Raw genomic sequence first — 144,179 nt, forward strand, 5'->3', positions numbered from 1 at the left:
CTAAAGGCTAACAGACTGAATAGGTTCAGGGCTCAGCAAGCTAATCCTGTGAGACAACATTTTTCTATCTGTAGAGAAATAATAGACATATCTTGTGGATGCTTTTAAGCTAAGGGAATACATAACTGTATTATAAGGCAAGATTACTATGTGGCATAGGAATCAGCAAAGCAGCAACCTAGGAGGAAAAGTGGGAGAAAATATAATTTCCAGTCTCCCTGATGAAAAGCTGAAAAACCAGCACTGGAAAAGGGAAGAAGCTGCAGAAATAGTACTGGGAGTGCAGTCGTAAGCCCCAGTCATGTTAAAGGAGAAATTCTTTGGCTTGTCATCCTCCTACACTCCTCTGGGGATGGTTACCTTCCAACAGAAGAGTAAGTTCCTTGCTTCAGTGAAGGACAAGCAAAAGCAGGAGTGAAGGATCTGGTGTGGGCACAGGAACTTTGTAGGGAAGTAGTGGGGTGGCAGTGTAAAGAAAAGGGAGATAGAAGGTCAGAAATCCACTGGCCACGACCAGCCATCATGTTAAGGAGGAGGAAGGAAATACAGAGAGAAACATTTGGTAAATAACAAATGAAGCAAACAATCTCTCCTTTGAGTGGTAAAGAGGGCCTTAGGTTGGAGAGGAGGACAAGGTTAAAATATTCTGCTCAAACAGCAGATAAATCATCCACACAGAGACAGGAATGAGAAGCATGTGATGCAGTCCACGTATCAGAAGACCAGTGGATGGCAGCATATTTTTACTACCAAGATAATGAGTTGTTAGGCCAGGTTTGGGCTGTAGCTCATGATCTGACTAAAACATCACGTCCCAAGAACAAACCCATGTCTGACAACTTAGCACAAGAACAGGAGGGAAAGGCATCAATAAAAGTGAGAACAATGAGGATGTTATTATGTGACCTAGCTGTATGGACCTTCTAAGAGTTTAGAAGAATGTTTCAGGAATAAAATTTAGAAGACTGTGCCTAAACAATCACTTTGTGTATTCTGATAATTTAGTGTGGTCTGAGTTCCAAGTTTTTTGTTCTCCTATGAAGCTGATAATTTCTTCTCAAAAGTTGGGAATAAAATTTCTGAAATGTAGAGAAATTTCTTGAGATGTAAAATTATTCATGAAGATAAAAACTAACTACACATTCAGGCCATAAAGTAACACCCATCCATCTAAAAAAGTGGTGCACATTAAGTAGTAAAAGGGAAGAAGTATTTGCTATTTAGACTCCAGAAAAAAACATATTGTTCTTGCTTACTGTATTTATTCACTCTAAGTGGAAAAAAATCTCACAAGTCATGATGGATTTGACTCATTAGCATACACCCTGTGTATACTCTGTGTTTACATAAATTTCAACTGAGAAAGATACACATTTTAGAAGAACAGTTTATAAATTCATTTGATAAACAGACTTCCAATAAACTTCTCAAAATTGGAAAGAAAGTTTTTTCAAGAATTATAGCTCATGTTTTCTGGAGCAAAACACTTAACATAAAGCACACCTGACATCTGACTTCCATACACCTTGGAGGTTTTCTATGTAGTCTTCACTAAAGTGCACTTGCTAAATGTTTCACAGCTCCAGAGCGTGAGCTCCTCCATCAGCTTGTAAACAATGCTTCTGTAAAGAGGACAGTTCCAATACAAAAAAGAAGGCATTAGCAGTTTCATTTGGACACATTTGGTTCTGACTTTTTTACAAACAGTGAGCAGACAAAAAGGATGGTAATCACTTCAATTATTTGCAGCTCTTCAGTTTTTAGAGTGTTTGTATGAACAAGTCCCATTATAGCAAACTGATATTTGCATACCTAACTTTGAAACAACACATTTTGTTAGTGATAAATGCATGAAGAGCTGAAATATGTTAAGACAAGCTATTGTGGTTGTTAACGTGGCCAATATGCATGAAGCTTTCCCTTCCACTGACAAGATGTTTACTACAGCATAGCAGGTATTTTAAAATTAATACAGAAGCTGAAATGTATTTTTGATTGCAGCCCATGTCTAAGAAGATTACCATGACAAAACATGAAAAGGAAAGGGGACTGAAAGCAGTGATTTATAGGCGTTCTAATTTTTCACTTAGGAATTCTTCCACACTATCTGTATTCCACTTGAGGATGCTCAATTCTTCTGCGATGTTCCCGCTGTCATCCAGCAGCTTTAGTACAGGGTCAGAACCACGCACATACTGCAGGGGAAAAAAAAAGCAACAAAACAAGTCAGTTACCTTGGGCTGGAAATGCATTCTCCATATTAATACTTCCCACATCCAATTTAAATCAGTTTAAAAGACGTGAAAGCAAGAATAGTAAAAAGTCCAAAGAGCGGCAACACGAAGAATGCTTCAAGCATTAAATTACATCAGAGTCTTCTGGGCAAACTTTGGCAATACAATCCATGCTAGGAAATCAACCTAGCTTTTAGCTTCTTAAAGTTTAGAATTCTTAAAAACTGAAGAGAGAAGCTTGGTTGCTCCTGAGAATGCTATAGATATTCCAGTGACGTACGTTTTGTTCTGATTGTATGGATTTCGTTACTACAGTGTTTAACAACCATGTATTCTGCTTTTCTTGAACAAATCAGATCTAGGAAGGTCGAACTAAGCTGCTAAGTTCAGTCTTTGAGATTGCTTTCTCTTAGGCTGATACCTCTTCTCCCCACTTATTTTTTCCCCTACTTTGCAGATTCATAGGAGAGAGAGAAGTTCAAAGCTAGAGTTTGTGTGCATGTGTATATGCAAAGGAAGAACCAGTAACAGGGGAGACTATACTGAAGCTTTAAAGACACAGAGATGCTGTAAGCTGCATACTACTAGCAGCAACTGGCTAGTATTTGTAGCTCTGGATTAGATGTTTTTTTGCCTAGTCCTAAGGAGTGAGGGTGGAAGAGAGGAAAGAAGTATAAGGGACAAAGAGGCTTCACTTCACAGGAAATGCAAACAAATTCATTTAAGAGCAGGAAATGTTTATCTTGAGATCCAGAACAGTTACTTGCCTTAAATAAAATAGGTAGGCAAGAACTTCAGTTCACACTTCTGACTTACATTAATGTCCAAGAGAGGAAAGTGGAAGACCAAGTCAAGGGAGGTTGGGGTGGATGTCAGAGGGGCAATGTGATAAGCCTGGCTTTGAAAGATGGTATTCCACTTCAACGCTTTTAAGTTACAGAGGCTGGATTTTTGAACCAAGCAGCTGAATGTTTTTTCTCATATAATCAAAAGCCTTTTTACCATTTTAGAAATTTCTGGTCACTTTAACAGCTCAAAAATCTATCAGTTTCTAATGTAATCCCATTCTTTCCTGCTGTGTTGTATCTGCGCCTACTGGGCTTTGCTAGTAACATAAGACTTTAATGCTTCTGAAGACTCACTAAGTCACAGAATATGTATGGCAAATAAAAGCTTTTAACGGTATTAGAAGGCTCTAACCATTTCAGTTTATGGAAAGATCTCCCCAGGAGTATTTTACTTTACCCTACTGAGCTAACATAGCTGGTTTTACTTAATGAAGCTAGTGGCATCTCTACCGTGTTTTCCAAAAGTCTTGTAAAATACAGATCCATTTGCAATAAATTTTATTTTTCTGGCAGTGCTCTATACCAATTATAGTCTAGAGCACTTTGATGTTCAATACAGCTACAAAGTTTAAAATAAAAATGAAAGAGACATGCAGAAAGAGAGAAGGCTTTTGAAAGAAACTGGAGGACAGAGAAACATAAATGCATGAAACTAGAGGAAATCAGTTATAGATTGAATCTGCTGCTGAGAAGACAAATCACTTATTGCAGCCATGCATAGCTATGAAGTGATTCCAGATGGTACCATTTGGTGAATAGAGATGGGAGCACAAGGTGATAGAATCAAGATGGGTATCTGTGAAATATGCTAGAAGTTCACACAGGATTTTTAGAGGAAGATGAAGTCCTACACTAAAGCATGAAACCAAAAATTGTTTGAGCTTAGGGCAGTGCAGCTTTGCATATATGCAAGTCATAAGAAATGCCATTCAGTATCTGCATATCTATAAAGCTGGGTGCTTGAAGACTATAAAGAAAAAAGAGAATCATAGAACATAGCAAGGCAATTCTGAGGAGAAAAACCTAAGAGTCACTGAATGTGTGGAAATAGCAGCCCCGTCAGAAAATGAGGAGAGACCAGGAGAAAAGGAAACTATGGGAGAATAAACACTAAGTAAATCCAAGATACCCACAGAGTAAGGACAGAATGCAGGCATTCCTCACATTCTTTTGCCATTTGCTATTACTTATGGGTTCCAGTGTATTTTTTCTTGGATTAGAACCAAACAAAGAACCCCAAACCCTCAAAGACAGCAAAGAATTGGTATCAAACAATTACTGAGCAATAAACCAGGTGATAGTAGCAGCAGGAACTGATGAAGATTGGCAATGCAAATATGTCCTCTGCTAAAGGACTACTTGATCATCAAGTAAGGAACAGAAGGAATGTCTCCATCAAGCTTAATTCTTCCTAACATGTCAAATAAAAAAGGTTACTACTCACCTTGATTTGCAGTCCCCTGAAGAGCTTTGGCTTATCACTCCTGACAAAAGCTATGTTTTGGAGAAAAGACAGAAACATAATCAAACTCTTCTCCACTTGGATAAAGTAGATTTACATTCAAGCTAGTATTCCCTGAATTATTTTGAAGTGATGCTTTAAAAGGTATTTTCATATTTAAAAATGCTTAATATCCTCATAAAATGAATACTACTACACCTATTATTCCTAAGGAACACTATAACGGCTACTATTCCAAACAAGCTTCACATCTGCCATTATTTTCCTTGAACACTAGTGTCACTGTCTGCATTGGTTTATCTGCATGCACAACTGACAGTCTTTAGCAGACTGGGCCATACACCTCTGCAACATGTAAATATGAGGAAAAGCAGTAGAGCAATTGCTGTCTGACTGAAGACAAGCTTTGTGAGGCTAAACACAACACACATCCTACCAGTACACTCCACACAAGCTGCAGCAGTGCAGGTGAAAGGGCACAGAGTAAACTATGGATAGAGGAATTATTCTTGCAAACAAGATGGGCAATCTTGCAGAGATCTCAGAGATTACAAGTTGAAAACTGGCAAAACAGGGAACAAAAACCAAGAAGAGAGGCTGATGTCTCCTTTTTTCTTGACACTCCTACAGGCAATCACCTGTAAGTTTGACTTGTATGGCTTGTCATGTAGCTACATGGAGATAAGTTCAGGGCTCAGGTGGGCTGCTGCTGAACAATTCTTTGCTTGAAGTGCCAGTCAGCAAAGAGCAAGTATTAACAGCAGCTTAGTCCCTGTGCCACACAGCACAACACATGCCTTGTGTTTACATTAACTTCAGAAAGAAAAGACAATATGAATTATTTCAGGGAAAAATGTGAGTATAATCCCCTACTTCCAAATGTTTTAGTCTAATGAATGTCTGAATTCTAGAAGCATTTAATTTTTATTTAAAAAACAGCATAGTCTTTTTCACATTCAGGTTATGCTAAAGGCTGGATTTAGAATCTGTACTGACATTAAGTGGATTCTGGACACTCCTGCAGTGTGTCAGTAGCACTTCCCCAAGGATGAACCCTGTCAGTAGGGATTGAGCCTTACGACCGTACTAGCTGCACGTTACAGCTGCTTTTCCAAGGTTCGACAACAACATATCTCTCACACATTGCAATGTATCCAGCTGGTGCATGGAGATGAGTGCAACCTCAGGACTGGTGTTTCATGCTGCCTCACAAAGTGTAGTGCTTTCCACAGTAACTGTAGAGATGTGCCCTGGCATCTTTATAATTCTGCAGATAGCTACCTTAACACTTCTCAGTATGCATATACTGAGCGGCATTTATGTTCTTCCCTCTTCCATTGTGCTCCTTGCACAGATCAAGACTGTACAGATCAACACTTTGCCTGCTGCACTAAGCCACTATACAATATAAACAAGTTAAAAAAAACACCTATGGCCCAGTGAGCTGCCAGTTATACTAAAGTCCTGAAAAAAAACAACTTGTTTTCATTCATAGATTCATAGAATGGTTTAGGTTGGAAGGGACCTTAAAGATCATCTAGTTCCAACATCCCTGCCATGGGCAGGGCCACTTTCCACTAGACCAGGTCACTCAAGGTCTCATCCTACCTGGCCTTAAACACCTCCAGGGAGTAGGCATTCACCACCTCCCCTGGCAACCTGTTCCAGTGTCTCACCACCTTCACTGTAAAGAATTTCTTCCTAATATCTAGTCTAAATCTACCCTTCTTCACACCCTTAATATGTAACAGTAGGTGGTCAACTATTTACCAAGAGGTTATGCCTAGATCTGCACCTCTGCATGGAGAGATGTGGTGTCATGTCCATTTTGGGTCAGGATGTTTCCATACAGTATATCCTATCATACCACATAGAACACTTCAGGTGTGTGCATGCATAAACACCTGGCTCACCTTTTAGGCCTGAGTAATGCTTACATTCCTTAGTAATGCCCACTTAGGACTCTAGACTTAATTTCAACAGGCTTTTTCTAAACAAAGATGTGATCTATATACAAAGAGAGACAGATGATAATAGCAGCAGTGAATTTCTCTATTCTGCTGTGTGCAGAGGCAAAGGCTGCTCTTGGCTCTATGAAAGCACTTGTCATAGGTTGAGTTGAGTCTGCTGATGATATTCAACACCATGCTGCCATCATGCCAAGTTCAAAATGAAAGTGCTGACTGGAGCAAAGTATTATTAGGCTTGAAGTTCAGACTGTAACATGAGAGGCTTCCTGTTCCGGTTGCTGCTTCCAGTTTCTGGGCTTTGGGACGCTGTTTTTTTCCGCTGGGCTGGTTGCTGTGTGCTTGGGTGGGTGGGGGAACCATTTTTATTGCTGGCCTCTGCTGCTTTTGCATTTTGCTGCATGTTTCCTGCACACAGGCTACGATAATTGTGCACTGTAATATCTCAGTAAAACCTGTTACCTCAATCCAGGGTTTTTCTGTCTTACTTTCCCCCCTGTCCATGTGGGGGGCAGGGGGCTTGTTAGAACAGGCTGGGTTAACCCAGGACAGCTCTGTTCAATTTTATCTCTTTCTGCAAAACAGTTTGGTGCTGGGCAGGATTTAATGTCCATATGCACCTGACCCTCTTCTCTGACCTTTTAGTTGTAGTTGATTGCACAGCAGTCAAGCCCGCTCTGTAGGCTCATCTCAGGACTGCCTTCAAACAGAAGGCATATGCTTTGGTATTGCACATGCTTTATAACAGCATAAGGTGAAATTATTTTTTTTTAACATTGTGTGAAAGGACAGTTGCAAAGCTGGCGGCAGAATGGTTCTGACTTCTAGTCTGATGTTTAATTCACCAGAACAGAGTTTCACAGCACCAAGTTCACAGTTCATCTAATGGAAGTCAAAGTGCAAAATGCCTTCCCTGGTCACTCATGGATGGATTATATAAATGCTTGTTTCTCTGCAGTGTGTAATTTCTAAGGCTGCAACGGGGAGCAGAAAATGGGGAGACAACTAAGTTTTTAGTATTAAACATCCAACTGTTAAATAATGGTGTAAAAATGTGCAAGTAGCTTTCAGACATAGGATCACAGGAAGCAAAAACATTGATGTCGGGCTATGGAGTGGAAATGGTTGGGGCACTACTAAAGGCAGAGCAGGTGTACCACATCCCATGATAAGCAAGCAGCCACATGTCCCAGAACGTGCACCATAGCAGTATCTGGCTTCCTAACCTTGTCGATTTCATTCTAAGTCTGTTTATGCAACTTAGGGCTTGATTTTGTGGAAAAAAAAAAAAAAAAAAAGGGTTTGATGGAATAATCTGTATTTTTAATACATGTCAGTATATCAGTCTCTTACTTTAGCTTCCAAAATTGAGAATAAGTTATTTGTGCAGTGAGTGTTTGTTGCATTGCAAATGTGACTAATGCACCAAGTCACTAGGATCAGCATTAGAAATAAATATCCCATTAACAGAAACTAAATTTGTTCCAGCTGTCTTAAATTTCAGGAAAAATGTTCTGTAGTGCTTCAGCTTTCAGAAGATTTAGACATTTGACATTGATACAAGTGTGTAATAGCTACTTTTAAAGTGACAAAATACAATACTGCCTATAGAATGCTTTTTTCTTCCATTTAATTCTGTTCCCATTTTATGTGAGCTTGTGCAGTCTAACACTGCAGCCAGAGAACAGCCACTCATACCCAAATGAGCTTTTATCTGTCACTCAAGTAACAAATCCTCACACCTGTTACAAGCTTAAAGTGCTGTAACCTGAGTCAACCCCCAAAGGCTATTCTTCAATACAATTGAGTTCCACAGTTGAATTTTGCTTGTGAAACTTCATCCATTTTACTATGCTGTCTTACTGCTTTGCAATTAAAGTTACCCACTGTACTGACTGCTTCTTACAACCTCCTTTTCATATAAAACCCTTGAGACTGATTTTGGTGTTGGATTTAAATTGGACAAAAAAATGGGAAAGAAAGCCCTTATGAAGTAGTTCAACTTAAAGAATAAGAAATATCTTTGCATAATACTGTTGATGAGAGCCATGACAACTAGGCTTTTGACAGCAGGTCACAAGGACGTGGAAACACTGAAACTGAAAATTATGTCTGAGAGTTTAAATCAGAACTCAACTGCAGTATGTGAGCAGCTGCTGATTATTTAATGCTCTACATAATTATTATACAAGTACAGCTTATAATACATGACATTAGTGTATAGTTCTGTAGAGAATTCCATAGAAAATTCACCTATATTCATATTATTTCTATTCCTGCTTTGGGAGCAAGGATCTCCTGATTAATCTGTAACTGAAAAAAATACAAAATGTTGAAAAAAAAATTAACCTAAACTCTGAATACCTAAATGAGAGCCAATATACAATGGCAATAAGATCTCACACCAGTTTTTCAAACAGCTATGCTTACAGACAAGCATTTTTAAGCTTGGCTGTCTCTACATGCATCAGAAGGATTGTAATAGCCTCAAATGATAAAGGCCTGGAGAAGATTAAAAACCCTTAGTTTTGATGGCAGGAAAAAAACACAAGTTGGAACTAGTCAAATCTTCAGCACAAGGTCAGCAATAAATATTTACTGCTCATTTTTTCCTCCTGGTAAGATACAGCACATCATCTAACAAGATTCTACTGGCAGATACTTAATCACATTAATGGAAAAGTTCACCTAGTCAAAACTTCTAATATTTTTTATTTTTACGTTAGGTTTATTCCATCGCTTACTGTTGTAATGCTTAGGAGGACATGTAACACTTATGCTCACATGGGCTCATCCAACTTTTTTAACTGGACATACCCTTCTCAGTTTATCCTAGTAAAGGGAAATCTTTCTTCTGAACTCTTGGATATTGTGTACAAACACACAGCTTCACATTACGGGTAACTGTCATTACAAATGCTGATTATGCAACGACAAGCAGCAGCACACTTCTGTGATGAAGGTGACTATTGCTCCTGTTCTTCAGTTTTACACCAAAAGACTTCACATGCAATTAGGGCAAAGAATTATAAGTGGTCCAAGAGCAGTATCTCAAAGAAATGCCTCCATCATCATTCAGGAGTAAGGAGGAATGTTTCCAAATTAGCAATTTTAAAAGAAATATTTAAAGTCTTTTTGTGATGCGTTCACATTTTTTTGCACATTAAATTAGCAATAGGAAGCACATGAGTTATTATTAGGTTTCAAAAGGTATTTTATCAAAATCTAGCACTTCAAGCCACTCAATGCAGCATATACAACTGATTTTTACAGCTCAGAAGTAGGAAAGACTAAATGTGTTACAGGAAGTGATCTAATACTAATATACAAGAGGATGATTAAAGTACATCTAAGTTTATCTATAAATCGTTGGTCTGAGTTAATTCCAATAAATAGGAAGCAAATGTAGTACTACTTAGTATAAGGCAGTGAATAAAGAATAGTCTGCTTAACTTGGCCCTGAATTATTAGACACAAGCAGTTTGAAAGTTCAAAAAATTACTAAAACCAAAAGTTTATGCAGAATGTCACAGATCTGTACAAAAAGGACTTGACCATTTTGTATCTGAAATGAGCTCCTACAACAAATTACATTTTAGTAGCTAAAAGAATCTCCCCCACGCTTTCACAACCTGGGCAACAGTGCTAACTGACTCTGAAGTCAGAGATCTAATGTAATTGCATACTGCATGAGTTCAAAGATTAAGGACCTTGTTTCTGTAACAGATTTGCTGGGAGCAGGTCCATTTCTTAACTAAGCATCACACAGGGAGAGGTGAGAGTTGCTCTATTGATGAGTGAAAAGAATGCAGAGAAACATGAAAGAAATGTTCAGTGAAAAAAACAGCCCAATTCATTTTTTGTTAAACTGGAAAGAACATAGGAGTCTAGGAACTGTGATCTCCTGTCTTATCACAACTAGAACATAACTGCTACTAAAAAGTCAGCTTAAAACTAATATACTAATCACTGACCCAAATAACTTATTGTATGTTAAAGCCTTTGTTTTACAGATGTCAACCAAAACCTGCCAGATTTTCTGTGTCACCTGGTATAATAAGACATTGCTTCATCTATCAATCTTGTCACTTATGTTTTCAATGTTGTACTTCAGAGTGTTTCTAAATTATAAATATTTAAGAACAGTTTTATGCAGAAGCATTTCAAAATAGATGTAATTTAGGAATTCATTTTACAGCACAGCATTTATAATGGAGCAATTTATTTCTAAGCGAAACGTAGCTGGAAAAATATTTCAGTACTGAACTTAAAAAGACTTGCAGAAATGTGAACTCTCACTGGACTTATCATCAGAAGTCATATCTGAAAAATGTAGTAGACATCCTCGTCCATATTCACAAAAGCATTTAATAATCTGTTATGGGATTATAAAATGTAACATGCAAGATAATCTTGCTGAGGACTAGGTGTTTTTTACCACTTGTCACTTCTTTGCTCTCCCAGGTAAAGATTCTTACATTTCAGGCACACAGGTGTATTTAGCAACTAGTTGTAGCTAAAAATATAACCAGCAATTTTGATACAGAAGGACCATGAAATATTGCATTCAGTAATCATCAGCAACACAGGTTTTTCCAACTATCTGTCTTAGTCTGTAACATTTACAAGCATTTATTAATTCAGCAGATTTTAATCCTTAACCCTTTTAAGATGTGAATCTTGTCATAAAAGCAACACTCTTCATTCCAGGACAAAGTAGAAGTCTATGGGAGTAATCCAAGGGGCAGAATAATTTACACAGGTATTCAGAGGTAAAGACTTCACAGTCAGATAGTGATAACACAAATTAATCCATACACAGTCCTGCAATTAGTAAAGCCATTTTGTGTATATTCTGCAAAAGAACCACATCATCTCTCCGATGTTGACAGGCTGAGAGAGTTGGGGTTGTTCAGCCTGAAGAAGAGAAGGCTCTGGGGAGACCTTATAGATGAAGAGGGCTTACAAGAAAGGTGGGGAGGGACTGTTTACAAGGGCTTGTAGCAATAGGACAAGGAGCAATGGTTTTAAACTAGAGAAGGATAGATTTATACTGGACATTAGGAGGAAGTTCTTTACTATGAGGGTGGTGGAACACTGGAACAGGTTGCACAGGTAGGTGGTAGAGGCCCCATCCCTGGAGACATTCCAGGTCAGGCTTGATGGGTCTCTGAGCAACCTGATCCAGTTGGGGATGTCCCTGCTTACTGCATCAGTGTTGGACTAGATGGCATTTCAAGGTCCCTTCAAACCCAATGCATTCTATAGTTCTATGATTCTAAAATCCTAGCAGAAGCTACAGGAAAGGAATCAGGAGTTACTTGCAGTGAGACACTGTCAATAACAGGCTACACAGTTCAGTGAAGCCTACAAAGACAGTGCTTCAAAAGCAGCAGCATGACCTTCAGGCAATCTAACTTCCACAGCAAACATCCAAGTGAAAACTTAAAATAAAAAAAACTTCTTGAATATCAGCATCATAGAATGGAGACATTAGACACTGTTTCTTGTAGATTTTCCACTTGATTTTTAACTTCTGTGTAAAAGTATTCTAACATTAATAGTAATGTGAGGACAAATACCAGCTGGAAGAATATATTCCACTGCTTTTTTTACAAACGCTAAATATGCTGTTCAAATTTATCCCATCTTCCAAGCTTCAATAAAGGTTCAAATAAAGATAAATTTTAGATTGGGTAACTGCAGAAATTGGCGATAAAAAGGCAAAAGATCAAGCATAGTGTTAGTCAGCCCTTTTTTGATTCTTAGTAATCCAAAGAACTTGTACTCAAAACAGAACCTACTGAAAAAAACCCACTGATATGTATTCAGTCATTTTAAAAAAGCAGGCAATATGATAAATGGAATGTAAATCTTTGAGCAGGTTTAGATAACCAAGAACTGAAAGGGGGAAAAAAAAAAAGTTTTCAGGTTTTCTGTTTGTACTGCAAGCTATGGTTTCATGGTGTGCACACAGCAGAAATTGAGGGCCATTCCTTTTTAGGACCTACACATAAAGATTATGCAGGCTTGAGCCACACTAACAGGTAGACCTCTTGCTTCAAGCCTAGAGCTCAAAAGAGCACTTAACTGTTACAACTAAAAAAAAAAAAAGGCTGAGTGAATGGGCAACATCAGCTGGGAATGTTTTAACATTTGCTCAATTTGAATGGTGAAGGACATAACATGGAATCCTATGCTAACAAAGTTAATCTCCTCACCTCCTCAAGCAGGACAAGTCATTTAAGCAACTTGTTTTGGCATTTTAAACAGTGGAAAAGAGAAAACAGCTTTGTTCTGGTCTTGCAGTCCATGATGAATCGATCGTCCATGGACAGAAGAGGCAGAAAAGGGTCTAAAGCAGCAGAACATGTTAATTGTAACCTGGTATAAAATCAGTTTGGGGTTTTCTTGTTTATTTGTCAGCCTTCAAATTAATACCTATTAATACTAGCCAAGGCAGATAGAGACATGCTCTTTGTGCAACTGTATTTCTAAAGCTAGATTTTTTTTTTTCCTCTGTGTCCCAAGTACAGCATTAGGATCTTCATGACAGGGGGAGGGGGAATATGAAATAAAAGTGCTGCTATCACCTAAGCTCTTCCCCCATTTATAAGAAAATTCCGGTTTGAAATTGCTCACAGATGTTTTTCCTGCAGCTTCCACCCACCACACACTGATGGTACTGACTTCCTTTTTACACTACTACGTTCCATTCACTGTAGCTGACTGTCATTATCCCCTGACAAAACAATTATAGGCAGGATCTGTGAAAAGAAAGTAGTTCCATAAGTGCAGAATATAATTTCATCTGTCAATTACTGGAGACCAGTTCCACAAGTCTCAGGTCAATGCAACATTCCTGATACAATATACAAAATTTATGACTACTTACAGTAGTACTTAAAGGCACATTTTGTCATTCAGCTGTGACAGTGTTTTGGATCTGAAAGAATAGTAATGGCTTTACTTACCCTGGACTTGAGGGAACCTTCCCAGTTTTCATCCACATACCTCTAGGACAGCTCCTGCATAAAGCTATAATAATAAAAACAAGCTGTTAGTGACAAAAATCTAAATTACTCTTTACTTATGGTAAAGTCTCATTAAATGAAATTTTAGTCTCCATTTTAAATACAGCTTTGAGAGCGAACAATTGTTCATAATAAAGATAAGGCAGTGAATTTGGACTATTAGTAGTCTATTCTATTTAATTGTGATTGCAGAAAGAGTACAGGTCACATTAATAGGCCTTAGCTGAAGTAATTTACACAGACTGGGCTAACTTTGATGCTTACACTTTAGATGTCCATCAGCTATGCAAAATATTGAGTTTCAGTGTTCTCAAAGGAAAGTCTAAGTTCAATTTTTTGGTAGTATCTAAAACTCTATTGATCTTGTATACTGTCACATTTTTAAACCTTGAGGTTTTTTGACAGCACAATTGATTCTATAGTTTGTTGAATCTTAAATACAAATTACAACAGAGTTTTCTGGCTACTAAAATAGAACTTGATACTACCAATTTCAGCATTTTAATCTTATGCATATTTGTCAATATTATATATAAAATCATAGCCTTCTAGCCCTGAAACCTCATTCTGTACAGAGAAGCTGACACAATAAACCTCAGTTATAAAGTTTTAATTCAATTCATTGCCTTGTATAAACAATTAAGAGCTCTGCTTTTATTTTCTTTTAGTACTTTCATAACATGTTCAAGTCAAGACACAGAAAAATGTATCCTTGCTGAAATGAAGTAAATTCCCATTTCACTTAAAATATAAACTCTGGATATATGTAATTAAAAATAAGCGTTCACTATGAAATTTCATGAGTACTAAGCCCTCTGAAAAAGGGCTGACAAGTCATAAAAGGAAGCCCTGCACATTGCCACAGAAACAAGGACAATTTTATTAACATTTTGCCTTCCACCTTCCATTCTGTACATCTAGGAATACATCTTCATTTCTGAATATAAATTTTCTGAATTCACCTCCAACTCAGTATTTGCCTAAATACTATGAATTAGAACATAAGAGAGACACTAATCATTTTCAGACAAATTACAACTTTTCTAAGGTGAACTATTTACTCATTACTTCCACAGGAAACAGAACTAAAAATACTACAGTGCATTAACTGTTACAAAGAGCATCACAGAAATCTGCTTGAACTACATGGACATTTTCAACCAGACAACAGATTTTAGCACTAAGATTTGATTGTTAAAAGCACTCTGCCCAGAAACAATACTTGAGAGATCAAGAATACCAGGAGATTTTTTTTAAAGTTCTTTTTAAAGAACAGAAATTGCCAAATGCCAAAGAGAAATTTTAATTATAAAAAGGCACTGACAAACAGCTTAGATACTAGCTTGCATAATTAAGTTCCTCTGAACTTTAAACATGAGATAATTACAAAAATGGAAGAAACACAGAATAGTGAGATTATAAACACGGCTTTTGTCCCTATTCATTATTCTTTTAAAAACATTCAAAACCAATTTTATCAGCAATCCCAGATTTAGATATTAGCTTACACACTAACAAACTGAACATTTATACTGGTTCTCCGATACTGCCAGATAGATGCATTTTTTCTACTAAAATGCATAAAGAGCTAAGTATACCAAAAATTAGGACAATGTAAAATGAGCATTTTTCAACTCTTATCACTGCAAATAATTCTTACAGATTATTTGTTCCTTTCGAGCGATGATTTCTGTGGAACAAGATTACTGTAGGAATCTAAACTATGTAAGATATCTTGACATTACAAACTACTTCCAGTTTGTAACCCTTAGCCAATATGTAATAGAAAAAAGATTAACAAAGCAAATGACTCAAATCACTGATGTCTATATTTTGAATGTATAACTGCTGCAATTGAAGCCCAACTGTGCTGGTACAAAAAAGTTCAGATTCATGCTGGGACAAACAGCTGCTCTCTAAATGGCTAGACAAGGGGAAAAAAAGAAAAAAAAAGCAAAATGAACTGGCTTCATTTATAACTCTAAACAAAGGTGTCTTTTGCAAGAAACCCAGGTTTATTTGCATCACTTAGCACACAACAAAAGCATACTTGTTAATATCTACTGCTGTTACCATCTCATCATGTCTAGAGCAGATTCCCTCCAAACTCCCTTGTGAAGGCATTTACTGTGTTGACCAAGTATTCCTAAGAATGACATGTATTGCACTCAGTGTGGAGGCATACAAACATGACAAGTCAGTTCATTACACAATGCTTAACTCATGAGTTAGCTTATTTTACAACAATGCTTCACTTGTTTGAGTGCATAAGTGAGATTAGTACAAGCAATGAAATAAAGACTCTCTAAACTGTTGCTGGTGTCCATTTTAACATCCACAACAAGTGCTGTTATGACTTCTAGGCTGATTCATGTCTGCATTTATAAAAATAAGCTAGAATGTTTCTAAAGATTCTACCAGTAGGATTTCTAAAGGCTTTTGTGACAAAAGATGAACTTTTCCTTCACCTTTTACAAACCACTGACTTGGGTTAAATTTAATTAAAAAAAATTTATAAGTATCTCACTATCTTATAATAATTCACACTGATGCAGTGAAGATGGCTTTTCATGACCAAGAGGAAGAAAACCATACTATCAGTCACATCTGCCTTAATGATGAAAGTGGTAATTACAAGCAAGTAAACTACCATTTATGTAAGAGTATCTTAAAGAAAATGTTTCACCTGTTAGGTGAATTTAGGATTAGGAAGGAATTGAAGCAATTTCTGCAAGACAAAGTTCCAGTGATGCTTAATTTATAAATAGATACAGTATTGTTATCACAACTAACCATGGCAAAACTCCAGAAGAAAAATTTCATTCCTGCTAAGGAACTGCTATGTAACTGGTTAGTGTTTACAGCCAAACAGGAACTCAGATCAAACTGAACTGAAACAAACAGTACTTAAAGATTGATCCCTGATCACAATAAAAGGTGCCAAAAAGGTTTTGTAAAATACAACTTTATTTTTCACTTTGATAGCACCTAGATTTTGCACACTAGTTTCTTCTGACTACTGACTAAGCCTGACCCTGCACAGGTTACAGAGTGTCACTCAAACTGGATTGGTACAGCTGTGTGCAAACAGCTTAAGAAAAACAAACCCTAATTTCTTGAAACGTGCCATGAAACAGGCTGTTAAGATAAAGCCACATACTGAATAGCTATCTTACAGTACCTGGATTCCATCCAGTATTTGCATATTTTCCTTTCCTAATACGAAAGTTTAAAAATAAAGTAGCTCTGAGAACAAGCAATAAAATGAATTAAAAATCTCAATTTTTCTCTTGCCTCAGGTAAAAGACAGTCTTCCACTGAATAATTACCTACAACTAATCTCTTTCCAATGCAGGCATTTTTTTCTAATGAAACTGAATGCATTTTTTTGTTTAATTACATAAGCAGGTCTGGCAAAAAACTCATCATTCATTGAGTAGGGCAACAAAAGTGGTGAAGGGCTGGGAGCACAAGTCTTATGAGGAACAGCTGAAGGAACTGGGATTGTTTAGTCTGGAGAAGCAGAGGCTGAGGGGAGATCTTATTGCTCTACAACTACCCAAAAGGAGGTTGTAGTGAGGTGAGTGTTGGTCTCTCTTTTGTATTAACCAGTGACAGAATGAGAGGAAATGGCCTCAAACTGTTCAGATTGGATATTAGGAAAAAATTATTTACTGAAAGAGTGGTCAGGCATTGGAACAGACTGCCCAGGAAGGTGGTGGAGTCACTGTCCCCAGAAGTGTCCAAAAAATGTAAGACAAGGCACTACAGGACATGGTTTAATGGCCATGGTGGTGTCTGTCCCCCCCCATACTACGGTTTTACTTTATGGTCAGGAGAAATATAGATATCATTATTATTGGACAAAGTTGCTTGATATATACAAACTGATATTGTTTTAAAACAGGAGCACGATGTCTTGTCAAAGGTATGCAACGTAATTTTTAGTGTCCCACTCACTCATGAAGCAAAACAGCAACTTGATATTTGTTCTTCTGAGAGTGAAGTCACAAAAGAAATTTTGGCACAAGTTTCCTATGCTCTTTTCTAAGCTGTCATAAGTGCCAACTAGTTTCTTACTTTTACTGGAAAACTAGGTTAAAATAAAGGAATTACATTGATATATAAACTCTTTTCTTTGGGGAAAAGAATGCAGGATATTTGTATGGAGAGAAGTTTTCAAAAAATCAGTTTAGTCTTCCACTTCCCTGGAGACAGATAATGAGCAAGAATCTGTGGGTTAACAGAGAGCTGTCAGAAAAATCTCACTGCCAGAAATATTATGAATTACTGTTCTGTAATGCAGAAAGCCAATAAAGTCATTGTTACACATTCATATCATTTGGACCTGATGTAATCAGTAAATTTAGCAACAAAAACTACTCCCATTCACAACCCATTATCCTGTGAAGGGAGATGCCTAATTCTAAACAAGAGTTTGGAAACAAAGAGTCAAACAGCCAAAACCCAGTTATCTGAATCAGTGCCATTCCTGTGATTAGTGGCATGTGGTACAGACAAATTCCTCTGAAGAAAGCTGAAGCAGAATCTAAGTTCTCGTTTATCTGCAGGAAAGGAATTCCAACTGAATATAAGGGGAGGGGGGGGGAATCACAATGAGATTGTTTAAGCACTGAAGTAATTTACTAAGAACAGCTGTAGAATCTGTATCCTTGGAGATTTTCAGAACTTCGAGGTCTGCTTTGCGTAAGATTCAACTTTTTAATTCATTGGGATTTGTTTATTTTTTGCGTTAAAAATAATCTCCTCCTTGCAGTATCACATAAACATTTTTGCTCTTTAAATCCAAATTACCAAAAAGCTTCAAAACAAGTTCCCCTTCTGACAGACTTTAACTTTGCTCTCTGAAATGGTTTGGTGTAAGGCCATGTGAACAAGAGATATGTCACAAGGGTGAGAGAAAAATACAGAAGCTGAGCAACAATCAACTTCAGACTTCTGGAGCAGCAGCATGGATCAAGTGGTATGAATGCCTAATTTATTTGAGTGGGGGCGGGGGCAGTGTGGAAGAGTGATGGAGAAGAAACTCCTATGTACAAGCCCTCATCACTTAGACCTAGTGAACAGAATTACGTAAACTAAAAAGTAGAGAAAATTAATAGCTTAAGTTCTAATTTTGGAATACACTGTCCACTTAACTTTGCTATCTCTCTTTTTTAATAAAAGTAGATTCTGGAGAATAATCTCACAAGAGTTGCAAAAAAAAAAAAACAAACTATTGAGAATGGAACTCATCAACTATTTGTCTTTGCACTTTTGGAAGTCATTTCAATAAATGCAGAGTCAAATGTCAGTATTTTATCCATATGTGTCTGCAGATGAAGGAGGTCAGACTTAATTAGCTAAAGCTATTATGATTCACCAGCAAAAGTGCACATCAGCTTTAACTCACATTTAGCAAATTCACATTTATAATTTCTCTAACCTTTCCTTTTTTTATTGATAAGGCCAGAAACAGGTCTATAGACAGATAATGTATTTTACATTAGTTTATCTGACAGAGATAAAATTCTGGTTAATCCAATCCAAACAAAAGATGGTAAATATCCATCTTAGGCACTGACTAGCTAGCTACACATTCCTTATCTAGGACTGCTTGGCAACATTAATTTTCACTGCTGATAAATCATGTGCAGAAAGGAAGGAAAGAGTGTACATGGTAAAGTTCTAGAGAAGAACATCCACTTCAGCACATTTTTACTACATGGAATGGCTGTGCATAATGTTCTGAAGCGACAGTACTCAGAGAAGAGACATTCTCAACTAGAGAAAACACAATCATCTCAACTACCCAACTTCCCTATCAATATTCCCTATAAAAATATTCCTCTGTGAACTGTATGGGACACTTTTTAGTTAACAGCAAACTTTGTGGGGAGATCATTTGACATATATTAGCCTTTATTAGAGAGTTCTGATTACTCCAGTGTTAAATAAAATATGCTGTCATTGAATTATGCTATTTCTAAAAGTCACAGTACAAACATTATCATGGAGCATATTATAAGTAAGGAGTATGGCTATATAAAAGCACAATGTGATTTTTACAAAGGATTTTGCAGAACACAGCAAAAGGTTTTGAGAAATAGCTGTAAGTAAACTAGAATTCTCATTCTTTATACAAGTATTGATGTGACTTGCAGGTATGTTACACCACTGTGATGTCAATGAATTCTAAGTAGTTCTCAATTTTACCCATCAAGCTAAAAACCAAGAGAAGAGACTGCTTCACTGGAACTATTCATATTAAGAGCCTCTGGCACAATAAGCAGGCAGCCAACAGTAATTTTTGAGTGTAGTACTTTAGTGAAAGGAAAAGAAAAATAAAATCCTGAAAAATGAAACTAAATTGGGTCACACAAGAACACCCTAAAGCATTAAAAGCATTTCATTATTCTGGTTTCAACAATTATAGTAAGTTTTGTAAAGAGTCCGAACACAAATGTTATCTTACTCCTTCCTGTAATTCATAACAGCACATTTAAAAGGTCTGCAGGCATAAAAAGGTGGAGTTTTAAGAAACCTTTCGATTTGGTATTTTATTGTGCTTTCTTTTACTAAAAGTAGCACACAGCCATAATTACAGTGGACAAGTTTATTCCTAAAATTACATTAAAAACTTACTTCATTTCCAGGAGGAGTCTAAAACTAACACCACAAAAAAAAAATTTATAGTCAAACTACATCATAAGGAGAGCATAAGTATTATCCATTAGGATTAAAATGACCCATTCTGAGGAACAGTTTCTGCATACATGCTCATCTCCTACCCAATAAACTTTAAAGGGCTGAGTGACAGTTTTGTAGTGACAGCTATAGTACATTATAAAAAACTGAATTTGCTTAGACATACTTTTACCTTTCAGTGAAATTAAGAGCCATTTCTTCTTCAGAATAGACCACACTGAACATTAGCAGCTACTTATTACATGGGATAAGTAGGTATAATTCATTCTTTTGTATATTGTCCCTCACCTCTGTGTTTTTCACCCAAAAAAAACCAACTCTCATAAACACGTGATACCATGCAGAAATAGGTGGTTGATGTGGAAAAAGTGGCCAGAGCCTAGGCATCACTTTCAAGAGACTAGAAGTTCTTATGGTTTTGCTAAATCATTCATGTTGTAAAACGACTTCTTACAATTTCGAGGACCAAGGACTTGCAAGGAAAAGAATGTCAGCTTGATGCAGTGAAAACATGGTAGGATTTTCCTCTGGAAACCTTGAATACCCTGTTAAGCATAGCACCAGCTACAATGGAACAACTAGGAAAGGAACATCTTTGCAACATGCCTAGCTGCCACATATTTCGACCAACCTAGCTGCAATGAAGACTAACTTACCTGACCAGCCAGTGAAAATCCATAATAAAACTACAACAGGTTCCTTTACTGTGCTTTTTCTTCCCATTGTCCAGGGTTTTCTAGTATGCATTCCTAGGTTTTTCTTTCCACTTGGTTCTGTTTTCAGCATTTTTCAAAATGTTGAGAAAACTCAGTACTTAAAGGTCACTAAATACCACTATTATCTAGATCTCATCCATTCTATTTGTCTACATCTTATGTCCATAGACCTGCATTAACTTTCAAACAGCAGTCATAAATACTGACAGATTGTATGAGGCTCAGATAGGATGTAGGATGGAGATCTGAATGTAAATCAACCTTAAGGCAGGCTTTAAGATTGTTTTAGAAAAAGTAATGTCCAATGTTTAAGCTGCCTACATTTACTCTAATTAGTGTTTCTTAATACTTTCATGTCAAAACAAAAATAAACTATTTACTGGTGCAGGAAGAACATTAAGTTGGAGACCCATCCTCTTACAGTATAATAAACCATTACAGGTTTCTGAAATATTTTCATTACTGATATTGCTACATCTAGTAAGAATTTGTTGAAAAATAATCCTAAATTCCTTATTGTCTTAGCAATGCAGAGGCCAGATAAATTATTAAACCACAAAATATTCAACTATGCTTTACAGCTCATCATATTTTGACAAACCTGAATACCTGCAAAAGGAAGTTACTAAAAACAAAATCTCAGTATTTTAGATGGTTTTGCTTAAAACTGTGCAGAGGAGCAATAATCACTCATCTCTATATAAAAGTATATGTAGACTTCTGTGTTATTAGGTTTGCCTGGTTTTAAGTAGAATAATAAACTATTTAGAGATAGTGCATGATAAACAAGTGATGTTACCAATGACATTCTGCTCTCTAAACCATCCATCTCCACGTCACAAATTTCCTGGCTAACTTTTGCTTATAGCTGATGCCATCTTTTCTAATTCATCAAACTTCATCACAACATGACAAATACTCGTCATGAGAAACGCAAAATGCTGAAGTCCAGCACATCCTGGTGAGCAAGGAAGTTCAAAACTCTGCTTAGAAATACTGATGACTTTTAAGGGTTATAGTGATCCTGCATAGCGCAACTGTGAAATTTAATGTATTGCAGATTTCAGAGCTGATTCTTAAAATCAGTTTAGTTTTGACACAAATATATTGCTGAGATAACTCCAAGATTGTAATATACAATTAATAGAATATGCTTATAGCTATGTCTGAAATAATCAAACAGCATAAGTGAAGCTGCAGATGGAGTGCAGCTATTTTCAGCCACTGCAAAATATGGACAATCTCTCCTGCTACTACAATTTCACGCACAGTTAGCTTCACCTCCATTTCATCCTTCTCCGCTTTACACACCAGCAGTACTCTTCATCTGACAGACTGAGGCTTAAAACTTGCAGCTGTCTAAAGCAATATTGCTGAAGCTAGCTTCTGAATTAGTCTGAACTTGAATACAAATTTTTTTCATTTTAACCCACAGTACAATTACGAAGTAATTAAACTGTTTCACTGGACAGGTGTCAGCGGAAGCTAAGAACAAGACAAACAGCGAGCAACGGGAGCACCTCACGGCTGTTTTCCAGTATGTCAATTCACAGAATACTGGAACAATAACAAGACCAGGATTTATAAAGATCTTTCAAGGACATGAAACACTTGATATCTGTAAACATCTCATCTGAGTTTGCACTGTGATGGTATTGAGCACGAAGTATTCTTAGGACTGGGCATACTTCACAGAGCATTTGTGAAAAGCAGCAATGACACAGAAATTCTCAGATATGTATGCCACCCCTTTACCTTTCATTTTAAACTAATCTAGAACTCAGGCACAAGTAATGTAACCAATTCTTGCTTTCTCCATTTCTAACATTTGCCAAATACTTCTAAGAAGTATGAAAATCTGAACTGAAAATCTTGAATTATACCCAGGAATTCCAATAGTTAGCACAAGCTACTAACATGCTGTGTCACATGATGGCAATAATTGCCTGCTCACACAATGAACAAGCTAGGGCATGTAATGGGAAGGAATACTGTTCAGAAAATGAAGATTCATGTATTTTGAGAATGTCCAAGCATACAGCCACAGCATTAGCAAACCCAGAACACCACTCTAGAACTCAGCAACACATAAGGTTGTCAGCAAGTCACGTAAAGACAGAGTATTTTCCTTAGTTTATTTTCCCAATGACGACATAAATTACCCTGATCTGCAAGTTCTTCTGTCACATCTTATGCACATTCATACAAAACTGTACAACTATAGCTGTACAGTTCAAGAACTTTTTTTTTTTTTATTTTTTACAAATCCCATACTTCTTTCAACCAAAAGAACCTAGACATAACTCCCTTATTAATCACTCAGGCCAGAGAACAGCTGTCACAGAAACAAAAGCTCATACAGGGACGTTATTTTGCAGCAGTATGGCAAGTCTGCATATGTAGACCCTGTGTGTATACTTGACTCTCAAGCAACACCACATTTTCCTCTTGAGATTATAATAAATCCAGATACTCATATATTTTTAAAAGTTTCATAAAGATATCATAATATGAAAAATTATTCCACAAAGAATTTACTCCCAAACCCACCTTTCTAGTTTCCAACTGAGCTTCTTCTTGGCAGCACTGCCTGCAGAATGGGTCCAACTGATTCAGACTGAACTGTCCAAGAAGGTTGCAAGAACTGCATAGCAAGTTACTGGAGAAGCCCAGCTCTCTGCAAGCTTCTGATGACAACTGTGCTCCATATACACTTATCTGAAAATCAATACAATGTTGTTATTTAGCATTATACTAGTTGTTTTCAAAAGGAATATTTAAAATACTTTAATGATTAGAAAGAAAACCCAAGTTTCTTGTGACCATTTGATAGTAACTCCTAATGATCTGCCTGTTAATTGCAAACTGGGAATGGTGTAAAATTAATAGGGAATTCTAGACACTCATAATCTGCATATTTCAAGGTATCAAATCTGCCAAAATTCACTTTTCTATACAATTCTGTCAACTCCACTGTTTTCCTATTGCTAGCTCCACATTAGGAAAAAAATTGAATCAGCTGAAACGCACATGGCCACAGGCTCTAAAGCCTGCTCATACAAACCAATTTCAGTAAACTTCATGTCACCAAAAACACATTTGGAAAATAAGTACAACAGTAAGCTTGGGAAAAGCACAACCAGAGAGTGAAGAAGACAAAAGCAGGATTTAAATTTCATGTTTGCATTGATGTCACATGAAAATTGCATACTTGAAGTGGAAGTCTAGAAACAAACCTGCAATTATGATTTACTAGTAATACATTAAAACAAGCAATTCAATTGCATGACTTCAATGTGTAACATTAGTTCCATTTTTAATGGGCAGCCAGAACAATTTTACCAATTATCCCAGCACTTTAATGATATTTGGGTTTGTTTTCACATTCTTGCTTTCCTACACAGGGGTTTCTCACATCCTTGTTGAAAACCTTTCCTCCTACATGTACGCTGGGGTAGAAGGGAGCAAGGGTAGCAAGAGAGGAAATTATGAAAGGAGACAGTTTTCCCAAATGTTTCTCAGCCTTGATGGAAAGCCCTTGGGCAAAACCGTCTAAAACACAAAAAAAAAAATCAGAAAGCATCTCTGTGTTCTGAGAAAAGCAAGATGATACCAGCAAACTGGACTGCATGGTAACAGGCAAGAGGCATAAGAATTATGCTGGATCGAACATAAAAATACAGAAGAAAACCTAAGTTAGTCCTTCTCTTTAAAGTTACCAGTTAATGTACATAGCACACAAAAGTAAGATAGAGATAAAACCCATTTCCACCACTGAAGTGGCCAACTAAGGGAAAACCACATCACTGATGTGCCAGATAGGAAATGCTATGGATTGGGAAGTGGTAGAAAATATTAGGTGCTTCATTGTGCTTCATTAGTTTCTCTGTACCTGCTAAAATACTTAATATATAGAAAATTATTTTGAAATTATTATTGTCGGACAGAATGCTACTTTTGTTCTTCCTACAGGACATTGCTAAAGTAATTTCTGTGTATGACAGCAAGAAAGCTGGAATAATCTATTATTTATCCTTTCTGAAGGACAGTAAGAAATATACCACCACAACAACAGTACAGAAAATCCAAGGAGCATCCCAAACACTACCAAAGCTACACTTTAATTACTGTTCACTTATTAATGAGGACAATAGCTAGAACAGTTTTCCTGCACCTTGCTACTTGCCATCCACCCCTTTTATGCTTTAGTTTCATCATTTCCTCTCTTGTGAATCTGTTCACCAGGGAGAAAATAAGTAAGTATTGCTTGGCATTGTCATTTTGCCTCCACTAGCAACACTTCTTGCTACCAGAGCTCTAGAGCATCTGCATGTATAAGGCCAAGAACATCTTATTTTTTAGGGGGGGACCCAAAAAAAGTAATAGTGTATGACAGCAAGTAAAACCTCCATTACAAAAGAATTCTTCACTGAAGTAGTTCTGGTTGCACAGCAAGGTAAAACCAGCTTCAGTACAGTAGACTTTGCCCTATACTGAAATACACAGTATACTAATAAATGCTGCTGGTTAGGATTAGAAAAGAACCCTCTGGAAGTAGAAAATTTCAGCTACTTCAGTGATGTGCTTTATTTCGGCAGCATGCTCTCCTTTATAGCTCTGGCTAGAAATACACACTATGACTGCTTCGCTTTTCACATTAAATAATTCCACGTACTAAAGCAAATTTATCATTGATACACATTGCTTTAGGAAGTACTGAATGTAACTGAGTGTAACATTTTAACAGGCCTTTAGTACAATTTTATGACTCTGGAGCTCAGGTGGGTCGGAATGTTAAGGGTATCAAGTACACTAAAACAGAGAAAGCTGACCTGTCTGGAAAACCTTGAAGGGCTGCCTTCTTAGGACAACTTTCAGTTCGAAATCAAAACCCACCCACCTTCACATTCCAAAAACATTCTAAGCTTTAGCAAACAGGATAACCAGGTAACGAGGTTTATAATAACACACGAATCCCATTAAAAATGGGCGACGAAGCTTGTAAATTTATTTCAGGAGTCACTGCAATACCCGCAGCGATTGCCGCGGTTTGGGAGCTAACATGGCAAATCGGGGCCGAGGCGAGAGACAAAGTGGAGGAGTGTGCAGGCTTCAAAACGCGACTCGAGCAGTCTGGAGTAGTAGATGCAGCGAGAGCTGAAGGAAAGAGAGCAGAAACAAAGAACAGCCTCCGACAAAGAGTAAAACAGGCAGTCATCCAGGCAGGAGTGGGACGAGGCACTGAACGACGCCTCGGGGATGGGATGGGCAGGGCAAGGCTCGCCGCCTCCGCCTCCCGTTACGAGACACGTCTCACTCCCGCCCCATTCCCCCTTACACCCTTTCTCTTTCTCCCAGAAAATCCAGCCGCACTCAGCCCCGAGAGCGAACAAACCAGAATAGCCTCTCACCACCTGCAGCCCCACTAGCAACCACAGCCAGCAACGCCCCAAGGCCGCTAGTTCGACGGCCACCGCCATCCTGATGCCGCAACACTCCTGCCAGCGTTGCCGGGAGGTAATAGAAGGACCTCACCCACTATGTGTGGCGAACACACTGCCTGATGAGAAAAAGCGCAAACTTATTCCCTCCCAGTCCCCACCACTAGCAGCAATAGGTAACCTAAAGCCTCTACAGGAAGATTAGACCAAAACTATTTTGGCCTATTCAGAGCAGCTCTTCAGAGCAAGACTAGAGTAGATGCCGTTCCCCAACCTTACTCAGGCATTACGGAAACAACCCTAAAAAAAGGACCTGCCTTGTTTCCGGTGAGTCGCTGCAAGCGGTATGTAAGGCCCTATCCCAAACAATTGACAGCCGGCCTGAGCAATACGATAGTATCTTTCTCCAGTGTGAGATGCCTGTGCCCAACGAGAGTGAGCGAAGTGGGCGGAACTTCAAAAAAGGACCTGCCAATCACGAAGGGTCGCATGTAGGCGGGACATAGCCTCGGTCCGGCAATTCGGAGTTAAGCGAGACGGGGGAGTCAACGCCCTGTAGGCGGGGCGTTACCTCAGCAGGACCAATGAAATTGCGGGGGAGGCGGGGTGGTGGTAGTACCATCCAATGGCGGAAGGCGCGGGGGTGGGTCCCGCCGCCGGGAATCGCGGCGGCGGCGGGCGGGCGGGCGCGCGGTTGGGCGTTCGGTTGCTGAGCACCGCACGCAGGCGGGGGAGGGGCGCGCTGGTGGCCGCTGCTCAGCGGTTGGTGACGGGTGCAGGGGGCAGCGAGGCCGGGCGGGCAGTCTGCGGGGCGATGTGAGAGCAGCGGCGACCCCTGTCGCGTGCCCCAGCCGCGCTTCCTCCGCCTGCCCTCGCTCGCGCCGTCCCTGCGGCGGCGGCTCCCGCCGGCCTCCGCGGCCGGCCCCACGTTATGCCGTGAGCCAGGGCGGGCGGCACTTCTGCTGCTGCTCATGGGGCTGCTCAGGATTATGCTGCCGCCCAAGTTGCAGCTGCTGGCGGTGCTGGTCTTCGGGGTGGCTGTGCTCTTCCTGGAAAGCCAGATCCAGAAGCTGGAGGAGTCCCGCGGCAAGCTGGGTGAGCGGCGGCGGGGCGCGGCCGGGGGCCTGAGACGGAACGGGCCGGGCTGGGGTCTAGTGAGCGGCGGGCAGGAGCAGGGCGCTGGGAGGCGGGGGAGGCGGCGGCGCGGACAGGCGGACCGGCGGCGGGAGAGCAAGGGGTCGGCAGCCCGGCTCAGCCTCCTCGGCGTGCCGCCCCGGTGGCTGCTTTCCGCGTATGGCTTCTTGTGTTTACATGCCCGAAGTGATAAGGGACTCGATCAATCCAGTCTGGGGCCAGCAGAAGGGACTGCCAGCAGCAGGGGCAGAAGCCTTGGCCTTTTGAGTTCGTTTGTATGTATGTTTTGCGAGGTCATGAGACCTGGGAGAGATCGGAGTTGGAAAGATCAATATTTCTGTACTGTGTCTGAATGGGTTTTCTTAAAAGAGCAGCGGTGTTCAAAGCTCTCAGAAGCAGCGTCTGGCCTGCATGTGCTTTCTGACGGGCACCAAGGAGGGGAGAAGAGAAGCAGCAGCGGTGCCGAAAGCGAGTCTAGTTCAGCTGCCTGCTGCTGCAACGAGTTATCTATCATCTTCTTCACATTCAATGCGACTTCAGATGTTTTACTAACGCTTGGCATTGCAAAAGAGAGCACAGTGTGGGGGGAAAAAAAAGCAAAGAAAAAAAAAGCTAAAGACACTGTTCTTGGTGATAAATTGGTAATCTGTTTTACTGTCATTGAATGTAAGGTGTTACGTTCTGCAGTTTATTGAATGTAGTTATCCCCTAGGCTGTTACAGATCTGTAGTTACAAAAATTATGAATTTGAAAACGGTAAGATTTCTTTTGCTTTTCGTGTCTTATAAGATCTTCCTTGAAGTAATAGCTGCCTGGTAGGCAACACTTTTTGTTATATGTAAGGCTGCAGAAGTTGTATAGATTTTACATTACTTAATTAAGAGCTCCAGGGATGTGAAAGAATACCATCCTGAACATAGTTGTTGGTGGACAGAAGTCTAAAAACAGAGCATTGGGATTTCTGATGTATGCAAATGCAGAAGCTAGTTTACGAACGTTGATTTGTTTTCTTATTTGGCTGGGCTAAGATACTTAGACTGTGAATACTTCAACTTTGTAGGAAGAAAAGTGCACATGTCGTGTTCTTACTGATGTAAGAACTTAAAGTGGACTTTGAGTGATGTGGGAAGTTTAACAGTGAGCTTCTAACAGAGCCAGTCAGCATAAACTTAATGTTGAGCTGTATGAATGCCACTGGGATTTTACTTCTCAGCATTTCTTTTCCCTTTTGTACAATCTGAGCTGGATGTAAGAGATTAGAACCCTGGAAATGCTAGTGGTTGATAGCTTGAGTTACAGAATGCTCTTCTGCATATTTTTCAACTGAAAGTTTGTGCTAATTATAATGGACGTGTAATTTTTGCAGGGTCTCAATAACTAAACAAAAATTTGAAGAAAAGGAATGATTGGAATATAATTCAAGCAGATGTTAACATAGCATGCAAGGTTCAACGGAATTTTGTATCCATCCGTTTTAAACTGGTTGATATTCATGGCTTCAGTGCTTCTTTTGCTGCAATGTATCTTACTTCAAGGAAATCCACCTCCTGCCATGAAAAGATTAACATAATGCATGTGAGAAATAAGAGTTTTGCTGGTAAAACTTCCTCTTCCTCCTTAACGTATATGCCGTAGACATTGTCAAATTACATATTTATAGGATTAAAATACACAGTTGATACTGCTTTGGGACACGAATGTAATTATTGTGTTTTGCTGATTGTATTTCTCAAGGAGAAGGGAAAACCATTGTTAAGTTTATTAAAAGTGTGATGGAAAGATTTGCTTTGTGGGGAATTTAGTAGTGATTCTCTAAAACCTGTGTAAGCAAGGGCAAAAGGGCTTTCTTGCAACAGCTTTGAACACGTGTTCTGTTCTTTTAATGTGAGACTAGCTTTGTTAAAAAGCTGCTAGCTCTCTGAATGTCTCCCTATGTGTTATGTGTTTGGTATGTATTTTATGACTAGCAAATGTTAAGCTTTCATGGCAGAAGTGTTTTTACCATCGTGTTTGGTGATAAGTCTACTGAGCTGTAATATGTAGAACAGTTTTCTCCAAATCAAAGTAATTCATTTGCCTAATGCGCTTGAGTTCCAATCTTTCTTCTTGCCCCTCAAAAGTGAGAGATGTGTGAGAGTGTGTGTGAAGAGGCATTGATTTGATGATAACAACTAGTTATTTTGGTCTTTCAGTTCTGTTTCAGTGAGCACTTTATGTTACAAGTCACATTGCATATTGTTTGGGTACTTGAACTATATGTTTGCATTGATAAGTATAATAAACTGTCATCTTTGAATGTGATTGCAAGAATTAGGCTCTGACTAGGAAAACCAGATGACTTTGGATTTGATAGCAAATAAAATAATTTTGCATTCTTATCAGTAGTTCTAATAATACTCAGCCATGCTTCTGATAGGAAGGGTTTTATCCAGTTTCTTCACATATGAGCAACTCCTGATTCTGCACTGAACAGTTGGGTGGGGGTGTTAATTTCAATTCAACATCTTATGACGTGACATGAAATTGGATCATGTTACTGGGAAAAAAAAAGGAATGTAAACCTCTTTCTTTCTGTAACACTTGAAGTAGGTAAAATCCAATCATGCTGGGAAACTTTTCTAAGTTGAGAAGTACAGGAAATAGAAGTAAATGACTATCACAAATGCTAATGCCTTTTTTGTTTGTTTTTCTTGTGTGATGGGATTATTATGGCCCTGATATAATTTAAAAAGACATTTATAAACTGGTGGGTTTCTTTATCGTATGAAAGATAACTCCCTACTTAAAAATCCACCACCACCAAAAACCCAAAACCAACCAACCAAAACCCCAAAGAAAAACTAAACGTTCATTGTAACTTCTCTGCAGCTGTTGGACTTCTGAAGCACTTCACAAATAGTTTGTAATGGTGTAGTCACAGGCAGAACCAAGTCAGAATCCCGTTTCAAGTACTTTTTTGGTGAGATTTATATATAGAACTATTAATCTTTTATATTTTCAAGTTTACATGCAAGGGCAGCTGAATTGGCATTCTTTCCATACTAGTCTGTTGCTAGTTGCCAGTGAGCACCTTAATACTATGTTTTATTTAAGCCTGGTGTAGGTACTTGCCCAGTAGCTCTAGCAATGCACAGCCTAACAGAGAATATTGCATGTGAAAGGCAAATGTTGAGATTGCAATATCATTCCTGGAACAGAAATAATACCTGATCACCTTCTTGGCTTTTTGGAAGTCAGATGGGTGCAGCTTTGGATCTGGTTTAAACTGGCCTAGCATTACATGTGTACTGTGCTATCTTCTGCATTGTCATTAGTGTTAATGGTGAGCTGGATGAAAGAATTGATTCATCTGAAAGTAATCCATCCATCTCTTCCCTCCTCACCATTTTGGGATGCATTGGTGAAGAGAAGGCAGGCAAGAGGGAAGTTGTATGAGTTCTGCTTCTTGTTATTTTACCACAGCAAGTACTAGAAGTATGGTTGAGGGAAGACAGTTTCTCATTCAAGAAAGATTGTAGGATTGATTTGAGAAGGTGAGGATAGTAGGTGGGGAAATATTACTCTTTGGTGGGGTGGAGGTGAAGCAATACTGCTACTGTCTAGCTGATTAGTGATACTCATATATTGGATTTTGAATATAATTCATGTCTGAGTAACATAATATACTGAGAGCAAGGACTGAACAACTTTTTTACCCTTGCAGACGATTACTTCTGATCATGTTGAAACACTGATTAGCTGTACTGAGGGAGTATTTCTTCTGTTTAGTGATAAACAAACTTACTGGTTGTATCTGTTAATTCAGCATATAGAACTTCTAGATTTTTAAATTATTTCTTAAAAAGATGTGAACAATTTAGAAGGCTAAGGTTCTTTTCCTAAGACCAGAGACGAAAAGTTGTAATTGGTGATTAATTTATTGGCAGATTAAATTAATATTTTTTTTAAGGTAATTTCCTAGCATCTGTGGTCCTTGCTGGAGAGGTGTCTTTCAAAGCACTGTGCAGGTACCTAACAAGGCACTGTTCCTCTGAAGATAAATGGTTTCACTTCCCAATGATTAAATCTTACGTTTTCTGGAAATACAGGACTTTTTTTTTCCCCTCCAGATGTTCAAATAATAGATATCTTGCATTTCCTTCATTTTCTTCATTTGGAAAATCCCTCAGAAAACTTCTTAAGTTGTCCCTTATAATATAACATGCTTATTTCCTTAGTATATTATTTATACCTGAACTTCATTTTAAAAGAGTAACTTATGATTGTTGGCAGTTTAGGCTGCATGCAGCTATGCAAATAATTTAATAGCATTTCTTTTAAATACAGTGCCATTGCCCAGTAGTTATTATTTTCTGCTGAATAGCCTGAGGCATTTTTTCAGAAGCTGTTTTCATATGTGCCAGGTTTCCTGAAATAAGAGTTTTAATGCTACTTCCTCAGCATATCTCCTGCTAGTTAAACATTCTTCCACTTTGCTTTGCTGATCTATCATACTTGTTCATTTAGTTCCCCCTTGTCATTCCCATTCACACTGCCTGCAGTTGTTCCAGACACTTTCTCAATAAATTTTAAAACTCCTCCCATACTATGTTTGTACTTCCCATTGAAGTGTGATACAGAGCAATTGTATTAATTTTTCTTTATTTATAATGTTACTGTTTAGGATTTTTATATTTATGGCATTTTGGGAATAAATTTGCAGCTGCTGTTGTTGCATTTTCTATGAAGTTGTTAATGTCTGAACTTTGGTTAGTACCGTGCACGTTCCCAAGTGCATACAAAGGCAGTTCAGACTTGCTATTGGGCTGTAAGGCTTGGTCTCACCCCTTTTGGCTGGCACTCTAACACTGTTTCTAACAGTAGAAATATGAGGCACAAGTGTTTAAAATTTCTTTCCTTTTCTGTAAGGCTGCACATGAGCAACTTTAGTGGTGTTGTAGCCCGGTTTGCAGGCCTTGTGCTTTTAGTGAAATAGGTTTGACAATTAGTGATGTGGTGAGAGCTGTGCCTTCACTTCTAATAGCTGATGTTGTTCTGAGGAGTTATATAGCATGGGCATATATTTGTTAGAGATATTTGGAAAATAGTTTTGAAGATTAAATGGACTTTGGAAATGAGATAAAGCATATGCCTCCAGTCCTGCCAGCCATGGAGTGTAGTGGATGAGGTAATCATCTGGTAAGGTACTGTGTCTTTCTAGATTCTCCATCGAAAAAGGTCAGGTTTGGGGCAGTACATATCTATATGTCACTTTGTAACACACATTTAAGTTGAAGGGTACAAAGACTTAGAATATCATACTCCAGGGAAATCCTGGAAAAGAGCCACAATTAGAGTCAGCAGTTTAAGATAGAAAAGGCCTGTTGAGTAGACAGAAAATGCAAGTGTTATGATTTTTGGGTGGTTTTTTTTTTTTTTTTTTTTTTAGTGAATTAATGCAATAGTCCATACTTGATAATGGTAGCTCTGAGGTAGGGAATTAATTCAAGGCTGAGAACCTTTAAAGGAGTTCTAGGTTCTGTTCTTCCATGTATTTTTTTTCTATGTAAGAAGGGAGATTGGATTGGTTCAATAATGAAATACCTGGCAGATTTCAGTAATGTATTTGGCACTGTAAAAGGAAAAGTGGTAGCACTACTGGAAATCAGAAAAAGATGCTTTTAATACCTTTACTTAATCTGTGATAAAGCAACTAAAACAATGACATGGCATAACGTCATGCTAGTGCTACCTTTGTTTTTCTTGTCTATTTTCTACTTGTGATCATGGTGAAAGTAACTAGAATGTGCATGTCTGCAATATACCTTTTAAATGGAATGATTGGAAATTATGACCTTTTTTTTTTTTAGTTACCACTCTAATTTATTATCAAAGGAACTGGTTCAAAACACAGCAAAACAGTAACAAAAGTAGATACCACAAACACTCCATTAAGTTAAAATTGGTTGTGCATTTTATATATGTATGTGTGTGTATATAAACACATAGAAAATTATGTATTTTTTTTTTTTTAAAGAGCTCAAACCAGTTCTTGCTAAACTACTTAAACTTTGAAGTTAGCATAACAGGTTAAACCATTACTTTCCAGTTTATTATGTACATCTGGAATGAAATAAATCATGGGATGTTTTTTCCTTGCTTATTTCAGAAAACTGACATATTTGCAGCTGGATTCCTTTTCTTGCACAGCTTTGTATTGCCCCTGGCTATTGAAGTTAGGGACATTTGAACAGTTCATGAACAAGCTATTTCCATATCTACTGACTGGCAACCATGAATCACTCACTGTTAGACTTATTCTGGCCAGACTTGTCTTTTAATAATGAATACATTCCCCCAGATTCTTGCTCCTCTTTAGAAAACAGAAGGCTTTTCCATATGGAATCCTCCACATGCTATCACTTAATTGGCTCAAAAGACAGCCTTCTTATGTAATTGTCTCAAATTTGTCATTTTGGTTACTTACTTGAGGTGTTTTTTAACCTTGTCAAAGCAGTACTAAAACAGTGTTAAGTTCTTTGCTTGAAATGTGCTATTTATCTGTTTATAGATCTGAAATGCTAGCCCAGCCAGCTGTGGCAGTCCAAATGAACTGCTACATGTATTTACGTTATTTTTTTAATCCAGAAATGAAAGGTAAAAGACTGAGTGAAAGAAGTCCAGTGTTGAGAGAGGCATCTGAAATTTGGCCATCTGGTTGCAGCCTTTTATAAATATGTACAGACACTTACCTGCAATCTGTCCTACTTGCTATCTAGATGAGGAACTGGTAGTATCTTATCCAAACCCTTATCTTTGTGTGATGATCAAGCCTGTCAATAGATTTACCCATTCCTTAAAAACTTTTGGCCCCATGGAGTTGTGTTCAAAGCCCAGCATCTTGAAGGTGACATTCACAGTAGTCTTCAGTTGCTTAGAGGAGAAAAGCCAACCTCTTTCCTTCCTGAAATTAAGTTGGTTGGTTCTTTATTCACTTCCCAACTCTTCTCTACTTGACTTGGAGCGTTTTGAGGACTAAATCTCTCCATTTGGCATTCCTATCAGCCTATACTAAAATTACTGCCAGTGCTGATTGCAGTTGGTATGCCCAGGCACTTCACTAAAGGCATAAATTCTCAATACTCATGGAAGCATTCCTGTTGCATGTAGGTGTATATTTTTGTGTCAGGAATATGCTGACTATCAGAACATCAGTGTTATTACGGGATGTGCCCTTGAATGTCATGGTCTGGCTTCATACCGAGTGTCTGTTTGTTCCAAAGTGATTTTTCCCTTGCTGTGGTTTAGCTTTTTATGGCTATAAATTAAGAGCGTATCTTTACCATAGAGGTATTGGTTGCAAATGTGTCCGCAGGAAGCCCAGCTACATCCACATCTTTTTATTATCTAGTATTCAGTGTATTATTGTTGGCCTTACTTTGCAATATCCTTGTTTCACTATGGTTCCAATAACATCACTGCCATAGTAATTATTATTCAGGCTTTCCGGTAGTGATAAAATTCATCATGAGTAGCTGGGAATCTAGGGCAGTGAGAGAATTAATAAGATAATTAAATTACAAAAAGTATTTGGAAAGAAGCTATCTGTCATTTCAGCCCAGTCTTTGCCTGCTTTCCTTTAGGTCCATCCTCTCTATATGTCTGGGTAGATTTTAAAATGACAGCTGACATGTTTTTTTTTAATCAACTTGCTGTTTAATTCTGAATACTAATTTGTGTTGAAACATATGTAAAACTTAAGTGCTGTTTTGATAAAACACCTTTTGATGATTTTGAAGTGTTTATGCAAACCTTGTGCATAATTGCTTTAAAACTGTAAAGAGTGTGGGGATGGGATCCTAAATTCCTTAAATCAAAATGCAGCTCTTCCCTGCTTCTTGTAGTAATTTTTCTCTCAGAATATATTTTTTATTATTCTGCTTTAAAATTTTAAAAAGTAATAAAAATATACAGGGGAGAGTAAGGAATATATAAATTTATAATGTTTATGACTATAATAAGTATAAATATGATGTATGTATATATTCCTCATCTTCATTGTCTGTGTTTTCCAGTTTATATTATAGGTCTGATCTTTCTTGGACAACAGATTGAAAGGCAGTAGCATTTAATTTCACTTTGAAAAAGGTGCAAAAAGGCCGTTGAGAACATGAAGAAGAAACGGAACAGAAATTGTTTGTTCCTGTCACATTCTGCAAAGTGGAGAGGAAAACCCAGCTAACTCTTTTTTTTTTTTTTTTTTCCCTTCCCCTGAGTCTTTTCCCTGCATATTTTTAATATTTCTATTCCCTTCCTTTCTTGGACATATTCAGAAAGATTGCGTATGTAGTGTAACTGTGTTTTCTTTGAAGTATTTGCATTTCTTTATATTGATTGGGGGACTTTGGAGGAGATTTTGCCATAGTGGAAGTCTCTTTTTGCCAAATGTGGCATTTGCAATGGATTTTAATATACAAAACGCCAATCAGCAATTGATTGTGTGATACTAGAGTGAACTTTGATTATTCATTCTGAACAAAGTATTTCTGCAGTTCTTTGAAGGATTTACAAATTTAGAGTAAAAGGGAATTGAGTCCAAAAGTAGTATGTGAAAACCAGTTAATCTCATTCTAACACATTAAATAGACTAAAAAGTGTTTCTAGAACTAACCATAACAGTCTTAAGATTTTGTCTCCTTTACTATTTGACAGATGTAAAATGAGAAAATAACTTTCTGGGAGATTCAATTTCAAATTTTTGATTCCTTCAAAAACCAAGAATTAAGTTTTACCGAAGCTGAGTCCAGCCATGTCCTTTTATTTTTTTGTGATATAATAGCATCTCACATGGTTTTATTCACATGCTGGAGGACAGAAATACTACACCTTGTGTATTGACCAAAACATTCTTGAGTACAACTACATGATCACTTTCTGAAGATGTGGTTTTGTACCTGGTACACAAAATACCTTGTGTAAGGATCTGTGGTTTTGTAAACAAAGTCATAACATCAGAATTTTTGTATCCTGGTGTTGAATTAAGTGTTTCATAGAATCCTGTTTCAGCTGCACTCCCACTGACAACTTTGGAGTAAAGATTTTTCAGCATTTCATTTGTCAATAAATCTTCAGGAGTGTGTACTCTTCAAAGAGACAAAAAAGATGTTTTCCTGGCAAAATATTCTGTACATTAGTCTATAAGCTGTGCTCTGATGACCATAGCACTGAAGTGCTGTCTGTTAATCAAGTTAGTGCCTTTGGGGAATATTGGATATCTATGGTTTGACCCTTTGAGAATAATTCAGTCTGTTTAAACTGCGTTTTAGGCAAATTAACATGCAATAGCACCACTGTTTTAGCAGGACAAGTTGTCTTCAGCAGGAGTCTTCATGCTTTCTTTATCATGTGGTTAAAAAAAATAGAAAATTTCTGGCTTACTGCTTAATTTATACTTTCAAATTAGGGATGTAGACTGTGTTTAATGTATCTGCAGTAGTCTATGTGTTTTCTGCTAGGAGAAGTACCAGATCATCTTACTTTCTAGTAGGCTAGTAGTATTTAGTCTAGTCCATGAACTGCCTCATAAACATGCTTTGTGAGCCAAAAGCAAAGACTGGATGACTAGTAATACCTGTGTAAGCTTACATTTTAATGTAGCAGTGTTCATAATCTGTCATGTCTGGTACAAACTTGACTTTTATCTTTGAAATTATTCAGTTATGCTTATGTAAAAGCATTTCCATGGAACTTAGTTGGAGCAACTTTTATTCCAAAGTTTTGAATTTTGAGGAGAGATTTTGCAGTGCTTAATGAGGTAAACCTGCTGTCAGTGATGAAAGGTCCATGAGGACTTGAGGGAGTCATAAGACCCAACAGATGAGCTGTCAAAGTTGGCTGTTGGCACATAAATTTTTCCCCAACAATGTGCCCAGTACTCTTGTGGGAGAGTATTTGTCCATTGGGTGGTAACCAGAGGTGTGCGCAGCTCTTCCACCAGCAGAGATTAGAACATGAAGCATGAAGATAAAACCCTCTTGATTTTGGTTTTGTTTAATGTTTTGGGCATTGAGCTGCAGAGATGGCATATGTTTGCTTCTGGACAGGAAAGGACAGCCACCCCTTCATCCAAACCAGAAAAAAATCAGTTGAGGATATTTGTCAGGCTTCTTAGTTATTCATGAGGCATGTTAAATGAATTTGGCCTAAGGGCAAATTTATCTTGTAAGCACATAGTCAACCTTAGATGAGAATATCAAAGATGAACTTTTGAAGAGGGGAAATGAGCAGTAGAAAGGATGTGTATGTGAGGATCAGTGCAACTTTTGTGAGCTATCAACAGTGTGTCTGGTATTAATGAAAGCGAAGAGAGTGTTGGGGAATATGCTTATTTTCAAGCCTGACTTTGCTCAAGCTTTACAGTCTGAAAATTTACCTACTTCTGATTCCTTTGTCATTTACCTTCTACAATACTGCTCAACCTTCCTCTCCTTTCTGATGTGAAAAAGCAACATAAAACCGAGGTAGTGGTTTAACAGAAAGAAACAATAAATAGTAAAACATTTATATATATCCTCTCCTGGTTTTCCTGTCTGAGCTTTCCAAACCATACGCTGAAAAACATGGTCTTGCAAACATGTTTGTGGGAGCATTTTTCTAAACATTTGTGGTTACTGGAGCAACCCAAAGCATTGTTTCTAGTGATTTATATTGCCTGCTTATGTGTAATTGCATAGTTCAGATGGCAAGGCAGTCATACTATAAGAATTAGGAAGGAAAAATAGATGATAAATTACTCACATACCATGTTTAAAGAAAAAAAAAAACATGTATGAAGGAGAAATGATACTGATTTTTTTGTTTGTTTTGTTTTTGTTGTTGTTCTAAGCCATAGAATAAAAGCCTTAGAAACTAAATGACCATTTCTGTATTTTCCAGGATCATTAGTGGTGATTATGTGTAAGTTTTAAATATGTACACTTTTTGGCTTGTGGAAGCTTGTGTCAAGGTTGCAGTTAAAAACAATGGGTTGTAATAAATTTCTTAAACTGGTGCTATAAAATTTACATACAAAATATTTGTTTTACTGGAGATAATGAGAAAAATGTTAACTGGGATTGAAATACTAGCTTTCAAGAACGAATGTTGGAAAATGGTAAACTTTTTTCAGGCTCCTTTAAAACAATACAGAAATACAAATCACACTTACATCATGTGCTTTTTAAGTACGAACAAAACTACTAAATATCTGACAACTTGACACTTACGCAACAAAAATCTGTCAAGTATTCATATAGCAGCAGCAATGTGAAATACAGTGTTCTTACATCTTGAGTCTAGACATAACTGGTATGCAAGAGAAGAAAAAATTGTCTTTGATAGTCAGAAATTGATTTGGCTGAGTTTTCTCTCCTTGATGGAATTACGTATCTACAAACTCTCTGCAAAGGTTTTTATCCCTTCAACATTTGCTAAATGAGGTTCCACAACTAAATAGTGACCTAAATTGGCAAGAATATTTAGCTTCTCTATAGAAAACTTTCTAGACCTGAGAAATATGTTATCAGGCAAGTAGCTTAAAGCTTTACCAACTGATAAGGGTTAACCACGTACAGATACAAAACCATAAAAAGGGTTTATTCTTTTTAATTTGTTCAAAATTTCTGTTACAAGGAATTTGAGGAGCTAAAAAACGTGTGATATTGAGGGATCAGAAATGCATTGATTTTAAACTTGACTAAACTTCTTGGTTTATGTAATCTCAGTAGCACCTTTCATAATTTTCCTGTGGTATTTAATATATGGCATTCTGTGGTATCAATATTTTAAGCAACTGCATGCTACACAAGATGGAATATGGGAATGTAGTGTATGCTAATGTGTTGTATATGTGTCCTTGTCTTGTCCCATAGAGACCCTTACACAGATTTTGAGTGTTTGGTTTGTTTTCAGAGCAAATAATTCGTGGTTTAGGCAGTTTGTAGAAATCAAAAATGTAATTATTTGAGGACAATTATTTTCTTAGGTTTATTGCTGCTTCCTGTTTGATCTGAAATTTTCCCTTCTATGCTTTGTGAGCCTTGGCTGTGATGTTGGAATCAAGAACACTTTCTTTATTGAGCTTTTTGCCATTTTACAGGTTAATTTGTGAACCACCGACTGAACAGCACGACTTTTACAGACTATAAAGTGCACCCTTGTAACATGGAGTAACAATCATATAAAACAGTCTGTTGGGGAAAGTAATTTTCCCCACATCCTTTAAAGAGTTTGCACTTGAAGAAGGGGGACGGTTGAGTCTGTAGGGTCTTACAATAATTCACAGAAATACAGGAGATGACAGGATGGGAGGTTAGTGCTAATGGTGTGGGCCACTGTAGGCTGTCAAGCATGGAAACGTTAGTAACACTTCTGCCTCTGCTCTTGAAGTCTGTGGACTTCAAAGGATATAACTATGTGTGGCTTATATGACAGGAGAAAATAAATTCTAAAGTTTTCGTATTTCAGATGGAAAGTAATTTAAAAAAATGTCCTTAGGGACCACTCTAATACAGAAATGATACCATCTGTTTGATCTATGTCCTCCACAGCTATATTGCAGTTTACTTATATATGTACAAGAATCCACTGTTAGCATGTATTTTAAACCTGGAATTTCTCAATGCAAATTTGAGAAATATTGGTATGGATGGAAGATCATATTGGTATCTTTGTGTCACCTTGGTCTCCCTTACCCTGTTTAAAGCTACATGGCTCAGGTTTGCACTGGCACTGCAGGCTACTGCAGCCTCTCTTGAAGGTCTGTGAATTTGACTAAGTTTGGTTCTGCTCAGGTACTTGTTCCACAGCTCCCTTGCATGTTTCTGAAGTGCTGCATTTATAATGTGGGTTTAAGCAACAGTCTTTTCATGATGCTTGTTGCCCTGAAGTTACTACAAAACAGAGATTTCTAAGTCTTCTCAATGCTAGTTGTTACATTGTACATCACAGAGTGTGGAGCAGTTGGGAGTCCTGCTTCCATCTTAGTGCTGAGAGAATCTTTCTAGCTGGGGTTGAAGGATTTACTGAAATCCCTTTAACTTTTAATTGTTAGTCTGTGTGGAGTGTTAATTGTTTAAATGACTATGTTCAGTAGATATTGAAATAAAATCTTACAGAGTTAGCTACTTTTTAGATGAATTGGAATTAGTATCATTATACTAACATTTGAAAGGAAAGAGTGTGTATTTAAAAAACTGATGATTGTCTCAGGGAGAGTATACCTAATTTCCATGCAATACCTCATAAAAAAATCATATTATTAAAGACTTTATTTAATGTGTATATGGACAAATCCGTTATTATTCTATTCCTTAAATAAACAGTAATCTGTCAGCCATGGGAGCTTTCTGGCTATGTCAAGAATTTAACTTGCTTTGACACTTCCATGGCTTTTCCTGTGAGCAGCTTGAATACTGCTTACTCAGCAGTAAGTTAAATAAAATCAGATAAGGAGAATAGCATACTGTAAATGGTGCTGGTAGCAGAAAAGACATGTAAAATTGTCTGTAAGATGATAACATTTCATAACATGCTGGAAAACAATCTCATGTATTGATTTTAATTTTTTTCTTTTTTTTCTTTATCCCCCTTGTCCCATCTACAAAGATAAAATGTAGTCTTTCAAGAAGTCTTATCCCTTCCTTAAAGACTTGCTATATTGATCTGAAACCACAGAGCTGAAATTGGTCATATTTTGATGGTGTTCCTTCTTTAATGACACTATAAGGCTCTACTGTTTAAGTGGAAAACTTGCTGCTGTATTTCCGTTACTGGAATTTGTAGGTCAGTGACAGACTTCTCTAAAAATCCCTTATGAGATTCCTCAAATGGAATCCTTCACAGACATCTGTGTGAATGGATAGCAGACCTCTGCAGACGTGATTCCTTAGTTGTGCTTCATGGAAGCATACCACCAGCTTCCTCCGGAATAAAAGAACTTGAATGAAGAGATGATGAGTAACCCCTGTACGATTATAGATTTCTGTGTTTTCTTTTTGGCCTACTGCTTGACTTATCCAAGATCAACTAATCAAATACTTTCTGTTAGTGCAACTTTAAGTTCCTTAATTAGTGATAACGACAAGAAAACTTGTCATCTCCCTCAAAACAATGGACAAGAGCTTTTCTTCTACTGCCTTTGCCAGAAGATTAATTTAAAAGATGCTGTGTGTTAATTTTCCCCACAATAATGATGTTAGCTGTTGTTGCAAGCCCTTGCTGTTGCTCTAAAAAAATATGGTAATTTAAAAAAAACTGTAGGACTTGCCATGTAAGCCATACCATTCCATGAGAGAACTTTTCCCTCTCTGAAACAAATAAAAAAAACAACCAACAACCAACCAACCAAACAAAAAGAAAAGGGGGTGGAATTTGTAAGCAAGCATGCACAAAGCTTGTGGTGATGTTTTTGAAGTCTGGTTCAGGAAACAAAGGAAGTAGAGCAGGTCAGAAAAACAGCATAGAATTTTTGATGCTTTCCAGCCTCACATATTCTTTTATCTCCACTGTCATAAGCCTGTTGCTTCAGAACATGGCAATGTGTTTGTAATCTTTCAGTGGAACTCAAGATGAGTTATGTAAGTTTGAGAGTAACAAATGGCATCTTAAGCTAATTTAGGCTGGCCATGCAAGCTTATGGTACTCTATATGCAATAATAGAATTAGTGTATTTTTAGACATAACAGTCTGCAGAGTGAGGATGGAAAACTGATGATGTCAAAAGTCTCTGCAAGCTTGGCTTTAGGAAAATAGGAGGTCTAAATAACTTAAAGTGAGCATGTTAATTTTACAGTCTCTAAACAGGTTTTTCTGTTTTGCAAACCACACAATATAAATTAAATCAATGAGTAATTTAGCTGTAGACATGTCTGCTCAAACCAAGTTTTTAAATACTACTGTAGTGACATTTATGCCAGGAAAATGGGCCTCAAATGAAACAAACTAACTAAACAAAAGCATTATAAAACACGTCTTAGAGTTTTGAAAACTTTAGATGTCCAAAGTGATTGTTCTTATCCAATGCACAGGAAAACCACTTGGTTGATAATGTCACAAATGGTTGGAAACAAAATGAGTTCAGCACTCTTGTATAGTATAAACTCTTGCCGAAAGTGCTGTTGTCAGAGCAAAAAACACTAAGCAGATATAGGGGTGCACAAAAATTATAACGGCATGCTAAACACATGAAATGAGGTAGGAGCTAGAGAGTAAATTTCACATTCCTCCCTTTCCCTATTGCCATTAGGCTGTTCTGATCCTCGTCACATGAGAAATTCCTACTGTATGGTTTCAGAGCACTTTCACTGTGGGTTAGTGTCCACTTTCTCTGGACACTAACTGAAACTGTATGATCTCAGCATTACAGCATTACTTTGCATGTTAAATAGTAAAAGTTTTTGAGGCTGAAGTTTCAGCAGTTAAAAAAAAAATGCCCTTCCAGTGTTTATTAAAGCCACATGGTAGTGTTGGTTTAAATCTGGGGGGTTTGATGTCTTGTAAGTAGTAGACAGTTGTTACTAGTAAAGTTGATTACTCTGGCATGTCCCGTTTAAGTTTCTAATATAACCACACTGGATATAGTAGTACACAAATACTACTTGGGCATTTCATTTGTGTGTATATTTTAACTTAAATTCTGGAGAAGACTTCTTGAAAAAAAAAATAAAACCACTATTGCTTGGAAACTGCTCTAATATATTTTGGAATAGTGGAGTTTATGTCACTGAGTATTGGGGCCTCTGTGGCCTTTTAAAAAATAACCACATGATGCAGCCTCTGCTGGCATCTCCTCCATTACATCTGATTCCTGCTCCTTCTAATGCCTTGGGGAGAGGACTGAATGGTAGCTGAATGAGATTTGCAATGTTTCTCAAAAGCCTTTTTGTCCTGTTAATTAGCTGAAAAAAAATCTGAATCTTTGGAGGATTGTGCTTAGAATTGTTGCTGGTATTTTTACTGAGTGTTGATTCATGGTTTGAAGTTGTGATATGCGTTTCTCTGTGTTTTAGAGATTACTCTGCATTGTCAAATGACGGTTTGGTGATACCGAGTTGTTCGGGGGAAGAATCTCTTCATAGTAGGTGACTGTGAAACTCAATTTTGTCATATCAAAATGTGTTTGGATAAAAAAAGCGACCTGGGGATTCTAATCGACAAGCAGCCGAATATGAGCAAGCAGTGTGCCCAGGTGGCGGAGAAAACCAATGGCATCCTGGCTTGTATTAGAAACTGTGTCCAGTAGGAATAGGGAGGTGATTGTCCCCTTGTACTCAGCTCTGGTGAGGCCATTCCTTGAGGATTGTGTTCAGTTTTGGGCACCTCAGTACAAGAGAGATGTCAAGGTGCTGGAGCAAGTGCAGAGAAGGGCAAAGAAGCTGGTGAAGGGCCTGGAGAATATATCTTATGAAGAGTGACTTAAGGAGCTGGGACTGTTTAGTTTGAAAAGGAGGAGGCTGACAGGAGACCTCATCTCTTGGTACACCTACCTGAAAGGACATTGTAGACAGGCTGGTGGTGGTCTCTTCTCACAGGTAATTTGTGATAGAACAAGAGGGAATGGCCTCAAGCTACAACTGGGTAGGTTTAGACTGGACATGAGGAAAATTTTTCTCATGGAAAGAGTGGTCAGGCATTGGAATGAGCTGCCCAGGGCAGTGGTTGAGTCACCAACCCTGGATACGTTTAAAGGTTGTTTGGATGTGGTGCTTGGGGATATGGTTTAGGGGTGAAGCTTGTAAAGTAGGGTTATCGGTTGGACTTGGTGATCCCAAAGGTCTTTTCCAACCTTAATGCTTCTGTGATGCTGTGAAAATCAATCCCAGATTTACATGTTAGATTCTGAATTGGCTGTCTGTACTGGGAAAGGAGTTCTTGGAGTTAACAGAAGTTAGCTCTATGAAAACTTCAAATCAGTTATCAAAAGTGGTCAAAAATGCACATAATATGCTGGAAGCCATTAAAAACAAATGAAGAACCACATGAGAATTGTTTTCTTTTGGATACAGCAATTCCACTGTGTTGTCTTTCTTGCCCTTCATCTTGGAAAAGGCTATAGCAGAATTGGAAAACACACATGACAGGTGAAGATAATCAAAGGAACAGCACATATCCCACATAGGGAATGATTAAGTAGACCAAAGCTCATCAGACTTGGAGAAAGCATGAGAGGAAATCAAAAGCAGGAGCCTGTAAAACCGTGAAGAGTATGTAAAAACTGAGCAAGGAATGTTTATTGTGCAAGTGTAGGAAGTGAACGAAAATCAACTATTGGTTAATAGCTTAAAAAATACTGAAACAAGGTGGTGAACTGTAGAACAGAGTGCCACAGAATATAATGATTATTGAAATTCTCAGACAAACTAGGTGTGGAAGAATCGTTAATCTGAAAATTCATTAGTCTACTAAGCTGCAAGAAGATGGACAATGGTAAATACATCAGGAAGATGTGACCATGTGCTAGAGCTTTGGTCTGACCAACGAAGCCTGTTAGGTTATGTATACATCAGGACACTTCTCTTAAATACCATGTCCCTTAATGCGTCCTAGTCATCCTTTTCATGCAAAGCCTTGCCTGACAGTTCTTCAGCATTACATAGTTTGTGCCTCTTCAAAAGTAAATTAGAGACTTAGACTGACCTTTTGTTTGTCATGCATCATTTAAATTTCAGGTGGTACCTAGCAGAAGTTTTGTGAATCTGTTTCTTCCAGGAGAAGAAACCAATTCACTATGAAATTATCATCAAGAAATGGAGCAGTTCCTTTGCTTGTTTATGAACGACCTTTGGAACCTGTAATCATCTCACTTCTCAATCTCTCCGAAGAACTAAACACACTGAATTCCCTAAGACTCTCATTGTAAGGTAGCTTTCTGATCCTTGAATCATGTTAATGGCACTTCTGCACCCTCTCTAGTTTTTCACCAAACACTTATAAATGTGGACAAAAATATGATGAAATGTTTCAGTAGCAGCCTTTTCCCTGCCTTGCACTCTGTTTCCCTCTGTTCTGCCCTCCTGGCCTATCTGTGGATACCATTTGTCTGTGTGGTTGATGGCCAGCATTATAGAGCTGCAGATATGGCTGAAGTGTGACTGACTGGTTGTGTTAATCAGATGCCATGCTCCAATATTCTCCGCTTTTGCTGAAATGAGATAAAGCTCAGGTAGCAGTAGCATTATATGAAATTGAAAGCAGGGAATTTATCATATTATCTCTAAAATGAAATTGTCAACAAGTACTCAGCTTCAGTTTACTTGCTAGGTACTAGTAACTTTGTAAATCAAAATAAAGAGCTTTAATAGTATGAAGATAAAAATACAGCTAAAACATCCCCAAACTCCTCTGAAGAATTGGAACTTGCAGCATTTACTGATTTACTGTACTGGTAGGAAAATTTGTTATTTATCATCTATGAAATACTGTGGCTATATGTAATGTGAAGTTTCTAGTTCTGGTTCAAAAACACTGTAATTGAGCTTACATGCAGTATTATTTGTGCATTGTGCCCATTTTTGAGTGGATTTCAGGTTTGTCTACATGGCAGTGAGGAATTAAGCAGGATTTCTTTATAGATAGAAGAAACCCTCAAACCTTAAATTTATAGGTCTAAGTAGCATTTTCAGTGTTCAAATGTTTGTGAATTTAGCATTTATTTAAAACACTGCATAATTTTCAGTGTTACAACAGCATTAAATGTGATAGAACACATTTAAGGATGAGTGATGGATTACATTCTGAGTGTGTTGGTGGAATAAATAACAGATCTTAAGATAATGTGCTTCTTTATTTCCTGTAATAAATAGTATAGGGAAAGACAAAACAGCTCACTTAAACTTTTATCTCCCAGGTGTGGGGTTTTCTGTTGTTGTTTTATTTTTCTCCCGTTCTGTTGTTTGTATTTCCTAAAGGAAAACTGTTTACCTGTTTCTTCCTTGAGAAAGTAGTAAGGCTTTTTGGATTTCATGATTGACAGGTGATACTGGTGCTGTTTGACTACCTTAAATATTTGAAAGCTAATTTCTTCTGCTTCACAAGAGAGCAACAGTTACTTTCTTGCCTGAGTGTTCTGATTTCTGTTTGTGACACCCTTAAGCTGGAGATAAGTGCTTTGTAGCTGTAGTTGATATTGTCACACAGTAGAGGTTGAAAACCCTTTTGGTAGTAGCTCTGCATCGAGAACATGTCATTCATTGTAGCAGCTGCTTTACTCTGCATTTATATTTAAATAGAAGAAAGTGATCTATTTTGAATTTTAAGAGTTGTTCCCATGGCAAAGTGACTTCCTGTCTTGTTGTTTTCTTCACCATTGATTAATCCATTTGCTTATTTATCCCCAGGAGTGGGAAGGAAGAAATCTAGAGTGAAAAAGCCTCTTTAGGAGCACGCTGAATGCTTCCTAATAGCATTTGAGTTCAAAAGACCAGGGTCCTCTGGGTCTGGTTTATTTATAGTTTTAATTAGAACTGAGCCTCATTAATGAAAATGTGCAAAATACAGCAAGAGCATCTCTTTAAAGTTCAGATATATACATTGTGAGAGTGGAATTTTTGTTTAATCCAGGAAGCTGTGAGTTAGCTGTAACAGTGTCCAGTTAACCACTGCAAAGGGTCTTACTCATATTGACCCTTAGCATTCCCCTGGTTCTCAGGTTTCCTAAATGAAATATTGTGGGTTTTGTTTGGTTGGGGTTTTTTTGTGTGTGTTTTTTTTTTTTTTTCCTCAGATGTAAGCTTTTAGAATCACTCGTCAGGGATCTCTGTGGCTTCTGAGTTGAAGAGTTTGAATGTATCTGAGGAAATGATGGCCATTGTTATAAAGTGACCTCTGTTTTATGAAGATGCATTGTTAAGAGTGTTCATTATTTGGACTGAGGTTGGGACTCTATTGAGCACCCTGAGCGATAGAAGGTTGCCTATCCAGATCCAACTGTTGGAAGAGTAGTTATAATAGTTCTGGGGTTTTGGTGGATGTTTGTTTTTTTTTTCTTTAAAGGACAAAACACAGATCAGGTGTGCTCATAGTAGCTTAAACTTATGATTTTTCTGGACTGCAAGCATATTTCTCCACATTAAGAAGGACATTGTGTGCATTTACTTTAGTATTTGAATCATTCAGGTTCTCTTACTCCTCTCAGTTTTGAAGAGGATGAATGCGTGTAGGGAACTTAAATGCACGCAACATATGGCTGAAATATCACGTATACTAAAGATCTGAAAATCAAAGTTGGTGTTTCCATGACAACTGTAGCTGAGCCAAAGAGTTCTTTTCATAAAGACAGCAGCCATGCACAGCTAAAGTTCAGAGTCTGGGAACCAGGTTCCTGGGATGCTTTAGGGTCCACATATAGCTCTCCAGGGAGGTGCTATTTCTGTTTGTATCCACTTGTAACTTAGTGTCATTTGTTCCCATCTACTGCCTGTGAAACACTTATGGGAGTAGCTTGTTTATGATATCTAATTGATGCATCTGACGTGTTACATATAGGAATAGCAAAGTAAGAAGTAATACCGCCTTGGCAAAAGGAGTTTTAAATGGAAAACAGGAGCATTTCTATCTTTAATTTTGGTGGTGGAGGATAATGAGGGCTTTGGCAGCTTTGATTATCTGAATTGTTTATATGAATACCATTAACCAGATTTTCTGTGCAAAGGCTTTCTGATTTTGATTACTGGAAAATTTAAGCTATTCAGCTTTTCTGCTGTAGTGCCACTATATTTCAGTCATGTCAGGTGGAAATTTAATTTTTCTTTCCTCTGATACTAATTGCACATGTCTTCACAAAATAGAAAAAGTGAGTCTTGGCCACATTTAGGTCAAGACAGCGAAATGAATGAATCAATATCCTAAGTACTGCTAGCTCTCTGTAACCATAGGGTTGCATTGCTGTATTTATCATGCTTAACTCCAGTTTAATTCGGATTTTAGGCTGATACTAGAACACAAATTTTGAGATTAGTTGCTATATACCCTTCGAGTGTCCAGACAGAGAGATAAATCAAGGGTGGATTAATCAAATCTGTCTGCAAGTCATTCTCCTTCACCCAGGCTACCCAGCATAGAAGCTTTATTTTACTCAGCAGAGGAAAATATTTCAAGTCAGTTTTTTGGCTAGTCTCCAACTTCATCTAAGCTTCTTTAGTTTGAGTCTAAAATGGGTAATTTAGACATTTAAATTTTGCTGAACAAAAGCCATATTCCTTAAAAAGGGATGAAATAACAATAACAATAATGTATTTTTCCCAATTAAGGACTGACATTTAATTCTTAACATTCTTAAAAATTTAATAGAACTTTCAATAACCCCATTACTTTAACTAATTGATCTTACTTTGATTTGAAGAGTTCAAGCCTCTTCTACTGGGACTGACTAGATAATAATAGAATTGTTTCCTTTTTCTGCTCTGGCTCCTCTGTATTAATAGATCTCAGTGGCAGTAATCAAATTTGATCATCATATTTCTGGAATGCTAATTCAAGAAAATTTAATCCCCTGGTTATGACCAGTTAGCCTTTCCAAATGTGCTGTTATAAATCCACGTGAGGACTGAACTGGTGGTGGTTGGCAATCAATATTAGCACAGTAGAAGCTAAGTGTTTAGAAATCCATGCCCCTTCTTCATAAAAAGAGCTCCTATTCACACTCCCAGATGCGTTTTGCTGTCTTGGTTTAAATGATTCTCTGCCTCATGGGCCTCGCCTTCCCATCTGCCAAAGGTGGTGCTTCTTGGCAGAGATGGTAGAAGGGCCTTTGCACCAGCTTATGGACCCATTTACACTGATACCCCCCTCTAGAATGCTAGGCTCCACCAGAAGCAGAGTGCCTTGGCTGAAGGGAGAGCATAGTACATTCTCATTGGTCTCTGGATTGGGTGCTCAGATACACTCAGGCGGTTCTATCACTGACTGCTCATGTGATGTGATTTGGGATGGGGTAGGTGTTGTGGTCAGGGTATGGGCATTTGAAGTGTCTGACAAGATTCATGGTCAGAAATTTTGAAATACAGTATGAATTAATGAATGAGGTGTCATTAATAAATAATAAGGAAAAGCATTAAAAATATTAGCGGATGCTTAGCAACAGATTCTCTCCTGCTTTCCACAATTTGTAAAATTTTATGGACAGTGTCATTTACCCCCATTCTCCTTTAGTCAGTGTTTTTTATTACAGTTGAGGGCACCCTCTTGATTTTATGTTATAAATGAAGATTGCAATAGAAGTTTTAAGTTGGCTTTTTAAGTGACATTGATTTTGGGAGGACCTATTTAGAAATGAAGCTCTATTTCCTGGCAAATGGTTTAACAGTTAAGTTTTTTGTTATTACTTGAAATAATTGAACATTCTTTAACTTCAGCCATTGAAGTCTTGGCTCATGCATCAGGTTTTGAAATTGAATTTCTGGATGACATTCTTGGAAAAAGTACTACCTAAATGAAACATTTGTCTTCTGGTTCCTTCTGCAGATATTTCACAGACAGAACATGGATGACACTGAAACAAAATTCTTAAATGCTATTTTCAGAGCTAGTACACAGGAAAATATATGACCTTTGACTTCAATTTTTCTTTATTTCCAAGTTCAGGTGATACTCCTCAATTTCTGTAGAGCATATTGAGACCAAATCACAGCAAAGTTGCAGATTTTCTGAGCAACATATTGTTGTAGGCTATGAAGGTTCCATCATCTGTCATGATTCTGCAGATACTTTTTTCTGTTGTTTTTTATTTAATGGTTAAAAATAATTTCATTTTGCAAGATTTCAGAATGGACTTTTCATGACTGATTTCCCAGGCTTCATTTTGTAGATGAAAAGTCTTGTGAGAGTACCTTATGATCTTTTGTTTTAGCAAAGTATATATGATTGATAAAATTACTTTGAATGTAATCTTTAAATATAGAATTCACAGGCTGCATCAGTTTTGAAGGGACCCTCAAAGGTCATCTTGTCCAATCCTGCTGCACTCAGGAGGGACACCTTCAACTAGATCAGGCTGCACAGGTCCCCATCAAGTCTGATCTTGAATGTCTCCAGGAATGGGGCTTCAAACACATCCCCTGGGCTTCAAACATATCCCCTGGGCAAACTCTTCGTGTATTTTACTACTCCCACTGTAAAGAATGTCCTCCTTATGTCCACCCTAAATCTACCCTGCTGTAGTTATAAGGTGTCCCTGAAGCTTTCTCTTCTCCAGGCTGAACAGTCCCAATTCATCTTCATAGGATAGGCACTCCAGCCCTCTGATGATCTTTGTGGCCTTCCTCTGGACTCACTCCAGCACGTCTATGTCCCTCTTGTGTTAGGGGTCCTATAGCTGGACACAACAGTCCAAGTGAGGTCTCACCAGAGCAGAGTGGCAGAATCCCCTCTTTTGACACTGGCCACGCTTTTTTGATGCAGCCCAGGATGCAACTGGTCTTCTGGGCTGCAAGTGCACGTTGTTGACTCAAAATTCAAGTGTCTCTGCTAAAATTGTTAAACATGATTAGCAAGAGATGAACCATCTCTTACCCAGCCTAATTTGGTTGGTAAGAAAGATGTAGTTGCCATTGACAAGACTGCTGGGAAAGCATAGGTGGGCTTGGGTTACTGTGTTGAGTTGAATCTTCTAGCTCCAATATTTGCAAGCGTTCTTTCAATAAAGTCCATCAAGATTCAGTCTTAAGCAGAAATGTGGTGATATGGGATTTGTTACTTTTAAAGGCAGTAAAGTTCAGATGAATCACTGAAAACTAAATCACTACAACAGACTTAGTGCTACGTGTTGAGGCAAGTTGGTAGAAAAAATAAATGGATGTAAGCTTTGGCTTTTTGCTAAATGTAAGTCGTTGTACAGACATAGGTTAACTGCTTTTTTATGGTCTAGGATTATCAGTATAAGCTTGCCAGTTGTATTGCTGAAATTTGAAAGTCTGCATGAGACAGATACTTTGAAATATCTTAGAATACTTATGCTGAACTAATGGTGGTTTTAAATAGCAATTTCATTTTGGCAAGTTCATCCTGGGCCTTCCTCTAGCCTTAGCTTGAATAATGAAATACTTGATGCAGTGACAAGTTTTGAGGTTTCTAATAATGGTCTGGGTCGATCAAGATCAACTTTATGCTTTGTGAGTTGTTTTATAATGGTGTTCACCTTCTAAATAATGCACTAACTTGACTATACGCTTGGCCCAGCTGAGCTTGTGTCCCGGTGGAATGAAGCTTACAACTTTCTATGCAAAGATTCAAACTACTAATTTGAGTCAAACTACAGCAGACTTGTGAATTTCAGCTTTTTAAAATATGTACCATGCACATGAATTAAAATGAGCATAAGTTTAGTCAGATGTGATACTAATGACCTAGACAGTTTATCCCTTGCAGTCACACATATTTGAAATGATCTGCTATAGTAAGGTAATGTGCACTTGTGACTCCTGGGTTTTTTCTCGATACTTCCACTGAAGATATAAAAAAAAGTGTAACTTGCATTACCTGTGGAATATTGCTTAACATTTGTATAAACATGCATTTACCAAATTGTACCAAGAGGGAAAACGCAACATAATCATATCATAATTGCATAATCAATTCACTATGATTATATTTTCTCCCTTGATGCAATTTAGTAAGCAGGAGTTTGGGTGAATATGAAATGGAGTTTCTTGCTTGCTTTGATTTTGTTCAGTTGCTTTTGGGTGGCTTTATTGCTTTAGAAATACTAAGAAGTGTCTTTTAAACTTAGTTCAGAATGTATTTCCCTACTGACAATTTCAGATTGTGCAAATGAATTCACAGAGGTTAGATCTGTTTCTCATGGCTTAAATGTCTATATTCTGTATAGTCTAGTTTTAAACCAGAATAATATGGAAAATAATTCCTTAGCATAAACTGTTTTTTCTATTAGTATTAGTTTGGTTATTCAACGTTTGTAATGTTTACAAACAATGTTTGTAAATTACGGCGTTGTTCTTCATATAAGCATTATCTATGACAGCAAAGGGATGGGTTTGGTTTTTGAACAAGCACACCAAACAGCAGTCTGCACAGAATTACACTGATTTTGCAAGCAAAGCATTTATTATACAATGTATTCATAGGGATGTCTTAAAACACTTTTGATATCATTGCCCTCTGAAGAAATGAAAAAGCAAGCCCCAGAAAACTAAGATTTTTAACAAATCATTTTAAATGGGACTGAACCTATACAAGTGAGTGGAAATACTCCTGTGCTTGATTATCTTGTTGAACTGGAAACTAAGCTATTTATGGGGCATTTTCAATGAGTAACAGGTTTAGATGTTTATCTCATGTGCAGAGATCTAAGAATTGGTAATGCTTTTTCCTGAAAGCTGAGTCATATTACACTGAAATGTAGAAGGTTGTGTTGGAAAATTGTGTGATTTTGTTTTGTGTTTTGAGGTTTTGTTGTTGTGGGGTTTATATTTCTTTGTTTTTGTCTTGTGGTTGTTATTTAGTTTGGGTTTTGTTTTGTTTTTTAATTTAACCTTTTAAATACAGCTTGACTCTTGTTCTGCTTTCAGGTATGCCATAAGTTAATAAACTTAATACTATACTAAGCGTGAGGAATGTTGCATTCCTGAAAGTTAGTCTAGAATCCAGACTTATTATTTATTCATTCCTCAGTGTTCTGGATGTCTTAGGGATATACTTTGACATGCATTATTCCTGGCAGCAGTGCTGATTTAGGCATATCCCACTTCTCCTTCCAGTGCTGCTTGTTCTAAATTCTATAAAAGCTTTGTGGGATAGAGAAGTAAACTGAATTGGAGATAGGGTTTATAATGTAGCAAAAATGGTACTGGGAGTCATAAGGATATAAAGAGCAGTGGAGAACATGGATGTTGCTTAAATATCTGTATCTTGATGTTTGATTTTTTGTTTTTTCCCCCCTGGTTTCTCTCTTTTATTTCTCAAAAAATATACTTGACTTAGAGAGAGGCTGGCTTTTGAAGTATTCCTGCTGGACATTGTAACAGGAAGTTATGAATTTGAGTAGCAGGGAGATGATAGAAAAATATACCTTGAAAGTAAATATAGTTCAAGTATGTAATGCTCTATAAGATTAAACCACTGTGTAAAATTAAAATATTAATGAAAGCATGGTGGAAAGTGTATTTTATCCCATTGTACAGGAGCTTTAATGAAGAGCATGAAAGGGTAGGTAGAGAGGACAGAAAACTAATGAGGATTTATGTTTGTTTCTACTTTTCCTTTGTCTTGAGTCAACATGTTGAAACTCACTAGAATCAGGACTTCATAAAAGATGAAAGATTACAGTTCAGGACTCGAGAAAGAGTCCTAATTGTTCTTTTACATTTTTTTTTTCTTCCCCATTAGTCCCTGTTTCACTGTTTATGGAACGGTTTAATGCATTTCTCTGTCTTATTACAGACACCTACATCTCCTATGGCAATTGTTCCTTGAGAAGCCAGTAGGGGTGCTCACTAGTAATTTATTCTCTATTTTAAAGTTCTTCCTCCTCACAATATGTAAAAAAAAAGATAGGGAGTAAGAAATCTCCTCATACAATTCAGTTTTGCTAAAGACAATGATGGTTTTGGGCAGAAGGTGCAGTGTTTTTGGAAATTAACTGGATTGGTACCTGCAATTTGATTTGAAGGCATAAGGCCTTCAGTTGTGAAGGTGAACTGCAGTCTGAGCTGGGAGAGATTTACTGCTTGTTCTTTGGATAGCCTGGGTAGCCAGGAAAATATATTTGTCTCCAGCTGGCCAAGTGATTGCAGCTTTTCTTTGAGGATTTGAAAAAAAACCTGCAGGCATCCATCTTTGCCATCTTTGGACTTGATTACTGTAGCACACATTTTCTTTATGTACTTTATGCCTGACATTTTGCACTAATCAGCAGTTTCAAGTGGAATGGCTTGTAATTGGGCTTGCTAGCCTAACGTGCTCTGTATTTTGCATTATTTACAAGTTTACTCTTGAAATGGCTTAGTATTTGATTATCTGACATTACATGTACCCAAAGACTGACTATATGGGGCAGATATTGAAATATATCTGGCCACACTAGCAGTCTGCTCAATTAAGACCATTCTGATTTTCATGAGAGCCTGAATCTTACTATTTCCAAGTCTTGATACATTAATCTGAGCTATGTGCATTAGCAAATCTTTTTAGCTTCCTTGCTTACTGACATCCCTTCCATTTTTCTAGCTAAAACAGGTTATTCTTAGCTGTTTTTTGTGGGTTTTTGTTTGTTTTGTTTTGTTTTGTTTTGTTTTTGCGTTGTGCAACTGGTAGTGTCTCTTGCAGTTACTTATGATGCGATTTGTATATTTTTAAGTCTCTGAAAATATTTTCTGTACTCATTAGTAAGTAAGGCCTCAGTTTTATAGCAGTAAAAATAGAAGAGTATTGGGATTGTATCTGGAATTTCCAGCTGCTGAAAATTATATTAATGGATTCTTTATACATGATATTACACACCCCCCCACCCCCAAGACCCTTAAAAAAAGCATCAGTCTTTTTTCAGACTTTCTAAGGTCTAGGAATACTGTGATTGCCATTAGAAGAGCAGCCAATTTAAATGTTAATACTTTGAATAGTGCTTCCTTACATACATAACCTGAAATACCTTTACAGATAGTACTTATAAAAGGAGATGCAACAGTGTAAACAGTGTCTGAGGAAATAAATAAATAGCTTGCCAAATAGTCTGCTTTATTTATGGCCTGACAGCTTACTTGTGCAGTTGGACATACAGACTCAGACAAGCGTATTTGAGAAGGTGCTTTAGAAATATTTCTCAGCACTAGCTCTGTAGAAAACCCATTGACCTGTAAAAGTATGCTGCTTAGTGCTGTATGTTCATCTGGATAGTAAATGTATTTTGTTATTCATTACTGATGCTAGTGATCCTGAAGATGTTCTAATGCACTTTACTTGGGTTTTCTTCTGTAGTCAAACGTTGCTCTGTTTTCATCTGACAGTCTAGTGATAGCAAAGAATAGCCCTAAACATTTGGTTACAAGAATAAAAATAAAAATGCAAGAATTCTGGAAATAACCTCATGCAAATAGTGTCTGCACTTGTAGGACAGTGTTTTTGTTTTAATCTCGACCTTTAATATGTTAGCAATGGGAATGTCTCTGACTTCAGAACACTTCACCTCCCTTGGAGGAAGCTTGGTGTATATTTTTGTAATTATTTCTCTGCATTTTTTTAGATGTCATGTTACTTACTATTGGTTTTAGTATCATATAAACTGATACTCTCAGTCTCAAGGAAATTATTTTGAATAAAGTGCTTCATCCTGTTTTGTAACACAGGAGCACCTCTGATGCATCTATTGGTAAAAATATGACACAAGGGAAAGCAAGCAAACAAAACCCAAACAAATAAGCAAAACCACCAAAACAAGCAACCACCAACAACAGCAACAACAAAAAAGGAAAATATGGAAGAGATAAACAACTCTAATTTATGGCTATAAATACCATTTTGTTGTAATGGTGAGCAGGAAATCCCTGGTAGGGAACTGCTTGGTCAGTGATTAAGTGCTTGGTTTTGAATGTATTTATGAAACACATGCTTGGAATATTTGTGGCAAATAGATGAGTAGTCTATTACCTCTGACTTTTATTACAACTTTAATTGTTTTCTGTGAGATAAAAAAAAACAAGAATTACTTTTAATTTAAGAGTTAGTGTACCAGCTTTTCCTGCTGATACATTCTCAATGGATTTTCCCAGGAAAAGTGCAAAATAATAAAGTTCTTTCTAAAATGTATTATGGAATATAAATGGAAATATTTACCCTCATTTCTGTTCACATGAAAGAAGAGGTGAGTAAGAATATTCAGATTCTCTGTGATAGAGAATAACACTTAAATTCTTAATAGAGGTTGGATTATAAAGTTAAATTAGGTGGCTATGTATCTTGCACAAAATGAGATGAGAAGAGAGACCTTTGTTTTACTATAAATTTTACTGAAATTTCAGAATACATTGATAGGCTCTTCAGTGCATCAATAGAGATGCACTAAAATGCTTGCTGTTTTCCTTGGGGTATCTTGTTACTTTAAAATGTACAGCAAACTATCATAACAATATTTTCTCATGAGAACAGTGGTGAATTAAGGCCTGTTTTTCCCATTGACATTACCAGCTCAGCTTCCTTTTCCTGGCAGAAAAAAGTCAGTACTGCTTATAGCATTATTTCCAACTATATTAGTTGTGCTGGTTTGTTAATGTAGTACATTATATCATTAAATCCTTAAAAAAAATAGTAATAATAAAAAAGGTAAATAACCTGTCTGTAACTGAGGCTGGTTTGCTATAGACAGAGGCAGTGTGCTGATTGATGGCATCCATTACAGTAAGGCTGCATTTGTCTTAAACAAGAAATGAGTAATTATTTACAGACTACCAGATACAGAAGGTAATTCTCAGGATCTCATGGATTGGGTGTGTTGTGGGACTGGTGATACCTCTTTGTAAATGTTTCTTACCAGGATTGTACAAAAAAAATCAAAATGGGGAAACCTGTCATAAACTTATACATTTCTCTAAATACTAGGATATATGTAGGAAAATTCTCTTTTGGGGCATTTAGTTTAAAAAAAAAATCCTTCAGTTCTTAGAGCAGTAGTTGTTTAAATGAGCTGTAAGAGTTACACAGCTTTTCAGACATTGAAGTGAATGTTGAAGATGGAAACAAGCTAAATAAATGTTATGCACAAATTTACTATCAAAGAAAAATGTGCCCTTTCCCAAATTATTATCCCTAACAGTCACATATTCCCTAATTAATAATTTCTCTTAAAAATCATTACACAACTACTGTTTGTATTAAGAGGAAGAGGAAACACATATCTTGAACACATATCTGGCAGATTCCTGCCAGAAATTCTTTCACCTGGCTTTCAGTTTGACCACTCTACTAAATCATACTGATAAAGAGCAATGGACATCACATCACATGGTACCAGATCTTGCTAAAGCAGTATCTGTAAAGCTTGTGAGTCTCAAGGGACACTCAGAAAAATACATCAAAGTACATGATTTTAATGTGTACTGTCACAGCTGTGTATTTTTTTTTTTGTCTGATACTCTGTCCATGTGGAAACTGTGTTAGGAGAACTAAAATACAAGCATAAATTATCAAATAATTGATGACTAAACATCTAACTGCAATGTAGTACTGCATCACTGGTATCTTGGGCTTTGTTGTCAGGAAAAACTAGAAGATATCTAAGTGAGGTAAATCTGACAATTAAAATTTAAAATTTGGTTGAACAAACCTTATACTGATCTTGAACTCGTTTCTCCCTCCTGCTAACCCTTCACTAACAGGTACGCAGCAATCCTTCTATCTCTTTATACAGCATCTTGGTCCCATGCTAATAAACTCTCTGAATCCAGCTATGCTTTTTCTCTCAAGGGGCCTAATTAGTATAGTAAAGTTTAACTAAGCACAATTCTTTAAAACTGCAATGAGTCTGGAAATTGTCAGATCTGACACTTCAGGGGTTGAACTCTTGCTCACCTGTTGGGTTCTTTTTCCTCAGATGTGTAATTGGAAGTGCACCAGAGAAATGAGTAGGGAAAGGTAAACTTGATGATGGAGGTTTGTTTTTTTCCTAGTAGTTGTATAACATAGGACACCAATTACTTAATTGATCTTGATACTATACTTCATGCAATAATTGAATTATCTGCACTGAGTGTCAGTTTTACTGCTATTATTTAATGCATCATGGAGAACTGCATTAGTAGCAAAACTGGGCATAAGGTGACACTGCAGTAAAATAAATCCTATTGAGCAAAAAAAATGGTGAAAAAGTCAAAAATAAAATGTGCATTCTTGCGTGCAGCTGAGAAACAAACTTGAATAAGATTTTAAGATGCCCTTCTTGAAATATCAGCTGCTGTTTGGGATCAGTCAGGTCTGCAGAGAACTATCAGTCAAACGGATACTGTGATTAAGGTCTTAGCCCAGGACTTACGCAGTCTAGCTTTAAATACTCTTGTGTGTGCATGTGTGTGTGTGCAAATGGCTTCTCTGTGCTATGCACTCCCAAGATACATGAAAGCACTGTCTTGCAATAAATTGCTCTAAACAGTATTTGACTTAAGGACCATTGTGTACTAGTTAGATTATTTTTAGAAGTGTTTGCTTTTTATCTCTACCTTTAAGATTCTTTTATACAGAAGACCTCTTCATTTTAGCATACCACCTAGGAATCAAATAGATTTTTTTGTTTTTTGCATCAGCTGTGTTACTCTGTCTTACTACTTGTGTGAAACAGTGCCTGTTAAACATTGAAAACTTCTTCTTTAATCTTTGAAGCCAATGTTCATTTAGGTGGACTCATTTCAGAATTTGGCAATTACAACTGGTACGTTGTTTCTCTTACACCAGAAGTGAAAAAGAAGAAATGAGCAGATTCCAGGGCGGAAAGAGCATCTCTGTTGCAACATTCCAGCCCTTTGTGGTACTCCAAAGGGGTTGGGGGGAAAATCACTGTGGATTTGGAGAGATAATTTTAGAAGAAGATTTGGGCAATCAAGTACTGTGAGGTATCAGAAACTCAGATGGGAATTAGTTTTACAAGCAGTAAAGTTCTTGCCAGGTACATTCCTGTGACACTCTCCCACATGTGGAATGTGGGAGGATAACTGGAGGAAGCAGCAGTGAAGGAATCACTTCTGTACGTTGGGTTGATAGGAGGCTTGGCTAAACATGAAAACTTTGTGCCATCCTTGTGGAGCCACTTTTGAAAGCTTATGTGCAGATTCCTTTGACGTGGTAAATGAATTCTCTGATCATACCTATGAAGTTGCAAGAAAAAACTTCAAACCAGAAACTGTAGTAATTTTTGTGTTTCTTTGAAATACCTGTTCAGTGACTGGCATTCGTTCTCTTAATGTTTATTAAAGCTATAAAAAAGCACATTGCCTATTTAATGTTTATAAGTTCATTCACTAATTTTGATTAGTGTAAATGTCAGACTAAAACTCTAACTGTAGCAGTAGTAGTTTTATTGTTTATTGTTGTCATGGCTTTAGCCAACTGAATCTGCTGAATCCCGTACCACTCTAACCTCATACCAGCTTCAAAATGGAACTGCTGGCCAGAGCAAAGTTCATGGGACTTCTAGTTTGGATTGTAACATCAGAGGCTTTCTGTTTACGGTTGCTGCTTCCAGTTTGGGGTGTTGGGGAGGCTGTCTTTTCTGCTAGGCTGGCTGTATGCTTGGGGGGGTGAGGGGAGTTGTTTTACCCCTGACTTCTGCTGCTGCTTCTGCTTTAGCTGTGCTTCTCTGAGTAATGTGCTGAGGTGCATTGTAGTCGTTTCATTAATCTCCTTATCTCAGGTGTTCTGTGTTACTTTCCCCCCTGATCTTTGGGGGTGAGGCTTGCTTGTGAGAGGCCACTGTTACACCAGGACAATTGTATTCAAGTCGTAAATAGGCAGCACTTCTATCAAAATATGACTTAATGGTCTTTTGACTACATTAATAGCACTCTAGGGCAAGGGCCAAAAAATTCTATCTAATATACTGATTCACAAGGCATAAATCAGACCATCACCAGTTGTGAAACTTTATGTAGTGATATTTTAGAGTTGGTTTCAAAATGTGAGTGTTCCATCATTCATCCCACATTAAGCTTCAGATCTATGTGTATTTATTGTTGTAGAAATTTAATTGTGTTAATGTAGTGCTTGACTTCTAAGGAATAATTTGCAAAAGAAGTGGACTGGCACTTTCTCAGCATATTGTGTTTGCATCTTAATGAACATTTTCTGCTTGGTCATGATCAAAATATGAATACATTTACATAATGTTAATCAAGCACTTGTTGTAGCATTTGGAAAAGGGCAGGACTTTAATTTTTAGTGTGTGCATGTCTAACACAAATTTAACAACTAGTTTAAACTACAAGTTGCTGTCACAGTGAAAGCTCATATTAACTATCCCTTCTACAAGCTCTGTATTAAATGTTGTTCTAAGATGTTTTATAAATTGATGCTTTATAACTCATTCCCGTTGCTTGCTCTCTAGACATAAATATTATCTGAACTTTCCCTAATCTTTCTCAACCTTTTTAATTCAGATGATCACTTGATGATCTGTTTTTACCTATTTGTGATGTGATAATTATTTTCTGCTGGTTTGGTACTTCTGTCTTTGGAAGCAGAGAATAACAGGTGGTTGGTTATAAACAGATTTTCATCTTGGAGCCTGAAGGAAGTATGCCTATTCTCATTTGTTTTCTTCTTCTGTTCCTGATAATAGTATTTTTTATAAAAGCTGAAAGTAAACACAAGAAACCCAATTTGTGACACTGTAGCTAAAAATAAGAGGGCATAATCAAAGCAGGTGTCCTGTGATTGATGTAATTTTGGGGTTTTTTTTGGCCTCCTTTTGGTTTTTTGGTTGGCTTTTCTTTTGGGGTTGTTTGGGATTTCTTTGCTTCCTATTCCCAGTCTGTTATGTATTTCATTGTTTTATCAATTGACAACTCAAAAGTTAGTGTTCATCCTTCTGGAATCCAAGGCAAAAGAAGCTTCTGCCAGGGGGAGATTTGAAGGTAAGAGAAATGTGTGTTGGCTCCCATTATGAAAATGGAATCTTTTGGCTAAAAGATGACATTGCAGTGCACAGGGGAGTGTGAGACAGAAAGGTGAAAAAATGTGAAGGATGAGAATATAGGAAAAAGAACTGAGACCCACCCCCACACTTTGCTGCTTTGCCCTCCTCAGTACTGCCTCTGTCTTCCCACACCCTCATCTTTCAGAAACAGCTAAAATTCACTTTTCTCATTCTTCAGTGACAAACAGAGCAAGACTGCAGAGACTTGTATACTTGCTGGCACATTGTAAGAATCAGATTATGCAAGAAATGATCAGCAGTACAAATACACTGTGTAATCTGTTGGATTCCTGAATGGTGTTTAGCAAGTCATTTGAAGCACAGGTTTTTGTTGTTTGCTCTTCTGTGACAGCATCTTCCATCTGTTAATGCTAATTGTGCCTGTAATGGTTCTCTTGGACCTGCTTTGAAATGTCAGTGCAATTCCAGCATGACTAGAATCAGTTAGCAGTTAATGTAGTAGTCCAACTGTCTCCTGGTGTTTAATTGTCATAAAAATCATACGAAGGAATTCTGTCCCTGATCTTGGTTCTCACAGGTAGAAACCACTGCTTCTCACTGAGATAAATCATCCATTGTCAGTGTTAAAACAGGGCTTCAGGCTACAGCTCTTATTTGAAGTAAGCTCACACAAAATGTTCTCTTTTGGAAAGACAGCATGTCTGTGTGCACAGCTGTAGGACAACAGCATGGGGAAAAAGAGGAGCTAATACTGGTAATAGCAAAACAAAGACAATTTACTTTATTCTTGTGACTTGTTTGATTAGGGCCCATGGATTTACCAAGAACTTAAATTTTCCTCTTGACTACAAGCAAAACAAATAGTAATCTGGCATTTGCCATCCCAAGCTTTGGAGTTTTAGTCCAAATGACTATGACATTTCTTTAGTACCAAAATCCTTTTCTCTCAGAACTTCTTCTTTACCTCTAATGTGGTTTCCCAGATGAAGCAAAAATCATAAGTGGCTCAAACTGAGAATAATTCTTTGATACTGGTCGGTGAATTTAGCTGTGTTTTGCTGCAGCTGTTGGGAAAAGTACATCAGTCCTCAATTTCCCTCAGCTCTCTGCTCTGTCTTCATGGAAAGTTATGCCACTTGTTTATGGTTTGCCATACTGGCTTAAGCCACTGGTGGATATAGGTTTGTGCTAAGAGTCTATGATGGGGCTGAGCAGGAGATGGCACGTGGCCTGTTCCTCATTCCTGATACGGAATAGTACTTCTTAGCCTCTTCTGCATCTGTCTGAGTTCTTCTGTACAATATTAACTGAGGGTCCAAAGGAGTGGACATCTGGAATTTTAGGAAAGCCAAACAAAAGCACATGATGTCTGCCATCACCATTACTACAAATACTGGGATGGAAGCAGCCACTCTGCTAGTAAAGCACAAGTTTCATGACCAGCCTTGTAAAGACAGTTACTGGGTTTGATTTTACAGTCAGACACATTTACAAAGTGTTCAGCAGCTGAAGCTGTATAATGAGAATATGATTGTGTGTAATGTGAAGATTTTGTTTTGAGAAGGAACTGCAATTTTTCGATAGTCCAGGTTCCTTCTGAAAGGAAATGAATTAGTGATTTACTGTTGTGAACTTTTGAAAGGTCTGAGTAATCTTTAGATTCATTCAGTACTGGGAAGAACATTGCAAGCTGATGCATAATAGCTGCTTCCAAAATAGATATTGACAATGGACTTTCCATGTGAGAGAAGGGAGAGTGATTGAGTATTTTCACTTTGAAATCAGAAGTCTAGTGTCTTTAACTCATTCTTTCAAATATATATGAGCACTATTTAATTTTTATACTGGCAAATTTTTTTCCACTCAGAAAAAATTCTGATTTTACCATCATTAGATATTCCACTGGTTCTCTGCTGAAGTGCAGCATGGAGAAATTGATCCCTTAGCATAAATTTCATTTGCATAAGTATGCTATATCTGTGCTGCATAATTATAGACCACCAATATGAGCAGCAGAATATTGCATGCCTGGAACTTTAAAAAATTCTTCTAATTCAGCATTTTTGTACTTTTTGTCATTTAAGGGTTAGTTTCATTGTATGGAATAGTTAAATAGAGAAATTATGATTGAAATATCAGTTTCAAGTGTCTAATCTATATATTAGTCATCAGCATGTTTAGAGGTAGCAATTGTGTTTTCCTGGTGGCAGAGGTTTGAGAAGAAAGAAGTTGAATGATATATTCCTTCCTTTTAGTTTGAGTCTGCAGTCAGAAAACCCTTGTTTCCTCTGGTCTGCCAGCACAAATACCAAGTGCATTGAAAAATCCTCTGGTTCCTCACTTTGATATACTGCTGAATACTAGTATACTTTTCTCTGCACAGGTCAATGGCTCTGTATAAGTGGTTCTTTTTTCAGTCTCTAATAAATGGGGTAAGAAATGTCTTCATTATTTTTATAGAAATAGGTGCATTCTGTAGAGCAGAAGTTTGTGCTGGCGGAGAGTTTAAAGGGAACTAAAGAGACGTCCCCAGTCTTTTCAGCTGGCTTTACAAGCCTTTTGTATGTCATGTTATATTACCTCTGAGTTGGGAGATGCTAAAACAAAATCCATTAAGACAAGACCTAATGTTATCTCAGCTGCCTTACGTATAAAAAAATAGATGAAGACTATCATTCTTCCTACTAGGGAAAGTCCAATGTCCATTCCTGCTCAGATTCCTGAGGCTTTATAAGCAAGAATTTGTGTTCATTCTTTGACAAAGCAAGCACAGAAAAAGGCAGCGGGTTGCATAAGCCTGATGGTTGGAAGATGGGATCCTCAGGCCTCTCGTTGCTTCCTGGCCTAAGCCTGTTCTCATTCAGGTCTCTTAAAAGCTACTGAAAAAAACTTTAAAAGCTTATGAAACTGCTGGTATTTTTTTGTATGGATCTAGCACTATTTGTTTACCTCCAGTGCTCCTAGTTAGACCTCAAGGGTGTCCGGTGTTCTTTTATTGTATTGTACAGAGATATATTTTTTTTGCTCTTTGAGATGATTTCCTACCCCTTTCCAGTGGTTTTCTGGCTGTTTTTTCTTTAATTTCACTTGGTAGGTCTGTGGTTGTGTTTTAAAGGTGGTTTTCAGTAGAGCCAAAGCCTCTTCTCTGCTTTGGGCTAAGAGGACAGTTGTTACTCAGCTGCATGATATAAAATAAAGGAGAACATTGTTAATGATAAATGAGTAGCTTTATTAACTGTGTCCAGACATATATTACAGAATTCTGATGCCCTCCCAAAGGCTAAGGTTGAGATAGCTGTGAGCTGCCAGGTTTACTTTCTATATAAACTCTCACCAAAATAACCGAAGAGTTTTTTAACTTTTAGGCATCTGTACTTGTCTGTTTTTACACATAAGAAATTCTGGATACAAAGTTTGCTCTTCAAGGGAATGTGGAACAATACAGCATATTCTAGTTGATAGCAAACTTGTACATTAATTTTTCTTTACAATTCCTTTAATTCCTCTCCATGTTTAATGTACTTTGATCTCCTGAATTCACCACATTGATTGCGGAATTAAAAATGATGTCCTGGATGTTCTTGAAGCTCTAAGTGATGTTAGCTTGAAGTAATTAATAGTAAGGTCCTCTGTTATTCAAATCCTGGAAGCTGTCAGTGATGCCCATGGTCAGTTTGTCTTTAAGACTATTGAAACTTTACCTGTATTGCTTTGGTGCAGAAAGAAAAGTGAAATTTACAAAAGAATCTGAATGTATGGAAAAATAACATTGAAAGCCTTCATTAGTGAGACTGGGGAGAAAATAGCGGATTCAGTCGTACATAAAAATTTGTGCTACCTTTGACTTACTGAAGAAAACATTTGTGTATTACTGTGTTCTGAAGTCTTGATGAAATGATGTTTCAAAGTTTTACTAGTTTTCAGGTAGCTTGCTTTATGATTTTATCTGCTGTGAAATACAACTATGATTTACAGTGAACGATAAATGAAACCCAGTCTATTCCATAAGGTATGCTAAGTATTTCAAGGAGTGCCTCTCACTCTTCACATCTGTATTTTACCTCCCTTACCCCTACACTCCTCCTGGATGGCATGTTCAGCAACTGTTATTCTGACACTGGATTTTTACAATAACCCTTCTATAATGATCTCTGTGTTGTGTTTTAATAGGATTAATTTTTATTTTTTCTTAAGTTTTGACAATGAAACAGAAGATTCTGAGTAAGCGTAGTCCAAGTCAAGACTTCATTTCAAAATAGCTGTATTGTTTGTATCAGCTGATAATATGTTGCCCTTAAACTAAGGGAACAGTTTATTTTCATACTAAGTTAATGTTATGCATCTTGATCTTTGCACCAGTAACTTTCATATCTGAAGTAAACAATGCATTTGTAGTTCTAGCCAAGAGATTTCATTACAGCTTGTAATGGGAAAGTTTAATGCCTTTCTGGGCCATGATCCTATAATCAGCTTTTCTGACAAATCTGTGAAGCTCATCCAAAAGCAAGAATTCAAACCTGAGAAATCTTAATTTTGAACTGTAACTGAAATGCATTTCATGTGTGTTCTTTGGTGGATCGTTTATTGTATTTGAGCCTATACTGTGTGCCTAAAGATGAAACCACAGGCTTACTTTTGCCTATTTTATGTACAAGGGACTTCAAAAATTATGCATTAAAAATAGATTGCTGTGTCATAGACATTTAATGGATTCCTCCATTTTTTTTTTTCTCAGTGTTTTAATGTTGACTAATGGAAAATGTTAAGCATATTCCACTCCCCCCCTTTATATAAGTTTCTGACAGGAAATCTAGCTAAATACCATTTTCTAATTTCCATCTGTTCATGTATAATAGTGTTTTATAATGCAGTCCAGATTGTGGTTCAGTAGACATGTCCTACAGCAGGAGATAGGCTTCCTAGTGATTGTTGTACCTACTAATTATTTTATTAATGACTGCATCAGTTAATTTGAAGAAAAGTAACTAATTTTAAAGTCAGCTTTCCGTTAAATAAGATAGTCCATCGTTTTTCTAGTGCCAGTGTTATTTAAATAAAGGTTTGAATAGTTGCACTACCACGGTAAAATAAGAAAATGCGGTCTTAGATTGAGAGGGAAAGAAAAAGTAGGCAGTGGAAACAGAGAACTGTTGCTGAAATGTTTCTTAGCCAACTTTTGTGATCTCTGTGGTGTGTTTCTCAGCTAGTAAGGACTAGATTAAAGAGGATTTGCAGTAACAGCTATAATTTTAATTTTGACAGCACAGATGATTTCCCCAAGTATTAAGTGTAACTAATAAAACACCACCTCCTTAAAAGTGTATGTCAGCATATGTTTTAAAGTCAAAGCTTCCATCCTTCACGACTGGGGAGATAGGCTTGGTGATGGGAACCAGGTCTATCTGTATACTGGGAAAACGAACCAACCACCCAAACAAAGCCCCAGCACCTTACCTGTGTTCATGCTCTTCATCCCATCAGTCCTGATTTTTGTACAACTCACTGCAAATCATTGAATGGGGATTTGACTAGATCACCTTTAAAGGCCCCTTCAAACCCAAACTATTTGATGATTTTATCATACATGGTAAATAACTGTTGCTATTCTTTATAAACTTTGCAGTCAGGTTGCCTTTACATGTCTCCGCTGTCTGGGAATTTCCATCTTTCAAACTTAATCGTAATCTGAATGATAAAATTAACATGAAAATAATTGGTTTAATTTTTATCAGTCTAGGACTAACTTAGGGACAACCATGTTGTGCGTTCTGTAACTTCCAAGTTGGTCTGAAAGTGCCTCTGAGAGGCAGAGCTGTACTCCCACTACTGTGGATTAGCTTTATAATAGCCTGAATAATTATTGTACAGAGCTCTCACTTCCTAAAAAGAAATGTGTTTTGTATCCATAGTGGATTTCCTTTCACTGTGACAGTTTGTTGCAGATGTTTTAATGGCATGGACATGAATTTTTGTGGGGCTTGCAGCTCAGTTGTTGTCAATTCAAAAATGTTCTCTATAGATAAGCTAATTTTCTATGATTTGTTTCCTGTGGCTGTATGCTTTGCACAGGGTCACACTCTGCAGAGGATGAGGTAGTAATCCATCTGAAGTTCAGAAGTTGGAACTATTCCTATATGTAGTCATAAGGGAGTATGGATCTATCATTTTGTACAATGAAAACCATTGGATTCAACTGCTTTTTTGATGAATATACTGAAGGACTTAGTATCTGGGATGAAAGCAGGGATTGTTCTCAACTGCTCATATCCACAACAGATGTGCAGAGACAGCTAGTCTGACTCCCACAGCTCTGTTGGGCTAGACAGTGCCATTAAACTTCTGTCAATTACCCCATTGCCAGTCACATCACAGCGGCTTGCGACAGCCTTCCTCTGATGTCGGAGAGACGTCTGTTGTGTTCTGATGCAGACTCATGTTTTCCTTCTTGGAGAAAAGCAGCATGAAACTCCTTTGCTTCAAAGATGTTGAGAGCTGTAATTTACAAAAAAAAAAAAAACCACCCCAAAACAAACAAACAAACCCAAAACCCAACCAACCACAAAACAAAACCAAACAAAAATCCCCCACAACATTGACAACAACTATTTTCCCCCTCTGAGCAGTTGGAAGACAGAAAAACAGAACAGAGCTGTGGCAGCTCAGCTTGGTGGTTTTTTTTTGTTGTTGTTCAACAGGAGCCTGCTGTTTAGAAATGTATTATATTTTGAAATAAACTTTACTATGTATATTTGTATAGTTTGTAGAAGTTAATTTATTGCAGAAATTGTAGCTTGGCAGAACAGGTTAAAAATGACTTAGGGAGCCTGCAAAACTTATTGTAGCTTCAGATATTTTTTAAGTGGCACACGTGAAATCAAGGGAAATTTCTGCTGCCTGTTGAATTTGCAGGCTTGTAACATTGACTAGAGAGGGTGGCCTTTTCTGTAGTCTCTGCAAGAAGTGACTACCGCTTTAACCAAATTACTATTGGGATAATTTTCTCACATTTTGGAATATAGAGGGGAGGCCACTTGGACAGAATAATCTCTTTTAAATTTAATATAATTTTGCAGAAAAATACAGCTCTACACGTATGTACTGAAGTACTACTGTGTATCTTGTGGGTCTCTTATCTTCTCAGTTAGCCATAGGCTAGTAGCATAGAGAGATCTGAAGTCTTATCTGTAACAATTTTGATAATTTTTTTTTTTATGAGAAGTGACCCATTTTCTCATTGATATGCTGATGCTTGAAACATAGTGAGAATTTTTATCTTGAGTCAATTTTGGTCCTGTCAGCCCATGGTATCCTCTCCTTCCAGAGAAGAAAACATTATGGCATGAACTAGGTGTGAAAATATTTTGAGGAGCCTATTCAGAAAGAGAAGTTACTTTTATGTGGGAATATAAAAGTAATAAAACTACAGAATTTATTTTGCAATAGCAAGGGAAGTATATGTTTAAAACCTACATGCAGACAAACTGTTTGCTTCTTTTGAAAGATAAATTATCTATTGCCAAAAAAAAAACCCCATGAAACAAAAAGTGCTTTGAATCAAAAGACCAAGTGACTTTGCACTTGAAAAATGTGCAGTAGCAATGTGGCTTTTTGTGTATGTCTTTTAAAAGTGTTTGTAGATGTCAGGATTTGGGAGAAGTGCATTAACCACTCGCCTTCCAAGGAGACAGTAGAAATGTGATCCTTGATGTATCCTAGGAGGATGTTATCAGTGTAAATGATTCATGGGAAATCGTGAGCACAAGTACATGATTATTAGCAGGGTGCCAGGAGTGTTATGAAGAGAGGCTATAGCTGTCTCAAAGGTTCAGAGGAAAATGTGGCAAAAAAAAAAAAAAAGAAGAAAGATTAAAGACATAAGAATGTAATTGAAGGAGACTGGTATGCAGATGTTATTCTGTAATGGCCATACTGTACTGCTGAATCATTTGTTACCAAACAGTATAAGTTTGTCTATCATTTATTTCTAAGTACCAATTTACTGAACTTCTTGTGTGGGAGCTTTTATTCTTTTCCCTCTACACAGCTGCTCAGTTCCTTTGTATTACATTTTCAAAAGGGATGATGATGTTGCTTACTTTAAGAAAAGTCCAGTGAAAAGGGCATGAGGAGATGAGGATAACCTTAAAACTCCACATGATGAATTGTTGATGGGTGAATCTGAGGAGGTGAAGGGTGGTAATATGCAGCCATTATTATGTGCTCATCCTAGAGCTTCCCTTGAACCATGTCATACTATAAAGGACTATTGCCTCTTGGCTTTTCCTACATCTTTTCTGCCCAAACTTGTGTCTGAATTGTTCCTGCCATGATATATTTTTAAAGATATGTTGATGCATGAGTAATTCCCTCTATAACCACTGCAGCTGCTTTGCTGAGGATCATGACTCAAAGATTTTATTTTATTTTATTTATTTTATTCCTTATATAAGAGTGTTTCCAGAAAGTCTGTGTCATGACAAAGAAGTCTTTCTATATTTTCCTCTGCTCACTCTGTGTGAAGAAAATCTTTAGTGTGTGACACGTTTCTGGAAGGTAGTATGTCATCTCCTTGGAAACAGAATACACCAGTTCTGCTTTTTTGCATTGAAGTATCCTGGATAAATAAGCTATTTCTTACAAAATAATGTGTCAATTGGTATATACTTCCACAGAAGTTTATTATAGTCCTAACCCACCCCAGAGTAATGGCTTGGGTAAAAATATCTTTGTGATTTAACACTCTGAAGTAGCTTCCACTTCGTGTAGCAAAAAGGAAGGCTTGGCTGTTTTTCCATACGTGTTTTATTTGCATTATCAACAGATATTAAAAAATATTCCTTACTTGGTTGCAGCTTGTTCACATAAAAATGAACTTTTCAACTTTACTGTTCATATATGCAAAAATAGTAGTTGAGACTAGTGGAATTTGAGGATGGTGACTTAAAGGAACAGCAAGGCAAATTTAGATTAGATATATAGAAACCATTTGTGGTCACTGGAGACTTCAAACAAAAGCAGCTCAGGAAATTTGGGGTTCATATATGGGGATGTGAAGAACAGAGAGTAAAAGCTTGTGTTAGACTACTTCAATAGCTTTAATACTGGCACAGAAAGGTACAGCTGTACACTTCTCTGGGGACAGCTGAGGTAAGACCAATGCCTGCATTTGTGGCATGAGTGCATAGTTCTGAAGGTCACTCACCTTTCTTTGGGAACATGGGTCATGAAGTTTCAACAACTCTTTGCTTCAAAATATAGTTTTAAGATTTCTACTTATGTCTGTGTTGAACATGTAATATGTTCCTTAAAATCAAGTTAAAATACTGTAAGTGGCTCGGTGTTGACAATTCAAAATGCTTTCTGCCTGAATGACAGCAAAAGGATTATTCCCATATAGAGCTCTACAGGTTTCAGCCATATTAGAAATGGGTTAATGCTAGATTTTAGGCTATTGACTATTGTTGGAAGCAGATTACTTTGCTTGTATAAAATAAAATCTGACAATCTAAAGTCTTAATGTCTGTAAAAGATAATCTGAACAAATATGTGTTTCTGGTGTTTGGTTTGGTTTGGGTTTTTTTTTTTTTTTTTCCCCAAGACCAGTCAGCTATGTATGTACTGTGCAATTCTACATCAACTGCCAAGAAAATGATAAATAAAGCAATAAAGCTAAATTAACTTTCTTGTGTTTTTCTGAATTAGAAATACTGAAAAGAGAGTTTGGATTGCCTTTTTTTTTTCCTTCCCCCCCCCCCCCAGTCTTACTGGGGGCTCTCTAGGAATCCTTTTTGAGTTTTATTTTAGTGGCATCGAATTATCCAGCATAATATTCTGCCATTAGTAAGTTAATGAAGTATTTTAGTCAGGAAACATTGTTAGAGATTGATGAATATGAGTCTATTGTATTTCTTAACTGCTGTGGTACCAAAGGTCTGAGCAAGGGGCTAGAGCTTTTTGCAACAGCTACCTAAAACACAGTTGAGGGAATTGCTTACCCTTTTGTTCTTGTCAAATTTTCATTGAAGAGTGCTTCTTGTTCGGAGCTGATTTGGGGGAAGACCAAAATATTTCTCATGCATGTAGGAAAAGAATTCTTTTTAATTAAAAAGCTTAATCCATGCTAAATCAGGATTAACACCCAGAGAATCTCAATGAGCAGCTGGTTCTCCTACCAGTGAGAAGTTTTTTCTACAAAACCACCTTACTGCATACCTCACCAGTCTTGGACTGTTTCTCTTTTACCAAAGATGACGTGCTCCGTATCACGCTGATGTGAAGCTAGATAAAGCAGCTGGAAAAGCCTACCTGTAAAGCAGGTGGCTATTTTATTAGGAATTGGGTTGATACGTTTTCCTAGTTCTTCCTAAGTACACCTGGGACTCCAGGTGTGAAGAGGTGTAGGATATAGCAAGAAGAGTTTTCTAGACGTAGTTTAAAAAGTATTTAATTTAATGTCCATTGTAGTTCTAGTATTTAATTTGAAAACGTTTTTTTCGGTACTTTTGTTTACTTAAAATGCCTTTGAGGTTCCTGAAATGTAACTTTTTAGTGATCTGTGTGTTACTAGAATTTATCTTTATTATGGTTAGCTTTTCACCTCAATCTCAGATGAGGTTTTTAGGCTGCAAGCCTAAGACTGGAATAAAAGCTAAAGCTAAAGCGGGGGAGGGAGGGGGGATTTTTTTTTTGTTTGTTTGGTTGGTTTGTTTTGGTTTTGGTTGTGTTGTTTTTTTTTTTTAAATAGCTGTTGATATTGAATCTACCTGAGCTACCGCATCTCTCAATAATTTGCAGTTTTGGTGGAAAAGTAAGATATACTTTTGATTTGCATATAAAGCAACCAGGGCATATAATTAAACCAAAGTTCTTAAAATGGGTCTAAGAGTAAGATCATAGAATCAGTCAGGGTTGGAAGGGACCACAAGGATCATCCAGTTCCAACCCTCCTGCCACAGGCAGGGTCACCTCACACTAGATCAGGCTGGCCAGAGCCTCATCCAGCCTGGCCTTAAACACCTCCAGGGATGGGGCCTCAACCACCTCCCTGGACAACCTATTTTAGGGTCTGACCACTCTCATGGTGAAGAACTTCTTCCTCACTTCCAGCCTGAATCTCCCCACTTCCAGCTTTATTCCATTCCCCTTAGTCCTATCACTACCTGATATCCTAAAAAGTCCCTCCCCAGCTTTCTTGTAGGCCCCCTTCAGATACTGGAAGGCTACAATAAGGTCACCTCGGAGCCTTCTCTTCTCCAGACTGAACAGCCCCAACTCTTTCAGTCTGTAAATGGTTTACACAAAGAAAAGAAAAAAATCAAGAGTTTATCTAGTCAATATTATAAAACTGTAATTTAAATTAATTCTGTTATGACTTAACAGTAGTAGGGCCCATTCAGCATGCAGACTCATTCTTTTTTTTCAAACTCCTATAACTACATTAAGGTTAGGAATCACATTCATCGGTGTAAATGCTTAGTCTGTACACAGCCATTGTTAATTGAGCAGCTAATACTGTATCTGTTGGTATTACATAGAGTTATTCCCAAGCTTATTCTTGGGACTTTAACTTTGTAAGATTTCTAATAAAATATTTAGATCTTCTACCTTAACTGTATTAGTTGCCAGAAGGCAATACTCTTTGCTGGTTTCCTTTTTTTTGGCTGCTAGACCAGCTGGCAATAATTTGTTTTCCAGATTAGTTTACTTTAGCCAAGAAGTGTGGAGGCAATCAGAGGTGTAAGTGTATTGTGTTGGAAATAACAGTATATCTTACCAATTAGTTTAATTAAATAAGGTGATGACTTACTGTAAGCCAGCATTGTCCATACATATAGGCCTTTCAGGGATGTTAAGGGAAAGTTTACTGATCCTTTTTGCTTTCATACTTTCCAGTGTCCTTTTAGAAAAAGTAAATGATTGTGTGTCTGGAGAAAGCTTGTGTAAAATAACAAAACAGTCTTACAAAACAGTCTTCAGGCTCCCTTGCTAAATGTAGTCTGGTCATCTATAATGATCTTGCTTTTTTTCATTATTTGAATTGGATTTTGCTTCAAGGAGCGACATGCACGTTTGTATAGTGGAATGCTTGTGACAACTGTATCCATGTATAAAACAGTTCCACTACCTTTTCTTGCTAACACTGAAGAACTGCATTATGATACTAAGGCACTATAAGTAAGAGCAAGCCCTGCTGTTACATATTCAAGATTTGGTTTATTATTTAGAGAATAAATTCCTGATTTGTCAGTATTTTTCACTGCTGTTAGCACAGTCGTGGTGCTTCATAGAAATTACTGACAGTTCTGGGGTTCAGAAAAGCCACAAACTTTTGTGATGACATCATTCTCTTTACAGGTGTTATTCAAATTCCCTTGTCCTAAAGAAACTTGAAATTGCAAGTGATTGGAAGGAAAAAAAAAGATGGTGTCTGTTGTGTTTGCTGTCCTGCTAATTCATGAACTCTTGAGTCAAGCAAAACAGTTCAGTCTGTAGTTGAAGAGTTTATGGAGCTGTCTGACATATGCTGATTTTCAAATCTCATTACTACACCATGTTCCTTAAAATGTTTCTGTACATTTTTACATAACATTGTAATTAGTATTATTTGCAGTATTCAGAAGGCATGATGCTATAGTTACAGCTGAAGATGTGTTTTTAGTACACACTTTTTATTTTCAAACATTTAAAAGTTATTTGAAATTCACTATTTGGTGAAATGAAACCTTTTTTGTTTGTTTGGGTTTTTTGGTTTACTGGCTGTTATTACATGAAAACTCATGCTGAATGCTATGTTTTTTCTGGGAGTAACCATGCTTGTTGGAGGAGCCAAGCTTTAATCTATAAATGGAGTTCATCTGATCAATGAGTTTTATTGGGGTTTTGTTTAGTTTTGCTCTTCCTTCAGATGTGGGCCCTTTCTTGTAGTATGTGTTGCATTGACTTTCTAGTTTATGCATGGAATGCCTGGTCTTATATCAAAAAAAGGTCACAACATAGTCTTTTGTTAAAGCAGAATGCTAGAAGAAAAATGTACAGGGCTACAAGTTAACTGTAGTAAAACAAAAAACAAGATAGAAAATACTTGGTCAGAAATTAATCTTTAAATACTCTCTTCCTTATAATTGTAGTTGATAAAAAAAAAAAAAAGAATTTCAGAGAAATGAGCATTGCAGGCTCTAATGTTAAAACCTGTTTGGACGTGTTTGTGGGATAGTGGTTTCATTGTTGGGTAAATAGTTTTGTGTTTTGTATTTGTATATCAAACTCTTAACAATAGTGCATGCTAATCAATATTCTTCTACATATTAAAAATAATGGTGTAGCAAAAATTTCTCTTGAAATTAAAAGATGTGTATCACATGCTAATGAAACTATAGCAGGTTTTTCAGCATCACTATTTATTTCCAGACAGCTTCTACATTAGAATTTAGGTAAGGATTTCAGTGTCTAGCTGGAGGTTCCTCCTTTCTGGTCTGTGTTGGGCTTTTTACGGAGTTATTTTTGCATTCAGTTGATTCCAAAGTACATTTGTTGGACTTTAAAGTTTGGGGTTTGAAAACAATTCTCTTCTGCCTGGGCCGTTCTTTTTCCTTCTGCAAATGCATTTACATATGCTAATGGAAAAACCAGAATAGAAGGGATGAGTTAAAATGAAGAGTTAAAGCTAGAGCAGGATAGAGTTGTTATTCTTTAATGTCTCTGAAAGAGATGGTATGTTAATAGTGATACCTTGACAAATCTAATGCTAGGTATTTTTTCTTAAATCAGCCTTATTTTTTGCTGCAGCTTTAATTTGGTGTAATGACACAAATCCTCCATGGCCATAAATTGTCACAGCACCACTGACTGTTTCGTTCCTCTTCTACATCCCCAAACTCTTGATATCCACATACAGCAGCACTGCCCTGGTTTATAAGTAGTGTGCTGCTAAACAGCTCCCAGAGGATGCTGCATTTCAGTGAAGGATGAAGGCTTTGTGTATGTGCTGGGTGTATATAATACGAAAATGAATCAGGACATTAACTTTGCTACATAATTATAGTTCATTTCTAAGCTGCTGTTCAGTTTTCATTCTTCATCAGAGGAGAATGGAGTCAATAGTGAGTAGGTTTTTGGTCCTATTTGGGTTCAGTATTTAGGCCAATCATGTGTTTAATGCAGCTTTTGGGCAGGGAAACAGCTTGTGAGCTGCTCAGTGCCTCAGGCTACCAGCTGCTTGCCTAATTGGCCTGAGAGCACAGTGGAAAGAAAGCTGAGACACCAAGTCAGCTGGCTTCAATATTGTTCCCAACTGGAGTAAACCTGCTTATTGGTTTGAAGTGGTATCCAGTGTCACAGGTAGACAGCAACTGTTGGCTCAGCAGTGGTGCTATCAATACTAGCTGTCCAGTTCTTTTACATCAAATCAATGCAAGTGAAGTTTGAGTCCACATCTTTTTCTTCTGTTGGGCAACACTTGAAGGCTGCTGTGCTAAAATTTATTTTAAGACTGAGTCTTTCCTCTTCTGAGTGGGAGATTTCACAAGGAAGTGTGGCAGGTGCATAAGACACATTGAAGAGAGAGCCTAAATAATATCCATAAATACATATGGAGGAGAATAGACCTAGAGTACAAAGAGCATAGTTTGGGGCAGTAGCACAGTATGATCTGAATTATTCTTCCAGATACTCAGTTAACTTGACTTTGACAGCCAGGGAGGCTCAAAATGTGTCCTGCATCAAAAGTGTTAAGCTGTAGAGGATAGGAGACTTTCTGGTTTGAATAGATTTTCTTGTTAAGAAATCCCAAGAGGTTCTTGTGCTTTTGTGAAAAATGTGAGGAATTGAAAATGTTTGGTTTTGTTAACCTTTAAGTTGTTAAAATCCATGCCACACTGTTTTATTTGGGAGGATAAGATTTTGTACGCAGTTAACAATTGGATTTGAAATAAATGCTAATAAACTTGTTTTACCTAAGACATTAATCTGTTTGAATATGCAAGGAATGGAGACAAATAACTGCTTATGATTTGTTTCTATAATTAATTGGATATTGTTCAGATGGATTTTCAAATATTTTTATAAGTGCATATGGGTCTGATGAATTTTCACAGGTTGTTTTATTCATTGAAATCCTAACAAAATAGAACTAAGCAATGAAACTTCATCTGTCCATTTCTCTCCAAGTGTTACTTTTCCTTTTAATAACTTTTAAAGTTGCTGGACACTGCTTCGACTTGAAAGCGCAGCAGTCTTGAAGATAATTTTTTTTTTCATAGTAAATGGTAACATACAGACTGAATGTTGCTATTAGTGCTTCTGCTGAAGGAGAAGACTTCATTTGCCCATTATATGTTATTTTCTGGTAGTGTCTGACTGGCAAATAAGCTTGTTGCTAACTGTGGTATTTCCTAGTTTATTGCATCAAGAAAATTGCTCGGAAAAAAAAAAAGTCCTGGGAAGATGCAAATAGCTAAAATATCTTAGGAGTAAAGACGTTTTTAATTACATGAGTTATTCTGATCTGCACAGATAAATATCTAAGAAGAAAGCACAATGTCCAAGTTATTCTTTTTCACTAGAATAAATTGTGGCTATTGCATATAGCATTAAGCAGTGATTTCCTCAAGCATGGTTCCCTGAATGGTATCTTTGTTAACCAAAAAGTGTTGTAGAGAGTGAAAAGGTCTCCCTTCAGCCTTCTCTTCTCCAGTCTAAACAATCCCAGTTCCTTCAGCTGCTCCTTTATAAGACCTGTTCACCAGATCCTGATCTCAAATTGGCAAAGGAAATTATATTCTTGGCTGCACCCTGCCAGCAGCAGGCACATCTCCCTCTGGTGTACATGTCTACTCTAGTGTAGAAATATTAATTAAATTTGTTTAATTTCAGCCTCTCTAGGTGGTATTTGGTATCCATGTAGCCTTGGTCAGCCATGCGGTTAACTGTGTCCCCTACTAAATGCTTCTCCTAATGTGTTAATGGCAGGAAGGGGTGAGTTGCCAGTCCCTTTTTATTGCAGCCATCTTCACAGAGATGAAATCTGAGTCTGTTGCCTCATCTCTTTCCAAAACTGGATGTTTGCCAGCAGTGATGGGAGAAGTAGCAAATGAGAAAGAAAGGAGCAAAAACTGTGACTGATGTAGTGGGGAGCAACAGATGTCATGTGGAAAATTGAGATATACTCAATAAGCATTTTCTACAAACATTTTCATACTGATGTAACTTAGTTATGGGGTGTGAGATACAAGCATATGAAAGAGTGAGTGCATTTAAGCTTTGAAGTGTTTCAGACAGATGGAAGTTTGTGGTTGAAGACAATTTATGTGGAATTACAGGCTAGTGGTGTTCACAGCTTAATGATTCTACTTTAAAAGTGATTTTATGTTATAATTAAAGAGATGTGGTGAAAGAGAATAGAAAGAGCTGGGTTACAGGAAGCAAGGGAGGCAAAGGCCAAGAGCTGCTGCTGTTGGAAGCGTGTCATCCAGAAAGAGCTACACCCCGTGTACAAACATACAGAGAATTGTAGGTTATTCTTGTTACTGACTTCAGCTTGCACTGTTGGCCAACACAGGGTTCTTTGAATATATTATTAAATATCACAGTAAATGAATCAGAAAAGATGCTCTGACATCTGTATTACAAATTGTATTAAAGTATGTATTTATCTAGAACAGAACAAAGCTGTGTCTGAATCAGCACAAAATATTTGATATTCAGCAGCAGTAAAAAAGAGATAAAAAATGCTGTAATACTGTGGAGTTTATTTTCCAAACAGGCTTTTAGCACTGGAAGCAGAGTTCCATTACTCAGAGTACTGCCCTTTGTGTAAAAAGAAAAACAGTTTATTTGCAATATACTCACCTTGCCAAAATGTCTTGTTCATAGCCTGATTTTCCAAGTTTCTTTCTTTTTGATGTATTTGATGTATTTCAGTACTCAGAGAACATTCTTCACCTTAATGTTAACTACTTTGTAAGCACATCTTGCTTCTATTCTTCGCAAACTTAAAAATAATACACCTGATTGAATTTTTGCAGACCTCTTTATTGTAGTACTTTACACTTGAGTCTTGTATCAGTTGAAATGAAACAACGGTGTAATTTGAAATCCAGCACCTCTCTCTGTTCCACACAACTAAATAAATCTACTGTTAGTATTTCAGAAAATTCGTATTCTCCAAATTGTTGAATTACTCTTTCTATTATATTTTTAAAATAGATGTTTTATAGAAATTATTTGGGAAATTTGGGAGTTGTCACCATTTTGATAGTCCAGTATAGATATTTTTCTTTAGGGATGATGTCTTTCAGTAGCATTAGTGAGTCACAGAATATGGTATGTTTTCCCTAAGCAGTTTTCTAGTCTTAGTGTTGTGTCAGACTAACTCACCTTTTATCATCCACACATTTTATAACTAACGTTTTGCTTCAGATGTGTCAGAAGTACATGACAGCAGGTGCTTATTGCTGAGAAGTTAACTGCTTTGCACCAGGTTGTTTGCATTCTACTGTTTGTACTTCAGAACTGGTAGTACTGCCATCAACGTTTTGCATTTGTCCTCCCTAACAGAAAGAGCTATTGCAAGACATGAAGTCCGAGAAATAGAACAACGTCATACAGTAGATGGCCCCCGGCAAGATGGGACACTGGATGAAGAAGATGATGTGGTGATTATTTACAACAGAGTACCTAAGACTGCCAGCACATCCTTCACAAATATTGCCTATGATCTCTGTGCGAAGAACAGATACCATGTGCTACATATCAATACAACCAAAAATAATCCTGTTATGTCTCTGCAAGACCAGGTAATGCTGCCGCATTTGGCGTGCCTGTATTAAACAAGGGGAAAGTATAGAAATTATTCATGCGATGGCAAACTTACAGTTCTGATAGTGTTGGCTGTTATGTCAGATTTTCCAGTATGAATAAATTCTAATGTGTTTATGCTTTCTCTGGAGAGAATTAATATTATTTATTAAATAACAGCTTTAGGGGTTTTTTGGACTACTGGAGATGGTAAGTATCTGGTTTGAGTCAAAAACAAAGCTAAAAAGGGACACAGCTAGGGCAGAAATGACCTTTATTGTTAAAACTGTTAGTGTATTGTATTGTCAGCTGTCTGCCTTTTGACTGTGTAGTAGTATTTGCCTGTCATCTCCATCTGCAGTGAATGCAGTCCTCTGTGATTTCCTCTGTGAATAGGGCAGGCACTGTGCCATGTTGTCAGCGTTATACTTTGGTACTAAGTCTGGTGAGGTGTTACAGGTGATAAAAAACAGGTAGAAAGAACTGGCTATAAATAACTTGAACTCTAAAGGATGGGGTCATATTGCATGTGCTTGAAGCTCTTAATAAAGTCATTTTAGTCCCAGGCTAGGAATGGTCATGGCTACCATTGCATCAGAAGATGAGTGGGGATCAGTGCTGTTTTTCTTGGGAGGATGGTGTAGTAAGGGAGTAGATTTCTTGGTTTGCTTTTTTTTTTTTTTTAAGTAATATTTCTTTGCTTGTTATGAGTGCACATGCAGAGAACCCAAGTCAGAGGTGTGAAACATCACTGTATCATCATCCCTGTCTGTAAAACAAATGTTTCCAAACTCTTGGCTATGTACTACTGATTGTGTGCTGATCATGTTAGGCTGATGGGCAGCAGAGGCAGGAGCTGTTCTGCATTGCAGCACATCAGCACTGAGGCTTCCCATGACTTTAAGTGCATGCCTACAGGCTGCAGCTCAGCACAGCTGCTGGAGTAGGGCTAGGGGAAGCAGATGGTAACAGGCCCTCTCAGTTCTGTGTGTGAAAGATTGAAGCTGGGATCTCAGTGCAGGGGATAGAGTGTGTGCTTCAAGTGAGACTGGGAACCTGTTCTGTGATAGTGAGGTTTTGTTTATGTTGGGTTTTTGCTATTGCAAAATCTTTTCTTAAATATGAAGGTGATACTGTCACACATGAATACTGGGATTACTAAATCTGGTAGTTTCCCTATAGTTCTGCACAAAAAACCTGTGCACGAACAGCAGAGTGACTTTTCAAAAGATTTAACAAGCTTGTATCTTAATTAAAAATCACGCTTACGTCAGTCATACTTACTGCTGTGTCTCCAACTACAAATTCTGTTTCTGTCAAGGTGTCTTGTTGAATTGTACCAGTCAGTTCTCAAGGATAGGAGAGCCAGTCATTGATGGTATAAAAGGCATAAGACTTGTTAATAGTAAGCATTGCCTTAGATTTCTACTTTAAAATATTTATTTATTTAAATAAAATCAATGTTGTGTTTTTAGCTGGCTTAGTTTTGTCTAAGAGAAACTCTCCTCCTCATCTTCTCTCTAATAATTACCTACTGAAAAATTAAAATCCATCAGTGCCTGGCATGTTTACAGTACTGGCAGTCCTGCCTTTGTTTGATACTATGCTATTTTCCGAGGTGGTAAGTTATGTTATTTAGACAAGTGATGCTCCTCTTCTTCAGTGGCCACTAAATGGGAGATGCTGACAATTAAAAACTTCATGTATTGTCTAGTTGTTCAAAGAAATAGAAATAATTATTTGTCTTATCAATATAGCAACTTGCTGTTATAAGTCATAACACATAATTCTGGAAATGGCAAGGGCACTCATAGAGGCTAATGATGTTTTCTCTTTATGGGCTTGGATTTGCATGAAATATTCACATGCCACCTTCGTCAGTACAGCTCACTTGAGCGTGTTAGTGTATATGCAGCAGTGGTAAGATCCATTAACACATCATGGAGACAAAACTGTTTTATCAGTGATACTGTTTGTTAAAGAAAATCTCCCTAAGCAAGCTGAAGGTTGTCTTGGGCCTGAGAATTTTGTAAAACAGTGAGCTCTCTATTAAGCATTACTTCTGACGTTCCTTTTCCAAACGGCTGTAAATCTGTAACAAATTTTAAGTTCTCTTCCCACATATGAAACCTTTACTTCTTGAATGTGATCTGGAGGGGGGGAAAAAAAACACCCCAAAGCAAAGCAACAACCCCCAAAAAACCAAACACAACAAAACCCACAGTAATTTAAATCCACTCCAAATGTAATTTGTATCTGATCTGAGATAATCTGCTAAGAGTCCCTAACACATCCATTTTAGTTTCAGATGAAACTTTTCCCAGCAGCCCTCCTTTTTTTTTTTGCAGCTTCTCTGACAGCAGGATCCTGGGAACTGCCCCTCTTTCCACAGGTTGGATGTTTTCTTTGCAGCAAGCTAAGTGCTGTGTTGCCCATGTTGCCTTCTGACCTGGTGGTCTGTAACAAAAACACTTGCTTTCTTTAAATCAGAGTAGTTGTTTGTTTTATTTATTGCTTGCATGTTTTGGTGCTGATGCTTTTTAGTCCATACAAACATGCCTGTGTTACGGCTAGTTGGATGGCATACCAGCCACACAAACCTTAGCTTTTTTTGTTACATGGTGAAATTGTCATCTAAAACATGTAAACCAAAATTACTGTTCTGTCTTGCAGCATGTTCTTGATATATTATTAGGCAGGGTGATCTGGGCACACATTCTCTGTACTGATGTGAATATGGAAAATCCATGGTACAGTTATCCAGTGTTTAATTCCCTCAGCTGCTTGTTTTACTGCTCCTTGTTCTTTTTTCCCCTACAATTTCTCTCTTCATTTTTCTCAACAAAGCAACCTGAAAATATATAATCTTGCTCCTTATGTATTCTAAAACAGTGGCCTCTCAGGGGTTAGCACACTATTGACTTTGGTATTACTTCTTTGCTGGGGAAAGTTCCACTGGCTGTCAGAAGCCCAACAAGTAAAAGACTGCAGTGACTCTGGTTAGAAGTGGAAATACCATCATGGCCCTGAATTACTTTATTGGAGTTAGATGGTGTAGTGAGTACTAGCGTTCACTGCTGCACATGTGCCAATTGCAGTTGTCCTTCTGAGAAAGAACTGTTCATGCAGGGTGGCTGTCCTGGCTGTCCTGTGAACTCTGTCTTTTCACCATCTTACAAAACTGCTTCTCAGCTGCCCTTGCCTTGAACTTGCTTGTGGTTTTTCATGGCATGCAGGCAAAGATGTGCTGCTCGCCTGTTTCCAGCGTTTCTGACCCTCTGATTAGAGCTTAACTATGTTATTAGCTTGAATGGCAGTTCAGATAGCTAAGCTACCAGTGCCTTCCTGCAGAGATTCTGATTCAGTCATCCTTTCACTCTTGGTCTTTAAATCTGAATCTGTTGAATCTGAGATTTCCTTTAATGGAGACACACTTGAGACAAATTTTCTTTTTTTTTTTTTTTTTTGGTAGTTCAGATGGAAAATCCTCAAGTGTCCTCACTCACCAGGCTCAGGCTTGTGTGTGTGTGTAAGTTTTCAGACTGTAGAGAGCGCTGATTGATGGAAGCAGTTAGTGGACAGAGATGACAGCTTACAACATGACTTTGGTTTGCACACACAGATTTCCCAGGGCTTTTTGCTCAGACCAAGTATGCCAGGGTGTTTTTTGTTTTTTCTTTTTTTTTGTTTGTTTGTTTGTTTGTTTGTTTTTCCCCTTTCTGGTTCACTGGGACTTGATTTAAACTCTTACCATCCTAGCAACTGAATGTATTTAACTTACCTTTCAGGACATCTTACGCTCTCAAAGTCTGTTTGATCTGGTTTTTTAATTCAGTGAAGCTCAGCTGATTTCTCAGTTACTAAGGGCTGTGAAGCAACTTTGTAGCTGATTCTATAAAAGCCCGGTGAAACAGCTTCACAGGAATTCCATTCACATCTATCCAAACTTTTAAAGTAACCTCAAACTTTTTCAGTTGGGTTCAGATGGAGAAGCTTGCTTGGTCTCTTGAAAGCTGTAGTATCTGCTAAGCCATGAAAAGAAACGTAAAAATGGATCATATTTAACAGTATGAAGCAGAAAGAAATATTCATCTCTGCCCTAAAATGTGTGAATCCAGACTCATTAGGCTGTCAGTGACCTGGAATAATTCTGATTTTTTTGAATGCTGCAAACTGGGGGAGAAAAAAAAGAGCTTCACTTGACTACAGGCTAGTTATAGGTGTAAAAGCTTAAGTTCTCAGGGGCAAAGCATGATGCTGGTCCATCTTAAGGTTGATGTAACTGTCACAGCTCTTATAAAACCTTCTGGGCTTTATTTTAGCTTGCCTGGTGTTAATAAAAGGCTAGAACATCCATCCTATGTTCATAAAAATTATTTCCTTAGCAGACAACATTGTAAGATAAAGACAATAAAGGTTGTTTTTTTTAACTATTACTGAAACATCTAAGGTTTGATGCGGGGTGGTGGCATGGGGATCTAAATCAGAAGTGATCCTTAGGATTTTGCACTTAGCCCTTTCCCTGTTTCTGGTCCTAGTATATTAGAAAATGAAATCTAGCTAGTGCTAAGTTTCAGAAAGCTTGTTCATGGAAAGGTAACTGAAATCAGTATGCTTTAAAATGCACTACACACAATGGGTAGTGTAACTGGTTTATTTGCAGAGGTGTATCAACCCACTGTGACATTTTGGGGTTTAGGGGTGAGGGAATAGAAGATAATAGGTAATCTCCATTTAGGAAACTGCTTTCCCAGGTATAGAAATATTCATAGCCGAGGCTCTCCACTCAAAATATCTTGTCATTAATCTTTGAAAGGTACAGTCAATGAAAGGGTGATTTTCTTCAGTAGCAGCAAAGGTAGTTCAACTGGATTCAAAGCCTCACATATCTATTATCAGTTTGTGCTCTGAACAAAACCAGACAGAAAGCCAGTGCAGTTTATCAAATACCATTGTGTGACGTAGTGCAGTACTTTCCAGCTAGGCTGGCTGCAATTTTCATGGGTGATACATGGTTTAAATGGTGAAATGCCACAGGCCATGTGACTTGTACACTGAAAAAGGGAATGCTGCCCATTACTAAAAAGTAATATACATTTATTTTACCCAAGAAACCAAGAGCCAGCATTAGAAAGTAAAGTAAGTAAATGTTATCAGCCTCTTAAATCCTGAACTTGCACATTTGAAGAACTGACAGCAGGCCAGTCTTGCCTCTTAAAATCCTCAACTGATTTGCTGTAATAGATAACAAATATAATGTTTCAGGTCAGTCTCAATCCACTGACCTTGCAGAATGTTAGTGTGTTGTCATGAGCACTCAAACGTTCCTTTTTGCCTCTCTTGACTTGCATTGGTATCTCCATGGTTATCTATGTCACTGTATAACTGAAAAGATACTGTAGATATGCAGGAATGCTATCTTCTCAGCTTCAGAAATGGCATATCATTGTTAGACAGCTCAGGCAGTACAACTTTATAATCTTTTTTTTTCATTATCCAATTCACTAGTTTTGAAATAACTTTCTGAATTAAATGCTTTGATGTTAGAATATTCTGTTCATCTAATAAAGTCAAGCTATATTAGAATTTGCATGTCCCACTTAATTCAATCATACTTTCTGGTTTGGGGTGTGTATCTTATTTTGTTTTTTGAAATGTAAAGCTATTCCTATTTTTGTGAAGTTTGCTGATAATTGTTTTATCATTCCTTGTATAAGGGCCACTTCATATTTTAATATGTAAATTTCACTGATATGTTAGGCTTAACATAACTATTCAAAATGGTAAACTGTAGATCTAATTTCCATTGTATACATTTATAAAATTTCTGGATTACTCATGCATTGCATTTTGGTATGGGGAACAAATTGAACCGTCAGGTTTCATTCTTACATCCCAACAAAGTAGGTTTAAGAACATGCTGGTAAACCTGGAATACTTTTGTTTGAAGGACTAAATACAGCTCAAATAATTCCATGAAAAGTGTACTTGTATTCCTACTTTTTGCTGCGGGAATTCTGCATTTCTTTCAAATTGCAAATAAAATCGACTGACAAAGTTTAAAATGTTTGTTTTGCTAATGTTTTTGTGGTAGCTTTCCTTGACTTGCCTTTCTGATTGCTGTATTCTGCTTTGATTTAGTTTCTGATCATTACGTTGTGATGATCTAAAGTGAGTCATCTGTATGCTTACAGAAAAGTCTGTTTTAGCTGGCACAAAATCTTTGGTATTATTCAAAATGGACGTTTTTTCCTAATGCATTATAAAATTTTACTTACAAACCGGGAAACACCACGTGTGGAGAAACTCACTATGTTCTAACTGTACAGAAACACTTTCTGCTGTGTACTTTTACAGGTCCGATTTGTGAAGAATGTGACTTCCTGGAAGGAAATGAAACCAGGATTTTACCATGGACATATATCTTATTTGGACTTTGCAAAGTATGTTACCCTTGGATTTATCTGTTGAGTAGCCTGGTAGTGTAAGTTGCTTGGATCCCGCTGGGATATTAGCGCCCTCTAGTGGTGGGAGTCTGACAGCTGCAGTTTTGATAAATGTGCACACTGAAATTCCTATGCTGATCAATATCTGGGTTTGATTTTCAGTTTTCCTTTGTCTTTTTGTATGATACAATAGAGTCTCATTTCAAAACTATTTATATTCTAGGTGTCTTATTCCTTTTCTGAATTACAATCTGGTGGTTTATTGAAAATCCTGGCTTTTCCCTGGAACACTGGCAGTTCCAGATAAACTGGATTGGCTTCCCATTCCGGGACGTTTAAGATGACTGGTCTCAAACATGTTTCACATAACAAGTAATACCACCTGCTTCTCAAGTTATATCATTCTTCTCTATCAGACTATCCCTTTACACTTTGCCAAAATATTAAAAATTTAAATTTTAAAGACATTTTCTGGCCTGTAGTAACCACTGCATTAAAATAATTCTTGTAGAGTTCAATTCTGCTACTTCTAAAATTAATTTAAAACAGAATGATGTTAAAATCCTCTCAATTACTTCAGAGGTTCAGGATCATGTCTGTTTTCCATGGGTTTCTTTTCTTGTCTTCTTGTTGCTTGTGGATCTAAAGCAGTGGTCCTCAATAGCTCAGTCTTGTGAAACCTCTCCATGAACTGGAAAGTCAGTTTTGCATAAGGTGCTTGCTAGGCAGTACTTCCTCTTGCACTTGCAGCATACAGAAGATGGTTTAAAATTAAAAGTGGATTTTTCAGAATATGCAACTGCAGAAACAACAGCAACTACTATTTTTACCTCTTGCTGGTGCTCAGTCCTCAATAATATTATATTTCCATGCATTAAAACTTTTATTTAATGAAAAGGAGGTTCTGTGTGGAAGAATTCTTCTTTGTTCAGCTGTTGCTTTTAAGTATTCATTCGTACACTGATTTTTAATTCTGGCCTTTTATTGCAAAGAATGAGAAAGGGAAGTTGGAGCTTCATAGATTCCCAGTGCAATATCTTATAAAATAGAAAATGCTAAAAGCTACTTTAGTAGCTGAGAATTGCCAATTACACCAAGTAAAAGCTTGAAGTTTACAAAAAGTAATAGACATGAGGTCTTAATTGCAAATCTATAAACAAAATGTAGCAAATTTCATTAATTTCCTTTGTGCCTTTTTAAAGTTAAGGTGCTGCAACAGTAATAAGCCCTTGAACTGAATAACAGATTTCTGGAACAGCAAAGGTGAAAGTGATTTTGTACATTACGACTTCATAAAGGTGAAAATGTTTTTGGATACTGGAAATTTTTAAACTCAAATAATTATTTTACATCTAGAAAGCATCTAATCAACTTCACGTATTTATTTAATCTGTGTCTTCCCTCCAGGACTGTGTTATCATTGTGTTTGTTATCCTTTCACCTGAATAGTACTTTTTCCCTGTAGCATCTTGCTTTCTCATACTTTGTGTTTCCCTTATTGAAATAATACCTTGAATACTCTGGTTGTGCTTGGCAAGCCCCACGCATTCAAAGCCTTTAGGTATATTCTTGTAGTGAACATCCTTGTAGTTGCTAAGTATGAAATATTTTAGAGAAGCCTATGCTTGCTTATATGCAGACATCAGACTTAGGTCCACTGTCAGATACCAGAAGCATCTCTTAAATTATGCTGAAGCTTAAAGTATTGGATTTAACTGATGACTTACAGGATTGAGGACAGGTTACTATAACCTATCTATGCAGAAATTACAGTAATAAAAGTGGGATCTTTTATTTATCTTTAATTTCTGATCCATCTTTATTCCCTATTTTTCTCTTTGACAATGAATTGTCAAGTAGTTATCATTATTAATAAAGTTACAGTAGTAAGTGACTTATGTTGCTGTAACTAAAGCTAGTTTTGTGCAAATCCAACACAGACATTCTCAAGGACTTGGACACCTTAATGTAATTCACAGATATATATTACTGGTTGAAGCTGTTTCTATATCAAAATTGTTTGTTATAGTCTTCTACAGTGCTTGCAGTCTTTAGAAGGGAACACATATGCGTGTCTCAAGCACTTCAGTGAAACTGAAAGAGGGTGCAGTTCAAAGTCTGGACTTTGCATCAAAATGGTTGAAAGATTGACATGCTCCTATTTTGTGAATTTTGGGGAGTAAGAGCTGGGATACAGACAGTACCTTTAACTGCTACAGTCTGATTCATTGGTACTCTGATGGTGACATCTGTTGCTCTTTCTGTAGCCTTTAACAATTTCTATGTCTGTAGTGCTGGGCTTTGCCAAAGTAATGCCTTTTAATGTTTGGGGTTTTTCTAACTTCCACTTTTCTGCTTTTTAGTACTCTAAGTTTCTGTTCTTTAGCTTTTCAATTTAAGAGTCCTCATGAGCAGTATGTGGTATTGTAATTCATGGAATACCACTTTAACAGTAATGGTACTGCATCTTAAAACTGTGAGCGCTCTCTCTTTTAGCCACGCTAGGAGGCTTGAATGGCCCTCCGGCAGTGCAGAACATTTTCCCAGTTTGCATGGGAACAGAAGAGAAATTTCTTTCCAGCTCCTAGCTTTACTTCAATACACTTGACACACTTGAAATTTCCATTGTGGTACAACCTCTTTAATGTTTGCATACCATGTTTATTTGCCACAGTAATGTCTCAAATGGAAAAGGCAATAAAACTGGGAAATGTATAGTAAAAGCTGGCTGGAATGTAGATCATTGAAAGGTGGGATTTACACAAAACTGGTTTTGTGGTTTAAATCTCATGTCCTCTGAGCTTACCACCTCATTTTATCAGGCTTCTTGTTTGTACTGCAGTAATTCAAGATTTACTTAGTGTAAATGTCTAAGGAAAAATTGTGCATCTTTAGATAGAGAAGTTAGTATGGTTACAGATACTGTCTTAGGCTTATATTTAATAAGTATAGCCATATGGATTCAACATAAATAATGGATAGGCTCTGAGCTCTGTCTTCCTTCTGTTAGAGTTCATGTCTCTGACAACTGGAGACCTGCCAAGAATGCTACTTTCAGCATTGCATAGCACAGTTCAGGAGGGCAGGAACTCAGTATCAAAATTCCTTGTGCTTATTGTAAACACATACATGGCTGCTAGGCTAATTAAGACATTTCTAGAGTCAGGAAGGTTGCATAATCATTTTCAGTATCATGAGAATATTTCAGTTTTGATTGTTTTTCTAATTAAAATAAACTAAAATCACAGTCCTAGAAAACAGAAAGTTAACTGACTTGCACATCCATGTACCACACTGGGTATGAGAATGAGAGGAAGCACTCATTAAACTTCCCCTCACCGTCATCATCTCTACATATAGATTTTAGTTATACAAACGGAGACAGGCTTTTAAATAAGATATGAGAAGCTTTGATTTCACTTTCAAAATACATTTTCTCCTCTTTTACTTTAGATTTGGTGTTAAAAAGAAACCAATTTACATAAATGTCATAAGAGATCCTATAGAACGACTAGTTTCTTATTATTACTTTCTGCGCTTTGGAGATGATTACAGACCAGGGCTACGGAGGCGAAAACAGGGAGATAAAAAGGTAAAGTACCCTTTATTGTATCTGTTCTTCTTACTGAAGTCAAGGTGAAAACAGTTTATAAAATATGTCCCGATAAAAGCTGAACAGTTCTCCTATCAGCCTTGGTGATGATGGTGGCTCTGTAAGTTAAGAGTCTCTCTTTTGTGTCTGTTCTGGAGTGGATTGTAACTTCCTGGATGTTAGGAAGAAGTTCTTCACAGAAAGAGTGATTGGCCATTGGAACGGGCTGCCCGGGGAGGTGGTGGAGTCACCATCCCTGGTAGTGTTTTTAAAATAAGACTGGATGAGGCACTTAGTGCCATGGCTTAGTTGATTAGCTGGTGTTGGGTGATAGGTTGGACTAGATGATCTTGAAGATCTTTTCCAGCCTGGTTAGTTCTGTGATTCTGTGACATTAAAGAAACACTAAGTATGTTCTTGGTAACCTTATAAATTCATTTTATGTTGCAATGAAAAAAAAAAACCAACACATTTTCAGGTGTCTGTACTTGTGTCAATTTAAGCTTAACCTGTGTAAAAAATCTACATCTCTTCTTGTTGAAGACTGAAAACTAAAAGCTGTAGAACTGCTGATGCATTGTTTGATGTGTGCTTTTTCATAATTAGCAACACTTCTTTTCTTTTTTTATAATGTAAATCTAATTGTATACTGTCTGCTTGAAAACTACAGAGCACCAATCCATACATTTCTATACTTCCTCCATCCGTCTTAGGTGGCTTTAGGAGTTGTTCAGGTTAACATATCCAAACCTTGATTACTAACACAATTTCAGAATGACTTTACTTAGGCTCCATAATATATTTATTCCAGAAGGAATGTATACATCTGCTGTCATGGTTGGCAGTGAGACACCTGTTAGAACACGTTGCTTTGGACTTAAATCAGGAAGAAAAAAGGGTATTATATATATGAATATAGTTTGTAAAACTATAGTTAGATCAGTGTGGAAGCTTTTATAACAGGTTGGGGGGGTGGATTGTGTTTTCCAGAGCCAAACACTTTTCAAAATTCCAAAGCAGCAGTATCTTCTTAAACTGATGATCTATTTCTGTAATGTTTACAATTTAGTGTAGCACTCTGACAATACCAAGAGACACTGAAACAAAGTAACTAAGCAAAAGTAATGCTGAATTCAGCCTAGTCTACAAACATAGTAACAACTAATAAATGTGTCTAAAAAAATCTGTGTGCTCCCATCATCCTAATTGTGTGTTTTGAATATTGGAACAGACTGTTCCTCTTTTCTCTGCCCTTCGTAACAAACTGCTCCTCTGTTCCTTAGGTTTTGGCGCCATCTTCAGCTACTGCATTTCAATTTGTCCAGGCAGCCTCTACAGCATAGGTAGAAGAAAACTTTATGCAGAACAAGTTTAAATTAAGCTTGAAAAATGTATCTTCATAGAACTGGCTACAGAGGCAATTTGGTGATATGGTATCATAAAGACATATTTTAAAAGAAAGATAGGATTTAATCTTTTATAACCTACTTTAAGCATGGTGTGGTTAGTGGAATTCCTTCATGTTGGAGGTCAGCATGTTGGGAAGCCAAACATGCTACCAAGCCCAAGCTGTTTATAGGAATTAATAATTATTTAAAAAAATAAAATCTTAACAGTGTTGGTTTAGGTTTTTAATTATAATCTGAACAGCCTTTTTTAGGTGGTCACTGGGAAACATGAAGTCAAAATCCCTAATGCTACTGCTTGGTAGACTGCACTGTACAAGCTCTAATTTGCTGGAAGAAGTTGAAAGGCTTTCCTATTTATAGTGTTTGTAATGCATTGCATCAATAATTTACATTTTTCTATTAAGGATGCTTTTTTTTGCCTTTTGTTTTCTCATTTTGTCGCTATCACACCACTTGATTTAGATCTGAGATGTAGTTGTTGCCATACAGATCTAACTTGTCCTGTAAGCATCTTGAGTTCATTTGAAGAGAAATTGATATGCTATGCTAAGTTTTAGGGTTTTTTTCACTTAAATCAATTAATATTTTTCCCATCATGTTTCCAAGAAAACTGTACATACATAGATGGTGTGGTCTGACCATAGATGGTCAGTTATTGACATAACTGTTATGGACACTAAGATCTCTTCTAATTTGTGTGACAGTAGATTCATTAAGAGTTCTTCAGATGAAAAGTAGGGGAAGAGCCAAAATGCAGTCTTTCTAATGGAAGTCAATTCTTCCTTTATTAAGTGGAAAGGAATTTTAGCTTACTTTACACTCACCCCCTACCAGTCCATAGCACAGCATTTATATGGAGAAGTTCATAATTCTCTTTCAAAGTCCCTGTGCTTTCAAAGTTACAGGTAACTTGGCTCCAAGAACACAGTCTGTAAAGACAATCGTTTCTTTTAATAAAATCTCTGGATGGAGTAGTCAAGGTAGGTATATAAGAGGAAGTGGGGAAGGAGACTTGTCCTGTTCCATTTGACTTAGAAAAAGCTTGCTTGCTTTTGTGCATTAACTATAAAATAACCTGCAAATATAAGGAAAGAAGTCTTTCTTTTGACAGATGCTGAGTCGTGTTTGGTATATACATCCTCAAGTTGGGAGGTGCATTTGAACAATTTAGTTCTTAAGTGATATTCATGTTATAAAGTACTTGTGTACTTGTATATAGTACTCATCAGTGCAGAATTTCTCTAGAGAACTATGCTGAAGAAAGCATACCCATGCCTTGTTTTGCTAGTTAAGCTGCATTTTCATGTGCTATGTGACATGTTGAAGTTATTCTGAACTCAGAGTGCAATGTGGACTAAAACACCACAGGTTAATTGCTGCTTTGGTATCACTACATTTTTCAGATTATCTCAGTAACTTCACCTCAAAATAGAAGCAAAGGACATTGTCCTTGTTCCAACACTGAATAATTAAGCAAACATATTTTCACATAGTTGTTTTGAACAGAAACTTGTAGTTATACAGAGGAAACAGTCTATAAAGTTGTCTGTATGATCAGTTATTCATTATTCAATTTATTCATTTTCCATCTGTTCTAGAAACAGGCCTTAAATCTTGGTTACAGATATAAAGATAGATATAAAGACTTCCTTTCTATGGTGACTGGATAAAATACTTAAAAAATTTTTCCAACGCTAATGGAGTTCTTATTGTAATTGTGTTTACTGCAGTTGAAACTGTTGCTACAGCTGTCTATCCACATACAGTGATGCTGTATGGAATGTTCAGTTATGCAGTAAACAACTTGCTTTCATTTCTTCTAGTTGAAAAAACCAAATTAGCTTCTTAGATAGCAGTTATTTGTCATAATGTTTAAAATGTAATAGAACATCATTTAATGTAAAACACAAAGTGCACAGTGTTCTATGATATAATGATCCACCTGTTCCAGTATCACACAAATCCTGATGGTATTTGATGCTGTATCATTAGTGACCCCTTTTGTAAGGGACAAATAGTGATGCCAGCACTTACTGACTGGTGTTGCTTGTTTTGACATATAGCCTTTGTCAAGGTTATATCAAAAGTATATAAAATATATCAGGTGAGATCAAATTGTTCATTAGTTCTAATCATAAGGACTGTCCAAGTACTGTAAAATCAAGGCCTGAAAGAAGTACTTTTTTTTTCTTTCACAGTATATCTTGTGTTTTTCTGTCCCCACTATATTTAACAACTGAGTAGGTTGAGATATTTGATATGTATGCTAGGTTTTAAAGTTCAGATCAATTTTGTCTTTGTTTCAGACCTTTGATGAATGTGTGGCAGCTGGAGGTTCAGACTGTGCTCCAGAGAAACTTTGGCTTCAAATTCCATTCTTCTGTGGCCACAGCTCCGAATGCTGGTAGGGAGATAAATGTAGTTTAAGTTGTTAGTCAAGTATATCTGTGCAGAAATCTAACACGAGGAAATTTGAATATCTAGCACAGTTGGGGAAAGTGTGCAGGACTGGACAGAGTGAAGCAGCAGGTACTGTAGTATTGTATTTTCTTTTGAAGATACACTCAAGGGAAACAGACTTGCAGTTCTTCAAACACGCAATATGTTCAGATACTTTATCAGCAGTGCTTTGAGGGAAAACAGATGTTTTCAATTTTAAATATAGTTCTCATGTATTTGGAGTCTTGACATTTTTTTCTTATGTCAGATTACAATATCTGTCTTTCTGAATGGAGGTATTTTCTTCAAGCTCTTAAGAGTTTCTGAGGAGAATAAAATAATTACGGTTAGGATAAATTTATCTTCTTAAACCTCTGCCAGACATCCAGTAGTCAATGCTACTTACTAGAAACTAAACCAAATGCAAATAGTGTTTATCTGTCACTAGAACATGTTTTATAGCAGCAGCACAGGCGTTAAAATCTCTTAGCAAACTTTAAAAATAAATAAGAAACATAAATGATTTTACAAAATTCTAAGTTAAAACAAGGGCAATTGTTTCTCAAAGCTACTGTTCATCCAGACATAAACAAAATAAATGGCCATTTGGGAACTTCTCTTTCAGTGTCTTTTGGTCAGACCTATCTAGACCTGAGCCAGGTGGAGAAGCAGAGAAATTAAAAACTCTGAACCTGTCTTTTCACTCTGTCTAGTGGTATATAAAGGGGGAAAGAATGTTTGGTTTAATTTCTGCCTGTCATTCAGGAAGTCCTCCTGTTAGGAGGAGTGACTTTCTAGTTTAGCATTATGTTTGTAGGATGGAAAATGGAAGGTGTGTTCCCACCAGAACCATTCCTGATATCTGTTGTGAAAGTGGAGACCAAGTATTGACACTGAGAAAATGTAAATCCTCCAAAAATTACATTAATAGAGAGTAACCATGTGCATACATGGGGATGAGTTGTAAATCAAAATAACTCAAGAAGTTAAAATTTTAGATAAATACACAGATGAATGAAACTGGAAGGGGAAATGGAAGTCAGGAGTGGTTATGATTTTAAATGAGCCTTGCCTGTCCTATACAAATGTCCTGGGTCCAAGGATTGTTGGATGACATCAGAACTTGTTGTAATTGTTCTTTGTCATTTTAGGAATGTGGGAAGCAGATGGGCTTTGGAACAAGCCAAATACAATCTGATTAATGAATACTTCCTAGTGGGAGTTACTGAAGAGCTTGAAGACTTTATCATGTTATTGGAGGCAGCTTTGCCCCGGTTCTTCAGGGGTGCCACAGAACTGTACCGGACAGGTATTTAAATGGTTGATTTCCGTGGCTTCCATGGATTTTTCATCCTCTTATCACTTTTTAAAATATGGATTCTTTAGACCTAGATGAGTAGTTTTGAATCTTTGCCAGGCTTGTCCCTCAGTTGGCTGATCTTCCTGCAAAATAGACAAATTCTTATTTAAAAGCCTCTGAGTACAAATTTATGAGGGTAGCTGAGTATCTTCCTGTCTTACACAAACTGTGTATATTTAAGATTGGGGTAAAGGCAGTTGTGTAGCTGTATCACACTTAAAACATTGTGACAAATTGTTATCAGAATATTTTTGAAAGCTCTTGCAGGGGCTTCAGTTTTCTAAACTTGTTGGTAGCGATAGACTCCCATTTCCTCAGAAGTCCTGTTGAAATGATCCATGCTTGATGCAACCCATTTAGCTGCACCAAAAGGCCCAAGGGATACAGAGGTCCAAGTACATCTTTATCTTCCTAGGATCATAAGACATTTGTTGTGTAGCTAGTGGCTAAGTTTCTAGGATCTGGCCATGCAACTTACGATGGAGAAACTGTCCATCTTAGCAGGGCTTCTGTCTGCCAACTGAGGGAGAAAAGGGTCTGATATATAGAGCCTGGATGTGTAGTATTAACAAATTTCTAACAAAGTAACAGCACTTAGGGAAAATGCTGTCGTCATTTTCATACAATCATAGAATGCTTTGGGTTGGATCAGACCTTAAAGATCATCTAGTTCCAACCCCCATGCCATGGGCAGGGACACCTTCCAATAGACCAGGTTACAGAAAGCCCCATCTGAGCTGGCCTTGGACACTTCCAGGGATGGGGTATCCACAGCCTCTTGGGGCAACCTGTGCCGGTACCGCACCACCCTCACAGCGAAGAACATCTTCCTTACATCTCATCTAACTCTACCCTCTTTCAGTTTAAAGCCCTTATATTTTGCCTGCCCTTGCAAATGTCCCTCTCCAGCTTTCTGGTAGGCCCCCATTATCTACTGGAGGGCCGCTGTAGATCTCCACTGGCCTCTCTCCAGGCCCCAACTTTCTCAGCCTGTCTTCATAGGAGAAATGCTCCAGTCCTATGATCATCTTCATGGACTTCCTCTGGACTCGCTCCAACAGATCCATACCATTCTTTGTTGGGTGCCCCAGAGCTGAAGACAGTACTCCAAATGGGGTTTCATGAGAGAGAAGTGCAAGGTGCAACCTACCTCCCTCAACCTGCAGGCCACACTTCATTTGATGCAGCCCAGGATACAGGTGGCCTTCTGCTCTGCAAATGCGCATTGCCAGGTCATGTTGAGCTTCTCATCAACCAGCACCCCAAGTCCTTTTCCACAGGGTCGCTCTCAATCTGCTTATCACCCAGCCTGTGTTTGTGCTTGGGGTTGCCTCAAGCCCTGTGTAGGACTTGCGCTAGGCAATTGAACTTTATGACATTTTCACAGGCCCACCTCTCAAGCATGTCAAGATTCCCATTTGGGTCGTCTTTATCTCATGAAACAAGTCTCTTGCTCTGCAGTTTTAAAATGTTTTAATATTTGACACCAAATTAATATCTAAATAATTAATTTTGAAAGACCAGTCTTGCTCCAAATACGTTATGTGGAGTAATCTTGTTCCTTAAATGAAGTGTTCATTCCCTGGGTTTGTTAGAGGGAAGCATTGAAAGAACTGGTGCAAAATTCATTAACATTTAGTGAGAAGGACTGCAATTTTCCCAACCCTGCATGTTATGTTAAGTTAAGAAATTCTGGAGTAAATCCTCTCACTTGTAATGCAGTTTATCAACATGCTAAGAGTAGAGAACTCTGTAAATGAAAGGACTGTAAACATTTTTTTAATCACGTGATCTTTAAAGTGAAGTTATTGCTTTCATTTTGCATTTAGGAAAGAAGTCTCATCTTAGAAAAACAACTGAGAAAAAACTTCCCACAAAAGAAACTATTGCCAAGCTACAACAGTCTGAAATCTGGAAAATGGAGAATGAGTTCTATGAATTTGCACTGGAGCAATTTCAGTTTGTCAGAGCACATGCAGTTCGGGAAAAAGATGGAGAATTATATATTCTGGCTCAAAACTTTTTCTATGAAAAGATTTACCCTAAATCAAACTAAGATTCTAACTGTACCATTAGATTTGTGGACATAAATCTTTGGTCACATCATCATCTTAGCCCTCAGCCATGGAAACTAGATTGCTTGTAGACCTCCAAAACATTTCTTTATAGATCTGAGAAAAGTGGGCTGTGGATCACCTCCAGGGCATTGGATACTGGCTAACTATGTTGGTAATCCAGAAGCAAAGTCTTCATTTCTTTTATCTAATACTGGGAGTTAATATCCTTTACCTGAAGAAATCTACACTTTTATTTGGAGCAATTAATACACAGCAGTTCTAGCTGAAAGTGTAAACAAAGGAAAAATGCTACTGTTGATGCTCTTCTTAATTTTCAGAGCAATTTATTTTCATTTATACTTCTGTGAAGACAAAACAGTTTTTTTTCCCAGCTTTCACCATTAACATTTTGGTTGTATACAATAAGTGGTGTTAATAACTGGTTGACATCTGTGCTTTGTTTTAGTGAGTCACATGATATTAATTGAGATGGTTAATCATGTTCTGCTGAGAAATGCTGCTGCTGCTGGAATTTCCATATTTATGTATGTGGTTTTATTAAAAACTTGCAACTCATCATTAGTGTTAAAACATCATTTCCATGTGAATATTGTAAAAAAAGCTACAGAATCAGAGCAGTGCGGTTTTCTTATTTTGTTTTTTTATCACCACCACCGCTACTGACAGGTTGGGAAAACTACAAAGGAAGTTGGTATTGTCTGCAGTTCTGGTTGATCCTTACATAGTGGTATAAAAATGGTAAATTCAGTATTAAGTTTCTCCATGGTTTCTTTGTAATAATTGTAAACTGAGGTATTGGTGAATCCATATTATGACTCCATTAGTGAGCTGTGGTATGGTTAGGGTTTTCCTACTACTTCGATACTTTTATCTGTAGAATATTTTTACTAAGGTGCTTTATAACGTGTTTTAAAGCATTGCATTTACAAAAGGAGTAAAATGCTGTAAATACTGCTTATTTTATGTACTTGGACCAAAAGGTTTAAAGTAAGTAGTTGAAAGTGGGGTTTTTTGCACCAGTTCTGTTATATGTGAAGTGAAAAACAGCACATCTACTTCCTGGTTAACTGTCAGACATTGCTGAAATGCACTTCAGTAACCTCTCTGACTTCAATACCAGAATGTTGCCCAGGGATTCTCTTCGTAGAGATGTAGTCTTCATCCTTTTATTTTGGTAAGAGGAGAAGAAGAAAGATGTCATGTGTAGCCTGGTCAAGAAAGATGCAGTGAACTTGGTTGACATAATTGTATTTATGTAACTGCCTTATGTGACTATTGTAAATTTGTGAGTTGCCATTATTAACAATGTGAAACACCTGGTAGATGAAGTAAATTGAAATTTGAGAACAGATGTCTGGGGCCACTGCACTGTAGCAAATGGCAGTGGAAAACTACAAGAATTTATTTCCTATTGAATTTTCTTAAAGATCTGAGTATTTACACATCTTACACCTGCCTTTTCTTAAAGTGCTTTTCACAGAGTTTAATGGGGGAAGGCACTGAGGAGACAAAGTAAGGAATGGTGGTAAAGCTTTAAATTCCTAAGGGATGATGCTGAAAGCTTAGTTTAAAATTACCTAGTGGGGTTTCTTTAACCAGCCTGTTCTTGTAATGAAAACAAAGGAAATGGAAAATGGTCTGTGAACTGAATGTCTGCAGCCAAAAGCAACAGCCCAATTACAGAGAGGATAATGAGAGACTATCAAATACATCTTGCATTTTCTTGTTTTCTTGGATCTTTTCCCTTTGAATCTTAAAAATAGATCTCTCTTTGTTCTTCCCAAATAATCAGGGAAGTTCCTTCTGATATCTTACCGTTTATATAGCATGAACCATGCATAAGATTTCCTGTTCTAGTTCTTGTCTATTGATGTCATTAATAATGGCAACATGTTTAGGAATAGAATGTGTTAGGTCATACATAAAGACATGTTTTGTGGCTAAAGAAAGGAACTGAGGAGTCATACACAAGAAGTAGCTAATGGATATCTGAAAAATTTCCATAAGAAAGCAGTGAGTTTTTGAGATACAAGGAGTCTTTATAATTCCAGGAAATACTATCCATTCAGCGATAATTGATAGATATTATTACTATCCATTCAGTGATAATATGTTAGATATTATTTTTGACACTGGTTTTTTCCTTCAGAATAATTTGGATCAGTTTAGCTTCTTGACTCTCCAGAATTTTAAGAACACCTCTATGAGAGCAGAAGAGTTTACTCAGTGAAAACAAAATACTCATTGAAGTAATGAATTCGATGTGTAGGTAAGAAAAAAAGATGCAAAACTTCTACTGATTTTAATAGAATCTACAGAAACTTCTTATATTCTGTATGCCATTTTAAAAGTTGTGTTTCCTTTTTCTTCTTTCCAGGATTTAGAGTTTCTTAACTACGAGTCTTTGGTTACAAAAATAATAGAACAATGCAATTTTTTTGTTTACTTTTGAAAAAGCAATATATATATTTCATAGTTCATACAAGAAAACATTTTATTCAATCTAATACCACTTCCTGTTCTTTGCTGTGAACCTTCAGGTTTGAGACAGACAAGAATTCTAGGAATATATTTTTTGAAAGTGCTAGCTACAATTGGAGAGGTATTCACTCCAGGCATACTCTGAAGATCTTACTGTCTGTGGAACACAGACGGAATCGAGACTGTCTACTTTTATATCTAGTGCAACCATTAAGTCAACTGTGAACTTTTTAAAATACTAGCAAACTTGGATTTCCTAAAGGACAGTTTAGGAAAAGGAGCTTTATGGATTTTTAATAACCTGCTCTGTTCATCTTCTCTTCAGAAATGGAAGCAATCCAAATTGTTGAGGTTAAAATTATTGTAGAGTATATAATCAGAATGAATTTTGCATATTTTCCCATAATGACTTGTAGTGAAAAGCAGCAATACATGGATTTTTTTTTTAATTCATTTTTTTTCTGCAGGTTGTGTGATGAACTCATACTATGCAGCCTCCTGAACATGGATCTTTTAACTGAAGTCACTGTAGTGTGTGTAGGAATTAGACAGGCGTTTTGCAGGGCTAAGTTCATTTGAAAGGTGCTGAAATGCTCACATATATGTATATACACGTGTGTGTGTATATATATATATAGTGGAGAGTAGGTTTGTTTACAGTGTTCTGTACTTTTTTGTGCAAAATTAGAGAACAGCAAAACTGTTGAAACTCTTCACGTCATCATAATGGTGGTAGGTCCAGCTGCGCTGGTAACTATATAGCTATAGCACAGCATGCCTGGAGCACCTGTGATACACTGGGCAGCGCTGGCAGGAGAACAACAGTGGTTTAGCTTCTCCCCATAATAATTCTGCAGCCATTTCACTCTAGTTTTGTTAGACTTGAGTCTGTGGCTGCACTAAGGTGCACAATGTCCTGTATGCATTCCTGCTTGCTCTCAGTTGATTCTCAAACATTCTCTCTATTAATGGTACGCTGATTGTGGCTCCCTTTTCAAACAGCCGTGCAAATTTGCGGCTATATAATCTAGGAGAGGAAGAAGCAGCCCATCCTGGTCATTTCAAATGCCTTTTCTGGGTACTTAGTTTAGTTTTTCTGAGATCCTTAGCTACTTTTACTTTCCAGGAATAAACATTTGCTTATTTATGGTCTCAGAGCAGTTCTGTTTTGTATCAGGGAAAAATCAGGGTTTTTTCTGTTACATTTTTCCATTAAGCTTACCTGACATTACTAGACTTGTTTATCACAAAAAAGCGTATGGATGACACTCTCTGAACTGTGCTGCTTGAGCAGTCAGTGGAAAAGCCTGATTCAAGTGCACTGCCAATTTAGCTCTTCAAAATTAGAGCATGTTTTATGACTACTAGAAATTAAGGAAACTGTAAGGTTGCATAGTTGCATGGATGCCTCCTTTAGCATGAGCCTATGCAACTGTGTAACCTTTGCAGCAGTATTTATAGAAAGAGCCCTCTTCCTGAGACTTTTCTGGAGCATAATTATAAATGTTCATACACTTGTACTGTCTGATATTTACATCAGCAGCTTTCTGTAGCTTCTGTAAAAAGAGGCAGGTTTGTGAGCATTTCTAAAGCAGTACTGAATGTAATTTTCAAAAACATGGATTGTGCTTCATGACTTTTTTCTTTTTAAACACACACACAGCTAAATAGTGCCTTTTTTCCTCCCAATCCATGTCGAAGATGCTCGCTCCCACTCAACCACCATAAACTGATTCATTTGTGCAATACTATTCCAACTTGAAAACATTTTGTCACAGCTGTTTGAGAAATAATCTCCATTTTTCCTTACTGTGCTGCCAGCTTTCTGTTGTTGAAGTGTTTCAGTTGATTACCTAATGCAAATGCTATAAAATAAAACACCCATTGGGAAGGGGAAAGAAAAGAAGCCTTGTGTCCTGTCTTAATATTTGCATGTCCCATTCACATTAAATGCCTTTTTATTTTTTTAATAGAAGATGTTATGCAGGAGTCTGAACTCCTTTTTCAGCTATTGTGATTTTGAAGGGGAGGGCTGAGGTGGAGTGTAGTTCATCTGTAACAATTAGCTCTAGCTATAACCAAATATATTTACAGGCCTTTAAAATTTGCATTGGACTTTCTGGCCAGAAATGGAATAAAATTTGACACTGTGCTGAAAGTGTCAATGAAAAGTTCTGAATAGTAAACCTGGTATTTGTAGAATAGAAGACTGGCATTAAAACAATGCACTGATACATGCATGTTTCCCTGCCTGAGGGGAAAAAAAGACCAGACTGCTCAGTTACTGCAGGGTATGAGTACAGTATAAGAACTTGAATACAATAGACATGTCATTTGCGTTTGTGAGCAAGCACTCAGAACAAGAAAATACAGTGAGCATGGGTAAGAAACTCTGTTTAGGTTTTCTTACCTGTACTGTAACCACTGCCCTATAAACATTCCTAGCTGCATGCACTATGGAGCTGAGCAGGCATCTCATCTGGCCAAGTTTCTTAATGTGATAGTTCCTAGATATTTAGTTTTCAGCCTTGATGATCAAGAACTGTCATGCACTTACTCAGCAACTTCCACGTGAGGATTTTGCTGTCTTTTCAACACCCCTTTCATTGCAAGTAGACTTTTCCTTACTTCCATCAGTGGAAGTGATAGGTGTAATTGTGCACAGGAAATAAAGGTCTTTGCTTATATCAGCCAGGGGGGAGTAATGGAAAAAGTTGCTTCTATGAAGGTGCAGAACTTCCTAAGGTCGTTGTCCCTATTTGTGAAATGGTGTAGTAAAAACAATAACTGCAAAAAAAAAATCTGCACCACCAAAAAATGCTTTCTGTAAAATGACAGTAGCTTCTCCTATGAAAGAAAGAATAACTGTAGTGTTGGAGAGATGTCTTAAAGACTGGTTGAATTTTTTCTTTTTCTGTTTTATTTTAGTTGATGCTGCCATTTGCACAGGTAATTAATCAATTGGAATTCATGGGAAGGGAGTGAAAGAAGGGAAAGAGGTTTTCTCTTCAAAGCCACGTTTATTCATTTATTTTAGGTCTGCATTTTCATTTTATTTGTTGTTAGAATCTTGCATTTGATTTCAGTATAATTTCCTTACTTTTTAATAAAATACAAGAAGTTGCTAGTGAATGTCAAAGCAACGTCCAGATGTTTTCTTCAAGCACAAGTCCCCTGCTATGACCTCCCCCTGGCTTCATTACCACATAACGCAGATGTGGTAACTTTCAATAAGAGCTAATTTAGAGGACTAATAATACTCTTTATTAAAAAAAAAGAAAAAAAAACTTTACAAAGAACACCTGTGGCCTAAAAATGAATGCTTTGAGACCTTTCACCTTGTCATAATAACCAACTGCATCCTCATAAAAGTGGAAAATACTGTGATAAACATTCTCTGCCCATTTTCTGCGTGTTTACAAGAATGGTCCTGAATCCACTCTCAGATTTGCTGCATAACTTATCATAAACATGACTGTCAAAATAATTGCACAAAGAACAACTACCCATCTTCCTATTGGGAAAAAAGTCTATGTCTTGAAACAAAATAGATTAAAATGGTGATTCATGGGAGTTTTGGCTATACTTTAAGTACACAGGTATTGCATTCCTCAGGTGCTTGCACTATCTTGCTGCATTCATGTACATGTTGTTTCAGCCCACTACTGATAGGGACCCATCTGTGATTTTCTTCACCTAGAAAGCAATGTATTTCAAAAATAAATGTAGTATTAATAAGGAAAAGCACTGTTGTATTTTGAGAGAGAAACACGCCTTATTTGGTATGATAATTTAAATGCTGTAACTCAACCAGAACTCTGGTTTTGATGCAATAGTTACTGGAAAATACTATGAATTGTCTTTACAAAAAAAAAAAGAGAAAAAGAAAAAATTTAGTCTAGAGAATAATGGTCTTCTGGCCCTAAAGACATTATTGTCTTGACAAATATTGATAGTCATTTTTAGCACAGAATAGAATTTGGCATCCCTAATCTCCTTTATTAGGATTTAATAACTTTAAAAATGTTGCATGACTTGGAGAATTGGCAAGGGGAAAAGAAATGCTTAACTGCTTAGAGACTTCTGCAATTACAGGCTGGCTTTGTCAAGGCTGCCTCGGTGCAGTGTGTAACGCTGAGTGAATATATGGGCAGACATTGCATGAAGCTGCAGATGCCGTAAGAAAGGGTCTGTAGGCATCTATGAAGAGAGTGTGTGAAGAACGCAAAGTGCAGGCGGAAATACAAGTCACTGTGGAGACTGCAGTAATTCCTTAAGTTAACAGCTTATCGGTCTGATTATCTGCTTTGGATCTTCAGTGCCTTCCCTGGACTGAAATAATTAATTCAAAGTTGCAGCCACCAATGCTGCTGCTGTAATAAGCAAGGCCTGTACACCAACAAATGAAATGTCTCCTATTTATAACCCCAGCACTCTGCTTCAGTACTAACAGCTAAGCTATGGATCTGGAAAAACAGATTGCATTGACTGGGAGGCTCGTTCACTCTGCATTTGAGGTTCTTGCTTCTTGAAGACAAAATAGTCTGTAATTGAAAGATACAAGTCAAGTCCATGAAGTCCAGGGGAAAGCATCGTATACTCAGATTGTGTGAAACAAAAATCTTCTTGTTTTTTGGGTTTGTATCCACTCAGAATGAGTTCACTGACTCAGGCAGATTCCAACCAGACATCTGTTAATACTAAAAGCTACTTTGGAGAAATGGTTGGAAACCTGAGACTTACTTTTAGAAAAAATTGTTGTAAACATTGCTTTTCCACAAAACTTTTCAACAAGGGTTTTGGTGTGTTGTGTTTTGTTTTGTTTTTCCTAAGATAAAAGAGGAACTTTTTTTTTCTCTTAAAAACAGAGCAAAACAGGAAAACACCAGTTCTCTCACCACCACTGCAAACATTCTTTGTCAGTGCCCTTATTTTGCTTCCCCCGAGTGTATGGAAAAACATGTGAGAGTGTATGACATCTGTGTTCAGCCTCTCCCTTTTCTCAGCTGGCTCTGTGAGATAGCATAATAAGTCTCATTGCTTCACAGGCCTTCCAAAGGACAAGCCTTATCTTGCAGGTATTGTTGTAGGATATGAGATCATGCTGCAATATGGAGTTTATCACACTTGGTGTTTACTCAGGACCACCTTTGAGAGTGGTGGCAACAGAGGTCCCTGTCCTGTGTGTCAGAGGTAGTGCTCACGTATTGTCCTGAATTATCTTGCACACACTAGTGACTGTGCAACAGTTTGGATTAATTTACTCCATATATCTGACAGTCACTTTATCTAGCAAGGATATTTAGCTCATGTTTTTGTTTTGTTTTAAATCTTTGTGCAGGACAAGATGAGAATCAGGATGCAATCAACAGGTTTTATTAACTAAAGCTTTGCAACTGGCTCATTTAACTTTGGTTCCTCATCACCTCATCCATCCAGGAAAGTCTTCTTACGTATATTTGTGTGCATGTGTGTCTACACACATATAGTCATAGTTCTCATCACTTGATCATAGTGAGATAAATGGAGAGTGAATTACAGAGCCAAAAAGATTCAAAGACAGTTTTGGAAACCAGGTTTGAAAAGCTTGTCAGTGTACTGTCAGAGGGAACAAAGCATGCCCAGGCAGGCACTTCAGTGCTCTTTCAAAATGGCCTCTGAGCATCTGCTAAGCAGTCCAGTTTGGGCTTTACTCAGTTCTAGTACCTAGGAAGCAAATTCAAAAGAGCTTTCTGGAATGAAGCATCCTGGTACTGAAGTTTATGGCTCCTTTAACAACCGTTATTTTCCAAGACCATCAAGTACCTTGTGACTGAAGACAGGAGGGGAAAAGCCTGAGGTAATACTTTATCATAGACATTGAGATGGTTGTTCAAACTTTTAAAATCATTTTATATTCTGCTTTATATGCGTTGATTTAAACTAATTCTTGTGTTTTCTGTTCATAGTCTAAAAGAGTGTGCATTTCTCTGTAGCTCCATTGGTAGACTCCCACATGCCGGTCTCATTTTGTTTATCCAAACTCAAATAATGATTGACAGCTGGAAGTCTTACCATCTATTTGCAAGGATGCTGCAGAAAACTAGGAAATGGGGACCTGAGTATCGCAGCCATACTGGAGATTCTAAAATTTCTTGTAGTCTGTGATACTCCATAGCTAACAGCAATGCAAATTAAGTGTTGTGATAATGCAGTTTGTCAGGTTTTTAAACGTAGAGACTGAATTTAGGTATTTTATGTTAATATGCAGTTATTGAATAAATCTTTCATGGGTTTTATGGGGTGGGTTTTTTTGTTCGTTTGTTTGTGTTTTTTCAGGTTGAGCAGTTAACAATAATTTTCTAGGGAAGCTGAATAGCTAAGTTTGGTGCCAAGATACTAACATCCATCAGCAGTTTAACATCTGATTTTGTAATTGTTGACTTCATTCTTCCAAAACCTTTCTTGTTATGGAGGTATGTTTCTAACCATTCTTTTAAAAATCATTTCCTCTTTATATTCTTTTCTGTAATCACATCTTCAAGAAAAATGTGAGTGAGGAACATTAATCATTTGGGAGCCTTGTGTCTAAGTCTTTGAAGACAAAGTGCTGCTTCTGCTGACTATAGACTTTTTGCTCAGGGTGGTTTCCTCTTTCCACATAAATCAAAAAATCCCCATGCTGCTGTTCTTCCCAAATCAGGTGGAGGCAGGGGGAACCCTCAAGCAATAAGTAGCTGTTTTTCATGTGATGTTGCCACCACAAAAAACAGGCCAGCCACAAAATCATAGAAGATTTTTGAGAAACAATGTTTAAGAAACAAATGAGAAACAAAGCCAAATTCCCACCTGCCCAAAGCTGAGGCAAAACTCCACCCCCCATCACTTCAGAAACTGATAGGATTCTGCTCTCTGAATGTAATTTCAGTTTACAAGTGTTTTCTAAGGTTGTGCATATTATTTTCTAGGCTTCAACTGTTAATGCAGCAGCTATTAATGCATCAGATAATAAGATTTATTAGCAACATTTGTTCATACCTCAAATTTCTGTGAGGAATATGCAGGTGATGGGCAAAACTGGCTGCTTGGCGAAGACTTGCCTATTGAGTATTGGTATATGTTTTTAGGAATGATGATTTTCCAGTCTGTCAGATGACCTAGAGCATATCTGAGAAGTTTAAGTAATTTCCCCATAGTTACTCATCAGAGACATATTTCATTCTGCATGTGTGAAGCAAGTAGGCTAACATAGATGGAGGGTAAATTCTTGTATCTTGCACTTCTTGTTTTTCTAGCCATCTCTGGGCATCTGTCATCATCATCTATCCAGTAGAGAAAAGTCTCTCCCTCAGGTAAGAGCTTTCTTTTCCTACTTGGGAGCAATATAGATGCTTGTTCTTTGTACATAACTTGGTGTAATAGCTGTGTTAGTATTATTGCACATAAATATTTTTATTGGCGCATAAACCAGTATTGCTGCAGATCAAAAGAAAGCCTGTTTTGGTAAGCGATATTGGCATGTGGCTGCCATAATATCTGATGATTATCAGATAGTATTGAATAGAGTCCTCTTATCCTTTGCATTGTTTTTGTTAGAAAACCTGTTACTGTCATCCTGTATCAGAGGTAAGGCACTGAAACATAGGTGAGATCTATCTGTCCTGAGAAAATGCATCTTCTGACCCTTCCTGCTGCCTGTGTGCAGGCTCATCCCTTGCCTAGCTACAGGTGCTGCAGGTGCTTCAGCAGGGATGCTCTGTGTGGGAAAGGTGATGGCCCAGCTGGATCCCCATTTCTGCCAATAGTGAGAATGTTGCTGCCAGCCATCAGGTACAGAAAACACAAAGAATTTTGAGGAACAGGGCCATGACCTGATAGTTATGCCTGCTGAGGTATTTTGATATTGATTCATGCTGAGATAAAAGCAAGATTGGGTTTTTCATTGTGCTCCTAAGCCAGGAGTATGGTGCCTGCAAATATAGCAGGGCTGTTGGTATAGGTGAATTGCCCAGAGCTATGCAAGAACATTGTGGAGGAGCCAGGAGTTCAGCTGAGACCCATTGTGCCCTATGAGGGCTCCTCCTATGTCTCTTTGCTAATCATTTTCTCATACAACTTTCTACCTTGGCATGAATAATGCTCCAAATTAATGTGTACTAACCCATAGCATTTAAATAAAATAATAATTTATGTCTTTATATGGAATTTAATTTTTGTACTTGCCTGTCATGTTCCAGGCACCAGGAAGGGTCAAAGAACAGGTGTGGACATCTGGGGAGCACTGTATTTGCAGTGTTGGTCATGAGTTCTGAACCCTCTTGAACTTGTGTTGCTGGCTGAAGCCAAATCAGGGTACAGGATGTTGTTCTCTGAGGTTCCAAAATGAATCCAAGCCCATGATGTGGGAAATAAAGCAACATACAACAGCTTTCTGAAAGTTGGAACTAACTCCTTTGACTCATTTGGAAAAGAGTCAGAACAGGAACAGCTGTCTGTGCTGGCAGCATTAGGTGATTAGAGTGCAGTAATTGCACCTGCTTTTCTCCCCCCTAAGTCTGATTTTTGCTTCTGAGGCTTTGTGTGATTAGAGAAAAGAAATACCATTATTACCTTTTTTGTTTGCCTGCTATATTAACCACTTTTAAAACCAAGGAGAAAAAGATCAGAGAAGATGATACATTCCTTTCAGTCATCTGTAGCCATTTGGAACAGTGGTGTTTCAGAGTCGTGTCTAGTGAGTGCTTCAGACAGCCTAGTGGTGAAGTATGCATCTGGTGGGAAGAACTAGGGAGATGTATTACATAGAACCTTCCCACTTGTGTTCTCAGACCAACATCCCTCTTGCCCAAGCTCTACTAATGTTTAATGGGATAAAGACAGGTTATTTTTGTATCACTTTTAAAAAGAACACAAGCATTTTCCCCTACCCCATCAAGGACCAGCCATACAAAATGAAACCACAAGGATATCAGACTGAGATCATGCCAAAAAAAAAGCTTTAATTTTTTTGCTATACATTCCACTAAAACCATGTCCAAGAGCACCTGTGCCCTTGCTGTGCAGTAACGCTGTCAAAAGAAATATTGCAGAGAAATACTGTTGTGCCATAAATGTGCGCCTGTGCAAGTTGAGTGCTGCTGATCTCTTCTGCTGCAGAGAGCAATGCCCCCAGGGCTCTCCAGGCCCACAGGATCGCTGCAGTCTTTTTGGGTCCCTGAGCAAGCAAGAGATTTAAACTCTGCCCAGCCACTTGCTTCAAAGGCCATTTCCCTGATCATCCATTCTGTGGTTCAGTTTTTAAAGGGGAGACCTGCTCTCACAATCTCTGCAGGCTCTCCCTGTCTCCAGAAGAGCTGGGCATAGGTGGCCTTTGCAAGGCAATAGCTACTTTAAAATTAACACACATCTCTTTGCACTTACTGCAATTATTTAGAAACCTGCATGTCAAACGACCCATGTTAAACCAAAGACTAAGGATGTGCTAACAGCACCAATGCACTTAAACCACAACTTGACAGCCTGACCCAGCACTGTGCTTTAAAAGGGCAGAGCCCCAGCATTGGAGTTGGAATTCTGCTTTAATTAGGCCATTACCTGACCGTCAAAGCTGTATTTTCTTCCTCCTTTGCATGCTATGCTGGAGAAAGGGCTGCTGGAGAAGACAGGAAGAGCCCTATCTGATTGTTATCCGGAGTGGAGAAAAGCCATGTGTTAGCTTTTCCTTTTGACGTGTGCAATTAGTTTGGCTCATGTGGAAGAAACATGTCAAGGTAAGCAGCTGCCTCTGTCTTCCCTCTTGCTGATCCCTGGCAAGGTCTGTCTTTTGCACCTTATGTGAAAAGCTATTCAATCACCTGTTGACAGTGGTATCCCTCTCATAAAACTTGCAGCATGTTCTGGTTATGTATCACCATGAGGGACCTCTGCCCAGCCAGTGCTTCAGGTGGTGGCCTGCCACTACGGCTAGGTTGTTTTACAGGCTGAATGCCTGTTTGAACCTCGGTGTTTCTACATCTCTTTGCCCCCCTATTCAAAACAAGCTTTTCCATTTTTATGAGGATAAAAAGATCTTTCCATCCAGGGCATATGACATCTGTGGTGCTCAACAGAAGCTTGTTACTGTTGGCCCCTGCTTCTAAGCAATCCCCTCCCCACCACCCCAGCAGCATCCCACAGCTCTGCCACCTCCTTTGGCCTCCTTGTGGGAGATAGTGTGTGTCTCCTGTGTTGGCTCTGACTTCTTTGTCTTCTCAGGCAGGAAAATGTGCTAATACACTTACTTTCAGAAAAAGAAATGAAATCAGTTCCAGTGTGGAACTGCTGCAGGCTGCTGCCAGTGCTCAGGACACTGAACACACCATGGCTGCATGTGGTAGGTGACTCTCATGGAAGGCAATAGGAGATTTTTTAAAAAAATATATAGATATAAGAATTTATTTTCTTTTTAAAGTTCATTTCACTTAGATATAAGTAATGCTCTGCTCACAAGAAACTAAGTCAAAAGCAAAGAAATCCAATGCAAATGCTAAGAGGGAGTTCACTTTTCCACTTCTAATTCACTCTTTAGACTAATTTCAACTATGTGGCTGGCTGGTTATGCTGAGGAAAGACGTGTTTGTATTGTGGAAGGGTGTGCATATGCCCTTCCGCTGCTGCTGAAGGGGTGGCCGCTTGCTGCTCCCAGCATGAGCCATGGTCACAAGCCTCCAGTCATACCTCTTGCTGCAGATTTCCTGTGCAGCCACAGGAAAGCCGTTTAAAACTCGTGCTATCTCCTTTGCTTTGACCAGAAGTGCTGCTAATCCTTTTCCTTCTTGTGAAGTTGAAAGTGTATGAATAGCATTGGTGTGGCAAACTGGCAGCTGTGAGAGCTCTCTCTGTCCTAGGAATGTGCAGATGGTTTGTATTTGTCCCCATCTGGGTGCTGTACCTCAGAAAACAGTGATGCTGGTGCTCCCCAGTGTCACTTTGGACACAGTGGAGAATGTTCCAAGGAAAGGTTTGGGAAAAGCTGCTTTGTTTGTTTAATCACAAATATTTTGGTTCTTTTCTCTGGGCAATACTTATGAGGTGATGGACCAGCAGCTGAGCTCCTCAGTGGACAGAAATCACAGAGTGTGATGGAAAAGGGGAGATGTTCAGAGAGGAGGATACTGGAAGTAGCACTGAATTTTTAGGGTGCTATTACACAGTAAAAATAAGTACTCTGTTTTATGAAGGGGAAAACTGAGGCATAACAAGATCCAGTGACTTCTCCAATGGCATATGGGAAATTCTTGCTGTTGGTGCTAACGTAGCCATGATCTGGCCAACAAGTAACTGAAGTTCTGTGCTGCTGGGAAACCCTGGGGACGTGGTGTGTGAGTGGGAGAGGGCCGTGTCCTCACCCACTTTTCACCAAGACTCTGCTCTGCAAATGTGTGACTGCCCAAGTACAGGGGTGGTGGCAGAACCTCTGACCCTGCTGAGCTGACTGAGGGTCTGGGTGGTGATGTGGGGAGGGAGAGGGTGTGGGCACCTGGGGTGCTGCCTGCGCTTGGGTTTGTGTGCAGTCTGCTTGCCTGCCCCTCTCCCCTTTTTAGGAAGTGGCAGTTGTACAGTTACAATCAGAAAGATCATTTGTGCTTTTTATCACTTAACTGTTGCCAAAGGGCCTAGTCTTTAATCTGATGGCGTTCAGAGCTGAACCCGGGGACAGATAAACCGTTAGCTGTTAAGCTGAGCGTTTATCAGGCTCGGAACAATTCGTGGGAGGCAGCTGTGGGGCTGGGGGTAGCAGCCGGCTGCGAGGCCGCTGCGAATCCGGCGAGCTGTCACTAGGTGGCGCACAAGGAACGGCACGGTGGTGCCGCCACCGCCCGGGCCCCGGCGTCACCCGTCGTGACGCCTGGACGTGGCGGTGGACCTGCAGCCGTCCCCCCTGCTGCCGCCTTCGAGCGGCCTTCGGCAATGGTGCTGCTTGCTGTAGTGAGGGCCAGGCGCTGAGCTCCCGCAGGGGTTAACACGGCCGTTATTTCTCCTTTCCGGTTTTAGGCTGTATTTTAAGTAAGATGGCTAATTTTAGTGCTAAATTGAGCCTAATTATGATAATATAATGAAGGGCTGCTTTAAGTTAAATAATGACCCTTGTATTGTGTTTATATGAATGAAGAATTAACCTTAAAAGCTTGCCCTTCTCAGAAAATGGATTGCACACTTGGTTCTCTCTATTGATTAGTTTAGGTATTTAAAGTGCTGCATTTTATCTCGCCAGCCGCCCAGTAAATTTGTCATGATGATACTTAAAGGAACAAATTGACGTTGTTTATTTTCCCAGACCTCTTTGGCATATTTCTTAGCTTCTTATTGTACCTTTGAGCTATATAGTATTGTATGAAGGAACAGTGATAACCCTTCTGCTTAAATAAGCATGACAGTATAACATCTCTGTTCAGCTGAAAAACCAATGAAAGAGGTGCTGCAGTGCAAAATTCATATTACACTGCTGCTGATGGAGTGAGGTTAGCAATCCTGAAGAGGTTTTCAAGAGGACTAGAGGCTTCCCGTATTAAATGAATGATGGGAGGTTTGTCAGAATTTCTGTTCACTCAAAAAAATTGGACTTCATTTCTCCTTGGAGCTGCCAGATAATGGGAGCCATCCTAATAATTGCAAAGTACTTCAAGACTGGGTAGTGTTAGGGATTTTGAATGTGACATGTGCAACTAAGCAAAAAGAGACAAGACACATGTCTTCCTGTGTTCTGATTTCTGAGGAAATAGGCTGATGTAAAAAATTTTAAGTTAATATGGGCATCTGCTTTTCCTGCTGAAGTATTTAAAATCTTCTAAATTTTTTTCCAGAAAGTATTGGGAAATAGGGAGGAGTTTTTTGCCATGATGCTAGCAGATGAAAATCACTCCTCTGGGTGTTGCTACAAGAAAGCATCACTACCTATGCTTGTGCCTCCAGAAATTGGATATCTCCTCCACTTGTGCCCAGGAAGCAGCCTCAGCACTGCTTGGCCCAAGTTCCCATTTATGGAGAGTGAGAGGAGTATGTGCTGTGGCTCTAGTGTCCCACACAGGCTGACCCCACTGGTGCCTCCCATGGTGGGCTAGGTGGTGTGGGTGTCCCATGTAGGTAACAAGAGGTTTGCAAGCACCTGCCGTGGATAAGCCACAGCAGTCCCCACTCCCCACATTGGGCCAGGGTCCAGCTACCCCCATCAGGCTGCACTGCTCAGCATATGTGAGGGGCAGTGAGCCTCCACCAGGGCAGCCATTTCCACAGCTGTCATTCTCTACCATGCTCCTTCACTTCCTCTCCCTGTTTTTCCAAGTTTACAGATCTGCTTTTGGTCTGAGTGAATGAGTGATTGCCACCCCTTTCCTAACCCTGTATGCTGGCTGGTGGTAGGAATACGCACACCACTTAAATTCCCCAAACAAAATGGAAGTGGAAAGTCTTCGGCTTGGTTGAAAAGAACAGCGAATTCTGCTCGCAATCTGTAATGCAATTAGCGTTATTTGACTTGGCAGCCTTTGCAGGGCCTGCGTGGGCTGCAGGCTGCGAGGGCCTGGAGTCAGCCGCCGTCTAAGAAGCAGGACTTGGGAGGAACTCTCAGTAATTTTTACATCTGAAGCCTCTCAGTGTTTTTTCTCCTCCACCTCCTCTTCCCGACACCCTCGACATTTGGATGCTTCATCCAGTCCTTCATCCCAGCTGGGAAGGGGAAAGGAGGCTAGCTTTCCAGCTCCTGCCCTTCTCTGCACCCCTGCCAGCCCTGTGGGTGTCTGCATACCCCCACCCAACCAAAGGAAAATAATTCAGGGTCAAACATCATTGAGCCATCTGTGTTTCTGAGGGTAAATTATTTCTTGCATGGGAAATAGCATTAGGTTGGTATATCTGGCCTGCTAATTGCTTTAACTGGCTGAAAAGATTTTGGTCTGTTCTTGACCTGTTTGTGTAAACTTAACAGAATAGTGTTACCTTCAGATCCTGCCCCATCTACAGTGAGAACGTATAAACAAGTCTTTTGGTAAGAGAAGCAGCATGAAGTTTCAAGTTATTCTAGCAGAGATTATGAGAGACAGGAAGTTATGGGCAAATTGATTTCACCACTGGGAAACTAGGGATTTTTTTTTTTTACCCCCCCCCCAAGTAATGACTGTAAAGCATGCTAATGCTATTCAACATTAGTGCATTAAAGTGTGGCCTTATTAATTCAAGACATAAAGGCCACAAAATAAGCTGTTAAATTTAAAATATAATACATATATAATGAGAAAAAAAAATCTGTGAAAGCTTTATTCAAATGAAAATGCAGAATTGTTTGAGCTAGTGAAGTATCTTTTGTGCTGAGTTATGAGCATATGTAATAGATTTAATTATTAATTTCTCCATTGTTCTATGCAGACAGTTAGGGTTCAAGGCACAGTCATTCTCTGGCTTTCATGGATCTAATTTGTATAATTATTGCCTGAATAAAGAATTGCTCTGATTCCTAGCTTACTTTCTTCTTCTCCTCAGTACTACCTCACTGTTGCTTTCCAAAGGGAGAGCACCTGCCAGTTCTTCAGGAATCAGCTGATCACTTCCAGTGATGAGGCATGCTCCTGGTGACGTTCCCTTTCAAGCTTTTTTGTCTAAATGAATTATTGTGCATCCTTTTTAATTTTATTGAAAAAATACATTTGTCAAGGTCTAGCTTTGTAAATAAATAGCCAGAGACACATGGATGCATATTGCTGCTTTTCAAGGTCTCCTATTTATGGAAGCCAGATGAATGTGAAACAAAGAGAAACTTTTCTCTAAAAGCAATTATCTTTCTGCATTCCCATCAGTATAATTATATTGCAGGGAATTTTAAGGAGTCATACAAGTAGAATTGAATGCTTAAAATCATGGCTGAATCATTATGCAAAACCTGAGCAGAGTGTCTTGCCTCATGCCAGCAAAATGCACCATGGCTGGTTGTTCTCTTACACCTTTATACCTGAAATATATCTATGTATTTGTCATAGAATAAGAACCTCAGGCCTATGCTGTATATATGAAAAGTATTTGTGGAATAACTATGCAATTCCTCTATGTTTTGAAATGCTAATATCAATGGGTTGAAATATTTTCTCACTCAGGCATTTAGAAATTCACTGCTTTACTCTGGGAGTACCTTTAATTATGAGTATTTTCTTTGACTTTGGAGACATATTGTGTTAATAAAATAGAACATCTTCTTTGTTTATGGAAAAGTCTTCCCAGGCAGAAAAAGAAATGAGGCGCAAGAACACATAGCAAGGTCCAGACTGCATTGGTAGAGGAGTCTGGTAAAGATAATTATACTGACCATGCTTAGAGGAAAAACCATTACAACTTTTCAGAAAGTTTTAGTGCCAGCATGAATTTGTAACCTCCATGTTTAAGTGTATATTTCCATTTAGTACTAGAAATAGACTCATGTATTCTTTCCAGCTAGGGTTTTTCTCTGACCTCCTTCCACTCCTCTTATATCCAAGCTTGGTCTCTTTTTTCTTTCCTCTTGCTTCCCCTTTTCTCCTTCTTTCAGCCTTTCTCATGTCAAACAGGACCATGTAAATTTAAAACCCAGCTATGAAAAAATGAGGTGTTTAGCCTGACCTTGGCAAACAGCTTTAGCAATTCAAGAAATGTTTGTAACTTCCTGTGCCATGGCAGACACCGTGCAAAGCAGCATGCTAAGAGGTGCCTGTCCTGCCTGGGACTGACTGTGCTGCACACCTAAAGCAGCTCCAGTCCAGTGTTTTCTGTGAAAGCCATTTTGTCTGCCATGTGTTTGCATTTATTTCCTTTCCGGCTCCATACATGACTCATCCACAGCAGGACAGAGGAGCCAGGGCAGATCTGGGCTGCTCAGGAGCTCCTTTCCTCACTTCCTAGCCCTGTTTAGGACAGCTTTCTGGAAGGCAGTCTCACAGTGAGGAACCATTCACCAGGCTGCAGGAATTAATTCGCCATGCATATGGTAGCTGGGGCTCAGTGTTGCTTTTCTGGGCAAGCATGTGACAGCTATCATCTTCCTGTGCCTTGATACAAGAGACTGAGATGCTTCTCTCTCTGTAAAGTGATAGAGGCAGCTTTTATTCACTCTGTCTTTGAGCCTTGGTGTTCCCTATAGGTTACCCACAAAGCATACTGTCACAGGTCTGGTGCTCCTGAGTTTTAGTTCGTTCCGAACCTAATCTTTTCTTCTTTTTCCAGAAGTCCCATTGGCGCCAGCGTTTTCTTGCATTCAGCCATGGGCAGAGTTGCATTTGTTTCCTCTTGCTTCCTTCTGGGATCGTGTGCCAGAGCAGGAGGTATGTTTCCACCTGAGGATTCTCTTTGGGAAAGACTCTTAATTCATGGTGGGTGGTGGGGGGGCTATGCCTGAACTATAATGGTATTTTAACTGACTCCCCCATCCAATAATCTGCAAATCTGTTACCAATCAGAACATGATACTTATCCTCAGCCCATTTCAGTGGAGTTTATTTCTATTACATCTGGCAGTGTGTCCAGTGAGGGAGAAAAAACCCTCAACCAGAATTAGCTGCACTGAAATCAGCTGAATTTTGGATGTGTTCAGGCCTTTTGGCCAGACTCATTCCGGTTCATGAGAAGTAATTATCTCTTGAGCATCACATTAATATTAAAGATCCATAGGCATTAGCATTTAGGCAATATACCTTCTTCCCAGCTAAAAAAAAAAAAAAAAAAAAAAAAAAAAAAAAAAAAAAAAAAAGTGGGATAATTGATCTGAACATGCTCCAAATGTGCATATGTCTTTATTTATGCATTTCAGCATGGATTGTTCAGGATGATAAGGCAAAATAAGGAAAAGCAGGCAAAAACGTTGAGACCTCTCATCTCCTTGGCCATTTCTGTTAGGAATAGTTATAATCTGCTAAAAATGAGTTATGAAAGCTAACAGCATGTTAATAGCATATGTTACAAACACTAAATCCTTTCAACTGGTATCAGATTTATGCCTTTCCCTATTTCTTAGATCAGGGGATTTGTGGTAGCTGGAGCTTATGGTCCCTAATGGCCCTGCCAGTCACTGGTGAACTAGGTTTGGGCACTGGGGGTTCCTCTTCCTAAAGCTGATGTGAAATCCCACCCCAGCTTCTGCCTGATGAAGGCAAAATTGCTCTTGGAGTACCCAAAATGCTGTCTCATGCAGGGCTGTGGGCATGCTAACATGGCCTGTCTCAAACATGGAGGCGATGGTGGATGCAGTATCCATTACATGGTGGCTGTACACACAGGAAACTGTAGCCTCAGGTGTTCAAGTACCACTCAGCCCAAGTGTGGCAGAACCCCAAGAGCATGGAAGCACTGCTGGCTTAGGGCACCCCAATGCTGAGACACTCCTGTACCTTCCGTCATGACCATGGCATTTACATCTATGCTTAAGTATGCTTATGGGTCTGTAGATGGTATTGCATTGCTCATCCTTCCAGCAGCCAAAAGTTCGATTACACCACACTAGCCAGAAATGTCATTACATTAAATAGAAGGGGAACTTTTTCCTTACAGAATTCGTATGTTTACAGTAGAGGAGAACAAGTCTATAAAATTTCCACTAGCTTGTTTCAAGTCTTGCACAGGCACCCACCTCATTTTCACGCCCTGGTGAGGGGTGTCAGACGCAGTGTGGGTGCCTGAGTGGTCGTGGACTGGCCCAATTTCCTGCAGAGTGCAGCGAAGGCCATAGATATCGACTTCAAAGGTAAACAATTACCTTTTATTATCACACATGGCTTTAGCTTTATGAGTTTCAAATAGCACATAATCACAAGTCTGTGATAACATTTACTCCTGATGAGAGAAAATTTACCAAGTACTAAATTGCTGCTGAGATGACGGGAACATGAGCCAGGCAGGAATTAACTCTGATGATGAGTCAGCAGATGTTAATGTCTTGCACCATGCTGGAGACATCTGCTGAGCCGTCCACTGTTGAATCATCTTAAATATTTCTGTGTTATTATCCCTCCAGGAACAAGCTTTGGAGAACTTTTGTGTTATATATGCATAGCTATTTTAAAATAAATATATGCAGGCACATAACAAGTGTATGCATTTAGGTATGTAGGTAATTTTCAGCTACGGGAAGGATGAGCAACCAGCAACTATTTAAAGTAAAACATGCATGGAAATGCTAATAGCAATTGCCTACATTTGGTGTTTGGAAAGCAATAGCTTTCCTCAGTTGTGGCTCTGATGATCCTGGGAGGGTGACCTCATGTCCACACTCCCTGAACCTTCATGGAGACCAGCCTGGCCAAGCTCTCTAAGTGGGAGCTACAAATTCACTAACAGCTCACCATGTTTTGGAAATGAATCCCCCCAGAACAGCTGCAGGGTGCTGTGTTCAAGTGTGTCATCAATTTTATTTTTTTTTCCCAGTACGCCCAGAAAGTCAATATGTAGTTAGATAAATGTACTAACTAGGCACAATCAAATGCATCAGATGAATTCAGTGGAGAGGGGAAAATGCCTTCTTAAATGAGCTCCTTTTTCATTGAAGGCTCTGCAAATGTGCCATCATACACTGTCCTCCTGCAGTGGATTTCCAGCAGATGCTAAAGGCAGTGGCATATAAATAACTGGAGGTGCCAAAGGACTGTAATCATTGTACAGAGGAAAGAGACAGAGCTTTTGTTTGGTAAATTCTTTGTTGTATTCAGCTTAATTCACTGAAGGAAAATAACTCAGGTAGCTTTAAATTACTGACACTAATTAATTTAAACTTTTGCATATATAATTGCCTGATTGTATGCACATGAGAACTGCGGTAATTCAGTGCACATAGCACAAAGCTGCATTTTTTGAAACTCTGACTCTCTGAGGTCTAGAGGTCAAAAGTTAATTCTAGTGAGATGTAAGAGTTGTCTGCCAAAAATTCCCGTGTTTTTTCAGGCATTCTGCAGTCTGAGCGTCACCACTCCAACTTGTGTTTTTAAGATTTCCCCACTCCCTGAATTTTCCATTGCAACTTAAAAAACACCACCCAACCCAACAAATGTTTTGGAAAGCAGGGTGAGAGCAAGCTTGGCTGATGTATAGAGGACACGGGAAACGCAAGCTGACAGTGAAGCTAGTGCGCTGCAGACATGGCCATGAGGCCGTGGGACTGGACAGCCCCGCGGTGCCCATCCTCTGTCTCCCTCTCTTCTTCTCCTTGCTGCTGCTGAGCTGGGGCTTAGCCTCTGCTCAGGACAAGCACATGGCTACCTGTCATCTGGTGGAGATGCTCTCAGCCCATGTCCCCCTTTTCGAGGGACCTAGGGCAGGTGCAGGTTCATGCTAGTCCCCACTCATGGGCCTGAGGACCTCAAGGCTTCTAAACACATTTGATGCTAGATGCTTAAAATAACTCAAAGGAAATGACGTGGACATAAGTCTGGAGTTTGCACTCAAACACTGCTTTTTCCAAAAATTAGCTCTAGTAACTCATCTTGAAGTGCCCTAAAATAACAGTTTAGTGTTTAATGAATATTAAGGGGGAATTAAATTAATCTAAACAGTAGCTTGATTTCAGACTTCTTAGTAGTGGCTGCACAAAAGTAAGGCAGTGTTTTTGGACCAGGTAAGAAATCCATCCTTTGAGGATTGGTTTACAGTCCTCCAGAATTTTCCGTGAGGTTAATAACCAAGTGAAACATCCTGGCAGGAATGATCGCATTCCCTGTACTTCCTAGTCAATAGAGTGGTGTGTCAGGAGGTTCTGAATAAGTTGCAGTGTTTTTCTTCTACCGTGGAAGACAATCCATCTCCACATTCTATTTGAAAAGCTGTCTGCCATTTTCTTTTGCATGCTGAACTTCTTGGGCACAGTTCATTAACTCTTCTTGCAGTACAAAAGGGAGAACACGAGTGCTAAAACATTTTTGTCAATGATTTCCAAAAACTATGGAATTTCCTGCCCAGCTACATCAGATCAGCCAACAACTTTATAATTACTAAAAACAGCCTGTTGATTTTCCTCCCAAGTGTTTCAGCTGGCCTGGCTGAGCTTTCTCTTTTCCACTGTCTGGAGATGATTCCCTCACTGTGCACTGTGCACTATGCTCTATTTTTATGGTCAACATATCCTAGAGCAAACAATTTCAGACCGATGGCGGAAGGGAGATTGGACTCAGGTTAGAGAATTTGAGCCCAAGACAGTGAGCCAGGAATGTCTCAGTTCCTGAATGAGATCTGCCACTAAATCAGGAATCCACATAAAGCCAAGGCACATGATGAGCAATTGTACAATGATTTGATTTTTCTGTGCAGAGGCAGAAGTGAGTGTTTGAATGTAGTTCTCTCCCCGGTGTGCCTGCTGCAACCAAAGCCACGGCTACAGGTGTACTGTGAGCAGGGCACAGGGAGCAGGTTCTCTCCAAGGGGAGGCTGAGGTTCAGGAGACTGCATGTAACTGGAGACCAGGAGTTTTCACCAGAGCAGTACTTGGACTGACATCGTAATGGTAAATGCAAATAAATTAGTTAAGTACGCCTGTATGAAATTTTCCTGCTGAAAAATTCGTTCTATAAAAGCGTTTATATTGTATTCTTTATTGTCAGCTAATCCAGCCCAAACTCATTAAATGGCACTGTGTGGGTTACTCGCTGTCAGTGAAATTATCAAAGGCATTTTTCAGCTGGTGCGCCGGGAAAGCATGTGCTTCAATGCCAACTAAAACAATAACGAGGAAATGTTATGATCAGACTTGACCAGATGACCTTTCCCATTTTAGATTAGTTCTTAATTTCAGCACGAGGGTCATCCTGTGAGAATACTTACAATAAGTCACTGCTCACCTCTCACATGAAAAAGAAGTGACTTATTAGAAATCTCACTGTACTCATTGCAGTTAATGAGATGTGGAAAGCTTTATAATTTGATTTGCTGGACCATATGCTGTAAAGGGATACTGCTGATTTCATTCCTCCACATTTAATTTAAGCAGTATGCAATGGCTTCTTCGTATGGCTACTTATATAATAAAAATTAACTTGAAGCATAAAAAAATACACTATTGTGGGGTTTATTACTCTGTGTGGTTGAGCTTCAAGTGTTTTTCATTGAAACATCTGTAAGTAATGTGTAGGTCTAATTTTAAATCCTGGCAAATATTTTCCATTTAACATTTGGTTTTACTGACAGGCTTGGAGCAATGGCTTTCAGAGCTTGTCAGTAACAGATATGTATTTTCAAAGATAAACATTTTTTTAAATTGAAGATAAACATTGTTTTTTTAATTGAAGATAACTATAACTCAATCCTTGCTTTTCCTACTCCTCTCATGTTCTAGCAGTTGCAAGCAGCAACACAGGCACTCATTCCTGCAGACCCTGGCCATGGCAGCAGCACTGTGGCTGTGCAAGCTGTCCCTCATGGACAGTCCCAGAGGTGCATTCAGCATTCAGGTGCAGCCCTGCGCATGGACTCAGCGCCCTAAGGGAATAAAGTGACAATGTCAGGAGATTGTGAACTGCCAAAGATGCCCCTTCTGATGCTTTGCAGGGAACAGTTACCTCCAGAAGGAAGATTTGGAGCTCAGCCCCAGGTGGAGCCCCATTTGGACCTCAGCGCCATTGAAGCACGTGCTGTGCTCTCAGGGCCAAGTGTGCTCTCTTGTACCACAGCAGCTCACTGTCAGGGCTTTATTTCAGGTTATTTGATTTTCGTCTGTAGACAAAATGAAACAGCTCGAACAGGCAGGCTGGCCTGCATGGCCTATAAAAGAGAAAACTGAGCTGACTTGTCAGTTCATGTCGTGCCACCCAGCAAAGCCTTGAAGACTCTTCTGCCTTGTGGTGCTTCATGTGAGAGCCTGAAGTGAGGTGGGGCCGAAGGAGGTGCTAGAACTACCCAGTGTGAGACAACGGACAGTCAGTTTGGAAGTCAAAAGTTGAGATTATTCTCAAAAAGAAGTCCTGGAAGGCTAGAAATGTGGGAGAGTCACTGGTTTCACCTGACAGAAATGCCACAGTGTCCACAAGCTCTAAATACGAGCACTGTGTGTGTTTTAATATAACTCATTGGTTAAATTTGAGATCAGGCCAAGAAATCTTATGAAGCTGCTGCCCATGGGACAGCATGTTAGGGAAGGCTGTGGCCCTGTGACATGGCAAGGCTGCACCAGCTACAGAAATTCCATTTTTGTGAGGTACATGGCAAAGAGACAGCACTTGTTTCTGTCCCACTTACTCTGTCTGTCCTTGTCTTTACTATTTCCTCACCATGATTTAAAAAACAAGCTTAATTCTGCTTTCATTAAGAAGTAGTAACAGTGTATTACTTCCCTTAGACCCAGACTGTCATCTTTTTGAATCCTGAACTACAACAGCCGAAAACTGGGGTTTGGCACTAGGAGATTGGCCACGGTGGATCCACCCTGTGGATGCAGGGTGCCAGAGGGAGGCCGGTGCTGGATGCTGCAGCTGCCAACAGGGGCGCAGGGTCCTCTGATCTCCTGCAGCATCATGCCGAGATCCCAGGAATCTAGAGTGTCAGCATTACCTGCATTTAACAGCTTTACATTTAGAGAAGCAAACAAGTCTTTTCTACCAAAGATTACCCATTGTTTTTTTAAATTGGAAACTGTCTTTAATGCTTCACAGTGGTCTGTGGTCTGGCTTCAGTCGCTGAACCAAAGGCTTGGGCTTGAGCTAGCTCACTCTCTGCATGTCTTGGGTCTGAGTCTGCTTGGTGGGGACTCGGCTAGGGATTAAATCACAGGCCCTTCATGCACGGACCTCCAACTTAAAAAAAACCCAACAAACAAACAACAACAAACAAACAAACAAACAAAAACCCCAACAACAACAAAAAACAACCCACCCCAATACAACAAAATCAGATTCCAATTTTAATGCGTCCCTGTTTTCTTTCATCAGAAGTTTTGAAAAGCTTCTGAGGAGGTTAGTGATAATAATAATCTCAGCCATGGTGATTTCTCATAAACACTGAGAGAAACTGTAGCTTTACTGAATATAGCGTCTGTTTTAAATGGCTGGTAGTTCTCTTGGTTTTAATATGAGTACAAGCATAGAGGCAAGTAAAACCTAATGAAAGTGCTTAGAAGATTTTGTTTTGATACCCCACAGCAGCTCTGGTTTATACTGAAGGGGGAAAAGATTTCTTTATAGCCAGGCCTGCAGAAGCCAGAAATTTAATCTTGCTCCACAACTTATTTTATTGCATTTTTAATTTTCTCTTGCATTACCCTGACCCTTTTCTGTAGCTTTTGACGCCTGGTGCTTAATTACTTATCATTAGCAATGTACATGGGGGCCTTCCTGCATATTTATAAATGTGATCATTAGTACATGGGAAGACAAAGACTTCTTTAAGACCATCATTAGTTATTCTGTTTTCATAGAACTGTTCATTAGAGAAACTACCCACCTGGTTAAATAATTATAATTAAGAATTGGTAATCTCCTTTGCATTTTTAACTTGATCTTCAGGATGTGTGTGCATAGCTAAAGGAACCTTGTTTGGCCATCTTACTATCTTTTCTTTTTATTTGAATTGTCAAACAGATTTAAATGCTGTGTTTTGGAAGAGTACACCCCAAGAATGATTTATGAAAAGATAGGTTATTAAAAAAAAAAGAGAGAGAAGAAAAGAAAAGAAAGAAATCAATCCAGCAATTATCTCTGAATTCATTAACTGTGAGAGGTTGTATAAGCCATCTACTGTAATGCATGGTATGCGGTTAAAACAAAATGTCACTGGAGCTGGATTTCTCTGCCCTGTCTGTGGTACTCACTGTAGATGCCCAGACTGCAGGCAAACACTTGGAGAAAGGTATCATTTCCACGTCATGGTATGGCATTACTTGGAAATGCCAACAATAAATGTGATGGTGTCAATACTCCTGCTCCCAGCCATTGTTGGGAGCTAGCAGGAAACCCACCCAAAATGTGCGCTTGTGCCTGTCTACTGCAAGGCTGCAGGGAAAGGAGAGCATCACCTCTCCATGCTCTCAGTGGCTGGCACAGGGAGGGCTCACCTCTGATAAACCACAGTGATGGGAAGAGCTTGTCAGTGGCATAAATATCATCTGTAAACAATTAAGCAGCTACTGCTCATTCAAGGCAGTTTTGAGAAGCAAAGGAAGTCTGCAATCAGTTATATCTCCAATTACCATAAAAATATATTAGCCATTCATTCATTTATTAATGATTCATCAGTTAACCACACATAATGAGCAAATAATTAGCAATGCTGTACGGTTGCCAAAATTGAAGAAGTGTTGGCATTTTAAAGATGAAAGGTTGCATTTATGTAAAAAGTCGGGTGGTGATAAAGTTAATACAGAAGATAATTATAAAAGTGGCTGTCCTATTTTAGAAGCTGAGGTCCCACAAAACTTGCCTAATTGAACTGAAATTAATATTCTTAAAAAGCACACATGTTACTGCATACTGGCTGCTGCATTTACTCAGAGATCTCCCTTCAGTAAGGTACGTTGCACAATACAAGTTAATAAAATGCCAGACAGCAAGACTGTGTTCTTTGTTTGCTCAGTTCAGGGCCTTGTGGAAAACAATAAATTGCATTCATGTCAGCCGAGGCCCATCCCTTTGCTAATTACCGTTTGGTGCTGAAATGACTTCTGTGAAATTGGGAGCATGAAGAAACACACAGCCATACAAGGGAGGCTTTTCAGACTACAGCAGTAAATGTGAGATAGGCCTTAGGCGCACAGATGTTAAAACAGTGAATTCCCCCACAGATTACACTAATGGAAACCCTGTCAGGGTAAGTCAAATCTGGGGTCTGTGGTCAAAATCTAATTAATGTTCCTGTACTTAAAAAGAATATGAATGCCTGGAGGTGATGAAGAATGTATAAGAAACTCGCTTGTTTGTAAAATTGCTTGTGTGGATGGCAAGCGTTGCTGAGCCCTTCCTTATGAGGTAACACCTGCTGGAGGAGCTGCTTGCACCACTTGGTGCGGTGCTGTGGGCGTCAGGCTTGACCCCCTGCACAAAAACGTCTGTTTGTGCCTGGGCTGCCTCCCCAGTGAACAGCACTGCTGTCATTAAACACCCCTTCTTTGTCTGCCCTTACCAGGCTGTGTCGGCATCCCTGTTTAGGAAGTACTTGCAGCTGAAGTCCTAAGAAATGGCCAAGCTCCTCAGTGTGAAAACAAAGACTTGCCCATCTAGGTTGATCTTGAGGACACTGCCAGGTCTCTCACAGTGCTTTCACAGCTGCACTGTGCATGGCCTGTGCAAAGCAGAGGAAATTAATTTATAATGCAACAATCTCTTCATTTTCACAAGCACAAAAATTCCCCTAAACACTGAAAATAACACTCAGAGTGGGACAGACCTTAAATTTTGAATAAAAGAAACCCTAATCCAGTGTGTTGTTGAAACAAGCTTGTTATTAAAGAAATAAATTTGAAACAGCAAGTGGTTTGAGAATTTTGGATTTAATTATTTAAATCTACTTAAGATAACTATGTTTGAGTTTTCCTGTTGAGAGTGTGTTTTCCAGGAAAGGTATCCCACCCACTGCCTTGGAAATACTAACTTTCTTGTGCAATGGTGTATTAAGGAGTAGAGACAAATTATTATTATAATAAGGCCAGATATTTTATGACAACTTGGTAGTATTTCCTGGATACATCCTGTCATGAAAGCTGCACAGAGCTGTTTGGAGAGACCACCCTGTCCTTGGCTAAATGGCACATTTAATGCTCCAAATGGCCTTCAGGTAAGGGAGAGAGTAGTTCTGGAGTAGTGTTACAGAATGAGCCACAACCAAAAGTACCTGAACCGGAAATTGTAAGCTAATCAAAGTATTGGATGTTATTCAATAGATAACTATTGGGACTTGGACTTTGTCGAATGCCGATTGCTATGCTTTAGTTAAAATCTACTATTTCTTCTTTAGGATGTAAAATGTGGCATAGATCAAGGAGGCAATAAATACGTATTTTCTTTTGTAGGGCTATAACAGGAGCTTCCTGGATCCTGGGTCTGCGCTTAGAATCAGACAAATGTATTCAAGATGACCCCGCATAAAATCCAGAAGAGCGACAAGAACTAGGGAGATGTTCCTTGTCCCCAGTCATGACCTAGGCATAGAGGAAAATCAACTTCCATCAGAGCTAGGACTGAGCAGGAGAGAAAACTCTAATTCTGAGTCATGTTTCCTTCCTCTGGGCTTGTGCTGGGACAGAGGGACGTGGTTGTGCTGCACGCCAGCTCAGCCTTGTTTCTTGGCTTGGATCCCACAGGACAAGCACGCTGTATGTATGCTGTGAAGAACAAGGAAGGTATTTTTGTGCTTGAATATCCTCACAATAATCATTTATATCTTCAAGGCAGGATGCTCACCTTAACTGTTTTGTTTCAATAGGTTCTCTCTGTGTTGTCTGTGTTTAAAATACATCTCTTTCAGAGCGGGTACATGCTAGTTTGGGGACCAGACTGTTGCTGAGTGTTGCCAGCACTCATTCTATCAGTCATGTTGGCCACCATAAGTCAAGTGCCACCCTCTGTCCCAGGAATGAATCTTTTCATCTTTCCTGACACTACTGAGGTTGTATTAATGTAACTGAATTTGTCCTTTTTGTCATACATACAGGTGAGAATTTAGGGAGGGTTCAGCTTTCTAGCCAAAGTTTGTGAGGACAAAAAAGGCAAATCCAGACTTTTCAATTAATCCAGTTAAATGGTTCAATTGCTGCTTACAGGTCTAATGGTCAAGTCAGCTGTGTGATCATCTGAAACCAACAGCATCAACAGACTCTAGAGCTGGTGCCCATTTCATCACTGGGTTCCCTAAAATTCACCCAAAACCCAAAAGATTTGCCTGGTTGCCCTCATTCAAGCGTGCTCACTTACGTACTTTATTAGCAATATCTTGTAAACAGTTTTTTATTTTCAAGAACAGATAGCTTTAAAAATACTTTTTTCTTCAGAAATTATGTCTATATTTGTGTGTTATATGAGGCAGATCTTGGTTTAAAGCTTAGTTCTTGCTTAAGAGATATCTTCAGTCCACTGAAAGGGGTTGACTAGTGTCCCCTAGATGAACCATTTTTTTCCCTTCTGTTGCTGTGACCCATTGATTTAATTAAGGTCTAATAAAGTGAGGGCTGAAAGATTGTTAAAATCTTTTTTTTTTTTTTTTCCCACAGATCTGACCTATGCTGGTCTGCCAGTGCATATTTGACTCGCATATGCCCTCTTTAATATGTAAGCACACTGACACAGAGGTTGTCTTCCTTAGAGCCAGCTGTTTTCTTCCCTCAGCGGTAGATCAGATTTAATTTTGGTTTTAACCAAAACAAGTGCTTTTCTGGAGACCTGTTATTTGAGTGAAAATAAGCAATGAAAAAAATAACCAAAGCAAGTCACACTGTCAAAAGGAAAGACCTTAAAAAGCTGAATGATGACCCTTTCTTTCTCTGTTTCCTTTCCCATCCTCCTCTTGGTAACAGGGAAATAGGAAGAGGAAAACTGTTTTTTCTTTCCAATTAAATAAATGGAAGTTTATGAAATATGGAAGGGTTTTCATTAAAAATGGTTGCTACTTTTCAACTTTTGTGTCTTGCCTAGATCAGTGTTAATGCTCAAAAAAGTATTCCCACTACTTGTCATAATGCCAGTCTCCCCTTTTCCTTCTCTTCCCATCAGCTCTGCAGCTTGCTACTCTAGGGTAAGAAGAACTTTTCTCATCATGCTAATTTTGCCATTGAGCAGGCTCATCTGTAAGTTCTAAAAGAGATATTACCATGACTATGCATGCTTTCTACACTCTGCTACTGTGGTAGGAGAGGTTTTCTACTGCTGGGGCTCCTGGGGCTATTGTGGCTGTGCCAGGACCGTCATGATGATCTTCAGAAGAATAAAAAAGTGAAAAAAAAACCCAGCTCCAACTTCAAGGAATGGTCCTAATGTGCTGTTCATGGCTTGAAAGAACAGCATTGCTATCCACAGTGGCATATGCACAATTTTTGGCTGTGAATCTTCTTAGATGGCTTTCATGCTCAGATTTCCTTTCTGCAGCTTGTTAGCAGGAGAGATGCCTGAAGAGCTGCAGCGGGTTGCCCTATAGCATAATGTGCACTAAGACAAAAATCTGGTTAGTAGTGGTGTGATCCCAGTGCTGGCGAGCACTGACAATTAAACTTGGAAGACAATAAGCCACCTGGATTTTGGGACTCCTGGGATGTAGCATACCACTTGCTGAGGACCATCCCTGCCCAGGAAAGCACTAGAACAGGTGTATCAGTCCTACTGTGCTCAGTGAGATTTAGGCACCTGCTTAAAGTCAAGTGCTTGTTTAGAGAGTTTCCTGAATGAAAGCCTGACAATTGTACCCAGGAGTAACTTTGAAATTAGTTTTAATTTGCTCATCGTAATCAGCTGTCATAAGTCTGTGTAAAAAGGGTTTGGTTTTGGAAAGATGAAAGACTTCCTAGGCTGCTGGCTTTCCTGTAAGCACCCTTCCCAGGTGCCCAGCACCCTGCTTTCATACCAGATTGCTCCATGGTCTGCAAAGCAAAGTGCCTTACTGGTGAGTACAATTGCCCAACTGTGCCTCAGCAGCCATATCCCATCTGAGGCAATATCTGCAGGCGACAATAGAGGAAAAGAAATTCCATGCTATATTTAGTAAGTGAGTGCAAAGAAAAGCTAGGGGACCAAAAGAGAGCGAGGAAGAAGAGATTTCTGTCCAAGTGTGAGACTCAGCTGGACCTCCCACATAGCAGGCACCAAGTCCTTCTGTGTCATGGGAGGCAGAAAGCTTCAAGAGTTTTTCATTTTAGGATTTTATAATTTTTTTCCCTTTAGAACTCCTTACAGCAGAGTTTGAGGGTAAACTTGAAAGTAAATCTAACACTACACTTACAGCAACCAGTCTCAAACAAAAAACAAAATCCAACAAACACAAATTACTACTTAATTCTGTATGTGCCTGTTTACATGCATCATCTATTTAAGGCAAGCAGGACCGCGTCAATGTAACTAAGAGTTATTGGCCTTTTTTTCACTCTGATACATGGTTAATTAGTCAATGGATGGTACCACTGTTGTGTAGCTTTCGGAAAAAACTAAATTTGCAATCAAAACATTTTAAAGGCTTGCTTTTTGTAGATTTCCTAGGTAATTAAGCTGAAGGACATGTATGTTGCCATATATAAATGTATCGGCGCAGTAGTAGCTGATGTAGTAGCTAAGGTCAGGTAGAAATCATCCTTGCATTTAGAGTCTTTTTTCCAGTACCTCAGTCAAAACCTCCCTAAATCTAAATTAATCTTTCAGAAATGAACAGAAAATTTGGTTTATGAGGGGGAAAAAAAGGCCTTGCATTATTACCATAGTCTATCATTCTTCCCTCAGCGTGACTCCATTCATTTTGCACTGCATGGTTGTTCAGCATTGCCATGACTGAACTTCGAAAGACTTTTGCTAGAATAAAGCATATCACAGGAACAATCATGTTGGGATGCACCCATCAAGGCAGGAGAAGGGCCTGCAGCCTCAGGGGGCTGAGGGCAAATGTAGGGGAAGTCTTTGCCTGGCCTGCAAGAAGAGGCTTGGAAATAGCACAGTGCTTAAGGCAGCTGGAAGCAAACCTGGCTTTGCTGCTGTGTCCTGCTGCAGAACTGATGTGGCTTGCTCCCCTCCCCCAAAAACTCTTGCTCTGTGCTGCAGCTTCCCTCATAGCCTCTCAAAGCTGTTCCCTCCCTTGCAGTCTTGGTTCTTCTCCTTCTTGCCAAGTACACTGACTCCAGCCTGATCTGAGAGTTAATTTTAACATATAACATCTTGGACTGAGCCAAGTTAGGATCTGGAGATAGGACACACTGTGGGAAGGGAGCAGTGGAGGGGGGGTGTAAAAGAGCATGAATGCTCAGCCTCATAATATGTGTGAGAGCTGAAGCTCTCTGAGCAATCGAGTGCTTATTATTATTTCTCTTGGATAGGTCACCTGGGAGTGGAGGAATTTTTCATTTTAAATTAAAACCAAATCTTTTATGATGCTCATTTCTGAAAGGAAAAAAAAACAACCAACAACAACAACAAAAAAAAACAAACCCAAAAATTTTACCTCATCATGGGAGCAATTAGATGGAGGACACATTGAAAGGAGTGATTAGTTGTTAATTTTTGAGCTGTTGGACTTGACAGAAGGATTTTTTGTGGAGGGTTATTTTTTTCTTAAAGGTGTCTTTCATATGCCTACAGTACAAGGTTGCTTCTCATTCAATATCAATTATGGTACATCCACTACATGCTAGAGGCTGCTTGAGGTGGGTGCAGTTGTCCCCATCAGGGCATGTGCCAAGTCGAAATGCCGGCAGCCGTATGAGCCATGGGATAATTGTTCCTATCTGCTGCTTCTCTTTTCCAAGTCCCAGTAAATATTCTAGGGAGTAACTTCCCCCTTCCTTGATGTGACCTGAAAGTACAGCCCTCTGGTTTGCATTTCAGGTTCCAAGTCAGCCGTGTCAAGATTTGAACAAGAATCAAGGAGGATAATGGGTCAGATGTAATTAAGAGGTAAAACTACTGGTGCAATAGCTGCACATTTTGGTTTTCTTTCTTTCTGCCCATCAGATTACAAACCTCCGTCCCACCACCACTTAAAAAACCTAATCTGCAACTACAAACCCTGTGTAACTGCTCTATTGTATCAGATGGAAACCAACTAACCAGAGACCACAATACAAAAAAATAAGCGCATTGTGCCTCAGAAAAATCTGAAGCTGAAAACACAGGAAAAATGCAGTCTTGTTTAAATATGGACATGGTCCAGTAATGAAATGAGTAGGGAAACTTGAATGGATCAGAGTCAAAAAACACTCTGCTTAATTCTTGGGTTTTTTAATTCACTATTCAGCTTACATCAGTGTTAACATCTACTGAGAAATGCAGCCATTTACAATTTGCAGTTCAATGTGTTACTTTAATTAGTATGAAAATTAAAGGGCAACTATAGGCCAATGTGAATGATTATGGAAATACATGTGCATCACATGCAATGCTCTCATTTAATTAATCGTCTTGTAAACTATATCGAGCACTTTAAGTCAGTTGCTGAGCATAACAACTCTATTTTAAATAACCACTTAATACTTAACAGGATGTGGAGAAAACACTATAGCACACGACTGCTTCTCAAGTTTCAGTGTCTGAAGCTTTTTAAAGCTGACCCAAGTCAACCCAAAGAATATTTAACACCCCATGCCTGAACACAAGAAACTCTGTGATGTACAGACATTCAACTACGTTTTTTAAAAAGTGAGAAACATTTTGTAAAATAGTGACTTTAGAAAACTAATTGGCAGCAGCAAACTTGAGAGTGAAGGCGAAAACTAGGGGGGACCTTTTACTACAGTAACTCTAGTCAAGGAAAATGAAAATAAAGGCATCTTTGTTTCTCACTCAAATTAGCTGATTAAGAAATAAAACATTTTAACATGGTTTAAATGCAGCATTAATTATTTGTATGAAAAAAATTAAAGCCAGGTTCCATGAATTACACTTTGTGTGTGTGAATTGAACATTACGGGAATAGTAATCCTTTTACATTCATGCCTTACTTCATTAAGCAAAATTAAATATTAAGGGCTCTATTCATTCAAAAAAAATTCTTATGTATTCAGGTCACACCTTTTCTGTGGCCTTTCTAAGAGTACAGTTTACAGCACTGATTTTTAAATATGATTCAGAAAAAGCAATCTAATTATACAGAATGAGCTCTAGTAAATGAATGTGTTTAGAAAAGGACAAAGATATAATGGTGGGTCATCAGTGAAAGGGTCCAAAGTAAGTCATAGTATGGTCTCAAAGCTGATATAATAACAAAAAAAAAAAACAACCAGTTGTATTACTGGTAGAGAGTCTCTGAACTCTGTGAAGCTTTTTTCCTATAGATTGAGTAGTGCATAATTTTCCCTCCTCATTAATCGTTTCTAGTGACTGGGCAGTGCTTTATTCAGGTGAATGCAGAACAGAGGTTATTTACTCGAGAATGTGTGTTCAGAGATGTACTTTTCTATTTTCTATATGTATACCCATTTTAGCAATGGTCTTTCCCATGCTTGGCTCTTTGGGAGGAGAGTCCATCTGCTGCAGGTCTGGTTAAACATTTGCTGTGACTGAGGCTGAGATCATCAAAGTCACTTGTTGGCTCTGAATGCAGACTTGTGAGGTAAGAAGCTGGTGAATTAATTGTTTTGCTAACACACGTGAAAAGAAATAAGAATAAGCTTCTTTCCTTGGGTGTTTTGTTATTTTTACTCACTGAAGCGATTGTCTTTAACTTTCAAGATAATTAGAAGATTCACTCAACATTAATAACTTTAAAAGAAAGAGAGAGAGAAGAAAAAAACCAAAATGACTCAAACAAGAAATTATGAAAAAGGGGTTACTCAGAAGCTTGCAAATTGTCAGCTGGCTGAATTTAAATAAACTCTTGGGAAACAAAATATTGGGAAATGGGATAAGGCATCAGATGGTTGGGTAAGATTGATGTATTTAATAGTTTAGTTAATATGGATCAACATCTGCCTTTAGTTACATCTGCACAACCCCTTGACTTCAGTGGAGTTGTACTTTTGAAAGCAAGTTTAGACCAATGTTTTTAAATAGACCCTAGCACAGAGTGTTTGCTGAGAGCCTGTGCTGCTCAGTGCTGGTATAACCAGTCAGCTCTGGAGAGAATGGGTAATACAATATGTTATTGTTTCTTGTGTAATTTTTAGAATACATGGAAGACCAATAACCAATATATATATTTTTTTTTTATAATAGGGTGCTCCCTGTCTCTTTAAGCAACTGTCAGATGTAGGATGTCCTCATGCCAAAATGCTACGGTCTGCTCCCTCTGTGCAATTGTTAATTAAATCCTTCCCTTATTGTAGAGCCTGCCTAGTCTCTTACCCATTTTGCTTATCTGTGATACCAGATGATGCTCAGTAATTCATAGCCAACCTGCTCCTACCTTCAATAGAGCCTCCTGTGCACTGACCTTAACCAGCTTCACCTTTTCACTATTCCCAAGGAGAACGGAGCCCTGGAGGCAACAGTTTTATCAGCTTTTCCTGTTAACCAAATGATGATTCAGTGATAAATAAATGGAGTGTGCTTGAGCTGGAGGCCTCCTGCACACCGTTGCTCCTTGTCTCCCTCCAGCACCCGCTGAGCAGTGGCAGGGAAAGGGGTGTCTGTTCTCAAAGGGCAATGCAGGCTGCACCACTGCTGGCAGGCAAGAACCACTTTTGCCTACCCAGGTAAAGTTACTCTGCCAGTCACTATGTCAACTGAAAACTTTTTCTGCTTGGTACTGAGCTATGCCACCTGTAAATCTCTTTACCCCAGTGGTAAGGCAGATATACAGGAGCTGGTAGAAATATTTTCATAGCTGACAAACTGTTTCCTATGAACGATGTCAAAGATTTAAAAGCCACTTCTGCAAATAGGACTTTCTGGCAAATACAGACTAAGCAAATCTTTTATTATTACCATATGGCTAGAAATACTCCTAGATTTCTCCTGGAAATGGGTACTGTACCAGCAGAAAGCAATATTCTTTTGGCCTGTGCATTGCCTCAGGAGTATTTACTATGGTAATAAGATCAGTAATTCATCTCCTAAAATCATTGGGAGTACAAATGCTTATTTAAGTAGATGGTATCTTGATTGCAACTGAGTCAGGAGAGCTCTTAAAGCTGCCTGTTTAGGCTACAGATCTGTTAAAGGCAAAAGGATAGTGGTTCTTGGTAAATACAAGAACATTGTGTTTCATAGCTACCTTACATTTTCAGTAATTCGCAGTACATGCACAGCACATCCCTTGGCAAAATGGGTGTGTCAGGAAATAATGCCTGCTGGGTTTTTTTTCTATTTCTGTAGCAATGTAATGGAAAGAGATACAGATCTCTCTCCATATCAATAAAGGAGACAGAGAAAAAGCTATAGTCCAGCAGCACACGGAGCCATCCAAACCCTGTTGTGCTTGGGGATGCAGCACCAACACAGAGTCAGCTTTGGCCCAGAAAAATGAAAAGGGTGAAATCATAGAATCGGTTAGGTTGGAAAAGTCTTGTGATATCATTGAGTCAAACTGTAGTCCAACCTGTGATTTGCTTTATCACAGAGTAGGCCAGTGTCAGAGAAGCATCCTGTGTTCATGAGACTCTTGCAGCCTCCCATCTGCTAGTTTGCAAACTCAGTGAGCTTCTTCTCTGGAAGGTCTCAAGACAGAAGCTCCAGACTTGCTTAACTGTTTGTTCGTTTGTTTTTAATTGTTTTACAAAGCTGATCAAGAGAAACCAAAGACATAGAAATGTAAATTTAAGGACCTAGTTTCTAATCCCAAACTGCTGCAGAAAGTCTTCACAGAAAGGATAATGCATACTGGATATACAGGTTTTATTTAAGGAATACCTGAGTTTGACCTCTGAGAATTCAAAATCAGTGCTGATAGCCCTGGGCTGCTGTTACAGGTTGAGGACTAAATGTCCCATCATAGAGAAAATCCTCCAGAAGTACCAGAGAGTACAAGGGGGCAAACTGTCCCCAGGGGGTGGACACAGGAAGGTGTAATCTTTGTTATTCCATGCCATCCTGCATCTCCCTCTGTAAGCGGAGCTCACAGCTAATTCTCTCTCTTTCTCCCTCCCCTCTGCTCCCAGTGTGGTGGCTGTTCTCTCTTTTGGTTTGTGGGGTTCTGCAGCCTTCTTGGCAAGCCAATGTCATCCTGTCCAATTCTAGCCTAGCCTCAGGGGGGCAGTGAGGCTTGGGGGTGCATTGAAGCCTGGTAGGCCTGTCCTGCTGAGGGGGGAGGTTTTGTCCTTGGGCTCAGCTGGGAAGCTAGGTCTGAAGTGATTGTGCATATATTTCTTTTTCCCTGAATACCTTATATATTTGTAAATAGTATTCATATTTAACCTTCAATTCTGTGCAAATGTTTTTGTTTTACTCCCTCGAGGGTAAAATACTTTCTGTCCTTTAGCCCTCTTGGGCAGCTCATGGCTCAGACAAGGACAAGTCTCAGGTGGTCCATAGTGTTTCACATTGGTGATGTGGCATTGAAGGTGAATCACAGAAAAACTGAGCTAGAAGTACCTAAACCAGATGTTCTCTAGTTTGCCAAGGAGCCTGAGCCCTTAATGAGGACATGTGACTGAAACGGAAAGCATTAGCAGCTTTTCCTGCAGAATGTTGTTCTGTACCTCAACTTCATCAATACTGTTTCTTCTTTGCACAGTTATTAAGCTAAATATCACTGAGGCATGTGCAAATTTGATGAGAGAAATATTTGTTAGTGCTCTCTATATATTTCAGAAATTAAAAATTTTTCAGCAGGCACAATTCTGCCTTGTGAGCCAGAATTTTCAATCTATTTTTTTCTGCAGTCATGGAGCATAACAAACATTTGAAATAACTCTCACCAGCTTGATCACTGTTGTCAGACAGTATATGTGCAAATGGAACTAATAAATTTTGCTGAAGTTCTCTGGATTCCATCAGAATGTATGGAATTGTCTTTCATTAGTTAACAGCGCTTAACACTTATGTAGCAATTTCCATCCTCAGTGACAAGCTTATTAATCAATGCAACACCTCTGAAAAGAGCATTGCTCTGTATTCCTATTAGAGTGTGAAATTTAAAATGTATGGATGTGCTCTGAAGTATTGGTCAAATAGCTGAAGAAATCTGGGTTTCAAATTTGGGAGTTTGTGGTTTCTGTCTCATGATTAGGCCAGACTCCTTTGACACACAGACCCCTTTATGTGTTTAATAGATCAGGCTCTGCTGGATTTAGAGCCACACATCAGTGTGGCCGTATTCTAACACTGAAATGTGGTGATAACACAACTGGTTTTTATAATTGCTGCCTAGAGGACCTGAGATAGGGATACAGCACAGTGCTGTGATTTGCTCTTTGCAGCTGTCAAGACTCACAGGAGCTGGAAGGTGTGTTTCCAGTGCACAGTAAATAGGACTGTGCTAAATGTCCTGTGCCTTTTTTCATGCTAATAGGTGTGACAGGGCTGGACTAACAAAGAAGTCAATCCTGATGTAGCAATGATAATTTTGTCCAGAGTGAAATCCATTGAGTTCCCTCACCTCTTTTCTGTGCCTGCTATTGTAGGACACTAATGGAGCCACTGCTCTGCTCTCCTTGTAGACAAGAAGGTGTCAGATGAGAGTGTTTTCTGCTTGCTCCATCCCAGGAAAAACATATATTCAATTCAATAAGCTTGGTTTGGGAAGTAAGCTTTATTCACTGTTACTGGGTTTACAGCAGTGTGTACATTTAGCTTGTATCCAGGGCTATAGCAGTTGCTCTATCACCCAGTGACCCCATCCCCAGCAAAGAGTGGTCAGGAAAAGGAGAGGAAAGCTGCAGGTGGAAATGATAAACAGATTTAACTAACACCAATATAAAGTACGCAAAGGTACTCCTAGCCCAGTGAATGTGCAGTGGTCACAATAAATGGGAACTCAGTCCTCAGGAGCATCAAGAGGGAGGAACAGGGTCAGGAGGAGACCAAGCAGAAGGCCCCCTGCCTGCTCATCCCATCTTCAGCAATCTTTCCCCTTTATAATGAGTGTAAGATTTATGATCTGGGATACCCCTGTGAGCCAGCTCAGGTCAGCTGCCCTGGCTGACGTGAAACTGTAATGGCCTGCAGCCCATGGCCTGTGATTCTGTCCCAGGAAAACCAGGATAAGAAACTTCTAGGCAAGTGCATTGAAAAAGGCTTTCTATAAAGGATAAAATGAAAGACAAACCATTTCACTTGGTGACTAGAGGCATATCAATAAAGATCACCTCCTGCATATATCAAATGATTGATAGTGAGTTTGAAAGCTTTTTCATTTCCCTGTTGGTGCCATCCAACTGCAACAAAACACCCTGCTACCCTTCTAGATAAACTTCCCTCATGCTACATATACAAAGAGCTTCAAAAATAAAATTCAAAAAAGAGGTACAGGGAGTTATTACTTTTAAATAGCTCAGTCCATTACTTTTGAGGGTGATGATGTAAACTATAGCAAGAGAGGAACTGTTAAACATCTCATTGCTTTACTCTTTTGGTAGCAACCTGATGTAAATCAGCCTGATCAGGGGTAACAGTCCAAGACATGCCCTATGAGACAGGAGAGGAGCTTTTGGGATGCCTGGACAGGAGATTTCAGATGAGAACAGCTACCTAAAATTTCACAACCATCTGGCAAGCTCAGCAGACATAATCCCCGTGTTGGCTGGACAGACCAGAGCCATGGGCCAAATGTTGATGGCACCACATACCTGCTTGCAAGGCACAGGCTGCAGTTCTATTCTCACTGCCTGTCTCATCAACAACTAAGTTGCTGGCACTGCACATGTTTGGGATGGGCCTGTAGCTGCTCCTCTCCCTTGTGGATCTGGGCCCTCCATCATATGGTGCTCCATCTTGTGCTGTTAATAGGAATCAATTGCTCCTGTTGAAAAAGACACTGTGTTTTGGTGATTTGTGCATCTAGACATTATGAAACATTCATACCTAAAACTTATGGACGTGTTATATGAGTTTTTATGACTATATCTGTATTTGTTTCATTGCCTCATGCTCATGGAAGTCTGGTGTCAACTGTTGGGAGCCAAAACTTCAAGAAATCAAAAGGGTTCTGGGAACTCTTATTGAGATGAACGTTAGAGTTAGAAGCTGTTGCTTCTCACTAGAGAAGGGAATCGATGTTCACGAATCTCTAAGACTAGGGAAAGCACCTTGAAAATGTTGGGGTTGATCTGCTTCACCCACACATAGCATGTTTAAAAATTGGTTCCAGCTACAAGGCTTGGGTTTGGATCTGTGTCCAAATATCCTTTAATTTTAAGGAGAGATCATTATCCTGCTGATGTCAATGTGATTTTAACTGGATTAGGGTCTATGCTGTATTTCAAACCACAGAGTTTTAGTTTGACCTATGTGTAATGTAAAGATGGGTATTAACTGGGACATCAAAATTTCTGGAAGTCTCTCTTTCAGTAGTTCTTAGTAAATTCACTACTCCAGCATAATGTAGCTTTCTGTTCTAATTATAGCATTGCTGTATTTGGGCATGGCACATCAAAGGGGTTACCTTACTCTCATAGCAGAATCCTCCTTAGGTTCACTCACTCTGGGGACCCACACCAGATTTCCCCTGTTCTGCACACCGGCTGAATTTTCAGCTCCTTTTAATCTTTGGCAATTTGAATTTATATGGAAAACTTACAGGTGACAGTCTGGCTATGTTGAGACAAGTAGGATAGAAACCATGTCAGAACAGTCCCTGAAAGTCCTACGATGTGCTTAAAGCATTTCAAGAGAACCCTTGATCCAAAGTATCAAAGGGTTACAGTAAGATCAAGAAGAATTATAACTGATGGTGTGCCAGAAATCACGTGCAGCACAAGGTCATTACTCACCCTCGTTAAAGCGGTCTCAGTACTGTGGCCTGATCTGAAGCTTAATTGAAAAGTTTCAAATGATGCATTATAACGAAGACAAGACAGCCACTGCCCATTCCACGACCTCTGCTAAAAAAGGCAAATCAGTAATAGGGGAGAAATCTAAGCAATTGCTTGAGGATAATCACAACCTAATGAGGTATCCACTTCAGTCTTTCAAAGGCGGAGGAACCTCTCCCTGGTGGTGCAGAAAAAGCAAGGGCTGATGTTGAGCTGGTTCCTGCATCCAGGAAACAGGCCACCTGGCCATGGTAGACACTGCCCTGTGCAGCAGTGGGAACAGATGGGCAACACTCTATCTGTAGTGCAAGTTTTCAGTTGTAGGAAAGGTTAGTGCCATGTCCTAGGACAGCCTCCTTTCAGTTTCCTTCTCTTGGATTCATTTTCTGTAACCCTAGACCTTGACCCAAAATGATCTTAAGAAGCCCATCAGGTCTGAATTATTACTTGTTTTAGGAACCAAGACAGTGGCAACAGGAGATAGTTGACTACTGATGTTATCCATTTTCCCCAAAAATTCACAAAACCCCAAACCCGTTGATGTTCCACTTGAGCATGATAACAAATTGCAAGTCACAATAACCCAAAGAATTCAAATATCTCTTTGGCATCTTCCTCTTTTTTTGTTCTATTATCTTTTCTACCAGAGAGGTCAGTGCCCATATCCACATGATTATCTTCACATCCAGCTGCCAAATTGTGAAAGCTGCTCTTCCTGGGCTACTGTTTGGGCAGCCATATTGAAGGGTTTGTGTGTGCCCCTGCCCAATGAGCAGTTACAGTGTGGAATCATCATTCATTCAGCAGAAACCAGATGTTTTTTCATCTTTCTGAAATAGTCAGCTACCCATTTTAAACCCACATCTGTAGGCTCTGCTTTTGTGAAGAGAAGGTATCTCTCCAGATTTGCATCTGTTTGCTAAGCAGGTTTGCTTTCTGTTCCTAATATCTCCTTTAGTAAGATCTCCCTTCTGTCTTAAGATACACTAGCCATGGGAAGTCAGACCAGACAAAAATGTTTTACGGGGTTTAAGGTTCAGTGGCAGAGTACAGCCCTCAGTGATGGTCTTGCTTAAAGGCATCATGCACAATGACAAGTTACAAAAATTGTTGAGGCCTTCAAGTTCTTCCATAATTTTAGGTGCAGATAAAGTCGAAGTACCTGCTTTCTTTGCTGTGAATCTGACTTGAATTATCTTCTGCTTTTTCATCTAATTTCCTTCAACTTTAAGCACAAAGACTGAGAAAGAAAGCTAATATAAAGAAAAACGTTATAGTAAAACAACTAAAATGCCTTTTATGCGGCTCTTCAGGCATCTATCTTAAAAACCATGAAAAGGGCAACTGGATTAACTGGAACATCCTTGGTCTCAGCATTAAACCATGTGCTTTGCTGAAGTAAGACCTTTAATATACGACACATGGCATCAGCCCTACCAGTTGGCTGACAGCCCTGCTTCTGTCTGTTCCTTGCAAATTAATGCTGTTAGTCTATGTGGGTAAATAGGTTGTCATCACCAGTGCCTATGGTCACTGCAGGCTGCACCCACAAGCCTAAGGACTCTACATCTGTACTTTCTTTGAGAGGGATTTGTGTGTTAAGCTGCTGGTGCCATATCCATGAAAGCAGTGGGTGATCAGTCCTGCCTGGGAAGGAGCTATTGCTACTGTGTTTTCAAGGAGATCTGGGACAACATGGGAGGACAGGACACAGTCAGCTGCTACCTGAGCGCTGCCACAGTGGTGGGCATGGACTCTGCGTGAGCTGAAGCCAACCACAGCATCAGCGGGGCAAGCGGTAAGAAAAAGGCTGCCTCTACCAACCTGAAGGTACAATGTCAAGAGTAATTTCTTGATATATTGTTTCTTGTTATGAATCATTGATTGATTTACTAGTTATGGGATTATTTTTGCTTGTTTTACTTATAAATAAACAAGGACAAAATGCAGATGGAGGAATACCTAGTGTGCCTTGGGAATAGGTACCAGTCTGCTCTTCTCAGGTATCTGGAAATCTCAGCTGGGACTCATGTTTTTGACTTCAGGGTTGCACTTTCCTCATCTGTTACAGGGAATACCATTACCTACACTTTCCCTGGGTCACTGCAGCATTCAGACAACTCACTGAGTCTTCCTGCTTACTTTACAATATCTTTGGGTGGGGAAAGTTAAGGTCAGTCTTAATTTGTCTTTTCTTCAGGAGATGCATGCATGTGTGTATGTAGTGTGTGTGTGATGGACCATGGGTTTAAGAAAAACTTCCAAAGAACTTAAATGTGCTATGGGTGGAAGAAGGGAGCAAGAGCTGCCGGTGAGATATTCTACCTATATACAACCCACTAGCTTTGCCAAGTTGTAAGAAATGAGACAGGAAAAAACCTCTGATACTTGTTTTAAAATGTAGATGTTGGAATCCATGTGGCAAAAAGTAGGGCAGTTGAGTTATCAGTAGCTGATGAGAATATGTGAAGAATAATTATTGTATAGTCCTATTAATGAAATTGTACTACAGCTCAAAAGGAAAAAGAAAGAAAAGTCACTAAAGAGAGTCCGGTAGAGTTACTCCACGGAGAAAATATCTTTTATTATATGAATAGAAATATCAGCCTGTTAGCTTAGCAGAGAGATCTGGATGCTTATGGAAATTCAAAACATTTCTGTATATCCCAGTCCAGAATGGAATTAAAGTGTTTTAAAGATTCCCTCTAAGCCAACATTTATCTAACACGTAAGCATATTTAGATTTCATTTTGAAATGGTTGTTAAAGGCTATCCTTTGGCTGCACTCTGTCCTTCATTCTTTTTTTTTTAATTGTTGAACTCAGAGATTGTTATGTGAAGCAAAATGTACTTTTAAGAACCAGAAATGCCTGAATGACCAGTTACAGCATGTACTAACACTGAGAGATATCCACTGAATCTGCTCTCCCCCTCTAATTTTCTTGTTGTTTTTCCAATCATGCCCTGCCTGCATTAATGTTCTACACTTAGCTAAACTGTGTGTGTGTTATATTTTAGATATATTTTTGTTTTGTCTAAAAAATTTCCAAATTGACATTAAGTATTCAAGATGTAATCTCTGTAGCAGGAAACTAGTTATCAGATTCGTATAAAATATCTGGGCAATAGAAATGACTCTTAGTGGAATGCATGGTGTTTTCCTTAGCATTAATTTGGAGGGAGTTTAGTGCCTATGAAAGGTGCTGGATTGCAACATCAGAGAACTGAGACTACTATTTAACCACAGAACGGTTACAGGATGGGAGATGGCTTTACAAGGTTCCCTGTGAGGGTTGACAAAATATTTGTCTTGGGTTTGGTGCCGTTCATCCATCTGGAGCAACCAAGCTTTCATGTGTCAGGAACAGCCACTCTCAGGTTGTTATTTTTCACCTGGGTGATGGAGGAAGCCCTTCTCTAAAAAGAGGGGGGACTTGGCTTTTGTGATTACTATGTAACATTTATAATATAGTTAAACCTAAAAAAGCTAGACTAGACTTCTGACAGCTGAGTTGGCACATCACTGTAAGGGACAGTTCTGGGTCAGAAATTCAAAGCACAAGATGTCCAGTCTTTTCCTGCCTTGTGTCACAGAGGCAGTGAGAGCTGGAATTGAAGGAAAGGACAGATTGAAGGAAAGGACACATGCTGTGACCTGCACCCAATTGCATGTTCTGCCACCACCCTTGTAATGCCCTTGGGCACCAGTGCTTCTATGCTCAGACCCCTTAGAGGGGACCTCAGACTTCGCTTTTTGTTGCCACCTTTTTATCAGAGGAAAGATGATAGTGACAGGCTGTAAGGTGGCGTTCTTAGCCACGTTCGGGGTCCGATTCTCAGCTGTTTTCCCCCCAACATTTCCAGAATAGCTATCTCTGAAGGCCGCATGTGGTCTGCATGGTTTGAGTCTCAGGTCTCAGTAGTCAGATTCCTATTAGACAGATACTGACAATATCATGTGTGCTAACTGCTAGTCTTGCCATCCACAGGAGACACTGAAAAGCATTTTTCATGATTCATGTTAAGCTTCAAGTTATTTGCTGTTTAGCTATTATGTTTGGTGCTGATGTTTTTTACTGACATCACAAGGAGCCAGGGAGGTGAATGACAAAATCAACCACCCAGGAGTTTGTGGTTGGTGCCCTCGCTGAACTTGTAGATAACACCCGAGATGCAGATGACACTAGGCACTAGTAAGTCACTCCTGCTGCTTCCTTGCATGTCAACAGTTAAGTCAGAAATTCTTTCAAGTGAGGGTGGTGAGGCACTGGAACAGGTTGTCCAGGGAAGTTGTGGATGCCCTCTCCCTGGTGGTTTTCAAGGCCGGGTTGGATGAGGCCTTGAGCAACCTGGTCTAGTGGAAGGTGTTCCTGCCCATGGCAGGGGTGTGGAGCTAGATGATCTTCAAGGTCCCTTCCAACCTAAACCATTCTATGAATCTATATTCAGGGTAATTTTTACTGATTTGTCTAAAAGTGAGACTTTCACAGGGCAGCCTGACTCCCCATGAGCTCATCAGGAAAAGAAAATCACCCTTTCCATGTTTCATATGTGTCTGATCTCACATATGAAAGGTGGCCTGCCCATCAAGCTCTGCTGCTCTCACAGCAAGGACATCATGGACCAAATAGATCAATTGGCTTGTTACTGTAGTGCAAAGTCAACTTATGGATGTGCCCATTAGTAACTGGTTAAGAGGTTTTTCCTCTGAAGTCACACTCTTCTGCTGGCTGTGGTATGTTGGACAGAGGCTGCATTCCCTCACACTGGAATTTCCTGTATTAGCACTGGACAGGAGTGGATTTATTTTGTAGTCCTTGAGATTTCTGAGCTCCATGAATTTCACAGCCTGTATACACCATGAAACAAAGATCTGGTTTCTACTGAGGTGTTGCAGAAAGGATGAATGTCTGTGGGCTTGTTGGTCTTCTAGAGATTGATGGCCTCCCAAGACCAGACATGACCCAGTTTGGGATTATCACACTGAGCACTGAGGTATTCATGATGCACCTCTCATATATCTCACATATACTTTTTGCACTGATTTTGAAGCTAAAAGGAATGTTTCTTTATTTGTTGTCAATTTGCACCCTAATGTGCTACTGAAGGAGCTCTTGTTGCTTCTCTTGTAGCAGGAATATGGTGGTTGCAGTCTGTAAAATGTTAAATTATACCAGGACACAGGCATCCTGCTTCAACAACTCTCACCCTAATTAAGTTAGTTGTGCTCTGGGTTTGTGGGCTCCATACTATAAAGGCGAGGTTACAGGTTCATTTTATGTTGAGGGCTTTTTGGAGATGCTTGTGGACTCCTCCTCTTTTCTCAGACTCATCTGACTCCACACCAGCTGTGGTATTCCCACTTCTCAACATAATCAAAATTGCATTTCAGATATCCAGCTCCCCAAACTTACAGCTTCATTGAAATGGGCACAGGATATGTAAGGCGTTCTGCACAGAAATCTGTAATATATTACACTATACTGAGTTTTGTGTAAGAGTGGAAAATATCTATTTGGTTTTGGAAACACATTACAGAGTTATTTAGAGCCAAGTTTTTAATTGTTCTAGTAATGTCTTCCTGATCTGCAAGTTTTTTACAGTCAGTCATTATATGGTAGCAAAACTTTGCACTGTGGTGTTGAGTCAGGCCTCAGATCTTCATAGGAAACGAAGTGGCAGCTGTGATTCTATGAAACTGGTTTCCCCAAATTGCATCATCCCATCTCTTCACCTCCTCTCCTTTATGCTTAACCTCAGCTGCTCTTACTGAGCCAGTTTACCAGGGGCTCAGAGTGATGGGTTAGGTGGATTGAAATGATCCCTTTTCCCAATATTTGTACTTTATGTCTAAGATATATTATTGGTTTAAGATTTTTAAAATCTAAATAAGGATACTTTCCACCTTAATTGCAGGCTAATTAAAATGTTGCTTTGTGAAGGATTAATATTATATACACTGTAGCCCCCCCCATACCAGCCACCTCTCTCCTATACCTGCAGCCCAGAAAACTTTTTTTTTTTCCCCCAATGTGACTGTTGTTCTTCCCAGCAGGCCAATACTGATTTGCAGACTTGCTGCAGAGCTCCACAAATAATCAGTCAAACCTCTCCTACACAAACCTTCCTGACAGAGTCTTTTTTTTCTACCCTATATGCTTTCATTCTTTTTATTAAATTTGCCTCAATAGTCAATGTGTCCCAAACCTGTGGAGTTTCTTAGGTGGGAAATTTCATCACCATCACCTTAGAGGAACACTGCTGTCATGATGCAGCTCTCACTTGCCTGTGCAAGAGATGTCAGAGCATTGGCTCATCTCATCTCTCCCAAGCACCGATTTAATTTGCAAATTGTTGTAGATTTTTTTTCTAAAGTGTGTGAACTTCCCTTACTTTTTGTTCTTGAAACATGAATTAATGCTGTGTTTTCATCTGTGTGGCCTCAGTATGTACCCTTGCTGCAAAACTGTGTGTCAAGGAAAGTAGGAAAACAAATCACCATTAAAGCAATGAACTTAAATGTTCCGTGAATCACACTGATGAGATGTTTGTAGCAGTTCTTGCCAGTTCCATCCTTACTGGTGCTCAGCTACTTGCCAGGCCACCACACCTGAGTGGGCATGTCTTGAAGCACTGACTTTATCACTGAGAACTAACTGAAGGTAAAAGAGAGCAGTAGGAAACAGTGAATCATGGTGCACCCTTCCCTACAGACAGAGTCAGACCAGGTACCACGTACTTCAGTGGTGTGCTGGTGAGGTCCTGCTATGTAAATACAGATGGAACCATGGTAAAGTTAATAATTTTCATTGAACTCTTAGCTTTTCCTCTCCAAACTTTATTCTTATATTTGAAACTATCTGGCCTTTAAATCAAGAATCGGTATTGCTTCATGCAGTACTTGGGCCATGCTCTGATTTGAGCTACCTGTTTAAAATTCCCCTTGTTTTATAATTTCAGCTGAATACT

The 144,179-nt window shown here is 38.5% G+C and overlaps 2 protein-coding genes across 2 annotated transcripts; one reads left to right on the plus strand and one right to left on the minus strand.

The window, feature by feature from the left end:
- Positions 1-1,256: 1,256 nt before the first annotated feature.
- Positions 1,257-26,467, minus strand: SELENOF (selenoprotein F). The gene is made up of 5 exons (XM_054384284.1): positions 26,381-26,467; positions 23,520-23,687; positions 13,486-13,549; positions 4,527-4,576; positions 1,257-2,195 (listed from the first exon to the last, which is right to left on the minus strand). Exons 1-5 carry the CDS (start codon positions 26,447-26,449, stop codon positions 2,064-2,066), a joined length of 483 nt encoding a protein of 160 aa, XP_054240259.1. The 5' UTR covers positions 26,450-26,467; the 3' UTR covers positions 1,257-2,063.
- A 914-nt stretch (positions 26,468-27,381) lies between these two features.
- Positions 27,382-96,240, plus strand: HS2ST1 (heparan sulfate 2-O-sulfotransferase 1). Its single transcript, XM_054384355.1, has 7 exons — positions 27,382-27,505; positions 78,699-78,937; positions 85,296-85,381; positions 88,838-88,976; positions 92,692-92,789; positions 93,976-94,133; positions 96,014-96,240. The coding sequence occupies exons 1-7, from the start codon at positions 27,382-27,384 to the stop codon at positions 96,238-96,240; spliced, it is 1,071 nt and encodes a 356-aa protein (XP_054240330.1).
- Positions 96,241-144,179: the final 47,939 nt, after the last annotated feature.

The sequence above is a fragment of the Indicator indicator genome, chromosome 10 (assembly GCF_027791375.1).
Source record: "Indicator indicator isolate 239-I01 chromosome 10, UM_Iind_1.1, whole genome shotgun sequence".
NCBI lineage: Eukaryota > Metazoa > Chordata > Aves > Piciformes > Indicatoridae > Indicator > Indicator indicator.

What these genes read in the sequence shown, in the direction of transcription:
- HS2ST1 (XM_054384355.1), top strand. Translation starts at nt 27,382, where the DNA reads ATGGGGCTGCTCAGGATTATGCTGCCGCCCAAGTTGCAGCTGCTGGCG. An exon ending in GGAGTCCCGCGGCAAGCTGG is followed by an intron (nt 27,506 to 78,698) that starts GTGAGCGGCGGC and finishes CCTCCCTAACAG; the next exon opens with AAAGAGCTATTGCAAGACAT. An exon ending in GGCCACAGCTCCGAATGCTG is followed by an intron (nt 92,790 to 93,975) that starts GTAGGGAGATAA and finishes TTGTCATTTTAG; the next exon opens with GAATGTGGGAAGCAGATGGG.